Source organism: Cryptomeria japonica, chromosome 1 (genome assembly GCF_030272615.1).
Source record: "Cryptomeria japonica chromosome 1, Sugi_1.0, whole genome shotgun sequence".
Lineage (NCBI taxonomy): Eukaryota > Viridiplantae > Streptophyta > Pinopsida > Cupressales > Cupressaceae > Cryptomeria > Cryptomeria japonica.
In genome coordinates, this window is record NC_081405.1 from 662,853,691 (window position 1) to 662,997,869 (window position 144,179).

The window sequence follows — 144,179 nt, forward strand, 5'->3', positions numbered from 1 at the left end:
TTTGATTGATTTAAGATTCAATAGGAGTTGCCTTTGCATACCAGTGCACAGGTCAAATGATGCATCTTCCTTGATCATCTGGTAAGCGACATTTACCTCTACAACAGATATAGAGTTAATTCCGCTAGCATGAAACGTCCAGTATCCAATCACCATGCACGTATATTTCACAAGGTCGTCCTTGATGGTATTAACCGCCATTCCTCGTGAGTCGCTCACTGAACCGGTGAGCTTGGTCATTTCAGTTTTGATGATCTTCCTCAGGGCTGGCACTTCACCGACGTTGCAAAAACCGTTGATGGCATGAACAACTTTTGAATCTCCTTCAAGGTTTCCAAATTTCTCTGAATCACAACTCAAATCGCTTTTTCGTCGCTCTGCACTTGAAAAACTTCTTCACTTGAAAAATGATAGTGAGAAATGATTTGAAAATTCCTTTTAAGCATATTCCTCACCTACCGTCATTAATGCTCCATAATTAGGGCATAAACCCTAATTTGCCTTTTACCATTTCCGGTCTTCCACCAAATGACAAGTATCACATACTAGTTAAGGTCTTTTACTGGTGTAAACCGGGGGTTCGAAACATTTCTCCGTTTGCTCCCCCTAAGCTTTTCTGAAGCTTAGTTTGTCGGTTCCGTGATTTCCACACTAGGTGCAGAAACCAGTTCCTCTTGCAACATTGTTGGTTTCTTCTTCCAGGTTTTGTTCATATTCGCTTGAACAGTTTCAATATCAATTTTTCCTTTCGAAGTGACCAGTATATCATCCGATATACTCTTTCTATTTCTGCAGAATCTTGTTGAATGACCTGGTTTGTTGCAATGATAGCAAATCATTCCAGGTGCTCTCCAAGGTCCATTGTTCATGTTTCCATTCTTCCTTTTGCATGTTGCAGCAGTGTGACCATGACCATGACAAATCCAACAGTTTTCTCTCCATCCAGTTGTCGGTTGATAGCCACTGCTACCTGACTGACGATTACAGGTATTAAACCGGTTGGGGTTCCGGTTCACAAAAGATTCCAGACCAACTCCTTGATTCCTCTGAGGGTATCTTCTAGTGTTGTTCATAACAGACCTGCATTCAGATGCTTTATGCCCAAACTTGTTGCATGCATAACAATTACCATTGAACTTATTGGATCTAGGTACATTGTTTATAAAGTAAGGAAAATTATTATAGGCTTTGCTCCTACATACATTGGCAGTATGTCCTTCTTTAAGACAGTTAAAGTAAACAAGTTTGAATTTTCGCTTACCTTTACCTTTGAATGTCAGTTGCTTCTTTGATGCTTTAGCATTTGTTCCCGAGGTTTCTCCTTTCTCATGACCAGAGAAACCAAGTCCATTGGTATTCTTTACCGGTTTGGCCGATTCAAGCTTTTTCTCTAGCTTAACAGTACTCTTGTTGAACTTAGCAAGTATTTCCTTTGACTCGGATAGTTCTTTGGAAATAGCAACATTTGTCTCTATTAGATTTGCATCCTCAGAGATGGTTATGTTTAGTTCACCTTGTACTTCTTCTTTTTCCATTCCGCTCTCATGAAGGTGAGTAGTAAGTGCACTAATCTCTTGCTTCAACTTGGAGATCTCATGATCATTGTCTTTCACCAGATCTTCAGCTTTCCTTCGGTTCTCAAGCTCTTGACACATACGAATAGTCAGTCCTTCCAACTCCTTTCTCAGGTTGGAGTTTGATACATTCATCTTTTCTGCTTCTTGAATTAGGGCTTCCATGTCCGCTTCATCAGAAGAACTATTTTCAGATAGCTCCATTAGTTTTTCAGCATGTTCTCTCCTTTTTGCTTTAGAGGCCTTATATTTTATCATGAGTTCATCATAGGCTTGCTCAGACTAAGTGAGCCGGTGAGTAAGTTCCCTCACAGTGTATTCCCCCATATCTCTTTCCAAGTGATTAAACTTATAGAAAGATTGGCTCTCATACCAATTGATAAATACTAAGAGGGGGGGGGGGGTGAATTAGTATACCGAAAAACACTGTATTTAACACTTAAACGAGTCTAGTGATAAACCGGTAGAACAGTTTAACAGACAAACCAAATTCAATTTTGCTTTTGAATCTCCTTCAAGGTTTCCAAATTTCTCTGAATCACAGCTCAAATCGCTTTTTCGTCACTCTGCACTTTGGAAATAGCAGCTCTACATTTGTCTCTATTAGATTTGCATTCTTAGAGATGGCTATGTTCAGTTCACCTTGTACTTCTTCTTTTTCCATTCTGCTCTGATGAAGGTGAGCAGTAAGTGCACCAATCTCTTGCTTCAACTTGGAGATCTCATGATCTTTGTCTTTCACCAGATCTTCAGCTTTCCTCCAGTTCTCAAGCTCTTGACACATACGGATAGTTAGTCCTTCCAACTCCTTTCTCAGGTTGGAGTTTGGTACATTCATCTTTTCTACTTCTTGAATTAGGGCTTCCATGTCTGCTTCATCAGAAGAACTATTTTCAGATAGCTCCATCTGTTTTTCAGCATGTTCTCTCCTTTTTGCTTGAGAGGCCTTATATTTTATCATGATTTCATCATAGGCTTGCTCAGACTGAGTGAGCCGGTAAGTTCCCTCACAGTGTATTCCCCCATATCTCTTTCCTAGTGATTAAACTTATAGAAAGATTGGCTCTGATACCAATTGATGAATACTAAGAGGTTGGGGGGGGGGGGGGGGGGGTGAATTAGTATTCCTCAAATAAAAACTATTAATAACAAGCTATTAGCCTGGAACAAGTGGAGCTTTGAGAATATATTTGAAACAAAAGTCAAACTAGAATGGGAACTAGAAGTCATTAATAAAATCATTGTTCAAAAGGGTATGAATGAGGATACCTACTTAAAGGAGAAACAATTAAAATGTGAATATGAGGACATTCTTTCTAAAGAAAAAAAAGTTGGCGCCAAAAATCTATAGAAACCTGGTTAGAAGCTGGGGATGGAACACTAAGTTCTTCCATAATAGCACTAAGCTCCATAGAAATATAAACAAAATAACTAAAATCAGAGATGAAAATGGATGCATTTCAGAGCAACCTTGGGATATTTCTGAATCAGCAGTTGAATATTTTAAAAACATATTAAATAACTGGGAAGGATCATATTTGTGTCATCAAAGGCAGATTCTCATAGATATTCCAAAGATCATATCCCTTGCTCAAAACAAAGCTCTCACAAAAAAATTCTCCAAGGAAGAAATTGAGAGGGCGATCAATTAAATGCAGCCAGATAAGGCCCTTGGGCCTGACGGATTCTCGACTGTTTGTTTTCCAAAAGTGTTGGTATTTTATGGGGGATGAGCTTGTAAGTGCCTTGGAGGGGGTAAGAAATTCAGGCTACCTTCTTAAGGAAGTCAACAACACTTTCCTCACACTCATCCCAAATAAAGATAAGCCGGAAACTTTTGAGGACTTTAGACCTATTTCATTATGCAACACCATCTACAAAATCTTAACTAAAAATGCTAGCAAACAAAATCCAAAAAGTCTTACCACACATCATTAGTGAGGAACAAATAGGGTTCGTTCCTGGTAGGTCAATTTTTGACGGAGTAATTATTGCCCAAGAAGCAATGCATTCAGTAATGCAGAACAGGATCCCCAACATGTTAATTAAATTGGACATAAGTAAGGCTTATGATAAGGTAGACTAGAGGTTCCTATGCAAGGTATTAGAGAAATTTGGCTTTGCAAAACAAATGATCAATCTTAGATATGAATGCATTTCCAGTCTAAAATTTTTAGTCCTGGTTAATGGCTCTCCGGAAGGCTTCTTTGAAAGATCAAGGGGCCTTAGACAAGGGGATCCATTATCTCCATTCCTCTTCATTATTATGGTTGAGGCATTAGGTAGATCGATTGCAAAGGCTAAGGAGGATAGGAAAATAAAGGGAATTAGGATCACCAGTGCAATGGAGCCTACCACTCATCAACAATTTATTGATGACATAATGTTATTCGAAACAAGCTGCCTAGAAGAGGCTAGGGAGTTTAAATCAATTTTAGAATCTTATGCCAGAGCCTCGGGCCAAAGAATTGATGAGTCTAAATCATTAATTTTCTTTTTTAATACGGACCCCAAAACAATAGGGGATATATGCAAGATCTTGAACTTTAAACATGGCTAGTTATCCTATAAATATCTAAGGGTGACCTTAGATAAAGGTAAAAGTTCCAAAGAACAATGAGAGCATATCATTTCAAAAATGAAAAAGAGGACAAAATCTTGGAAAGGTAGGTGGTTTTCCTTAACTGGGAAGGCTACCCTGATCAGTTCTGTGTTGGCTACCATCCCTATCTACCAATTGTCTTGTATTGAATTGACAACAGGAAAAAGAGATGAGATTAATAAGTCCCTTAGATATTTCTTCTGGCAAGGTACCGTTGAGAGGAGAAATATGTCTTTAATGGCATGGGACACATTATGCACTCCCAAAGAATGTGAGGATCTTGGGTTCAAGAACATTAAAATTCAAAGTAAGGCTCTTGGGGCCAAACTTATACGAAGAATGATAAGAAATGCAAATCTAAAGTGGGCAAAAATTCTAAGATTCAAATACCCTAGTGGGAGGGAGACTAGAGACTTATCTAGGATGACTAACCCTCCTAGCAGCTCACGCACATGGAACTTCATGATGAACTGCAGAGAGATAATTTCAAGCAGATTAACATGGGACCTTGGGGAAGGTAAGAATGCTCTATTCTGGGGAGATTCATGGGGAGGATATGAGAAAATTGAGAGCTCACACAACTTAGAGAAGTCCAAAAGGATTCTTCAATCAAAATGGGGGAAATACATTAAGGACTATATTAAACCAACCAACAATGATGGATCAAGTGGCTGGAAATGGAAATCCTTTGACATGATGGATATCCCAGAAAGCGAGAAACAAATTATCACAGATGTTCTTAGAAATAAATGTACAAGAAAATGGAGGATATGTTGGTATGGGATGGATCCAAATCAGGTGAATATAACTCTAAGGATGGGTATAAAATCTTAATTAAGAATCACCTTAGGCCACAGCTTGATCTTCCCCTAAATCTATGCTGGGACTGTGACTGCCTTCCAAAAGCGGGCATATTCACTTGGATTGCCCTTCAAATAAAATACTCACAACTGACAAGTTTATGAAGATGGGTTATGAAGGACCTAGCAGATGTCTCTTGTGCGAAAAGGACTTGGAAACCATTGATCATATTCTACTTAATTGTAATTTTTCTAACCAATGTTGGTAATGGTTGTGTGAGAAATTGGGTTGGATATCGATCCTTCCTAATAGCGTATTAGGCTTTTTGCATAGATGGCCGAAATTATATAGGGATAGTATCTATAACACATTATGGATGGTTACCCCTTCCCTCATGATTTGGGAATTGTGGAAGGAATGAAATTGCAAAATCTTTAAAGATAAAAAAATGAACCTTAAACAATTTACTGGCAAAATCGAGGCAGCTGTGATAGAACTAGTTAACAACAAAATTCAAAACAACACAACTAAAGAAGCTAAGATGTCTCACTAGGATGAGAAAATGTGAAAGATATGGATAGGACTACGCCCTCCCATTCATAGGATCAGGTGGGCAAGTTAGTATTAAGAAAATACAAGAATGTGTTTGGGAGGCTCCAAAAAGGGGATGGTTTAAATTAAACTTTGACGGGGCTTCAAGAGGCAACCCAAGGAATGCTGGCTGGGTTGTGTGATTCACAACTGGGACGGCCAAGAGATTTCTTCGTCTACCAAATCCTTTGGACAAGCTTCAAATGATTGGGCAAAGTTATCAGCCTTGGTAGAAGGCTTAAAATTAAGTAAGGAGTTGAATATAGAAAAATTGGAAATAGAAGGGGATTATGCAATAATAGTAAACGCCTTACGCATGGGTAGCACGCCCGATTGGAAGTTGAATTCCCTTTTAGCCAATGCCCTTGACCTTCTTTCATCATTCAAATAATATACTCTTAACCACATCTTTAGAGAAGGAAACTCTGCAACTGATAAATTGGCAAATATGGGAGTTGATGGTACCAACTTAGTCAAAATTGGAGGTTCATAGCATAGGCAATCCATATATTTAAAAATTATCCCAATGGATTAATCAAGGATTATCTAAATTAAGCTTTGAATATTTAAGCAACTAACATCTCAAATCAAATTAGGCTTCATTGAACTTAGTTCAGTTGAGGGGATTCTTCGGGAGACTACTCCGTGCTTTCAGACAACACCTCATGGTTGATTTGCATATTTAGCTAAATGGCTATCCTGTAATATGATTAAATCTCACCATGTCTCCTTTGGTTGACTACAAATGGGGAGGTGATAGGAGCATGATGAATCACCATCACACAACGATGTGGGGTTGAATGCGATGCCTATTGCCTCGGGGATGATAGTTCGTGTTTCCCTGTATTTTGGAGGACTGATCAAAGGAAAATTCCCTTCTCTTTATTTTGGATTGGTTTCAGATGTTATTTGATTTATATTCTTATATGTATATATATATATATATATATATATATATAGAGAGAGAGAGAGAGAGAGAGAGAGAGAGAGAGAGAGAGAGAGAGAGAGAGAGAGAGAGAGAGAGAGAGAGAGAGAGAGAGAGAGAGAGAGAGAGAGAGAGCTGCTCCAGGTATGAGATACTCCTAGGTAGGAAAATAAATCTGGGCTATTAATCCTCAAGTTGGGGCAAGTGTGGTATATATAAATATATATCTATGAAGATTTGCATATATTTATATATAGTTTTACATATATATTTCCACCTTTGGCATTCATACCGAATAATGAATGGCACTGGGTAGTGCCGAGGAGTGCTTTTCTATGGTTACGTTAGTAGAGGTTCTTGAGTTTGTTGATCTGCAAATGTTACTTAATTAGCTATCTTTTGATGTGCAACCTTCACTGGAAGGCGACAGGAAGGCGACAGGAGCATTATATGATTGCATTGCAAAGGCCAATATAGGCTAAATCACATTGCAGTATTTATGTTTCTATGACATTACTAACCCTTGATGTAGACATATATATAAATGATGCTGTACAAACAAGTAAATTAATTACTATAGGAGCTCATGCCAAATTCGATTGGCTGTGAAGTTTTGGATTATGATTATATCAAATTGTAGGCCTTTGGATAATGTGTCAATTAAGGCAGTCAATGGTTCAGTGGGTAAATTGATTTTCTTTTATTCATTTTCTAGAATAGTAAACTAATACTGATAATGCAGAAAGCTGGACAAACTAACCCCATATTTTGCAAGCTATCGTGGTTTATTTTGGTTTTTTGGGGGGGAAGTTTGGATTGCATGACTATATGAATAGGCACAAGTGGTTTGGAGCTATGGTGGATTTATGGCTACAATCAGATTTGGACTTCCACTCCAAGACTGTCTAGTAGATCTGGTGTATACAATGTACTTTATAAGGTCTCTTTGTAAATGACCCAATAAATCATGGCTCAGGGATCAAACATGTAACAATCAAGCTCCAAGTTGTATGTTGCTTGATTGAGTATTCGTCAGGAAATTATGTCTTCCTGAGTCTAATGTTGTTATTAAAGACAACATGTCTTCAAATTATACTAGTTTTCTTATATATGGGGTTGTAAGGTTCCAGGTTGAATATGCCCTAGGCAAGACCGAAGGTTTTCTTATCCGTTCTTTCCTACTGGTGCCCGCACGAACGGATACATGTAAAAATTATTTTATAATTAATGAAATATTTGGCTTTGGTTGTTTACCGACCCAAAAAAATAAAAAAAAATGTCTCGATGAAATTTTAAGTGAGAACCATGCTCAACACATAACCAGAATGAAAACCTGATTTTCAAGAAACAAATCACACAAAATCACATCCACAAAACATATGAATGAGAAACTTATAGTAAACCAAACGTTTTTGATGAATTGAAATACCTGTTGTTGTTGAGGAGATTTATTTCGGCTGTTAGAACGAAATAATGCACTGCATGAGCATTTATTAAAAAATTAGGTGGCGATTTAAGGCGGTTGGCATACATTAACTTTTTTTGTGCATTAATTTGCTGATTTCTCTCAGTGTTGCTTATATGCGTTGATTTATTTCCTCTTTTCTCTAGTTTTAACAGTTGGGTTGCTATCTATATGAGCGGGAAATAAGGGAGTAAATAAATGCAAGAAGCAAGAGGTTGGGGAATGAAACAGATAGTGGAAAAATAAATTGATGTGATAAAATAAATTATTAAATATTTACCAATGTTTTTGGAGCTATGAAAACCTTATATCAAAATGTTTTCCAGCGTGAGCAAACCAGATAACGAAGTTGGCAAGCAGTTTTCAGGCATGAGACAACAAAACTGGGAAGAAGTGGACTAGCAAGTCCACTTAAAACAAAGCCTATCGGCTAATAATAATAATTTTTTTAATTTTTTTTTATGGAGGATTTCGTGTCATTCATAAAGTTGTGTAGTAATCTCATATGCAAGCGTCGAGGAGTATCCATTCTACCAAATTCACTTGGTACACAATCTCGACCCATCCTTATGGTGTCATTGTCTTGCACTGAGCAAGACTTGATCTCTTGTGGGCTCATCTGATAAAAAAAATTATATATTTTGATATGCATTCATTTTTTATTTTTAGCTTAACCTTATCGTTTTTACATTTATGAAAATGATCATCTTTATTTTTTAAATTTTAAATTTAATCTATGGAAATAGTTTATGGTATAAGGAACATTTACTAATTTTTGAACATTGGTCTAACTAATATTGATATTTTTGTATATCAATGACAAAATTATGTGACAATTGCCACAATTTTCTAACCAGGTACTTTCATTGTTTTACTCATTTTTGTAAATATTGTGTTCATTCATTTCAAAGCATTTGTATATTTATCATTCTCAACTATTTTTCACATTAGGGTAGATTTTAAATATTAATGTTATTTATTTGGTTACACTATATTTATGTAAAGGAGATTTTATTCCTCTTCCTATAATTATAAATGATTAATTGTGTTCCTTTATTATTTTACCAAACCTGACCACTATTACACCCCCTTAGATTTCCATCATTATGGTTCTATCTTCTACTTTTTCTTATTTTTCGACTTTGAAAGTGTTTTTTTTTTTAATTTGTCTTTCTATCTTTTTTATATCAAGGTCTGTTTTGCCACAAGCTAGACACATTTGTGAGAGAATGTTCGTCTTAACTTTAATATGGCTATGACTTCTATTCGTATACAATTGCCCATAATATTCATGTTGAAAGCCACAATAAATAGTATGAAGATAGAGAGTATTATGATCGCAATGTTTATGTAACCAAGCAAAAAAAAAAACATTTACTAAATAATGTCTTATCAATGCACTTACTCATTCTAAATATAATCAACAATTAACTACTACTTTACATAATGCATTAGTGAGTGATCCTTATGGCAAGGATATACTTTGTAATATTGACACTCCTAAGCCTTCTACTAATAGTGCATCATCTTCCCCTCCCATCTACCCATCTGCCCTTCATCTTCTTTATATCCTTCCTCTAGTTTCATAATTACTACTTCCATGGACGCATCTCACTCCTAGTGTCATTTTGTCCTCTTACTTTCTCTCCATTAGTGTTTCACTTACCTCTCATCCTCACATGTCTACTTGTACCCACGTGGCTATTGGAATCACCATTGTCGTTACGCCAAAAGCTTGAGGTATCAATGAATGCTACAACGGCCAGAGACAAGGATCCACGAGAGGCAGTTAAGCACATGTCACGAATCCTGAAGGAGGTTCTGACCACCAAGTCAACAATCTCCCCCTCATCACCGACGGAATGAAGGAGACCTCCCAAGATTCGAACTTGTAACCCAACGCTCTGATACCACTTGTTGGAATCACCGTTGCTATTACGCCAAAAGCTTGAGCTATCAACGAATGCTATAGTGCCCAGAGACAAGGATCCACGGGAGGCGGTTAAGCACATGTCACGAATCCCAAAGGAAGTGATGACCACCAAGTCAACAATGGCTACTAGTGTTAAACCTTATACCTATATTTCTTATACCTCTCATTCTCATCACATCACCACCTTATATTATAATGTGGTTTCCCCTTCCATTATTATTAGTTTGCATCTTCTCATTAATTGTCTCGATACTCATTAGTTATTTTGCATGCTCCTCATACCACTACTTTTCTTGTCTCTACCTTGAATATGCTATTGAAATGATTTAATTAACTTAAGATGAAAGTGGATGATATATCTACTAATTGTACTCTACTAAGTATAATATTTCATATTGCTTATTGCTTTTATTCAAAGTTGTTGCATATCCATTGACCCAAGGATTTGTGGCATCTAGGGTTGTTACATATCTGATCATATATAGAATCATTATGTTTCCTTTTACTTGAATACGAATAAAGAGACATAGTCTCTATTTATCTCTATAACATAATACATGTATCGATTCCATGACTATAAGCTATCAATGACTCTCGATCATGATCATGTCATCAAGTAGGAATAAATATAATGCATTGTAATACTTTAATTTTTGTCAAACTGTTGTTGAGTCGAGTGCAACTTCCTTGTAGTCTGTCATACCTAAGAAAAGACCTGTATGGGGTCAAATTGTGAAACAAGTAAACAAATAGCTTTTGTTCCTTTAAACAATTTTTGCAATGAAAGCATAGAGGTCGAAAGACCCAGTTCCTATGAACCTTTTATACCACTATCGATCAATAAGGCTTGTTTTACATATGATAAGTAATGATCCAACCGAATAATAATCATTAAAGGAAAATGGAGATTAGATGAAAGAGCATGAACATTTACGAGGTGAGAATGATACATTGCATGCATGCATGTGAGTGAGGGATGCACAAACATGTACACATGCAATGTATCAAGAAGTACCAAATGTAAACGTAGTTATTATTGTGAATGATTAATGTGCATCAAGATGGGTGGAGTATCTCTCGAGTGGATCCTTGCATGTACTATGGTTACATTAATAATGAAACCAAGAGTGACATAACGTGTATCCATTGACTTTAGAGTAATTATCCCCAAATTAATGAAATAATTAATTGAACATGTTAAAGGGGTCAAGTCTACCTAATTAAGTCAACTTGAACTTAAGTTAAGAAGAAAAAGTTGAGTAGGGTGGTGAATACTAACATTGTGTAAAATATGCTTGTAACTTATAAAACCTTGGCCAAGGTGGTGCAATGCTATGCATGCATCAGTCAATTCACATGAATCAAATAAACATCCTAGTTAAAAGGTCATACTAGTAAGTGTTAGTGTAGGTTTTTATTTCCTAGTGGGTTATTTATTTTTTCCCTATATTTCTAGGTTTTTTCTACACTTCTTTTAATCTCGCTTAGGTTAATAAATCATGCTTAATTAGGTGAGTGGTTATGAGGTGTCACCTTCCCACATGTGTGCATCCATTTTCTATCTTGGGAAGATACTTGCTATCTTTAGTCCAAGAGATGGTTGCTCTTGATTGGTCGGTATTGCCACCTCTTCCCTCTCCCTGGTCTATAAAAGCATGCTACCTGGCTTGTGTTTGGTATCTCTTGATTTTGCATCCTCTTAATGCTATTTTGCTTCTAGCATTTGCATTACTCTCTTGGAGACTAACTTTGTGTTGCTACTTTGATTTCGTATCATTTGCATTCATAGTTTAGATATCTATTCATTTGCACTAGTTTTCTGGGTTTATAATCTTTTCAGATTTTATCATGGTATTAGAGCTATTCTATGTGCAAGAGTAGATTTTAGTTTTCATATTTGAGAGATTCGGGGGGGGGGATAATAAATATTATTATAGTTTTTTGAAAAACCCAGTATGCTCTTCTCTCGCATCTTTGGATGATCTTGAGAATCAGAAAAGTTTGACGAAATTTTTTTATCGCTGGGGTTTGCACATGTGTTTTATGAAATCTAGGTGATTGTAACATTTATGGTTATACTGGAAGCATCTGTGGTTGTTCCAACGCATCCATGAGGCTTGAGAAAGTCAAAATCTGGCTTTCGTTTCACCGAAATTAGAGATCGTCATACATAGTTGCAAAACTAGGGTTTCAAGATCAAATCTGACAACCATCTTGCATATTTGGTGTTTTCAATCAATATTGCAGGTTCCAACAATCCTTCTCTTGACTTTGATAGCTGATTCAGCCTTTGCATGCCATTTTTTGGTTGTTGGAGTCATTTTTTGTATCTAAAGTCATTCTATTTACACTGGATCTACATCTTCTATACATCAAAAAGAAAAACGCCTTCTAGGTTTTGTTCGCAGCACAAAAAACCCATTTGGGTGTCTTTTAGTTTTTGCATGCAGACTGTATATTTTGTAAAAACGCACTTAGAAAGTTACAACAGGACCCCTCTCCGTTGGCTGTTGCAGTTTTGAAGGCCGCTTTCAAATGCTTCGTTCTTGCTCATACGGACTCCATTTTATACGATTTTTTTTTTATTATGGATACTTTTTTGTGCTTTATGCACTAGTGCAGCCATTTTTTAATTTTGATGCAGAGATTTTTCCGAAATTGCAGATTCTCAGTCGTGACGCTGCACAGTTCTCGTTTTGTGAACTTCGGAGGATCATAACTTTCACATATGACCTCGTATCGAGGTGATTCATTTTTGGAAAGTGCATGATTTTTCGTGTAGTTTGCAATGGTGCTATTTATTTTTTCTAGATATTGTGCCAAAAGTTCATTCTCAGCATATGCTTTTCATGAGGATTTTGTAATGCATTACAATCAAGACCACTTAGTATTTATTGCCAATGGTAGTTGTAAACGCACTAATATAGAGTGCCAAATCATAATTTATTGGGGGGGTCTTTGATTGAGTGAAAAGGGGGGGGGGTTGTCTTGATTGTGTTCTCTTCCTTTCAGCATTTTTTTTCTGCACTTCTTCATCATGGATCAAACAATAGTGCCTATCCTAACTCCATATAACTACTTTGAGTGGAAATCACCCATGATAATCTACTTAAGGAAAGCTGGATTACATAGGATAACTATGAGGCTCGAAACTGAACCTGCTAAAGATGAAGATAAGCCTAAGTGGTTTAACAAATGTGATGAGGCATATGGAACATTGTGTTTGTTTGTTTCTCCTAACTTGCTCTTTCACATTAAGTCTTTAAATTCGCCAAATGAAATCTAGAAAAAGTTAGAAACACTATTTGGCACACAAGATTCAATGAGGGGTCATATGTTGGAAAATGAATGAATTAGTTTAAGTCCAGGCAATTTCAACACGATCCAAGATTTTTTCACTAAATTGAAATCACTAAGGTCGCAGTTAAAACAATGTGGAATTGAAAAGAAAGATGAACAATTGATTCTTAGTATTCTCTCTAAGCTAAATTCAAAATATTCTGTGTTTGTTTCTACCTTCTATGCTACTAAGGGTGCACTTGGTACACAATTTACCATGCCATCTCTAGATGATTTTGCTATCTCTCTCACTCGGGAACAAGATAAGCTAATTCAGATGGGCACTCTTAAGTCCTCTAAGTCACATGCCCTGGCTGCCAACCAAGGCACAAAAGAACAGAAAGGACAAAGTAGTAATAACAATAGTAAGGACAAGAAACAAAAGAATAGCAAGGAGAAGAAGGATCAGACATCACTTGCTTTAAAAGCAACTAATGAGACCCAATCTTCCAAGGGCGACAAGCCTAAGAAGGAGAGGGTCCAAAGTGCCTATTGTAAAATACCTGGTCATGATGAACATAAATGTCTGGAGAAACAAATTGATCACTTGACACACATTCTTGAGAAGAATAATATCAGTGTTCCTGAGTCAATTAAACAGAGTTCTAGTGAGGGGTCTAACAAGGCAAAAGAAAACAACAAGGGGAAAGGAAAGGACAAGGCCCTTGTTGCACTTGCTTCTTCACCATCCACTTGAGTTCTTGATTCAGGTGATTCACACCACATGGCTTCATCTAAGGAAGAATTTGCATCTTTGGAGCCGTGTACTATGCCTTCTATTTTGATGGGTGATGACACTCCTGTTGAGGTGTGTGGGAGAGGGTCTGTTGATGTGAGGGATGGCACATTTGATGATGTTCATTATCAACTAATCTCCTATCAGTATACCAGGTCACTCACACAGGTTCAGGCAAGTGGGTTGAGTTCACTCCTGATTCAGTGGAGATTCGTGAGTTGCACAGTGATTCTACAGTTGCAGTTGGGAGAGCAGATCATCAGTCATGACTCTATCTATTTTCTCACTTTGCTCCTGATCCTCCTTCGACTGTTTTGCTCACTCATTCCAATGATGTGAGTAGATTATGGCATGAGCGGTTTGGCCATCTTAACTTCCGCTACTTGCAGCAGCTCAACCAACAGAGTATGGTCACAGGGTTGCCTGAAGTTCAGTTTTCAAGTGGTGTTTGCCAAGGTTGCATACTTGGTAAGCATCCTAAGGAAAAGTTTGATAAAGGAAAGGCATGGAGAGCTTCACAGATACTGGAGTTAGTTCACAGTGATTTGACTGGTCCATTCCAGCATCCTTCATTCAGCAGGGCCAAATATGTCCTCACATTCATTGATGACTTTTCTCGATATACTTGGGTGTACTTTCTCAAACAAAAGTCAGAGGTATTTGATCAATTTCAAGACTTCAAAACTTTTGTAGAGAAGCAATCCAGGAAAGCCATCAAAGTTTTGTGCACTGACAATGGTGGTGAGTATGTCAACCATTGGGTTGAGAGGTTTTGTACTTTAGAGGGAATTGATTTGCAACATTCAGTTCCATACAATCCTTAGCAGAACGGTGTGGCAGAATGGAAGAATGGGTCCTTGAAGGAAATGGCAAACTACATGATTCATTCCAGATCTCTTGCACCACAGTATTGGGCAGAGGCCATTAACTGCGCTTGTTATATCCAGAACCGTGTTCCTCACCGAGCCTTGAAGGGAGTCACTCCTTTTGAAGCTTGGAGCAGTCGGAAACCATCAGTCAAGCACTTTCGAGTTTTTGGTTCTCCTGCACGTGCCCACATTCCTGTAGAGAAACGCAAGGCCTTGGATCCGTAGAGAAGACCTTGCATATTTGTAGGTTATCCTGATGGTGTGAAGGGTTATCGGTTGCTCCACCCTACTACACATGAGTTGTTCATTGAGAGGAGTGTTCAGTTTGAGGAGGGCTCTTCAAGCTCACTTTCTACCACTTCTCCAACTCCTTCTACTTTGGCATTGGAGTCACTTGGGATACATGACAGCTCCTCTAATGAGTCAGATTGACCTAAGCAGTCTTCTACCTTCACTTCTGATGCAAAGAGCGATTCAGAGGACTCACCTCCTTCCTCTCCTAGTCATCATTCAGAGGTTGATGATTCTCCTCCAGATTCTCCATCTTTCGGTCCACTTTGGGCTAGATAGACCTTGCAATCTGCAGGTGATTGGGTTGGGGATCCATCAAACACCAGGCAGACTCGTTCATAGTTCCAGGGTGCTCCACATGTCTTCATTGCTACTGCCTCAGATCCACAGTCTTTTCATGAGGCTTTTGGTATTCTTGAGTGGGATACAACTATGCAGGAGGAGTATAGTTCCTTAACGAGGAACCACCCTTGGGATCTCGTCCCTCTTCCTAAGGGAAGAAAACTTGTTCGATGTAAGTGGATCTATCGGATAAAATTTGTAGCAGATGGGTTGGTTGACAAGTATAAGGCTCACTTGGTCGCCAAAGGATTCTCCCAGGTTCCTGGAATTGACTACTCCGAGACTTTTGCGCCAGTTGCTCGAATAAATTTCATTCGACTTGTTCTTGCCATTGCTGCAGCTAATCGTTGGGAAGTGCACCAGATGGATGTGAAGAGTGCTTTTCTCCATGGTGACCTTCAGGAGGAGATCTACATGGAGCAACCATAGGGGTTCCTTCAGGATTCTTCACTTGTGTGCCGTCTTCGGAAGTCTCTATATGGCCTCAAACAGGCTCCTCGAGCTTGGTATGCCAAGATGGACTCCTTCCTTCTATCAGTTGGGTTCACTCGATGCCATTCTGATCCTAATGTCTACATTCTGCAACAGGATGATTCACTCTTATTTTTGGTTCTGTATGTTGATGACTTGTTGATCACAGGGAGTTCTTCGTCCACTATTGGGGCTGTCAAAACTGCCCTTCATGACAGGTTTTTGATGACTCACTTGGGCCTGTTGCATTACTTTCTCGGGATTGAGATCTACCAGTCTTCTTCAGGGATCACCATCAACCAGTCCAAGTATGCTCTAGATTTGCTCTTGAGGTTTCATATGGCTGATTGTAAGCCTGCTCTGACTCCCTTTCTTTCTGGAGTCAAACTTGAGGCTTAGTGTTCTTCTCCACTTGTTGATGGCACTTTGTACCGACAGCTTGTTGGGAGTCTCATTTATCTGACTCATACGAGACCTGACATTTCATGTGTTGTAGGCATGGTCTCTCAATTCATGCAGGAGCCTCATGAGCTGCATTGGAAAGCAGCCAAGAGAATCCTTCACTACATTCAGGGTACTCACAGTTCTGGGATTCACTATGCAGCGGGCATTGAGCTTGACTTGGTGGGCTACACAGATTTAGATTGGGCGGGCGATTCTCAAGATCGCAAATCTACTTCAGGTTACAACTTCTCACTTGGTTCAGGTCCTGTTTGTTGGTCGAGCAAGAAGCAGTCTACTATTGCTCTATCTTCTACTGAGGCCAAGTATCGGGGGGTTGTGAATGCCGCCACTGAGGCCATTTGGCTTCAAAATCTCCTCACCGAGTTTGGTATCCAGATTAGATGGCCATCAGTCATATTTTGTGACAACCAAAGTGCCATTCAGATCTCATGGAATCCGGTCCATCATCAGCGGACAAAACACATCGAGATCCACATGCACTACATCCGAGAGCTCATCCATGGCCACGTCATCGACCTTCGCTACTGTCCGACTTCCGAGCAGGTTGCTGATATCTTCACCAAACCCTTCACTAAGAGCAAGTTCCTTCATTTGCGAGCTTTGTTGGGGGTGCGAGATGCTTCATCTTCTGGGGGGGCTTCTTCCTCTCACTCAGAGTCCTAACTCTCTCTACTCTTGGGGGGGTCTCTTTTCTCTCTCTTTTTGGGGGAATTTTATGTACATGGGTACCTCATCAGGCTTGATTTGCCGGGACCCATTTCTACATCCACCTAAGCTTCGCTTATGGGGGGGGGGTGTTAGTGTAGGTTTTTATTTCCTAGTGGGCAATTTATTTTTTCCCTATATTCTTAGGTTTTTTCTACACTTCTTTTAATCTCACTTAGGTTAATAAATCATGCTTAATTAGGTGAGTGGTTATGAGGTGTCACCTTCCTACATGTGTGCATCCATTTTCTATCTTGGGAAGATACTTGCTATCTTTAGTCCAAGAGATGGTTGCTCTTGATTGGTCGGTATTGCCACCTCTTCCCTCTCCCTGGTCTATAAAAGCATGCTACCTGACTTGTATTTGGCATCTCTTGATTTTGCATCCTCTTAATGCTATTTTGCTTCTAGCATTTGCATTACTCTCTTGGAGACTAACTCTGTGTTGCTACTTTGATTTCGTATCATTTGCATTCATAGTTTAGATATCTATTCATTTCCACTAGTTTTCTGGATTTATAATCTTTTCAGATTTTATGCTTGTAACTTATAAAACCTTGGCCAAGGTGGTGCAATGCTATGCATGCATCCGTCAATTCACATGAATCAAATAAACATCTAAGTTAAAAGGTCATACTAGTAAGGAGGTACCAATAGTGTGTGATAGAACAGAGTTGTGTAGGTTCTAAACACCAGGCTTAGATAACAATTAGACCTAGTCCCGTGTCTTTACCCTCGTGAAGGGTAGGGCCACTTCTGACAGGAAGGTGTGCAGGAGACCGCTAGGTCTGTGGTTGGAGGTAAAACATCTCGATGATGCTATCCTTCTCAAAGACAATGCTAAGACTTGTATGAGATTCCAGATTGGGAAGCATAAACTTTAGTAAACTCTATTCCTTTCTCATTTAAATATGTTATTTAATTCGTGTTGATGAATAAGTCTTGTTTTATTTACACGTACATTTAATTTAATTTCATAGTGATATGTTTAAATGCATCTTTGAAATTTAATTTTAGCAAGTTATTTAATATCTATTTCAATGATTTTTTTTTTTTTTTTGACATGTTTGTGATGCCTAAATGCATAGAAAATAATTTATTTATTTATTTTCTCCTCTCATGCACTCAATTAAATAATTTTTTAACTATTTAATGCTAATTATATCTTCACTTCCATCTCTCAACCATCACTCAATCTAAGTTTAACTAATCAATCAATTCATAATTATATCAATTTAATATTATTAATTATGAAATATCGAAAATGTAATCAATAGATTTTTTTGTTTTGGTCAAGAGTTTAATAAAAATATAAAAATAATAATTTGATATTAAAACCTTATTTACTTTTGTAAAGAGTTTAATAAAAATATAAAAACAATAGAAATATATTACAACATAATAATATAACCATATCTTAATATTAATTACAATATCATAATAATAATAATAATTTAACACTAATTATAATATAATAATTTTTTAAATAAAATAATAAATAAATTTAATATATTTTACATAATTTACCTATATTGAAAGAGTTTTTTTTTTTTTTTTTTTTAAAATAAAAAATGTGAATGCTTTTTTGGTACACTACGTACAACTAGCGCCTGTGCGTTGATACAAAAATGAAATAAAAATTAAGCTGAATATACTCTCCACTACCGAATATTGAAACGTTGTTTCGCGGATTACTTCGTGGAGCCAATTTTTCATGTCATATGCAGACGCTTCACGCCATGCTTTGACAGTGACTCCCCACGGTTCCAACCAACTGAACATTTTAAGGTTTTACAGCTAATTCTGCACAATCAGGAGGCAATTTATGCATTTACTGGGTATAAGGGGGCTTTAATTTAGGCACCCAATTTCCATCTTCACCGTTTTGATGAACACCTTACATTTAACATGATCCATATTTCAACAAGAGCATTTAAACCCTAGGTTGACTACGCGGTTAATAAAATCACCTAGACATGATCCCGGTTAAGCGAGGAACAATTCTTGGAAAAGATTGTGTCTATTCTTTGGCTGTAGAATTATTCAGCTCAACAATTTTGATGTAACCACCGGGGTTAGATCATTTTCAGGGCCGAATTAGGATTAGGGTTTTTCAGGATGTCAGAGGATCACAGTGATCAGAAGGTCCTGATAAGGTCACATTCATCCTCAGGTTCATCAGAATCTGATTTGGAGGCTGCACAGAGAGGAGGGAACAGCAGGTCAAGTTTGGACAGGAGGAGGTCTGGTAAAAAAGGGGAATTGATTAGGAAAATTTTGTTACGGGAGCGATTGCCATCTGGGAATTTCGGATCTCATGACCGGCTTGGCGAAGGGGCACCTCCAGAATGGGCTCTGCTGCTAATTGGATGCCTGCTTGGATTGGCTACAGGGTTATGCGTGGCAGCCTTCAATCATGGAGTAAGGGGTTTGACTTTGTTACAGGCTATTTTTTTGCCATTTTTAGAAAATTTAAAAAGTAGATCCCCAATAAGCGTTCTTTTCTAAACAAGAATAAATTCAGCAAGTTGTGGAGGCATTATATTCATCGAATTATACTTTATAGTAGTAGTAATTCTATGATTCTCCTCAGAATTAGCTTACAATGATTGATATATTTTTTTTTGTAAGGCTTAGATCTTAAATTATCAAGTTTACCAAAACGTACTTGTGATGGAAGAAAATCCAATGTTTTTTCCTCAGAATTAGACTAGAATGAATGATGCATTTATTTTTTCGAGGCCAAGTTTTGAAGTTAAATAAATTTGGCGAAATGTGCATGAGATAATATCAAGTCCATTGTGTTTCCCCACAATTAAACTGCAACATTTGATGCATTTATTTATGTGAGGCAAAGTTCTGTAGTTATTAAATTTGCCAAAATATACATGAACTGGTAGCAAATCATATGTTATTTCTCAAAATATACTTGCAACAAATACATTATTTCTTGGAGCTGGATAGCTGAAAGATACATAGCTGCAAATGATACGTTCCGTTTGGAAATTTGGGTGCACTAGCACAGTTGCGTTCCCTATATTTTCTTTGACATATTCAAAGGCTGTCTTGGCTTCAACGTTCCATTTGAATGAAGTTCTACCTCTCATTGTTGCTGCAGTATGTCTCGTTAGTTCAACAAAATCAGGAATAAACCTTATGAAGAAATTTATCGTACTGAAAAATGAGTTCATCCTGGGTTTGCTGGTAGGAATTGAGATTTTGTAATGCCTACACGCATAGGGTTGCCTTTTGTGCCCTTTTTTGACACAATGTGCCTTAGGAGTTTTCCTTCCATTATTGCATAGATTGATTTCTTTGGGTTGAGAGATTTGTCTTGGAGAAGACTGCGACATCATCCATATGAACTACTATTACCTTATCTTTAAGGGCATAAAATGCCATAACTATTGCTTTTTGAAAAGTAGTGCCTGCAGTGATCAACTCAAAAGACAACTTTTGTAAATAAAAGTTCTGCATGGATTTGTTAACATTTGAATTTCTTGCTCAATCTTTTGCATCTTATGAGTGATTTGCCTAACAGACAGCAGCAAATTATATGATTAATGTGAGAATATCTGTCACGACCCCATCTTGAATAAGAAGACACAGCACTTGGAAAATCGTCTTAACCTAAGACTTCACGATTTTCCCATAGAAGATGATGCAAGCCAGCAATCTACATCAGCAATAAGACAGCGATGCCAACACAATATCCAGTGGATTGAGAAATAATAAAGATCAGGTGAATTTTAGTTAAGTCATGGTTAATCTCCAAGTGTTGCAATCAACTAAAGGCTAGTTAAGGGCAAGGGGACACGAAGCCAATGGGCTTCACCTTGCAAATAGATATCCGTGGGAAGAGACACACATACCTATTTGTAGAAGGGTTAAAAGAATCAATCAGGGGCATGGTAAGTGCCCATCGATCTTACAACTCTGGAAGAACCAATCCAAAAGGCAATAAAGTTAGAAATTACATCATCAAAAGACAAGCCCGACACTAAGAATTTTACGTCAAACACCACACTAAATATCCCCATTAGGAAAATTGGCATAAAAAGGAACTTCAAAAAGGAAGAACATGTTTTCATTGTAAAGGGAAATGGAAGTGTGGGCATGTGTGCAATAGAGAAAACCTTAAAATACAATGAGATAACCTAAGAAAGAGAAATCTGTGCTTCATGTGTAAAGAACAATGGGAACCCGAACATCTATGTTGAAAAGGAAGCTGAGTACATAGCATGAAAGCAATATTTGACAAAGAAGCAAAAAAAAATCCAAGCAAGGCAAGAAGACCAGGTACGACGACGACGAGCATGGAACCCTAGCCACCATCTCACAAACCTCCAAACACTGCCCTTTTTGAATTAGAAGTATTCTAAAGGGACAGGAGGTATTCACCTTCATGGATAGTGGGGCATCCTACAACAATATTGACAAGAATTTAGTTGCAAAACCGAAATCGGAAAATAAGGACTTTAAGGGCTTTATAGTAGCCATTAGCTGATGGAATTGCTATTATTAAAATATTCGATGTTGTTGTGTTGTATTAATCAATGAAGATGAAGTCTTCTTAAATAGAAAAATACAAGACGATGTTTCTAAAAGAAACAAACGTAAACTGAAGCCAAAATAGAAACTACCTAAAGACGACTAAGATGACCATTAAAGAAACATTACAATATTCTAATACCCTCCCTTAATGGTCATCGTTCTAACTACCTTGAGAAAAACAGAGAAGGCTGCCCCTTCTTCTCAGAACGTTATTCAACAAGAGTTTGCCAGTGACCCTCCCAAAATTTGTAGAACTTCTGGATATCTCTACAAATAAAAAATCATCACAAATCGTCCAACTTGATGTTGGGTAATAGAGGTATCACTCCCTGTAGGCAGAGACATCGAGATGAAGATGAAACCTAATCTACATTTTTGAAGAAAAATCGGCAAACCCTCAACAAACTTTTGCAGATGAGTACGACGCCCCAAGACAGACTGCAAGAAGCCATGACTTTTGAGGAAAAAATCGCCAAACCCAAAAACTGAAGATTACAAAGCATCGTTTTTTTTGGAAAAAACGGTAAAAACACTAAGACAGGGACACCTGTACCCATGATTTTTTAGGATAAAATCAAGCAAAACCCAAAATCCCACATGAACATCGCGAATTACAGATGAACATACACGATTTTTGAGGAGCAAAATCGATCAAAACCCAACATGAGTTTTGAGGTGAAAATCGATCAAAACCCACAGATATTTTTTAAGGATAAAAAATATAAACCCCCCGGTTAATTTTTTTAAGGGACAAAAAATAAAAAACCCCACCAATCACGATTTTGTTTGAACCCTAGACAGCTTGTCGTGAGCTCAAAAACAAAGCAGAGAAATCGCGAAAGACACGAGAAGAAGAAGGCACACAAAAATCGCGAAAATCACGTGAAAGGACTGTAGAAAATCGAAAAACCGCCATGAACAGAAATATCTTAGTTCATATTAACTGGTAAAGATTACAATTTATAGAAATACAAAACACTGTAGAAATTAATGATATTACCTACCTCTATCTACCTAATATTGTAGATACATTAATGAAATCTAACAACCTAAGTTGACCATTAACAATATAAGAAATTATTATTCTAACACCCTCCCTTAATGGTCAATCTATCAAAAACACCAAGTTGCCCCCTGAATTTTACAAATTTATCCGGACTCAGAGACTTGGTGAGAATATCCGCAGTCTGATCCGCTGTCGGAACATACTGCAACTGAACTGATCCGTCTTCTACCAGCTTGCGGATGTAGTGACAATGAAGTTCAACATGCTTGGTACGTTCATGGAAGACTAGATTTTTGGCCAGTTTGAGCACCCCTTGATTATCAGTATACAAGGGAGAAGGACCTTTTTGTGGCATCTGCATGTTAGAGAGCATCCTTCGGAGCCAAACTGCCTCACATGCGGCCTTGACTATTCCTCAATATTCGGCTTCGATCGAGGAAAGAGCCATGACCTATTGCTTCTTGCTGCTCCAAGTGACGACACCAGTACCCAAACTAAATACGTACCTAGAAGTGGATTTTTTGTCATCCACCGATCCTGCCCAATCCGAGTCAGTATAACTATAACCAATCAACTTTGGATCGTTGCACCTAGTATACAAAATGCCATAGTTTGAAGTGCCTTTCACATATCGTAACACTCGCTTCGCTACAATCCAATGATCAGCTGTTGAAGCTATCATGAAGCGAGAGATGTAGCTGATAGCGAAACTGATGTCAGGTCTAGTGGCAGTGAGATAAATGAGGCTGCCTACTAGCTGTTTGAATTTTGTTTCATCTACTGCAGGTGAATCAGACTTGGTTGATAACCTCAACCCTTTCTCCATAGGTGTGGAAGCAGGTTTACAATCTTGCATTCGAAACTTATCCAGCAAACTGCGAGCATACTTGGATTGTGAAATAAAGATACTGTCATCAGTCTGCCACACTTCAACACCTAAGCAATAATGGATAAGCCCCAAATCTGTCATGTCAAAAGCTTGGCACAAGTCTTGTTTGATGGCTGTAATCAAATGTGTTGAATTGCCAATAATGGTCAAGTTATCCACGTAGACAACAAGAAAAAGGATATTATCACCAGACAATTTGACATACAGATTAGTGTCAGAGGGACTGCACTGAAAACCATGTTCAACCAAATACTGATCAATCTTGAAGTATCAAGCCCGAGGGGCCTGCTTCAGGCCATAGAGGGCTTTTACCAATCTGCAAACCTGATGTTCCTTACCAGGAACCTTGAAGCCAGGAGGTTGAGTCATATAAACTTCTTCCTGCAAGTCACCATTGAGGAATGCACTTTTAACGTCCATCTGATGAAGTTTCCATCCAAATTGAGCTACAATGGCGAGAAGAAGACGAATTGTACTCATTTTGGTAGTAGGAGCAAAAGTCTCCTTGTAGTCAATGCCCTCCCGCTATGTAAAACCTCGAGCAACCAATCTGGCCTTGTACTTATCCAAAGTACCATTTGCATGATACTTGACTTTGTAAACCCATTTACAGCTGATAGGTTTCTTCCCAGGAGGCAGATCAGAAAGAACCCAAGTGTTATTCTTCAGAAGACTATGGTATTCTGTCTCCATAGCCTTTTCCCACTTAGGAATGCCTTTAGCCTCATAATACATTTGGGGCTCATGGATGCTGTGGATGTTGGCCATAAGTGCAAAGTTGACTGTATTTTGCTGCTTTCTCTTTTTGCGAGCAGATCTGCCCTCAATAAGCTCATCATCATGAAGATCTCCGATAGTCTTGGCCCACCATTTAGGCCGGAGGGTAGAAGTATCAGCATCTGGCATTGGAGGAATAACATCCCCTAGAGTTTCCAGAACAAAATCATCTAGATGCAAAACCTTGTGAAAAATCAGGTGGTGTTGGATCGGTAGATTCCTCATCTTCAGAGTCAGAATGCTCTAAAGCCCTCCCATCATGGGAACCAAGAGGAAGACAAACACCAACATCAGGAGTCTTCATAGACGGAGTCGCAGGACTAGGAGTAGTAGGAGGCATGAATGGACCAGTAGTCTCATCAACCACAACATCACGATTGAAAATGAGGTGATCTGTCTCCACATCAATCAACTTGTAGGCCTTGTGGTTGTCGCTGTAACCAGTAAACATAAGTGTTTGGCTCTTTGAATCCAGCTTAGCACGTTTGGCGTCTGGAATCCATACATGAGCTGTAGAACCGAAGACTTTCAAATGGCTCACTTTAGGCTTGCGGCCTGACCAAGCTTCTTCAGGAGTCATCTTCTCAATGGCATGTGTAGGTGACCGATTTAGCAGATAGATTGCAGTGTAAACTGCTTCAGCCCAGTATTTCTTAGGAACATTTCGATGCTCTATCATAGAACGAGCCATTTCAGTAATGGTGCGAGTCCTACGTTCAACGACACCATTCTGTTGAGGGGTGTATGGTGTGGTGAGTTGGCGCTTAATGCCATGTGTAGCACAAAATGTAGAGAAGTCATTGGAACAAAACTCCCCCCCATTATCTGACCTTAGAGTGACAATCTGAGAACTGGATTCTTTCTCAACTAAGGCCTTAAACTGCTGAAATGTACTAAACACATCTGATTTATTTTTCAGAAAATACACCCACATTTTACAACTGAAATCGTCAACAAATAACAAGAAGTGCCTGCAACCAGTAACAGATGGAGCGTTCATTGGCCCACATACATCAACGTGAACCAATTGAAGGACCTTGGAGGCTCGCCAAGAATCACGATCCGAGAATGGTGTCCGATGCTGCTTCCCAGCTTGACAGGCTGCACAAACTCCATGATTTTGAGGTTGGATCTCAGGTAGACCAGCAACCAAACCCTTTCGATATAACTGAGAGAGATAGTGCACGTTAAGTGCCCATAACGCTGATGCCAAAGTGTTTTGATGGATGTACTCCTAGTAACCAGAGCATGCTCTTGAGAATCATCGGAATCAACAAGTCTATACAAAGCATGATCTTCAAGTCCCATAGCGATTGTAGTACGAGTCTCCCTATCGACAATGCTGCAGATGGAAGAACTGAAGACAACATCTAATTGAGGAGAATGCCTCATTATTTGACTGACTGAGAGGAGATTATGTTCCATGCCCGGAACATAGTAGACATCAAGAAAAATTAAATTTCTACCTCCTGAGTGAATCTGCATAGTGCCCTTACCAACAACTGTGTACTCTTCTCCTCCTTCGAAGATTACTTAATCTGAGAATGGTTCAAATTTCGTGAACCAATCTCGACGATGAGTAAAATGCCGCGAAGCTCCTGAATCAATATACCAGGCATAAGAGTGTACTTGATCTGTTGTTCTCTTGGCCATAAAAGCATAGAAAGCAGATTCTTTCTGCTCGGGGTGTTCGGTGACATTTGCTTTCTGTTGAGACCCTCCTTGCTTCTTTTGTTCAGAAGCCAATCGAATTTGACACTTGGCCTTCATGTGACCAAACTTGTGACAATAAATGCACTGAACATTCTTCTTCTTCTTGCTGTCCTGAGAAGAACCAGAGCCTTTTGACTGAGAAGATGGAGCCTTCCCTTTGTTCTTCGCAGAAGATTTTGCAGAGAACGCTTGCTTGGTGGAGGTGGAACTGGTATTGCTTCCAAATTGCTGGCGCTACCGATCTTGCTGTAAAAGCTTGTTACAAAGATCGGAAAACTTCAAATCGACGTCAGTGGAAGTGATATTGAGTGTTTCAATGAAATGCTCATACGAGCATGGGAGACTCTTCAGAGTAATGACCACCATATCTTCTTCCTCCATTTTTCGACCAATAACCTCAAGTTGGTCACGAGTTTCCTTGATCTTTGTCAAGTGATCCTGTAGAGGTGTCCTTTTGTCCATCATAATCGAAAAGAGCATGTTCTTTAGAAAGAATGCTCGGCTCTTGTCAGAGGTTTCATGAAGACTCTTCAAATGATCCCATATTTCCTTCGCAGTTTTGCCAGATGCTACCTGAGGTAGCTGCTCATCAGTAACAGAGAGTTTGATGAGCATGATGGCTTCCTGGTTGCGCTCATCCCATTTGTCCTAATCTTTTCCGGCAGTGTCTGGACGTTGAGACGTGCCTAGAACAACTACATCAAGACATTGGTACTAAAAAATCGTCAACATACGTTGCTTCCGGGTGTTGTAGTTGTGGCCATTGAACTTCCGGCTGCTTTCGAGAATAATGTTCGCCAACGATGCCATCATGTACCCCAAGGTTGAATTGGTGAAGGCATGAATGCATGAAAACCAGAGGATGAAAACAAAGGGTTTTTAGAAACAAATTCTGCAAGTCGGATTCAGAGGCAAAACTGAAACCCTAGCATGGTTTTCGAGGCAGAAATTTTTCGGAAGACCCGAAAAAATCTGATGACAACCCAGTTTAGATCTTGAAAAACCCACAAAGATTCTGCAAATAATTTTTTTTTTTGACTTGAAACAAAGGATATAATCTCAAAACCCTAGCATAGTTTTTGAGGTAAAATTTTCGATTGACCCAAAAAATCTGATCGTGACCCAGTTGAGGTTTCGAAAAACCCACCAAGAATCTGCGATCGAAAAAAAAATTCGCCTTGAAACAGAGTGTCAAAACCCTAGGTCGTTAAAAAACGTGCAGATTTTCTAAGAAAAACAAGTTCTGTGCCCTAGCTCTGATACCATGTGAAAATCAGATTCGTTGGTAAAATATCTTAGTTCATATTAACTGGTAAAGATTGCAATTTATAGAAATACAAAACACTGTAGAAATTAATGATATTACCTACTTCTATCTACCTAATACTGTAGATACATTAATGAAATCTAACAACCTAAGTTGACCATTAACAATATAAGAAATTATTATTCTAACAAAAGTGGGTGCCAAAAAATCACGATATTTTATCAGACGAAATCTGCAACCAAAAAAAACTGAACCGGAAAAAAAATTGATTCGGAATACCGTCACGTTTTTTCTAGAAAAAAGTGTTGCGCGGGCTCAGAAATGTAATCTCATTCAAAAGGATGGAAAGGATTTTTAGACACGGACAAGGGGAGTGGGCCGTACAATGTATGATTCTCGACAAAATTTTCCCCCAAGGCAAGGTCATCCACATCAATATTTAACCCATTTTAAATAAACACAAGAAGATATTTGGCGATATCCTACCAGGACTAGCCTCAAAGAGGGGTTTGGACATACCATAGAATTGAAAGAAGGGGCTAAGCTCGTGATAACTACACCTTACAAACATCCCCAAAATTTCAATGAAGAGATTGAGAAAACCATCAAAGAATTGCTTGAGATGGGTTACATTCAGCCTAGTTCTAGTCTTTGTGCCTCTTTCGTGGTGCTAGTAAAAAAAAGGATGGCACTATGAGAATGTGCATAGATTATAGGGCCTTGAACAAAAAGACAATAAAAAATTGCTACCCTATCCCAAGAATTGGTGAACTCCATGGAGCAAAATACTTGTCCAAGATTGGTTTACGGTTCGGTTACTATCAAATAAGAATGAGGAAAGAAGATATTCCCAAGACAACTTTTATATGTCACTATGGACACTTTGAATTTTCGGTCCTACCTTTTGGCTTAACCAATGCCGCTGCAACATTTCAATCATGCATGACCATGTATTCAGAAAACAATTAAGGAGGCTCCTACTAATATTCTTTGAGGACATCTTGATTTACAGTAGTGCATGGGATGAACCTCCCAATTCTAGATATTTTAATGAAGCTTTAGATATTTGGAGCAAGAATCACTATATCCCAAAGCCTCCAAATGTGAATTTGGGCTTGAAGAGATCAAATACCTTAGCCATAAAATCAATGCACAAGAAGTGAGCATGGATGAGGAAAAAATTAAAGTCATTAAGGAATGGCCACAACCGAGAACTTCTTAACACAACCAGGGTGATTTTTGGGGCTATGTAGCTACTATTGATGATTTGTCAAGGGATTTTCTAAACTTGCTGCCCCACTCACCAACTTTACCAAAAAAGGAGCCTTTTCATGGAATGAAGTGGCTCAACAAGCTTTCGAGAAATTGAAGGAGATAATGAGCTCGTGCCTCGTCCTAGCCATTCCCAATTTTACATTACCTTTCGAATTAGAGTGTGATGCTTTGGGGGAAGGCATTAGAACAGTCCTTATGTAAAACAAACATCCAATCGCATTCGAAAGCCACAAACTCATTGAAGCCCAAAGACATTACTCCATCTACGATAACGAAATGTTAGCCATCATGCACACACTTACCAAGTTTAGACAAAATTTGGTTTGTTGGAGGTTCATTGTTAAAACCGACCATAATAGCTTAAGATTCTTTATGAATCAAAAGCATCTAAATGATAGGTAGTAGAAATGGGTAAGCAAAATACAAGCCTATGACTTTCATATTGAATACATGAAAGGGACAAACAACGTCACAGATGCGCTGTCACGATGACCCCACTTGAACTCCATTACAAGCATCTTAGCAGACTTGAAGAACGACATTATTCGGATACGTCAAGGATCCACAAGCCAATGGCATCCTAGAAGGAAATATACCCAATGAGGAATACAAGGTAGTAGAAGAACTCATCCTGTACAAGAATAGGGTTTTCCTTGTGCCAAACTCAAAAATGAAGGACAAGATCATCAAGGTATACCATAGCAATCCTTGAGCTGGTCACTAGGGGTACTACAAAACCTATAAGCAAATAAGAGAAAAGTACTCTTGGAAAGGCCTCAAGAAAGATGCCCTTAGACATGTTCAAGAACCTGTAACTTGTCAAAGGAGTCCTCTTGAACGAATCCAAACGTGTGGGAAGTACCATTCCAGCCTGTGGGCATTGATTGTTAATGAAGTTGAGGGATGCAAAGTGGAATAGTTATAGCAATGCAAAGATATTATTTATTATTTATCTCAAATCTTGTTAAGACTAGGCCAATGTTAGATGTTGTTACTAATGATTAGTTCATTATTATCATTGATCCCATGATTTGATTAGAAGTTTGCCATCTTATATCCTTTACAATAGCAATGCATGATAGAGTAGGATGATGCATTGATAAGCCATCTAGTATTCCTTGAGTTCATTCAAAATATTATTTATTCTCCAATTAGTTGAATGTCTTTTTTGTATAACATAGAATGATTGCCATAGACTTGCCCTCAATCATTATTGTGTCAATATTGCAAGATTTAATTAGTAGGAGATTGAGCAGGAAAGCTTTTCCTTTCACTTTGTTGTTTGTACCTGGTTGTAGCTTTGATCATATTACCTTGAGAATCCTTGATTACACCTTTAATGCTTGATGGCCTTGGATTGCCCCATGAGGGACTGACAAAATTCAATTTGAATCAACCATTGGGTGGTGGAATGCATTGGATTAGAGCTATGTTGGAAAAGTGTAATGTCCCCTTTTGGGAGGACACTCTTGCCCACTAAACTTGTAGAATTATTGCAGGTTACGTATTTTCAGTCTGCTGTGGTAATTTGGACAAATTCAATTCGATGTTGTTTCCCTCTTTGAAAGCTGAACACTGCTCTTTTGGATGAGTGCTATTGTTGAATGGTTTGATCTGTATTTGATTGCTGAAGATTCTTTGCTTTCTTACTAGAATTGATGTTAATTGTATTGATTTTCTCCATTGATTGATAAGTCCCCTTCAATGCTTGGAATGAATTCTCCTTTATACTTTATTGGTAGAAGGGTCGCCACCTTTCATAAGCATTGAGTCACCACTATTCATTGTTGCCCTTGAGAATAATATATTATTCCCCAAACTGATCTCCCCTTTATATCCTCCAATGTGAGGGAGAGTCACACCTCTTCATAAGGGTCACAACCTTTCACAATTACCACCCTTTGAATGAGTCACAACCCTTCATAATTTCTGCCCTCCTTTGGAAGAGTCACTTCCTTATTTACTTCCCATTCCTTCCTTCTTCCATTGACTCTTCCTTGATTCCCATGCTTCCTTGTTTCTTTTCTCCTCCCTCACAAATGAGGTTCTTTTCTCCCTTTTATATCTTATGTTTGAGGGAGTCACAACTTTTCATTTCATGCCTTTTGATCATTCATTAACTTAATTAAATTTTAATTATATTTAATTGTATTCTTTTATATTTTAATTTTATTTTTATTCTTTTATTCTTTTGTATTTTAATTTTATTATTAAATCCTATTTCAAAGTGGGGACATTACAAAGAGGAATGGTTGAACCCATGAATCCCACGAATGGGGGAATCCACTAGCATTGTTGACTAATGACATGCACCCATAATTCTCATGGATATTGAGTCACAAGCTTATGTTGCTATTGTTGATAAATGGCATTACTAGGTTCGTGTCCTTATTCTTGGTTTGCTTGTTAAAGGTTGCATTAGGTTTTGGTCATTTCATGATTTTGAACTAGACAACTTCATTTTTTTTGCAATTTTATACCACAAAGGTGGCATTGCCTTGCCCATTGGATCACAGTATTCTAGAATTGGTTGTACTTTGTGTTGATAGTCTTGCTCGCTAGTTCTTATGCTACATGGTCCTTATGTGTGGGGATATATATTTATTAGGGATTTCTTCCATGATCTTTGCTTTGATTAGCCTTTGGTTCCTCTAGCTTCTAAGTTTTCATAACAGGTTCTAGGTTTTTCTATTGGTGGAAATCTTACAACTCTAGTGCTTGGGGTTAAGTATAGGATTGGACAAGCAAAAGATTTGACTAGGCTAAATAGCTAGAAGGGATGGGAGGTTGAAAAACCAAAGATTCATATGGTTTCCAATGAATGCTATGTCTACTAGCTAAGAACTCCTTTTCATTTTCTTTTATAGAACCATACTGAGGTAAAAACCCCCAAATTCCTCATGGATATGAATAGTTTTTATTACAGGTGGTTCAATGTGCCAACATCTACTAAGAATAGAATTGTGAGTATTAGAAATTGTTGGAGTTGATAGTGAACCTCATAGCTCCAAGAAATCACCTATCACATCTGAAGAGAAAAAGCCACGATTGAGTGCTATGCAATCTTGAGAGAGAGAGATTGATCCAAAGAGGAATTTGATATTGAGATTAACCTTTAATGAATTGGATAGATTACAATGGATGATAAAAGCATAAATATAAAACACTAGATGAAACTCTAGGTGAAGATTAAGTTAGAGCATGGCATGTTTCCTTATCCTACGCAATGAGACAACATGACTTTTAATTAGCTCAATCTAATAATAGAAAAGCACTCCAAGTTTAGCTAAGTGTAATAAAGTATTAGAAGACCTAAGCAATCAATGATTGATTAACTAATTACTAAAGTGATTACCTAATTACTCCAAACCTCCTCCCCCCCCCCCTTAAAATCAACTTTGGGAGAAGCTAAAAACCTAATGATGAATGCAATAATGATGCATGATTGCATGGATGGGTCTTGGCTACAAGGCTTGATGAGGTATGCATGTACAAGCAAATTAATCTCTCATAACTAGAGAAAAAGGAGAAAACCACAAGGGAAAAAACTTTTCTCCAAAAGAGGGAAAATGAAATAGATGCACTAGCGAGAAAAGGATAGGAGGATTTGATGTGACCTCTCAAGGACTGCTTTTGTTAGAAAAGTACGATTCTTCTCCCCCTAAAAGAAAATAGAAAATGAGGATATGAATCCCCCCATAAGGAAGTACTTCCAATGCCAATGATGAAAGCCTAAAGATAGAACGTGATTTATGCATACAAACAACATTTCTCCCCTTAGGAAGAAATAGATCCACTGCTGATTGGAGAAGCCATTCCCATAAATTGGAAGAATCAAGAATCCAAATACAAATGATGTGTGCCGCTGAAAATTGCTCAAGTGTCCACATGGTGGAATGAGATGATGTATCTAGAAACTTGTGTAGACTGTGATGTAGAACAAGCTACAAGGGCGATGAAGATGGTGGATTGACAACAATGATGTACTTGTCAACAAAGAGGAAATGAATGTCCTCAAGATATTCCTCCAAATCTGCAATCTGAGACTCCACAAACAAGGATGATATGTTTGCATAATCCCAAGTAGCTATGTGTGGAAGATGATGGATGTCTTTTTGCATTGAATTAATGGGGGCAAAGGATGTGGCAATGCCAAGCTGCTCAAGAACAATAGAAGATGGAGATTGAGTCTCAATGCGAGGAGTAGAAACTTGGAGACAAGCCTCTGAACCATCAAAGCATGCAAGACCTATGATATACTCAACCTCCTCTAAAGTATCATCATCAAAGGGTATACAATTTGCATGTGCTAGAAGAATGAGACAATCTGCAAGAGGATCCTTTGGGAATGGAGATATATGAGGCTCTCCATGGATCTCCCAAAGTGAAGCCCAAATTGTGTGGGGACAATCAATGTCTAATACAACACACACAGTATCAGGATCAGCACTAGAACAAATAACTCCAACAACATGACTATTGATAATACCCCAAGCTAATCTACCCCCTAGTGTGGTTGGCTAAGGTATGAGTCTATAAAGATACTCGAGATGCGTCAGAATGCCAGGTTGACAACAAAAGGATGAACAAAAAAACCCATGCTACCTCAAATGAAAATATTAGAGACCAATAAGATCATTGCATGTAAAGTAGATTAAGTGAAGTCATCTCATGTAAATAGATCCTTTCCAGGTGCCAAAATGTCCAAAGCAATTGACCAGAATGTGAAATCATAAAAACTGGATAAAATGTACTTGGGGCAGATTTTGGAAAAAGTGCATCAATGGATCTAATGAGCTCTGAAATACCTTTCCAACATTGCAAGAATTGCGAAAATCGAAGATACTAGCAAAAAGTTTTGAGCTTGGAAGCAAAATCTGTGAATGAGACTTGCATCATTGGAAAGTGCTCAGAACTAGCTTTCCAATGATATCTCGTTTGCCCAATTTTGACACCATATGCCCCAAGTTATGAATTTTAAAAAAACGGGGTAAATTTGGCTAGTCAATAGCGCTAGCAAACACACACTTTCTGATTTGATTTCTGCAAAATTTACCTATTGTATGCAAAAATTAACAGATACCCACACAATTTTTTGATGCTGCCAACAAAACCCGAAAAGCATTTTTAATTCCAACCAGCAAAATATGTGATTTGGTAAAAAAATAAACTTCAACTTGCAAGGAAAATGGCTGTGCCTTGCTGTTTTGATAGCACTTTCTGTAAGATCTGCTCAATATCTGCAAAATCTGCTCACTATTTGACAAAATCTAAAAAACATGTATAAGGTTTTTCATGGCTGTGAACAAAACTCAGAGATTGTTTTTCTCCAAACTACACCCAACAAATGATATTGTTTGAAATTTTTTCGGATCTCTTAGAATTTGGATCTGGTGCTCTAATACCATGTTGGAGCTGATAGTAAACCCCACATCTCCTAGAAATCACCTGCAACCAAAACACCTATCACATCTTAAGAGATAAAACCATGATTGAGTGCTATGGAATCTTGAGAGTGATTGATCCAAAAAGGAATTGGATATTGAGATTAACCTAAAATGAATTGGATAGATTACAATGAATGTTTATAAAAGCTTAAAGATAGAGCCCTAGGTGAGGATTAAGTTAGAGCACGACAAGTGTGCTCATTCTATGCAAGGAGACAACATGACCTATCATTAGCTCAATCTAATAATAGAAAAGCACTCCTAAGTTTAGCTTAAGTTTAATAAAGTAATAGGGGACCTAAGTAATTAATGATTGATTAATTAACTACTAAGGTGATTACCTAATTACTCCAATAGAAACACTCTTTTGTAGCATAGTTTCACTTAGAGTTGAAGTGTCCTCACAGTCATAGCCTTCCCTGCACTGCAGAATTTTGCTAGCCAAATCACTGATTTCATAGCTCTTGTTATGATATAGTATATACCAATAGTAAAAGGAAAATATTCCAATAGCCACAATCATTTTAATGTAGTGTTGAATATACTACGAAACATTCAGAATAATAACAGTGATCTGGTCCAAGAGTGAACAGCATTTAGAATAGTAAAAGTAATCTTATACATTTCAAATGCAAACAGATATTCATAAATTATAATAATGCAAATTTGATGATGCCCGGCTGGAGATATCAATTGAAAGAAGTACTAGAGCAGAGCCACTTTAAGGGGGCAACCTTCAAGAAGCAAAAAATGTAAAGAATGAACAAGTTAATCCCGCACTTGATGCTGTATAATGGACTAACCACCATTTATTTGTAGACAATATTAGGTTGGGGCATCATCATAGTACTAGTGCCCAGCTGGAGATATTGATTGACAGAAGTATTAGATCAGAACAACTTTGAGTGGGCAACATTCAAGAAGAAAAAATGTAAAGAATGAACAAGTGAATCCCACACTCGATGCTGTATAATGGACTAACTACAGTTTATTTGTAGACAATATTAGGTTGGGGCATTGTCAAAGTACTAGTGAGTCAACTACCTAGAAAATAGCAAAGCTAGCACCTCTGAAATGACTAGTTGAAGGTTAAATGTTCTATTAGTTGGCTACTTCATAACTTGACAATTCATTTTGATGATAACTGAATGTCTAGTGGTGTTATAATATTTTTCTTACTGGAATCTTTTGGAGCCGTGGATACTTGAACCTGCATCACTAAATTAAATCCCTCTAAAAAATAGGGTTACTTTTGATAAAGTCTTAAATAGCAAACTATGGAAGACAAAAGTATGTTGGCTTTGACCATACATTATTAATACTGTGGAGATTCTGTACATCTTTAGGCATTTGGTGCACATGATCTATTTAATTTAGTTATTAATGATAATTGTTAATGGCTATTAGGATCTATCACACAAAGTAAATTGTTCAGTAGACACATTACATAGTTTTCTCTTAACATGTGAAAAATAACTACAAAATCAGAATAGTGAAAAGATTGAATATGACGGGTTCACATTCACCACTCATTATTGATATACAGAATCAAAGGTCAATATGACATTGATCTGGATTGAGAAGAATCTCAAACATGGAAATAAATCTATAACTATTAATAACATCACAAGAAATCAATTCAGCAATTTTTAACTGTTCTCATGGGTCTAGTTTCTTATTGAACTGATTGACAATTGTTTTTGATTAATATATTTAACGTGGAGCCTTGGATTCTACTTCTTGTACAAATCATATGATTTATTAACTCCTATGTGTGCTAAGCAGCTGATAAATTGTATGCTTATACGGATACATTGTCCATATTGCATTTGAATCAAATGCACACCACCTTTCAACATGGTTAAACTGATGCACTCAAATCTTTCTCTTTGTTTTGTTCACTTGTGCTAGTGGATTTCCTTGGAACTTGTCACTGTTATAAGGGTTGCTCAACAGAGCTCAGTATCTGCTGTCTGTGGCCCAGGTTGTTTTTCTTTTTGCATTATAAAGTCACAAGAACATATTTATGATAAAAAAATGAATTCGATAATGGCAATGTGATTTGTCTGGAATTAAAATATTCAGTTTTCAATTTCAGGTTCATACAATACATGAGTGGGCTTGGGCAGGGACACCCCAAGAAGGTGCTGCTTGGTTTCGAATACAAAGACTTGCTGATACCTGGCACCGCATATTGCTGATTCCTTTAACTGGTGGAGTTATTGTTGGTGTGATGCATGGTTTACTGGAAATTATTGACCAGATTAAACAGTCAAGGCCTCCTCAAAGGCGGAGCTTTGATTTAGTATCGGGCTTATGCCCGACAATTAAGGCAATCCAAGCTGCTGTCACTCTAGGAACAGGATGCTCATTAGGGCCAGAAGGCCCTAGTGTGGACATCGGAAAATCATGTGCTTATGGATGTTCTGAAATGATGCAAAACAACAGGGAAAGAAGAATAGCTCTTGTTGCAGCTGGTGCAGCTGCTGGAATCTCATCAGGTACAGTAACTGCCTTCTCCTATCTTCTCTATTTGGAATCTTTATTGATTCTCTGCAAGCACCTAAGCTTTCTGCTGGAACAAGAATTTTCATTTGGCTATGAATAAAATTACTTGATTTTGACTGCAAAATGCTTTTTATTAGAGTTTACAAATCAACTTATAGTGATTGGCATGATATCTTGAACCTTAAGGATAAATTCAATCCAGCGATTTCCATTTGCACACATATTTGATATTTGTTGTCTTAAGGGACGTAGTTATCTTTTGTATTGCAGTATTTTGGTATAACAAATCAGGCAACATTGTTATTATTTCCAATTTAAAGTTTAATCAACTGGTCTAAAAGTTCTTGGCATCAATATGCTTTGTAGTAGCCACTGTAAGTTGTATTGGTTAGTAGCTTAATATGCCATGATAATGTTGGAATTCATAATCATGTAATTATGATATTATAATCTAGTTACATTTTACAAGTTTAACAGTTGAATAAGTAGATGAGTATTGATTATAGATTATAGATGTCCCAGTTAACAGATAGCAACTAAGAAAATGATGATTAGAATCTAAATTCTTATAAGTTGAAAAATGGTTTACATTACATAAGTCCCCAAAAACTAAAACAAGTTTCCAGGATTATGTACCTGATATTGAATTAGTAGAACTATTTCATATCATGATTATATTTTCTTGCAATCTTGGTATTCTTGTTCAATTATTTATTGTTGCTCCCTTGTCTATCATTAAGTTATAACTTATAAGTTAAATTCTATTAGACACATCTTACTTGACTGGTATTGGTACATTCAAGATTATATTGGCAGGTAAAAGCAGTGTTAAAAAAGAGAGAAGGTCAATAGGATACTCAAGGAATTTTTGAGACTTTTTTTGTATCATTATATCCAATTTTATGTACATAACTTGGCAAATTGAACATTATACAATACAGGCATATGAGTTTCAAATATAAAATGGTGGACAAAAATTTGTTATGGGCTTACAATTTTGAGTTGAGAAAGCTCCAGTGACTGCTTTGCATAAAAGCTAGTGTATATTGAGAAGAATTAACATGGAGTTAAATAAGGGCCAGAGACCCCAAGGTATGGCATACAGATTATAGAACTGAATCATAGTTTTATCATAAGACAAGTAGGTGGGTAATGGCCATCAAATCTAAGGTTGACGCTAAAATAGTAAAATCCCTTTCATGCCTTGTTGGTGTGGGATGCTTATGGAGAGTAGAGGATAATATGAATTGTGATCTGAAGATCTATATGAAGTATCTGAATATTTGTGTATTACAATGATACTTGGTGAACAGATATTGACATGACACTTTGTTGATCATTTAATGTGCCTTCAGGCAAATAGAATGTTCAAGGGTGAATTACAATGATGTGCATTAACTTGTCAAATAATCCATGGTCCAGTGATAAGGTGGAGTGATTGCTGTGCTGATGGCTACAAGATGAAGTGGGTGCTCATCATGAGGAAGAAACTTTTAAAGTCTAAAGATGATATTCTTGAAGAATATAATACAAGCATTTGGAAATTTGAGTTCAGATATCTTGAAAGTAAAATGAAGAATCTTATCAAAGCTTTACCAAGAAATTGTATGAATGTATACTAATTCCTTTAATAAGAGGAAACGTGCTAGTGTTTGAGCTCTCTTGGTTCTGTCTACATGTTAAAATTAGTTTCACCAATTCACAATGTTCAAGTAGTGCAACAATGCTACTGTTGTGCATTTATACCTCAAAGTCATATATGTTAAAAATTTCTATAATTGCCGTCTGATGAGGAGCTTGTGATTGTAGTGTGCCCCTGATTTGTTGAATTTAAAAATTTCCCACAGTTTAGTAAAAATGATATTTTGAGGCAAATCAATTGCGCTCTTGATACTATGTATAACATTGATAAGGACTCAAAGAATTGAATTTGTTTTACATTTGTGTCTGTTCTGATGGAAAACATGCTAAAACCAATTCAGATGTATATTGGAGCTATCCCAGAACATATAAGCTCAGCCATGCATGTGTGGTAGCAAAGATCTTATAAGTCTTCCATTTGTTATCCACATTCCTACTTAGATTGCTGGATAAACATCATGAACATTAGTATGATTTCAGGCAGGTATTGTAAGATTGAACACAAGATGCAAGCAAATGTACATTGCTTTCCCAGTGTTCTCAAACTTATATATTTTTTTGTCTACCTGACCTGTTACTAAATTAGTATTTAAAACTTATCTCATGCAGCATTTCTTATTTTTCCTTCAAATTGGCAGGGTTCAATGCAGCAGTTGCGGGTTGCTTCTTTGCCATAGAAACAGTTTTGAGGCCGCTTCGTGCAGAAAACTCACCTCCTTTTACAACTGCTATGATAATTTTGGCATCTGTTTTATCATCAACGGTGTCTAATGTTTTAATCGGTGGAAAGTCAGCATTTACTGTGCCTACATACGAGCTTAAATCTGCCGCAGGTATTTCTTCTTTTTTTTTTGAGTAACATTTGTATTCATTGTATAATGAAAAGTTGTATTGTGTATTCCTTGAGATTGTGCTTTTGGTTATTATCATTACAGGTCAATCTGATCACCTGCTTTGATTTTGTGTTGAATTTTTGAAATCCACATGTGATGTTTCTGAAGACCATTGTTAAGAATGCCTATGCTGGGTGGTGTCATAGTTGACACACATATCTTTCTTTGGACACTGCAGTGAAGCATTGTAAACATATCCACGAGCAATATGTTTTTGTTCACTAGTAGCTGCACACAACATTTTCATTAACTTCTCTGAAAGTAAATATTAAAACATTGGCATAAACAGCATTCATCAAACTGGATATCTTTCACATCACTTTCAAGTTCAATCTCACATATTTTCTCACATTGTTTGCTCCCTCTGCAATGAATAAACATTTAGCTGTATTCCAGTATCACTTCCAACAATTCATTGACCTTAGATCACATTTAACAATTCATTGAAATTGTCAATCACATAATAATTAGCATAACCATAGGACAATTTTATCTGCCAAAGACACAAAATTGCATCTTAAAAGTTAGTAAGATTATCTTTCTAAGCCACTAATTTCATTCATTGGTCAAATTTACTCTGTGACTTGAAAACACACTCGTTATGAAAAATTTCAATCAAGAACAAAGTATACAAAATGTACAGGGGGCAGAAGGTTTTATTAGAATAATTAATTCTTTTAGTCAGTTACCTTTTTAGTAGTTCTAATAATGGTCATTTAGTTAGTCATTTAGCTTTTTAGTTCGTCATCTTAGTTGTAGACTTATTTAGCTTTATAGTTCGTTTAGTCTTTTAAGTGCAACTGTTGCTTCTTTTATAAGAACACATAGTTTGCTTTTTAGATTTTAGCTTTTTTAGCTTTTAGCTTTATTTAGCCCTTTAAGTGTTTTAGCTTCATGTTGAACCTTTAGATTAATTGTTCGTTCTTTTTAGAACACCGTCTTGTAATTCCTTTACATACGCTTGTATATTCGTTATTAATTAATTCAATATCATTCGATTATTGATTCAATTATTTTTCATGGTATCGAAGGATGGGGTTTTATAGAGTTTGGCAAATTTTTTAAATTTTTTTAATAAAAAATTCGCAAGCAGTTACTTGGAATTTATTTCTAGATATTTTTTTATCAATTTGTTTTTATGAAAAAAATTGTTGGTGTTTTTCGGTGAACGTTTGCAAGTTTGCTGGGCGTGCTAGGGCTCGTGTTCAAAAGTTTTTTTTGTAGGGCGAATTTTGTGGTTTTTTTGTAGGCTTCGCGGGTTTGGAAAAACCCATTTTTTTGTGTGCATCTGAATTGCGTTTTTTTTGGGTCCGCTTCATGCGATTTTCGGGTTTGTTGTGCACAATGTTGTTTTCCGCACGATTTTTTTATTTGAAAAATCGCGATTTACGTTTTCTTGTGGACATTCTTCGACTTGTTTTCCGTGTGTTTTTTTTTGTTGTCCGAGCAAAAACAAAATCGTGATTTTTCAACATCTTTTTCCGATGGTAGCAGTACATTTTCGCGTTTTTTTTCTTGCGATTTTCTTGTGGGATTTCACAATTTAGGGTTTTGCGATTTTTGGCGGATGTTTCTTTTTGGCGACCCGCGGATTTTCCTAGCTTTCTTTGACACGATTTCCACAATTTTTGCTGTGACAGATTTAGGGTTTCTGCGACTATTTTGACCTTCTGAGTTTATTGCTGCCAGTGCTTAGGGTTTTTGCCTTGCCGCGTCCTAGGGAAATTTTAATTTTTGAGTTTTTCAACAAATCTTGAAATTTGTGCATTGGGATTCGTGCCTCAAATTCCACTCCAAGGTTTCAGATTCTTTGTGCAATTGTTTCTATTTTGATTTTTAATCAGATTTTTCTATCTCGTGCCTTCACTAGGTTGACCTTGTTCAACCTTGGTTTTCGTGATGGCATCTTTGACCAACATCATGTTGGAACACAGTCAGAAGTTCAATGGCTGCAACTACAACACTTGGGAACAACACATGTTAACGATATTTGAATATCATTTCCTTGATTAGATTGATTTGAGCAAGGCCTCTCGTCCTAAAGGTCCCAAGGTTTTCATGATTTTTTCTTGAAAATTTGTTCGTTGGGTTTTCTAATTTTTCGCCACAAAAAATCATGGGAGGGTTTTGCTTGATTTTTTCCTCAAAAATCAGGGTTTTACCGCATGATGTCTAGTGTTTTGCTGCGTGACGTTTTGAGGGTTTTCACAATTTTTTCCTCAAAAATTGTTCGTAGGGTTTATAAATTTTTTCCTTAAAAATTATCATCTATAATTTGTGATGTTTGCGTAGGATTTTGGTTATCTGGGTTTTACTGTTTTTTTTTCCACAAAAACGATGATTTGTAACCTTAGATTTCTTGGTTTTTTAATTTTCTCCTCAAAAATCATGAATTCTCTTTTAGAGGGTTCTTGTTTTTCAGGGTTTAATGTTTTTTTCCTCAAAAATTGTGCTTTGTTGCAGTCAAGTTTGGGTCACACTTGGAGTTGCTGGGGTGAACATTTGCAACCGTGGTATCTTGCAGTCTGTTTTGAAGTTGTTGGAGCAAACAGTGCTCAATACTCTTCTGCAAAAGTTTTGGCTATTTTTATCAAAATCGTGTTTGTTGCTCTTTGTAGGGTTTGCCGATTTCTCCTCAAAATCATGGTTTCAGGCTAAGTAATTCGCGTATGAGGGTTACATCAGTCATTTGGAATCAGCTATTCTTGGTCATTACCACTTTGCAGATCCTTGGAGGGTCTTCGCAGCAACAGAGTGTTCTTGTGTTTGTGATCAAAAGACCTGCAATGTCTTTTGTCGGGTACTTAATTGATAGAATGACCATTAAGAGAGGGTAGAATAATTAATTTAGTCAGTTACCTTTTTAGTGGTTCTATTAATGGTCATTTAGTTAGTCATTTATCTTTTTAGTTCGTCATCTTAGTTGTTGACTTATTTAGCTTTTTAGTTCGTTTAGTCTTTTAAGTGCAAGTATTGCTTCTTTTATAAGAACACATAGTTTGCTTTATTTTAGCTTTTAGCTTTATTTAGTGCTTAAGTGTTTTAGCTTCATGTTGAAGGTTTAGATTAACAGTTCATTCTCTTTAGAACACCGTCTTGTAATTCCTTTATATATGCTTGTATATTCATTATTAATTAATTCAATATCATTCGATTATTGTTTCAATTATTTTTCAGTTTTGAAGTTGATCTGGACAACTTGGGGTAAAACACAACTGGAAAATATACTTGAGAAAAATGAGAAAAGCAGGTTTCAGTTTTGCCAGCTATAAAACTGCCAGTTGTGGCAGGGTGGTGGTTGTGAAACTGCCAATTGGAGTAGAGGGTGGTTAAGCATGTGCCATCATGGTTGCAGAATTTCTATGGCAGTTGTGTATATGTTATAGAATTGCCATGGTGTGTTTACCCACTGTCATAGCTGTTGCGTATGTGTGATGATGTTTGTGGAACTGCCATGGCAGGTTTGCCCACCACGATAGCTGTTGTGTTTGTGTGATGGTGCTTGCAGAACTGCCAAAGTGGTTTTGCCCATATGTGGCATTTTTGTTTTGCCGGCAAGTGGCAGTTTTTCCTTTGTCTCACATGGTGGTTTTGCCTTCAGTTGGCAATTTCACCCTATTTATGTCAATTTTCCCAGAGATAAATTAACAGACAAGTTATTGTTAAGTAGGGAAAGAGACACTCATAAATTTACCTCCCATAGTTTATGACACTATCCTATAATCAGCATCTATCATAATGCTTGACAGCTTTGTATAGCCTGCTTAAGCAATGAGTAAAGTATCACTTTCACACAGTAAAATGATTAATCATCATCACACAATTAATGCTCCTACCCCACAATATACATTAATTTATTTATCAAATATTGAAAAATTTTGCCCCTACACAAAAATGATTTTTCCCAACAGTTCAATACATCAAAGTAAGGTTGCATGGACATGGATATGGATACAAATACAGATACGATATTGGATACGGATACACCCATTTTATAAGAGACCTAATATGGATACAGCTGTATACATCCATAAAAAACACATACATATATATTTAACACAAATTTCTAAGTTATTAGAGGAGGTTTTCATTACTTTAAAAGCAACGGACACATAATTGCTACATGAATAATTATAAGTTGATTTACCAATTTAAAATATACAAAAACAATACAAACCGTGACCTATATTTAAATTATCAATAGTGTCATTTATATATAAATTAAAATAAAATAAAGTAAAATTTAGATATAAAATTAACAAGGAAAAATATCATCTATATATATATATTGTTGAAATGTGGTGACTGGATCAGCAAAGGAAATTTTTTTTTTTGCCGTTTTTTGTTGATGAAAACCGACATTGTAATAAAACCCTAAAAAGGCCAACTTTGTTTGTTGCCCTAAAAATGCATGTTATAAGCGGCTAGGATGCTTAAGGCATTGTAAGGTTGATGTACTGTTTTTGCTGGATAATAAGAAAGATTGGACGGCTGTGTATGGTGGACGTAACCCATTCTGGGTGAACCACGTTAAATCTCTGTGTTATCTGTGTCCTATTTTATTTCTTTATCTTTTGTATTTAAATTTGCATATAATTGTTAGTTCATATTTGCTTCGGATCTGCTTGAAACCCTAACATATATATATAATAAAAAACAAAAATTTAAAATTTAAAGAGCTAAATAAACAAAATAAATCTAAACTTCAAAATTAGAATTGCATGAATGAAGTTTTTAAAATTAAGTTTAGGAAGGTTCACGTCAAACTTTTTAAAAATCAAATCACATGGTATTTGACACAACTGGAAAGTTAGTGTTTTTGGGGCACACATGGATACCGTATCCGAGCCATATGCCATATGCGTGCCCAAGAAGAGGTATGGGTGTATCTGGCTACTTTGCATCATAGAGAATAATGGTAAAACAAGAGTGTGAATCAAATGCGAGTATGTTTGTAACGCAGCAAGAAAACCCTTTAATGTGGAGAGATGATTAATCAATAATGTAAACCAGTTTATCAGATCTAAGTAGTTGCAGTTATTTTATGACAAAATAAATATTTTTGGGACTGGTATGCACCCAAGGTATCCACAAATTAATGAAGAGAAATTGTTAGGTCTTCCCTTTGATTGCTAGTAAAGTGCTTTTAAATTATGCCATATGTACATGAAAAGTGAAGTACTTCACATTCTAAAGCAATCAATTGGTCTCAGCCTTGATTTAAGTCAATCACCTCTTTCTTCCATTACCCTGAAGAGTGATGCCTAGTGCTTTTACCTTTGGGAGGGTCAGTCTGAGACACCAAGCACTTAAGGGAAACTCTTAATGCCATTGTGTTGATCATTTTGTTTTTTCAGTTTCAGTCTATTACTAGTGTTGGGAGCATCAAGGCTGGGGTCCCATGTGTTGAGACATGGACCAACTAGGACTCGAACCTAGGACCTTCCATACGCTGCTGGAGTGCTCTACCACTGAGCTACTGGCCCCTCTTGGACCAGCCCATTGTTGGTCCGGGTGTGGCTTATTTCCAACACCAACACCCCCTCTTAAGCCACACCTCTCGTGTGCTTGGGGCTCCTAGCCTGGACCTGGCTCTGATACCATGTTGAGACATGGACCAACTAGGACTCGAACCTAGGACCTTCCATACGCTGCTGGAGTGCTCTACCACTGAGCTACTGGCCCCCCTTGGACCAGTCCATCGTCGGTCCGGGTGTGGCTTATTTCCAACACCAACATCATGGAGGGGGGCTTCCTAAAAAATAGAGCGGGTGTTGCTGAGATTTTTTAGGAAAAATTTTAAGCTGGTGGTCCCATGAATTTTGTAGTGTAGTCCAGCTTAAAAATTTAAACTCCTAAATTTAAGGAGGCGGGTGGTCTCATGAATATCTTTTATAGGATGTGCATAATAAAAACAAATAAAAATAATTCATTTCCTTCCAAAACTATTTTTTTATAGAAATTAAATTTAGATTTTTGACAAGTGGCAGATAACATCCCTAAGCTGGTGGGGCAATTTCTAGCCCCACCCCTTTTGCACCCGCTCAAATTTGCATGCCTAAAAAGTAGGGGCTGCTGTTTTTTTTGGAAAAGATTCCAAGTAATCCCGTAGCACAAAAAAAATTTCTTCATGGGACCGCCTCTTCCACAAAAATAGAGCCCAAGCCCTTCCCATGGGACCCCAGCCTAAGCAGCCATTAAATGCAGCTGGTTTACTGTAAGACAATAGCAGTTTGTGTGATGACATTCACCTTCACTACTCAATGTCTAGAGCACTTTAGTTCCACTTCACATGTAACTAATTTCCTCAAGTGCATTCCTGGGGTTTTCCCAATGTTCCCTTGTCTGAGGACATTTTCTGGATTGGGCGACAGGGACAAGATGCCCATAATTTGTCCTCATTCTTTAAAGAATTTGGGGAACAACCCTTGGACTTTTCCACAATCTGGGGGATATTTTTTGAGATGTTACTTTGTGATGCAAGGTTTTAGGCATGGCCTGCTGCCCCTGACATCTCTATGAGATCTGAAGGATGTCAAGATTTCAGGATACCCCTTAGCATAGTTTAAAAATCAATGAAAAATATGATTGCTCTTACAGAAAATTTAAAATCGCTAACCTTGTACTGGAAGTCCATATTCACACCAAAAAATGGCATGTCCTGCAAAAGTTTTTGTGGCATTGAAGGCCTTGATTCGGGCTTGGTGGCACTGCCCCTTGGCTCTGCTGGGGACTTTAAATTTAGCAATTAGGTCCATTGGAATAAATTAGTTAGGTAATGCATCTACTAATATGTGTTGCAGCAGGAAACCTGCAGCTCTATTTTTTTGCAGAAGTTGTACTTACATGGCCCCTGTTCATATGAATAATGACTATTGGTTTTGGAAGTGCACTGGATATATTTATTAAAAGTAGATGGATAAATGAATGCTAATATATGTGACAAGAAGCAATCTTGGTTCTATCATCTAGCAGGGGTGTACAATATGAGGAAGTTTTATGCTGTGACATTCTTTATGAAGACTTTATGTTGGTGTTGTATCATGCTCTATTCACTTAAATTTAGCATTTATTATCCTGCTATGTTCGTTTCTCTGACCATTCAAAATCTAGTTTGGGACATGTTTCAAATAATAGTTTTTTAATTAAATTATATTTAGTCTGCAGAATATTCTTTGCATCTTATATATATTTATCCTGCTATGTTTTTTGGTCTGACTATTCAAAATCTAGTTTGGGACATGTTTCAAATAATGTTTTTCTTATTAAATTATATTTATTCTGCAGAGCTTCCTTTGTATCTTATATTGGGAATGATTTGTGGAGTGGTAAGTGTGGTCTTCTCTCGTCTAGTGTCATGGTTCTTAAAGTTGTTTGAATTCTTTAAGGAGCAATTAGGGATACCTGCAGTTATCCATCCTGCTCTAGGTGGCTTGGGAGCTGGATTGATAGCTTTAAGGTATCCTGGGATATTATATTGGGGCTTCACAAATGTCGATGAAATATTGCATACTGGAAAGAATGCAACAGCACCTGGAATATGGCTACTAACCCAGTTAGTTGGTGCAAAAGTAGTGGCCACAGCCCTTTGCAAGGGATCTGGACTTGTAGGAGGTTTATATGCCCCAAGTTTGATGATTGGTGCTGCAGTTGGTGCTGTGTTTGGCGGCTCAGCAGCTGAGCTAATTAATGCAGCAATTCCAGGCAATGGAGCTGTTGCACACCCACAAGCTTATGCTCTGGTAAGCTGCTCCTCTTCTGCCATATTTTTTAGTAGTGAATTTTGTTCATCTTTATGAAGAATTTACTAAATATCAATACACAAAAGTACCTGTTTTGTTTATTTTATAGAAGTAAACTCAGCAAACTCATGATTTTGGGTTTGTTCCCAACGTAAAACTGATTTAATATTTGTTTGTCTATTTCTCTTACAGGTTGGAATGGCAGCTACTTTAGCATCTGTTTGTTCAGTTCCTCTTACATCAGTACTCCTTTTGTTTGAACTGACTAAAGATTATCGGATCTTACTTCCACTTATGGTATGTCTTAGAGGTTGCTCACATTATTTCAAGTTAGTTTTATGCTTTATTAATGTTTACATCTGATAAAACTTAAAAGCTTTCCTAATGATCATATCAATATAATTTAAGGAGTTTCGATTGAGTACGACTTGTACTAAGTGCAAGTTAAGCAGATCCAAATCAGAACATGTACTTTATGTACATGGCATGGAAGCAAGAAAGTTAGAAATCATGTAGAGAATGTAGAATGAATGATGTCTTATTAACAGCTCAGCATGTTCAGAAATGACCCAAGTGATAGCTGAATTAACAGGTGCAGCTCCCAACACCTTTGATGAAAAAACACTTTTTTAGAAGGGTGTGTTTGTCAATTTGTAGTCTTCACTTAAAAGTATTGATCCTGTGATATACATGGATTCATGATCAATGGGATTGTCAGCTAAGGACATCATATACATGTAATTCTAGTTGCTACATAAATTGCACCAATGAGTTCCACTAAGTACAAGATGTACAAATGACAATGATGGGATATATAATGTCCCCAAATTAGAGATACCCAATTTCTGCCCTAATTGAAGGGGAATAGGGGTTAGAGAGACCTGTTACTTTGACTGCAAACTCTGCAAGTAAGTTAGAAAATATATAATAATCATATTTCATAAAATAGATCTATTAATTAGGAAACACTGATCAGACATATATAAGATATATTTCTAATTACAATATTAAATTATGCTTGAGAGTTCAATCATAAAGGGCATAGAAGAGGGTGACTAGATAGGGTGCCCTCTACCCTAGGCCCAAGGACGGATCTCATTCTCGCTTGGCCTCATGTGGCCCATATGAGGTGGAATACCTAGTGAGGTATCCTATCACCATTTTCCTTAACCTTGTCACCCTTATCCTATGTCTCATGATTAACGCATTCATTCACCATGATAGAGAGCATGAGGGCCATCACAATAGGGTGCCCAGAAAGTCTATCCTTCATAGGCCCAAAGGCAGCACCCTCTGTACCCCTTTGGCCTCATGGGACTCCCCGGTCTTATACGATGAGGTGGCGTGCCTAGAAGGTAACCCCAATACCATTCCCCTACTCGCAATCCTCTCTCTCTATCATGGCTGGAAATACTCAGAATATATGCAGATATACTGTTAGACATTGAGAACATACGCAGGAATATATTTGACATACAATAAGTCAACTACAGAATATCGCCAGATCTCTATTTACAGATTTATATATAATTCGTAAAGCATTGCATCATAAATTATAAGAATGTAGAAATTAATACCAACCGGAGTGTTGGATCGGACTGCCGAGAGGAATAATTAATGATTATATTAAATCAGAAACCTTTGATGATATTTGTATGATTGATTGATTGATTCAATGAATTCCTTTGATTGGATGGTTGAGGTATTGGTGAGTTGATGACTAAGTGATTGTTGATTAGATGGTTGATGAGTGAGTGAGTGATCCTTGAATGCTTGGAATGATCTCTCCTTCATATTTATTGGGGGAAGAGTCACCACATTTCATAGGAATTGAGGCAGCACCTTTCATAACAATTGAGTCACCACTTTTAATTGCTGCCTTCGAGAATAATATATTATTCTCCAAATTGATCTCCCTTCCCTCTCTTCCTCAAATGAACCTTCTCCCCTTTCTACCTTCCCATGTGAGGGAGAGGTCACATCTCTTCATCATGCCTGCCCCTTGGTAAGAGACACAACCTATCACAATTTCCACCCTTTGAAATAGTACAACCCTTCATAATTCTGGTCCTTGGAAAGAGACACAACCTTATCTACTTCCCATTCCTTTCTGCCTCCATTAATTCTTCCTTGATTCCCGTGCGTCATTCCTTTCTTCCCTCCTCCTTATCTTCTTTTCAATGATCTCTTCTCCCTCTTATATCTCATTTTTGAGAGAGTCACAACTCTTCATTCCATGCCTTTTGACAATTCATTAACATAATTACATTTTATTTATATTATATTATATTTTTATTATTTTATGTTTTAATTCATAATTATGATTTATTATTGAATCCTATCTCAAAATGTGGACATTATTGTTGGTTTTTGTAACTAGGTAGAAAATAAATGTTGAATTTGTTAGTTTTAATTAAGGTAAAGAGCGGATTCCAATTGCCTAGGGCAACATTGGAATCCGCCCTTAAGGGCTGGGCCCTTTTACCTTGAAAGGGTAACGTGTACCCTTCAAGGCTGGGCCCTTCTCACACGCCACTCTCCTATAGGGCCGACCCTATAACTCACGCCTCGTAATATGCCTCTCACCTAAATGAAACGTGTTAAGGAAAAGGTAATTAATAAATTATATATTTATTGCAAGCCGACCTTGAGAGAAAGGTATATATATGTGCACTTCAATATGAAGTAATTCAATGAATTATTTACATACATCATCAGCAAATGCGATCTGCTCTGCTCCTAAATGCGATCTGCCCTTCTACACTTGGCGAATATGCTCTTTGACGAACTCCAAGGACAGTTGGTTATAATGCTGATTCAGCCTGTTGAAGTTATCTTCTGCTGATTAGGTTCTCGGTCATCTAACAGCTAGGGCATCATTCTTCATCACCTTGGCAACTTGCTGTTTGGACAGCAATCAGAGATAAGTGTTGTAATCAGAACATTATGCTCAATACATAATCAGATCCGAGGATCTTTCTTGCTGGGTTTTTCCTCCTAGGAGGTTTTCCCAGGGTACTTGTGTGTTGTGAGTTCATTCTGTTCATTTTCTCTACTCATGCTTAATTCTGGAAAATCCAAACACTAACAGCAATCAACATTAATCTGAAAATTAAGATAGATTTCTATTTTTCTGAGTATTATATTAATCTGAAAGTCTAAAATCAACAATTATAGGATATCACCTGCACCCTATAGAGGGAAAAATCTGTACCTTGTGTGTGTATTGAGATAGGGGTGGAGGAGATCAAACAAGTTCCTATCACTACTGAAAGGGTTCATGCCTAAATAGGGACATAATACACACATGTAATTCTACTCACAACATAAATGACACCAATAAGTTTCACCATGTACAAGACATATAAAAGACATGAGATATCACCTGCACCCTGTAGAGGGAAAAACCTTGGCTGTGAGTGCTTGTATTGAGATAGGAGTGGGGTAGTTTAATGAAGTTCCTATCACTACTCAAAGGGGTCATCCTAATCAATAGGGACTATCCCGGTTTGCCAATGTGCTCTCTAATTGATAGAGATTGGATAATCTATTTTTTTATGATTTATCAAAGAAATTTACAATTAATCTGATTCCAATGTTACAAAATAAAGAGTCATGCTGGAATCGAAATTTGCTTGAAATGAAATCTAAACCATCTTAGTCTATCAAGAAAAAAGTGTAACAAGACCTTGCCTTGATTGAAGCAAGCAAATCCTTAGCTGATTTTCTCAAAGGGAGGGAGGTTGAGCTGAAGAGGGAAAGAGGTCACTTTCACCAAGAAACCCTTGGAGCAAACAACACAATAGAGGACCAAAATAAAAGCAATAGAGTGATTTATGATTCTAGTCTGGTAGCATAAGGTTGTAAATTATCAATGCTATGAAGTGAGGAGGGTTGCGTGTCATTGTATATGCAATGAGTGACCAAAGTAACCATTTATGGCTCTTGGAGAGGTCAAATGGATGTCTTCAATGGTCATTTTACAACTTTGTGCAACTAGTCCATGGGTTTCTAGAAATGTTACACCCATGTGACAAAGCTGCCTCAGGTCCCACAATAAGGTCCAAAATTGCACAAAATGAAGATTAGGCTGCTCTGGCATAATGTGGTGTTGTATTGCTCTTCTTGATTTACCTACCCTTGTAGGAATTAATGAGAGTAGTATTATAATCATCAGGAAGGTTTTTTATATTACAGACTGATTTTAGACTGCATCCTGCTTAAGCTCTGAAAGTGGCTGTGAACTTAGTACTATATAGAAGTAGGATCATATCGTATTGATTTTGTTGAAGTGGTTTGAGAGTTGCAACCCAACTGTGCTTGCAAATTGCTATATTGATCATGTCCGTTTACTCTGCTTAACTAAGTTAGCTATTTATTCCTAGTGTTCTCTGTGAGTTTCTGAGAAGAGGGTAATTGGGGACAGGTTTTGGGTGTTCAATTTTTTTTTCAAATTTTGGGGATGGTGGGGGGATGACTATTAAAATAATATAATTTTCCAAAAATAGTAAAAGAAGTTAAAAAATATTATTTATCTAAACAATGAGTAAATGAAGCTTAAATTTTAAAATTTATACAAAATTGTATTGCTGCATGGCATTTTGCATCAGACACAGCAAATCTTAACTTGAGTGGAAAGTGTACCATTGACAAAGATTCCACTGTTAGACTTTGTATGATCAAGCTTCTTCATTGTCTGATGTCTCAACATTAGCCATGCTGTAAAGAATCTGAGCAAATTCTCACTCAATATTTTGCAGTTGCTGTTTTCAAAGATGTTAAACCCTGTTGCTAGTTATCATCTGTAAAATAGTACCAGCTTCAGCATTATTCACCAAACTATTTAAAGCATATTCACTAATGGCAGCTAAAATTTTGATGGGCCATTTTATAATATTGGTAGATGCTTCAGCATGTTACCAAGGGTTTCACTGTAGATTCGTAGAATATAACTCAACAAAGTGGTTCACAAAAAGTTGTAGTGCCAATGTACATGCATCAGAAATCCGAGTATCTTCACTAATATCATTACTTTCTTAAATCATTTGAGTGTAACAATATTAGCATTAATTGGAATCTAGATTGACTCATCAAACCAGAAGTATAAATGGAATTCAATTACTTGAAATTCAATCTGACACAACCCAACATACTTTTTTTTTTTTTACTTTCAAAACTAGGAAGATGGAATGGGGTTGGGAACTCCTAGTGGGGTCAAGGGGCAGCAACCCTTGAGGGGTTTATGGTTGAGGGGCAGAGCCTTTCCCACTAAGCCCAAATTAAAGCATTTGAGGCCATGGGGACCTTCATGGCATTTACCCCGTTTTGTTTTCAAAATTTTGCGTGTTAAATGATTATTTTCTTTAGTTTGTAGGTGATTTCCTCTTCCTCTTCCTCAGTTCCTCTTATGGGATTGCATTAGAACACAAACTAGGGCATTTATAAGTTTTAAGGCCTTGGTGGGAACCCCTTTTAGGTTTCAGTTTAGGTTTTTATGTTATTATTAATGCCTTTTAATTTTTTTTTGAAGTGTAGGATGTCCATATTTTTTTTGACACAAGGATTGTTTAGGGATGTTTGCATGTTCCCCAACTGCCCATGGGATGGTAGGATGTCTTGCTGTCCCAAGATAGTTGAGAGACATCTATACATCCCCAAATTGCCTTAGGAATGGTAGGATATCCTAGGGATAGTCAAGGGATGTTTGCACATCCCTCTACCACCTTTGAGACGATACTGCTTCACTGAGTGCCCCCTCTGCAGGGTAGCGCCTTTTGGATGTCCTTTCATTTGTTTAACCATCCCAAGTAATGGCTCCTATGGGGGTGCTGCCTAGGGTGATGATGGGGATTGTTTTTTCGATGTTATATTGCCTTTGACCCAAGACCGTTGTGGGAATTAGGGGAAAAATTTAGGGATGCATCCCTAGTGAACACTATTTATTCAATTGACTGGAATTTGATTTGCTTGTTAGCAAAATTTTCCTCTAATTCTTTAATATTATTTGCCTTTTGATCTTGTCCTTTGGTCAATGTCTTGTTTCTTAAATTCTTTATCTTTGCCCTAAGTTCTAAGATTGATCTTGTCCTCTACAATGCTTGTCATCACTGTTGACTTTTTTATTTGTTTTTGTTTTACCTAGGTGTTTTTACTATCGTCTTTGATTTCTGCTTGGTTACTATTTTAATTCCACAATTTGATTGTTGTTGTGCATTTTTATTAATTAGCAAGAGGAAAAGAACTTTGTACTACTTTTATGTGGTGTTTCTATATAGCGTGATTATTTTGAGCTGGTTTACCTTTGTCTTTATCTGAAATTAGATATTACTGCACAATGTTTGATTATTTCCTTAGAGTCACAAATCCTATTGTTTTTCTCATTCCATGCTTCCTTCTCCAACCAATAATTCCTTTCATTATCATCTTTGGTTGATCTTAATCTTTTGGCTTTACATATTGCTTCAACTACGCACTCATAAGATCTGCAATGCCTTGAAATGCTCCCAAAAGTTGGATGAATTGCACGAGTTCCAGTTCACCAAGTGTACAACCAAAGGCAAAGGGTTCTTTGAAGTGAATTTGAGAAATAGGATGAGAATAGGAACACATGCATTTTGATTTTGATGTACATTCTATCTCTTGACTCAACATATCTCATCCATGTAAAGTTTTGGCCACTCCACAACTATTATATCAACATAAATACTAGGGACCTTGCACCCAAAAGTGAAAATGGGAATAGATTTTTAAAGGTGAGTTATTGCAAATTTGCATGTATGATAATGGAATGGAGTTAAAAAAAGATGGAGTAACTTATCCATAAAGATGTTTACTTTTCAATATGCCTTGGAAGGGAAATGAATGCAGAAAGAGTAGACCTTGAAGAAGTACGCCTGTATATTGGTCTACCAGACACCTTAGATAAATACTGGAGTGAGGTTGTAATCTCATTCATATTATCTTCATTAAGCTTAGGATTGTTAACTGATGGCAGATATTCATTTCATTGTCAAAGAGGTAGTTCCTTTTGAAAAAAAAGATTTTTTTGCTCTAAAATAAGATTGCTGATCATATCTTCTTCTTGCATATCATCCTTATCTACCTTGGAGTGCTAGAAAAGGAAAATGTGTCAATTTAGAGTGAATCTAGGTCATAGTTCAATGTTGAAGCCTCATTAGTGTGTGCTGGTCCCAAGCTAGCTATGCTTTATTTCCCTTGTTCCCCTCATGAGGTGAATGGGTGGAAATCTATTGTGGGGTTAATGGATAGTGCACCTAGAGGTTGTCAAGGCCATATCTTAAACCTCTGCAAACAATGAAGAAACAACTACTAACTCTGAAGAATTTCGAAGGGGAAAATAGAGAAAACATTCTTTCAAAGGAAGCAGAGTTAATCCAGGTAATAGTTTGACATTGATGTCTCTATAACATGCATTGGCACCGAGCTAGAATGCTTCATCTTCATTGTCCTCCTTGCTAGGTGAAGGGTTGGATCCACTTCTTTGGTTAAGTGGTAGTGCTTACAACATGTTTCTGGTGTAGCACCTCATTTTCCTTGCTCACCTTGAAAGGTGAAAGGGGGAAAATCTCATGAAGTTAAGGAGTAGTTCCCTCACAGGTTTTAGAGGCAGCACTAGTCACAAGCCAATAATGAAGAAACATGTGCCAACTACGGGTAATTTCAAAGGGAAAAGTGATAAATTATGCTTCTATTTTGGCTGGAAACATCTGATGGAAATTCAAGTGATGATGAGTTGAAGGTCTAAAACTTAGCTCATACTTATAATTTGACTGTATTAACAAGTCCTCTTCATCCATGAGATCTGATGTAATTGAAGCTACCTGTTGGGAGACTCCCTTGGGGCTATGACATTGGGGGAATATTATTAGATTTTTTATGGACTGAGTAATTGTATAGAAGTCTATAAAATCATTCCTCAAGGTCGCTTTGAAGGCACAAGATGATGACTAGGGAAACATAAGAGACTGTTGTGACCATTTCACACATCGCCCCATTAGAATGGAGACCCCCTCTTCTTGCTTTTGTTTTGTTTTTTCTCTCTGCTTGTTTTTCTCTCTGCTTTAGGATTTTGAGTGAGTGAGTGGTCTGTCTGGGCTAGGGCTAAACCTTAAGGGGTTCTTTTTGGGCATCATTCGAGCTAGGTCCAGTCAAATTTTGGAAAATTGTTAAGTGTCTTCCTGAAGAATTGAGATTGTTGGAATGAGGTAAACCTTTCAGGGGAGTAAAATAGGTCTCAGGTTAGGTCTAGATTGAATGAAGGTTTTTAGGGCAAAGTCCTGTTTGTTTCCGAGTCTGAGTCAGTTAAGCATGGTCAGTGAAGAAAGGGAGTCTAGTCGGCCAAGTGAAATAGGGAATGGAATAGATGATGCCTGAAAATGTTAAATTCGCTCCTGACCCTTGCTAAGGGTCCAGGGCGAAATTCTTTGTAGACTGGATTTCCTTTACAATTTTGACTAAGTGTTGACATCTTTGAAGGTGAAATTGTGTGTTCTTGCCTGGAGAGGTTTTGATCGATTTTTTGAGAGCAAGATGATGCCTGAAATGGAAAATTCGCTCCTGACCCTCTCTGAAGGCCCAGGGCGAACTTCATCCTAAGCACAATTTCTTGTTTTGAGAAGACTTGCTAACTGGTTCCTGGCCTTGAAAATGACCTGACTTTGCCTTGTGAAGTGGTTTGAGACTTAAATTTTGAGCAGTTTAGCCTAAAATGAGGATTTCGCTCCTGACTCTTGTTGAGGGTCTAGGGCGAAAATGTTGTTTAAGCTTATTTGGCACTGACTTTGGCTAACTTGTTTTGTGCAGGGTCTCCCGGAAGGAAGATTGGACGTCACTTGATGCAATTGAAGGTTTGAAAGCATGCAAATTGATGATTTTTGGGCAGCAAAGGCAAAATCGCTCCTGACCCTTGCTGAGGGCCCAGGGCGAAATTTTGATTTTCTTCATTTTGCAGTGAAAAAGGATCAAGCTTTGAACATGAATGGAAAATGAACAAATCCCTCTACCCGCCTGAAAAGGTTTTAACTTGAAATGATGAAGGAGTTGTCCTAAAACATCAAAATCGCTCCTGACCCTTGTTGAGGGTCCAGGGCAAAAATTCCTATTAGAGTCATTTCTGGCCTTGTTTGGTCAAACTGAGATATCAAAGGCATGGTGAATGGTGAAATGAGCATGATGAAGCCTCCAAACTTGTTTGAAGATCAAAGATGAAGGAGTTTTGCCCAGGAAAGGCAATTTCGCCCCTGACCCTTGGAGAGGGTCCAGGGTGAAATTCTTTATAAGCACATTTTTTGACCTTTTTGGGGCATGAAATCCTATTCACAGCACAATACAAGATGAAATCTTCCTTAGCAAAGAGGTTTTTAGATGAAAAGTGAAGTCACAATTGCAAAATTCGCTCCTGACCCTCTCTGAAGGCCCAAAGCAAAATTCTCAAAAACACATTTTTCTTGCAAAGTCAAAATGATTTTTATGGTTGGAATGGATGTGAAAAGGCATGTTTTACCCATTGAAGATAATTTGGATGATCAACAAAGAGGCAATCAAGCTAAATAGGGAAAATCGCTCTTGACCCTTGCTGAGGGTCCAGGGCGAAAATCCTAACATTGGACCTTATCCTCCAAGTTTGAATGAAGCTAAGCCTAGGCATGAGTTTGAAATGATGTTTAAATTGCCTTGAAGTGAAAAAGGATTGTTGAGAGTAAAAGTTTTGAAGGCAATTATCAAAATCGCTCCTGACCCTTGGAGAGGGTCCAGAGCGAATTTCCGAGGTTCTCTCCTTTTTTTGTAGAATTAAGACAAAATATTGCTTGGATAGGAGAAGGACGTGACGTGTTATGCCTTAGAGGTGATTTGAAGTCTAAAGAATGAAGGAATATGCCTAAAACCAAAAGGTCGCTCCTGACCCTTGGAGAGGGTCCAGGGCGAAAATCATAAAACCAACATGTTCCCTTCAAGGTTGTGCTAAGGCAAGGTTATACTAAGGTAAAAAAGGCCTCCAAAGACATGATGAATAAAGATTTGCTTCCAAAAATTGATGATCCTGGGCTAGGAAAGAAAAATCGCTCTTGACCCTTGTAGAGGGTCTAGGGCGAAAATTTTAAAAACTCTCATTTTACCTTGCAACAACAAAGCAAATTTGGATGGGATGGATAAGGAAGGACGTTGCCCAGCGATGAGTAAAAGTTTCAACGAAAAATGATGATGGATTGAGCCTAATTTGCAAAAATCGCTCTCGACCCTTGGAGAGGGTCCAGGGCGAAAAACTTGGAAAGAGGATTTTCTTGCTTAGTTTGGAGGCATTAACATGATCTTGCTTGGTGAAGAAGTTTTTTAGACAAGGAAATGAGGATTCCTAGTCAAAGTTGCAAAAATCGCTCTTGACCCTTGGAGAGGGTCCAGGGCGAAAAACACCAAAATCACACTTTTTCTCCTAAGTTGGATTGAGCTAAGTCTGGAATTCAGTGAGAAGACCTATTTGAGATGCCTTGAAGAGATTGTTAACTTTGAAAAATGACAATTTTGAGCCAAATTATGAAAATCGCTCCTGACCCTTGGAGAGGGTCCAGGGTGAAATTTCTCTAAAAGCATTATTTCCTTCAAGATTTTTGATGAAGTAACTTCGTGGCACAAGGAAATGGATCTTGGAAATTGCGTTGAGAGTTCAACAATCAAAGCCAAGGTGGATTACAACCTAAAATGAAAAAAATCGCTCTTGACCCTTGGAGAGGGTCCAGGGCGAAATCCACATTTCCACCTAAATTCCTCATGCAGAATGCCAAAACTTGAAACGCAAGACCTTAACTGTGTATGAATTCACCCTCTGGGAGATTTTAGAGTCAAGGTACGAGATATTCAAAGCTAAATTTGGAAAATCGCTCTTGACCCTTGGAGAGGGTCTAGGGCGAAATCATCATGAAGCTTCATTAAGCCTTGTTTAAACATGGATATTCCCCAATTTGCACTAAATCGCCAAAATTGCTAAATTTGAGACGTGTGGAAAATTAAATTTAAATTCGCATTAATTTAAAGACATTTTGCATTTAATAAATTAATTTTAAGCCTTGAAATAATCGAAATTTTATCTTGGAGGCATCTAAAATTAATTTTTTAAAATTAAAATTTAAAATGAGCGCTCAAGGCATTATTTTGCCTTTATTTTGCAAGTCGGCCACCCTTTTTTGGAGATTTTATTTATTTTTTTACCCCTTTTTTTGGCCAAGTCGGCCTTGAAGGGAGTAGGGTGAGCGCTCTATATAATGGAGGAGTGTTGCTTCACATTTCAAATCACTCATTCATTCCTTCTAAGTGCGAAATTGAAGAGCAAATTGGAGGAGCGAAATATAGCTTGTTTGGAGCGAATTTCTACTGTGGATACAAAGGAGGGTGGAATTTATTCTTTTTGAAGCTAGAGGAGGCGCAATTCATCCAAGAGAGGGCTATGATTTAAACTTTGCCTAGCAAAATCCATTTTCCTTGCATCATTTTCAAAGGTCTTAGAGTTTAGTACTCAAGAGGAGGTATGGCGAAATTATCCTAATATCTTTGTTTAAGACTTGATTTTTGGGCACTTTTTTTAGAAAAGTCTAAGTGTTGATTAGTTAATTAGGAAATGATAACTCTAGATTTATCATGAAGTTTCCTAATTAATATCTTAAATCTTCTTTTTGAGTCTTATTTTCTATCCTTTAATGCTCAAGGACTAATTTTGAAATGTTGTGTAGGTATCAAGATGGCGACTCCTAAGGCTGGAGTATCTACTAGTCGCCCGGCTCTCATCAAAGAAGATTAGAAGAATGACGAATTGGAGACCAGGATCGTGTCCAAATGGAGCAATATCGGAGACACCAACTTAGGAAACTTCAATGTGAAGAAGTTTCGAGAGGTCCCCTACATTGGCAAGCCATCACCTGTTGCGAAGAAGATAATTGAAAGTGGCATCATCAAGGCGGCAGGTTTCATTCCAGCAGTCAAGTGTCATGAGCTGATGATCGAGTGTGCCCGCCACTATGACTCACAATCAAGGTCGATCGTATCCAAGGAAGGGAACACCTTAGCTGACCTTTCAGAGGAAGCTATAAGTGAAGCTCTTCATCTTCTAGAGCATAAAGATATGATTTACAAAAGCTTAGAAGGAGCTAGGTCGATCTATGAAGATGATCAAGACACTTGTCTGAATCTTATCAATAAGAATTGGTTGCTCAAAAGTCGGCCTCGCCTGAACAAGATTCCCAATACACCGCATAGGATCGACTTCCAGGAGGAATACAAAGATTTGATAACTTTGCTCAATCGAGTTACAGGGGCTCCTCAAGCCTTCTACTTCGAAAAGTGGATGTTCTTCTTCATTCAAGTGATAGTCCAAGGAAAAGGAATGCTTCATTGGGCCAGAATTATTAGCAATAGTTTGGACGTGCAGTTGAGAAGGCTAAGACCCACCAAATCATTCCACATGAGCTCATATGTTATATATGCCTTAATCAGGAGTTTCCAGTATGCAGGGCTACCTCACAGAGGAGTGATCGGAAGGGGGCCCGGAGAAATGAGAGTTTGTGATTCCTATGTTCATCTGCATCATCCGCTCAGAAGTGACTACAAGTTAGTCAATGATACCTTCACGATGAACATTACTAGGATATTGCAAGGTGGGATTCATAATCGACTATCTCTGGATGCGCAAGAACTTGTGAAGAAGTATGGTGCATGGTTCATCCAGTTTCAAAAGTTTACATACATTAGAGTTCATGGGTGTCCTTCACCTCCCTACATGTTGCCAAGATATCCGACAGACAGGATAGTGCTACTTGAGGTAACTAGACAGTTGGCAGCTTATGCAAAGGTATACAGACACAAGCATGGAAATGGAATTCCCGTGCCCATCATACTAGGGAATTCACTTGAAGTATGTCCCAACACTCAAGCCTCGAAAGATGCAGAGAAGGAATTATCTTTATATTCATTCACATCCTTTGCCTCGCGGGAGAATTTTGATCCTCACGGTTATATGGAGGAGACAATCGGTAAGAAGTACAAACATGAGTTTCAGGTGGAGGACTTTTGGATGAATCTCCCAAGTGATTTAGAGGTTAGAAGAAAGATGCATTCCAGGCTACCTTTAGATTTCATCAGGAAATGCAAAGTTTATAGAGTAGTTGATCAAGCCCAAGATAATGGCAGATACCTCCAGTCGTCCTATGACAAAGAAGATAAAGGAGTGAAGATAGATTGGAATGAGCCTGAGGTTTTAGATTTGAGAGCTTTGATGGCTCCTGTTTTATCATGTACTCACAGATGGGTGGATGTACAGCATCAGAAGTTGAGAGAGCAGAATGTATCAATGACTTTTACTTTGGAGGCAAGACCAGAGGAAGGAGAAGCAAGCGTAAGTGAGAATACTTCTCATCCTAGAGGTGCAAAGAGGAAAGAAAGACCTGAGAAAAGGGAACCTTTCAAGAGGAAGCAAGAAGCCAATCGTGATCACCCATCAAGCACATCTTCTCGACATGAAAAGAAGGCAAGCCAAGGAGAAGATCAAGGGAAGATGGTACCTGAAGTTGATGAATCTATGGAATCCATAGTACAAAATGACAAGCCAGAAAAGGGACAGACGCCTCAACATTCATCAAGTGAATCTCCCCAAGTTGATGCTAATGAGCTACATGAAGAGAAGAATGATGATGAAGCAACATCTCCTCTCCGAGAGGATGGACCACTGCCTAAAGAAATACAAGTAAGAGAGACAAGATCTGCCATCTCGGATTGGTTAAAAGAGAGATTGACAAGGGTGATTGTGGTTGAAGAAGAAGAAGATGTATTTGATTTAGAAAGCCTCGTAGGAAATTCTCAAGAGGTAATGGAAAAGAAGAAGGCCACAAAGATGTCCAAGGTAATAAGGGATGAAACAGGATCCAGGAAATTGCAAATTGCTACACCAGTGGTGGACAAGTATGAGGATGAGATTCTTGTAGATGAGTATGACTTAGAGACATTTGAGCTTGGTCCGCTTACCACCGAACAAGCGATGGAAGAGGCAACCGATTCATTTGAAGCACTTAAAGACAAACTTAAAGAAGAAATGGAAAAGAATAGGAAGCTTGAGAGAGAGGTCAGTGCTTGGAGAGGCTATTTTAGTCATCTCAATCAACCCTTGAGACGTCAGGATCCAACAGTATCTCCTTTACAAGCACTTCCTCTTGAATCAGTTGACGAAGCAGAAAGGGTCAAGAGCCTGGTTCAGCTTATGAGCTCTTGGATTGATAAATCCCACACGATAGCCGTTGAATTTGCAACAAGAATGATGAAGACAATTCACTGAGCTATCCAGGTCCTTGAGATTATCCATAATCTAATGATAACTGTAGCCGCTTTCACTCACACTAGAGATGTTATCATTCCTGTCCTGCAAGTAATAAGGCAAACACCAAGACGGATCCTGGCACAAGAAAAGAAAATGGATGGAGGAACTCATAACCTCCTACAGTGGTCAACTCTGCTCCAGATGAAAGAGGTCCTCTTTGAAGACATCAACACCAAATGCAGTCAAGTTGAAGGTATCATCCATCCAATTCAAGATAAGGTGTTCGAGGTGTTGTGTACCATTCTTGGCAGGCGGATCGAGATTGAGACAGATGTGGGCATCCAAGAGTTGGAGGAGAGAGTCAAGGTCATCTTTTGCAAAGAGGAGAACGTCATCACAGATGATCAACGAGACCTGATGTTCACTACCATGTTCCTGATTGAGAAGATCAAAGAACTTGAACCTGGATGGGAGACAGTTCTTCTCGCTGCCTTTGATCAGGTCATTCATTTGGAAGAACGGATGAAGAATCTTCCTGAGATTCTCATTGCTGAGATTGAGGGAATTGTTTCCAGATTCGTTGGATATGCTAAGAAAGAGCATAGGAAAGGGAACAAAATTCTAGATGAAAAGTTGTTATAGGATGATGTGGCAGCTTATTTCCTATTGGTCTATGTTTCCTCGATATTTGTGCCAATTAAATATTTGGCTATGCATTTAATAATGTTCATCTAAATGGGGACCTTTTTTGTAAGAAACCCTAATTAGGGTTTAGGTGTCAAAATCTCAGTCGTTGATCTTCTTTCGATCTGGGCCATTCATTGTGTTTGAGGATGCTATATATACCCTCACTCATTTTCATTTTGATAGTAGTTGGAAGTTAATAGTTAGAGCTTAGAGAAGAAAGTTATTGTGTAGCAAGATTGAGTAGTGAAGAAAGGATTTTGAACAATTGTTGTCTATTTGGCTTTGAGATCAATAAAATATTGAAGTTATGGTGTTTTATTGCAATACTTGTGGCTATCTTCATGGTTGTTTATCTTCTTGAATCATTCTCAGTCGAAGTAGTATTTAAGTTCAAGTTTGAAGGACTAAGTGTTGTGCTTGATCTTTGGTGAGATTCACGTTCCAAACCACTAGCTTCTTACTGATTGTAAGGACGCCTTGTGTGGTCAACTGGAGATATTGAGATTGCTTAAACATTCAATCATTGTTGAAAAATTGATATGTGTCTTTATGATAGTATCTATATCCTTGATGATTTGAAAATCACTAATCACCTTAGAAGATCGCATCAATTCCAGTAGAGTTGTAATTTCTTGGCAATACTGAAATTGGTAGAATCTTACCAAGTCTAGCCTACATTGAGTCATTCTTAGGATTAGATTAGCATTCATCTCTTGAAACCCTTATCTTTTGATTTTTTTTTTGAGAATCTGTTAGTATTAGGAAAATCCTGTTCCTGCAGTCAAACGAGAGTAACACGGACCAGCTTTCTCAGAAAGTGCATAAGACCCCTTGAAGAAACAACATTTACAACGACCACTGGTGCTTATCCACACGCAAAGATCCTACAACGAAGAACCTTGAAGTCACCCTGATTGATCCTTTTTGCGATATCTTCAGCATTCAGAGGCTTTAATCAAGAGAGGATAAGGTACCATTTAGGTATTTTATTCTGTGTTTGGTTGTGTACAAAATACACGTCAACAGAGACCTTGTAGCAATTTTTTGTATTTGAGGATCACAATGTAATTTGTGTCTTCTGCATGGACAAATGTATTTTATATATTTTTGTTGTACTTTATTTTTTTTTTGTACTTTGCTATTGTTTTCCTACACAGAATGTTAAGATTTCAGGTTTCAGCTTTATTATGATGTTGAAACAAAAAATACAAAATTTGGAATTATTATAATACTCTAGTTTTTGCTTCATATGATTTATTTGGTAAATTGTGCTTATTTAGATTAACCAAGCACAAATTGGATTCTGTTCTAGATTATTTTTTCTGAGACTTGTGAAAGACTATAAGTTTCCATTCATCTAACCAGAAAAGAGAAGAGTGTTGGTAAACGGGAATTGTTGTAATTTTATTGTTTGCCTTTGATGGCAGAATATGTAGAATTAGGAAATACAAGAGAAAAAAAAAGCATATTTGAAGCAAGATTTCTTCCTTCACTGACATGTTTACAATATTTATGTCAATGATATTGTAAAGGAGAAGAAAGACCAACACAAGGAAGATGCATTCCGACATTAACTAGGAGGCACAATTACGAATTCAACCTATGAGGGGCTATTGGATGCAGAAGAACTCACAACTCGTAAAGAGAGGTTGAAATTTCCTTTCATATTCATGTGTTCTTTAATAACCAATGTTACCTGGAAATGCGTTTCCACCCTAAAGGCACACGTTTCGGAAATAGAAACGGTTTCGGGTACGAGGAGACGGCCGGAAATGTTTCCAAGCCATCCCCAATCAAGCAAAATTTTTGGAAACGGTTCCAGAAATTGGAAACGGTCAATGATGTGGTCAGAGACCGTTGACTGTTCCCCAAGCGATATCAATCAGTGGAATTAATAATTTAATATCGATATTAATCAATGGAAGCGTTATGAAATATAATATCGATAATTTAGAATATAGATTCTGATTTATAAATGTTATTTTGTTGCTATGATCAATGTTCACTGTGTTACAATGTTATATAAATATAAAATTCATGAATATATTTAAAATTTCAGATTTCCATATATATATAGCCGTCCCCTGCCGTACCCTGCTGCGGGAAAAAAAAAACGTCCCGGAAACCTGTTTCCCCGTCCCTCCGTACTGGAAAGTCGGGGTAACATAGTTAATAACCAATAAGCTTCATTTACTTGGTTGAAGATGACTATATATGCTCTTGTTTGGTAGGAAAGCCACATGAGGCTATTGAAGTCAAAGAAACTGATTAAAACATCGTTTTGTCCTATTTTGTACAATCAAGAGAAACTATAGAAAAGGTAGTATTTTTGATAAATGCAAGCAAAGTTGTTAGGTAGCACAGTTCAGCTTTCTGGAAGTAAACCATCATATCGAATTCTTACAAGATACCCAAGAATACTTGTGAATTACGTTGGAGGTTTGCATGGTCACATCAAAAAGGTAACTGATCCTTTTCTATGCGAGGATCATTACTGATGCATGCAAGATGGCAATTTACATCGAAATGAATGGGAAGAAACTTAAGAAAGGTACTAATACCACTTCAATATTCCAAGAGTAATCTTCCAAGTAAAAATAGAAGAAAGGTTAAGGAAAAAAGAAAATTTTGTGTAAAAGAATAATGAATCCTTATACATCCATTGCAAGCATTGTGATATTATGTTTTTTTAAAAAGGTCAAAGTTTGGAACTTGTCATCTTGAATTCACCCTCATAATAGGAAATAAGATACAATAGATGAAGAATATGACTTCTAAAGTAGATGGACAGCGGTTGAGTGTGCTTCAAGACCAGAAAAGAAACGGCTTGCACCTTGATGTAAAAGAGCTTGACCTTATAGCAACAGAATTTCAAAGTGGAATGGAAGATGCTCTTTCATATTAAAGTCCAAATCAAGATGAGCAAGGTGAATGCCTAGTTTGATTTAGGCTAAGAACATGATATTTGAGGTGCTAGTATATGAATTTGGGCTCAAGTTGTAGAGTCATCCAAAGCCAAATCTCTTCTGGTCGGCTGCAAAAAGAAACCGAGCTTTATTGTCCACAGCAGATAATTACATGAATGTATTGGAGTGTGAAGTAGTACCACTATACATTTGTGAATTTGTTTTTGAGAGCTAGTTCTCTAAATAGAGTAGATGTGCAGGCTAAGGATGTGATATCTTATTGATCATGGATTTCTGCTGTTCGCTAATTAGAATAAAGGACTGGCTAATGCAAGTATGAAGTTTTCTATGCTGGTGGTTGAACCTAAGGATGGAGGAATAAGAATAGCAGTAGAGAATTGTTATCTGATTCACCACCGCTAAACATTGCATTGTATTAAGAAGTCACTTTTGGAATTTGATGAGATTGAGAAGCAATTGCAGGAACTTTTGGTACAAGGGGTGATAGGCCATGCTCTTGACCATTTGAGTAGCTTGTATTTTGGGTACCCCAAAAATATCGCTCCTTGAGATTGTGCATTGATTACAGAGTTCTTAACTAGATAAACATTAAGAATAGATATCCTTTGCCTAGGTCTGCTGATCTACTTGATTAACATCAGCATGTGAAATATTTCACCAAAAATTCAGATGGAAGAAGATATATTGAAGATTGATTTCAAATATAAAGAAGGATTGTATGAATGATTGGTACATTTTTTTGGCTGGTTTAATGCTCTGGCTACCTCCACAAGGCTGACTTCTCTTTCTAGAGTCATTTAGATTATCTATTTGGAAAACATAGGTTTATTCTTATTTTCAGTTATACATGGGAGGCACATTTGCAGCAAGTACTAAAGACTTCAAGAAGAGTCACTTCTTAATATGAAAAAGTGTGATTTGAATCGGTACAAAGATACAAACAATATTGAAATGTTGAAGGTACCAAATGTTCAAAGGTGTGAGGAGTTATATAGGTGCTACTCAGTATGCATGAAAATTTATGGTTTTTTTCTCTAAGATTGCAGCACCTCTCCTTGCCATCATCAAGCAATAAGTCATTTTCATATGGGGTGAACCTAGCTGACAAACTTTTGAGGAATTGAAGAAGATGTGGAGTCCATTGATATTAGGACTTTCCAATGTGAATCTTCATTGAAATTGAGACAATGGCATTGGGATATCTATTGGAAGCTGTGCTTATGCAAGAAAAATGATCATTGTATTATCATGCTGAGTAATTTTCAGCAGTAGCGAACTATCCCACTCATGATAAGGATTTGTATGTACTGGTGTAAGTCATGAAGCAGTGTAGCATGATTTGTCAGGAAAAGTAATTGTGATGAATGCCCACATTATTATAGAGAATGGGGGAATGTTGTGGAAATATCCTATAGACATAATTTCCTACAAGGGATTGTCAATGAATCATCCTGTTTGGGAGCATCTCTTGGTGTCCTGGCTGTTGTCAAGGTAGCAGGGATGCAGGGCTATCCTTTTTGGGATACACCAATTTTCCTGCACAGGGGATATGAAAATAGGAGACAAGTTTCTAGGACAGCCCACCTTTCACCTCTCTCCCTATCAAAGTGAACAGCATTGGACACATCCATACAAATAGTCCATTCAATTATTTTTCAACAATTTATCATGAAGTAGGTATACAAATGTCAATCACCCATTATAATACATTGCATAATCTGGATGAATGATATTTGAAAATCAAAGTGGAAGTTAGCGTTTCCATCAGAGTTTCAAAATTTAAGGTTTCAACTATTGTGGCTGCATTAAGCAGTTATATATATGCATACAAAACAAACAAATCAAGTCATAGGTCATTGATCATTGGTCAATGTTCAATCTTCTGCTTTATACTGTCCAGGAAAGGTGCAACTTAATTAGGGCCCGTTTCATGATTATTAATATATTATCATTAGTCTTAGGCTCTTTTTTGCAATTTCAATCCAACCAAACCCTCCTGCACATCTCAAACCGCATCAACTTGTGCAGCATTCTCTGACTCCACATGATGTTGTTTGCCCATTGTTTTCTTTTCCATTCTTTCCTCATATTTATAGGAATGATCGTGGGTTCTAGAGTTTTGAGCTCTTAGGAAGACTTGTAGAGTTAGGATTTGCATTTTTTTCTTTAAAAAACATTTTGAAAAAAATATATAAACTCTGAAGATGGTTGTTGGATATGGCTAGAGGTTTCCAACAGGGTCAGGAGATGGCCAGAAGTCTGTAGCTTGATGTCCCCAATCTGGTGTACAGAGTCCTCACTATCCCACTGGCTGCCAGAATGGAAGACAGCTTTGCATCTTGACTGTCCCTGTGACCTATGGGGATATGATACATGCTCCGTAACCGTCACAGTAGTCATCTTCACAGAAAGAAAAATACCGACAGGAGAAAATATAGATAAGATGATAATTTAAAAATTGTGAAGGATGGTATCTTTAATCAAGCCTACTACAATCGGAATAGGGATTAAACAAGGGGAATTCTTTAAATGATACATTACTCATCAATTTTCCTGTTAGACTCAAGCTATATGGATGCCTTATGGATAGACTCAAAGTGTAATGGATGTTTGTACCCTCAAAGAATGCATTGTAACTTGTTACTAATGCTCTAAATCAAATCACATTTGATTTCTATTGACAAAACACATGTAAAATAAGGTGCCACAGTGAAAGTTAACTTTCATTTCCCGTTTCCATTTGGGCCATATCAGCAGTGTATAGGTTATTTGGGATTGTGAGAACATGATTTTTTGAAAGAGCATAATATTGTGCAAAAAAGAAGTGATGCCTGTGGTTCTTGTTGCTATCTATCACAATATATTTATTTTATTTGGAAGATTATTGTACTAGATTGGCTTTACCGAATCTGTTTTGATTTCTAGGTTTTATTTGGTGTCTAATTGAGATTCATAAGATGATGGAAAAATAATCTCCAATGATCTGTGGACTATGTTATGCTAAAGAGAAGTTGTAGTAGGACCTAAAAAACACCTATTTATTTGATCCTTTTTGACCCTACACCTATTAACTAAATGCAATTATCAAATTTTTATACTTATGGAATGAATCTGTTTGCCATATTTTACTCAGGGTGCTGTTGGGTTAGCAATTTGGGTGGCGTCTGTAGCAAGTCAATCAAAGGATACCGAGTCTAAAGACAAACAAGGGTCCGTTCATGCTTATTCACCTTTGACAAATAATAGAGTTCAACACAGTGTCCAGGACCTTTTGAGGAAAATGGCTGATGGGAAGGAAGTGGAATTATGTGTTGTAGAGAATGGAACTGGACTTGACATGATACCTGAGGATGACCTCCTACATGAGTTGAAGGTATGGTTTCAGCTTTAAAAAATTATCTTTAAAGATTTGGTGTCAGCCATTTCTATAAGTTTTCAATCTTCATACAGTAGACTGTAGTATGCCCATGATATCATTTGTTTTGTATTGTAATTCGTCTTTAGTGTTTTAAACCACATGTCTTATGCATGGATGGATGGGCATAGTTTTATCAATCAATCTTTTGGCTCATTTGGCCAGCTGGATTAATTGCATATTGTCTATCGCCAATATTTCAGTTGAATCTGGTAGAAGTTTTGTTAAGCATGCTGACTCAAACTTTTTGCAGGTTGTCCAAGCAATGTCAAAGAGTTATATAAAGGTCTCTGCAAATCATTCGGTAAAAGATGCAATACAACTAATGCTAGAATACCAGCAAAATTGTGTACTTGTAGTTGATGATGAAGATTTATTAGAGGGCATTATGACTCTTGGAGATCTCCAGAGAGAGGTGCAAGGGACTGCTGATGCTAATGTAAATGGTGATATGACAACTATAGATGTAAGTCTTTTCCATATTGGGTGATGGCTTTTTATACAAAGTTTCCAACTTTTTTGAGTAATATTGAAAACTGGCAAGTAGATGGTTATAGAATGAATTTTTGAATTGGTTGCATCATGCATGTATCGTAGCAGCAAAAATTGTTCTTGGGAATGAATTGGCTAACCAAAAGAAAAATTGTATATTAAAATACTTAATTAAAAGATAAAAAAATTGCTGTTTTTTAAATTTAAAGGCATTTTAATTGTACAGAGACATAGATAACAAATAAAACTGAGAGTTTACCCCATAAATTTTGGAATGCAGATTTTGTTATTTATGTTCATGGTGCCGATTGCATTGTATTGCATAATGCATGCTGCATAGTGCATCAGAGTTAACTACATACTAATAGTTTTAAATTACAGTTTACTTTGTACAAAGTCAACCTACAAACTAAGTACAAAGTTCAAAAAATTCATACCTAACCAATGACTCTTGTTGCTATGAAGAGAGCTACACTAGAGGGCTATAGGTCCTAATGATGAAGCTTTAGGGTGAGTCTCTTCCGATTTGTTCAACCACATCACTATCAATGTTCACCTCCCCAACGATATCGAATCCTCATCCTCAAAAAGAGGGTCCAGTTCATCATTTGGATCCACTCAAAATTTAGATTGATTTCATTTCAAAATGGGTATTTTAAAACTCTAACCTTGAGCTTTCGTTAGCTTCATGTGCAAGTTATGGTGAACAAACACCAATTCGTTCACCTGCCATTGTGTTAGAGGTTTGTGTTTCTCTGAATGTATGTTTTTAAGAATGCTCCAAGTATGTTGACAGGTAGATGAATTGCATAGCAAGGTCAAAATGTGCATTGCCATCCATTAGAGGTTTTTAGTTTTTTGGCTTCAAATACCCCTCAGTTCTTTGAAAAATGCAAATTGGCCCTAAATTATATTGTGTACAATATAGTCAAAGATTAACAATGTCTACAATATAGAGAGACTATCAAAATTTACTAGAGTCTATTTGGTTTGAAGGTTTTCTTGCCTTGTTTGGGAGCCATAATTGAGAAAAAACCTCTTGCCTACTTGTATATTGGCAACTCTACGATAATTGCATCCAATGCTTTTGCAGTATAGAACATTTTTTCCATGCATCTACGTAGGCGCTATGTGACCTCAACATTGTTTCTAAATGAGGGGCTATAGAACAATGATGGATTTAGATAGAAGACAACAACATAGAAAGAGGAATGCATATGCCAATCTCATCTGTCATTGGTTTTGTCTCACAAAGAAATGTCTTTCATTTTCCATCCTAGCCCTCATTAACATGTTGTGTCTCATCTCAAAATCTCAGAAAAAATTATTCTCTCACTATTCTGATCTATTTGATTGGAAAAAGCCAAATTCCGTCCGCTCATTTGAAGTAAACATATACTTCAATTTTATCTTGTGTTGGCAAAGACTTTGCAATGCAAGAAGTGTAGCAAACCTTCTCACCCTTAGCCAAAGTAGTTCCTTGCTCTTTGTGAAGGTTTGCATCATACACAACACCCTTGTGTGATTGCAAATAAACTCGGTAATAGTACAGGTCTTATGCAATACCTCCTTAATCCATTCAAGTTTTGCAATGTCCTCTAGGGTTAGATCAAAGCAACAAGTTCTTTTCAATCCTACTTCTACTAAGACTTGGGAAAAAAAAGGAAAAAGGATGATCATTTAGAAGGTTACTTCTAATCTTAAGCTAATCCTATGAACTCTGGAGACGAAAATTGCAAAAGTGGAATTCAAAACCAATTCTTGCTTCGCCAAATTCAACAACTACACAAGAAAGGTGCTATCTTCTAAGGAATTTAAAATATTTTCATATCACTCATATTCACCAACATTTTGAACAATGAATATAGCAATAGAAGTTAAGTTTCATTTGCTGGTTTAGGCTAATTTTGCACGATAACTGAAAATCATCCAATTATCAAAAGCTAAGTCACCAGGTTCGGCCGAATTTCATCCTTGAAGTTCGAAATTCGCCGAACTTCAAAAAAAAAAAAAAAAATCGTTAAAATTCGCCGAGAACTTCAAAAAAAAAAAAAAAATTTTTTTTTTTTTTTTTTTTAATAAATTTTTGGCCTTCTTCTTCTGTTAATATTTTTTAAACACATCTTTTCTTTGATTAAAACCCATTAACCTGTTCTTTCTTTAAGATATTTATGTCTGTTAGAACCCTCAATTAGGATGAGAAAAAAAATGCTGAAGATGATAATTGATTACCCAATCAGTGAGGTATTCCAGTATTTGGTGATTCTGTTATTCTCATAAGATGAGATAAAGATGTTACTTACAATAAACCTTATTAGCAATTCATATGGAACCATCCCCCATATGAAAGATTGGTTGTTTTATAGAATATATCTGGCATATTTATACTTATGGCGAACTTAATTCGAATTTTATACATTTCGAATTTTTCCCTCATCGAACTTCATTCGAATTTCAAAGTTGTCGAACTTCGAATTCGAATTCGAACCTGGTGACTTAGATCAAAAGTATGAACACATCCATTCCACATTAAGCAATTCTATCAAATCTTTTATTCAATCTATCAACTTGGAAATGGAATCTATTCTAAGGAGAGTTGAGAAACCATGCTAACTTGCAAAAGTAGACAAAGATTCACCAACAATTGAACAATGAATTGTGTCTTAGCACTTAAGAAGTATTATTATAACAATTTCTCATAAATCTCTCCCTTTACAAATGAGAGGAGGGGGGTTTATATAGGCACCCCATTACAAAGCAACGACCCAGATTGATCGAAGATCAACGATCAAGATTAATAGATAAAACCCTAATTAGGGTTACTTGCGAAAAAAATTCCTTTCGGCCAATGGAAAAATTACAACACTTTGGATAACCAATGAGAAAATAGGAGCCACTTGTTGAGTCTGGTTCATTGCACCTAGACATGTCTGACTTGGAACCCTTGGATTGCTTGATTGATGACTAGGATGCCACCTCAGCTTGCCTTGCAGATTTGATTCCCATCATGAAGAAGTGTTGATACCTTAGGCAATATGATTTGGATGATCAAGTTTCTAACTTTGATTAACTCTTCTGAAACTATCTTTCTCCCTTGATCATGAAATTCTTTGCCTTGGACTTGAATTCCTAGGTGGAGTTCTTGACTTCATGTTGCAATGTTCTTCAACCAAGATTGCCTCCTTGTATTGACCCTTATTCTTGGATTTCTGAAGTGAATTCAAGATGATTATTTTCTTCATTCTCATTGTGTCGTGAACTTGTCGTTCCTTGGTGTGGAATCTTTTGTGTTTAGGATTTTCAACAGAAATCCAAGGTAGATGTAGAGCCTTTCATCCTTGGATGACTTGATCTTCTTGAATGTCTTGATGAAGTGCAAGTCCTTCTTCTTTGTTCATTTCATCTTTGGATTCCAGCTTGAAGCGTGAATGTTGTCCTTCCATGCATTGTGGAATCATATTTCCAACTGGTTCTTGAGAAATTCCTCCCTGAGTTGACATCTACTACCTGAAAATATGAAAAATTCGCAAGTTAGGGAAATAATCATGATGTTATATGACAAATTTCGAAAGATAACTCTGATTTTCTGATTTAATTCTTGAACTTAGACCCAAAATCAGACTAAGTCAAGTCTGAAAAACGAAAATCAAATTTACAAAACTTGGAAATTATGGAATTGAATGTCTGATTATGAATTTAGCAATGCAAATCAGACTTTAAGAAGGTTCTGGAAATTTGAAATCAGACTTGGAATTTTTTTTGAAATCATGATATTAAGTCCGATTTAAACTTTAGGATTGAAAATCAGAATTGGAAAAGATTTTGGAAGCGAAAATCGGAGTAGAAACATTCTGGAATTGGTAAAAAACAAAGTCTGATTTTAAGAACTTCTGCCTTCAAGACTGAAAAAACACAAAAAAACAACCCTGTTCTTCTGTTGGAGTTCAGAAAATTTGAAGGAAACCTCACTTCTGTGCAGGTCCAAGAATCAGATTTTTAGAATAAAAGAAGGAAATTTTGAAGCTCAAAATCTGAGAATATGCCCTGGAAATGTTATTAGATCTGCAAGAATTGAAGAAATTTCTCCAAGAATGGCTTCCATTCTGCCTTTGAATGACTAAATTCTTCCTTAGAATTTCTTGAAACCTGCAAACTCTTCTCAAATCTGCTTTGCAACGCAAAAAGAAGCTTAGAAAAGTTCTAACTCATTAGGATGAAGAGAAAAATTTAAAATTGTGAATAGTGAATTACCAAGTATGATGTCTTATAGGAAACTGGAACTTGCTCTACCTTGTTTTTTTTGTTTTAATGAATTTTAAAGGCAATGAATATAGTCATATTTCCAACCTTGAATCGAACTTTCCTTGTGTTTTATTGTTTTTGTGCTTTAAAACTTGTTGGCAATTCCCTATTTTGTTTCCTTCTAGAAGCCTTTTCTCTTCTTTTCAATTCTTTTTGCTTTATTCACCTCTTTCTCCCTTGTTGGTTTGGGCAAATTTCTACATGTGATGAGTTTTTTTTTTTTTTTTTGTTTTAATTCCTCTTAACTCTTTGCCAATACTTTTAACTCTTCACTCTTGGCGAATTGCTTTTTTAGCTTTATTTTGACTTTGCCAAGTTCAAATTTTTTTTAATTCTTCTAAAGTTAAATAAACTCTTCCAAATGTCTTGGCTTTTGTGTTTTATTCAATATCACCTCCAAGCTGGGTGAATTCCTTTCTTGATAGAGAGCCTTTTGACTTATTGACTTCTACTCTCAAACTTTTTCCTTCCACATGTGCCTTGCTTTTGTTCCACCTCACCTTTCATCTTGCCAATACTTTCTCTTTTCCTTGCCAAGGGTGGACTTTGCATGCTGATGAGGAATTTTCATCAATTTTGCTAGGGTGGACTTTGCCTTGAGTCAAGGAATTTTTCCAATGAGGTATGGCGGACTTCATACATGAGATGGGAATGTTTTCCCTTGCATAGGGCGGACTTTATGTGTGGTTTAGGAAATTTTCCAACGTGTCTTCACCTTAATCCCTCAACACTTAGCCTTATTTCTGCCCTTTCCCTTCAAAATGCCTACACTTTTCACCAAATTTGATACTTGATTTTGAGTTGACTCCACATGGTTGGGCGGACTTTGCTGCTAACCGAGGAAGTTTCTACCACTTTGAGGGTGGACTTTGCTAGTGAGAAAGGAACATTTATCTTGACATGGCGGACTTCATCACTCACAAGGAACTTTCACCATGTTTGTCATACTTAACCAAAATTCTTACCCTTCAAGACTTAATCATTTTGACATCCACCCCTAGGGCGGACTTTGCATATGCATAGGGAAGAAGCTGATCATGCTATGGCGGACTTGAGGTGCTCACAAGGAAGATTTTAGGATGCCAAGGGCGGACTTCATCATGGAATAAGAAAAGCTCTTACCATGGGTGGAGTTCATCATTGACTGAATCCATGGACCAATGATTTTGGTGTTTTGAATAGTGAACTCTCTTGATCTTAGTCTTTTCACCATGATCATTAACTTAGCTCTTCTGGAACACATCGTCTGGTTTCGAAAATTATTTCACAATTGGTGCATTTTGGATTAATTCCTCTGACTTTACACTTCTCCTGAACCTGAAATGATCCAAGACCTTAAAAAAAACAAAAAGCAACTTTCTATTTTTAGAAAAAAGCAGGTTCCTAGATTGGCCCCAAAATGCCAAAAATAGAACTTTCTAAATTCAGAAAAAGGCAAAAAAGCAGAAATTCTTAAAAATAGGAAGTTGTCAAAATTGACCCCAGGAAATTGCAATTTTACTCCTTCGACCTATCTGAGCCCATCTGTAACATTACAATGTCCATTTGACCACTTTTCCTCATTGATTTCGAATACTCCTCCAAATTTTGACAAACTTGACTCATTTGCATAGGCTAGAGACCGGAGACAAAGCCCTAAGACGCTAAGGTACGACCCTAAAAAGCAAAAACTAGGGGATCCCTATTTGCAATGGGGCGATATGTGAAAACGTCACAACAGGAAGTTGATGAGAGTTTAGTTACTTATATCCATCCCCCCATTTGACATTATTGCGTGCCCAATCTTTGCCTTCCCTGATTAATGTTTGCCAACATCGTCTGTCTTTTGCTACATTAATGAGCATAGTAACCATTAGCGTTTCATATAATGGGGCTTTGATCATAGTAAATGTAATTGCAACAACATCCACCATACATTGCTAGTATGGACACCTAGCAACATTGAACAACAAGCTAGAGTAGTACTAGAAATTCCTAATGGCCTCCTTTTCTTGTTCATGAACATTTTTCCTCCATATTGTACTCTACAATGTGGGTTGCAATCCTAATGATGTACAAGGTGCAAGGAAGGCATTAATGTTTTTCTTTCACCTATGTTTGGATTGTGTGTAGAACCAGGTGTCGATTGAGACTACCTTACAAAGTGTTGTGGTGGTTGTGCCTCATTCAAATGATTGACCTTGGCATTCAAAGAATTAGAATGCACTTCTATTCTTGTTCTTGGCTTTTTGGCCTTACTATTAGAAAATGCTTGAAGGGCCATGTGTGCCTGATGTGTGACATTTGTAGGGCCTTCTTCACAAGGGGCTAGATCATACCTTGACTTCTTTGACAAATTCCATTTGAATTGGTACATACCTCCTTTGCAAACAAGTCTGGCTTGTTCATACCCTAGACAATTTTCTCTATGTCCGTAGAAAGTGTTTCTCGGGTGGCATGATGAAATTAGGCTTTCATATGTTTTGAGGTTATAAATTTTTCATTATCAATCAGAAAATAAACCTTTTTTTGCTTCTAGTACCAAATTGATTAATATACCACAACCCCTTATGTACATGAAGGCATGTGGAAGAGTGATGGTATGGAAGAGTAGTGCTCTCAATATACCAAACCTTCCAATATACTGCATTTCTCGATATACCTAGAGATACATGGAAGAGTGTGTAGAAGTTGATGATCAACCACAGGTGCCAAAAGTCATCTGGAAGCAAAACACCTATCACACAAAAGAGATCAAGCAAAGATTGTATGCTCTATAACAACCAAAGAATTCTATATTATTGCATAAAACAATATTGGTAATCCAATAATGGAGATACAATTACAATGAATGAATGACTTGCTTTATAGAAAGCAAGAGATGCCCTAATCTTAAAATTAGAAGAACTAAAGCAATGCAAAGTAGGAGCTAAATTAAGCTCAACTAAAAACTAAAAAAGCCAACTAGATGTGCCTCTAAATGAACTCTGATTAAAAAAGCACAACGCCTAGATAAAATAAAGCACCTAAGTTTAGCTTAAGTGAAAAAGAAATTAAAGGACTTAATAAATAATTAGATAATTGTCCTAAATTTACTCTAACAGAGTGATGGTACATAGAAGAGAGATGTATGAAAAAGTAGCGTGGCACTAAAAGGAATGGCACATTGAAGGTCTTGGGTTTGATTAATGGCATTCTTACTCACAAGGGGCAATCTAGAGCACATAAGCAAAATCCTTCGTCTGAAACTGTGATCCCCCTTAAGAAGAAAGAGAGAAAAATAGTAAGAGAAGATAACCCCAAGGAAAAGCATCTGCAGTCTTCTTGTCATTTCAATGTCTACAGCCATCAAATATGCATCCAGGGCATCACTTCCCAGGGTATGGGGCAGCTATCTTGACGAATTCAATGTCCGGTGTACTATAGAGGTGCTTAAGAACCAACTTTTTTTGCTGCTATTTATATCCAATTCCCTGCAAATTTCAGTACTTTACAACAAAATAAAGTTAGTCATGTATTATGTTAGACATTTGCTAGAGTCCTTAACACAAAAAATTAATATTACTTGTTTTGTGTTTGTCTATATCTCACTATTGAAAAAACTTGCAGAATTTTGGCAGGTTTAATATTACCCTAACAGGAGTAATTCTAGTAATGGCAAATTGTTCTGAAGAGCCAAACAGAAGTAGATAATAGCTGTTGAAAATCATGAGCAGCTATTGACTGTAGCTGCAGGTCACTTGCAACAGTGTTCAAGTTTCCTGATTTTTCCCCAAATATCTCATGTTATTCTGTAATAACCCTAGTGTTTAGTCAACTTTGAAATCATGGAGTTATGGTTAGAGCTCTTCACATAAACATAGATTTGCAACACCACAGCTCATTCCAATGAACTCACTGTGAGCACAAAACAAATTCCAGATCACAAAATAGCCAGGGAAACAATACACCATGAACAAGGCAGATAGTAAATTTATGCTATTTGTGATTCAAGGATGACTGCACAAACAAGAACACTGCAGAAAATAATCTGAATTATATTGTTTGAAGTAATTATCACTTTTTAGTCCAACATACCTTACAATGGCACTGTAATGATTATTCTTATACAGAAATCCGATAATCACGATTATGTTAACTGGAGCTAGCATCTAGGGTTTGGTGTTGGGTCATTAGTCCTATATGGCGCCCAATTCTCCTATGGTCTGGCTTCAATTTCGGTAGATCTGGTGACACTGTCCACTAGGATCTGTATAAACACCTTGCCCCAAACCTCCTAGTGTGCATGGAAACCTTCAGAACAGCAAGTTTGTGTCAACCTTAAACAATGGTGCAGGATCCCCTCCAGGTCGGATTGCTGTTTTGATCAGTGCACCACTCTTCTTGGTGCTGCTGATGTTTTGAGGAAGGTTCAGAACCCCTGCAAAGCTTCAGTCTGTGTCAGCCAAGGCCTGGAAAGGTCTCTACCTGCATACAAACTGCCACACAGCAATCTGGTTCTGCTGATAAAGTGCCCAGCACCTGACCTAGTGGCCAGCCGCAAGGCAGACTTGTCTACTTTCTCCAATCCATCAGTGGCGTTCCACCTGATTAGACAGCTAGGGTTGAAGTTGTAATTTTCTGATCTTAAAACAGTAAAGAATGAGAGGATTAAGAATGATTTCTAAATCAGGGTTTTTTGTACTGACTTGGTTAGGTAACTGGAGATTGCATTCCAGCTGACCTCCTTGAGTTGTACATCAAAAATCATGCCAAAATCCATGTATTTGCCCCATCCAGCAAGACAAATATTTTTACTTGTTCGTGCAAGGTACTGGGAGCCAAATGTGGGCTTAAATTCAAAATTTAAATTTTATTTATTATTATAATTTTTTAAAATTTATTTATCAATTAATAAGGGTGTTTAAAAACACCTTTTCATACTTGCTGGGCTGGCCCAGCTAAGGAGGCGATACGACATATTTACAGCACTTTTCCTTCTTCCACTCAACTCATTAGAACATCTTGCCATTGTTGGAATCGCTCTTGTAGGATAATATTAAATCTATAGTTTTCAAAGGACAGCAAGGCATTTTGATGCACCTAATAGCTTCTCAAGTTTTTGACAGCCTGACAAAAGCATTTAGGGGGTGCCCAATTTTGCTCAATGCTAATGGTTGCAGAAGATTATGGCATTTTGATTATAGATTAGTTACTTGCAGCTCTTTCCTTTGTTCATGTTCAGGGTTGTTTTAGATTTGTTCTTACAGTCCTTGTTCAGAGTTATTTTAGAGTTGGTCAGAGTTCATAGAACTACATCCAAGAGACACTTAGTTCAATACCTGCAGCTCATGTGCATATATTCACCCGTGATGCAATCACAAATTTACATCCTTGGATGGACAAGGATCCTACTGAACCTTATTTTCGTGGAAGTCTGTTACAATAGACATATGGGTTGGATTTCAATCCATTCAAGTGAACATAGTATTAATAGAAGACACTACAAAGACCAAGTTCAATGTTTGGGTAGAAGACACTACAAAGACCAAGTTCAATGTTTGGGTTTTTGCTTGTTTTTAGTATTTTATAAATAGTAAATTCCCTAACCTGAAAGTTTGAAACCCAGCATATTGGGTTAGGGTTAGTGTGTTAGTTTTTTTATTTAAAGGCTAACAGTAACTCTAGTGATAGGGAGTAAACGATTTAGAAGTTTTAAATCCTTATTTTTTTAACCATAACCATATTAGAAATGCCTCATGAGGTAATTATTTTTGCAAAAATGGGTCCCTGGAGACTGGAGATTGCAAACGCGTTATTCAAAGCTCATCATGTGCCTTGATACTTTCGAAAACTTGAAAAAGCACCCTAAAATCAGTTTGGAAGATGAAAATATGCTATTGGAAATTTGAAAAAGTACACTAAAATCACTTTAAATGATGAAAAAATCATCACAAAAGCAGAAAATATGGATTAAATTGACTAATCATTTTTTTTTCCTTTTTTGGCATTTTAATAGGTAAAAAAATTACGATTTTGGCAGTTTAATTGCCAAAAACTTGGCCGCTGTTTTTTTTGGTATAAATTGCAATTTTCAGGTTAAAAAGAGTATCAACAAACTGGACAAGTGAGAATTTGTGGTTTATTGCATTTTCTGCTCTCCTATGGTACTTGTAGTGTAGTCTCTTCAAATCCCTATACATATCTTTTGCTGGTTATTTCACAGTGAATATTTATGTACCATTTATTTGCACAGTTTATTTATACACTGACAAGCTATGGTCAGTACTAAGTAATGAAATCGGTGGGAGTAAACAATTGCATGTGATGGTAAGTCGCAGAATTTGTCTGATTTCATGCAGACATTTCAAGTTGGAGCTGTAGAGTTACCTGACACTGAAATTTGTGAAAGTTTACAGGTTTAATATAACCTTGGTTCAATATATCAATGTTTCTCTGGCTTAGGCATGACAAAATTTTCTAGATTTTGACAACTTTGTAAAACACATGTAAAAAAATATTATTTGATTTTTTTATACAGAAAACAGTAAATAAACTGCAATTTATCTTTTGTGTAAACAATATGTGGAAAAGAAGCTAAAATGTATTCAGATTTCGACAAACAATCAGTTGATCCAATGGTCAGCAACAAGTATCTATGGTATGATATTTATGATATATATTATCAATTGATTTCAAGATACAAAGTATGCAACTGTACACTTATATACCTTGACTCCGCAAGTGTTACATCCTACCATGTTGATAGATATCGTACTCAATCATCTTGCAATCCATGAGAGACAAGGCACTGTGTATAGCATTGAACATATTGTCATTGATGTCATTGGTTTACTCTGAGCAGTAGAGTTTTTGGTTGAGCTGCCTGGTCGTCTGCTTGAGGTGCTTGAGGCAGCTGCCTGTCTACTTCACCTAGCTGTGTGTATGCCTACTTCAGCTGGTTGAGTGCCTGCTTACTTGTCATCATGTCAGCTGCCCACTCGTTGTTTCTCTGCAAGTCACTTTACACTTTATGTGCCATATTATCATTGTATCTTCAAAAGTGATTGAATTTATTTAAGGATTTGAGTCTCTAAGGAGGAATAGTCTTTATCTATTGTGCGGAAGTTACCCCAAATAAAAAGGGGGGAATTGGACGGTAGAAAGCTTTACATAACAGAAACACGTGGCTGAAGGAACATGACACCTTGCTACAGGTTTACAATAGCAGTTTTATTTGGCTGAGTCGTGGCATCATCTAGAAGTGCTATGTTAGTATTTTAATGTCAAGTCAAGTTTGTATTGAATGATGATGTGGCTGTATACAGCAGTTATCGGGCAGTAAAAATCTAATGTTGGGTGAAAAGTTTGGTATGTGACATGTATTGGAGAAAATCGTGGAGATTACTTTTGGTTCTTTTGGAGTTTTTAATTCGTGCTCATAAAGAGAATCGTATCTTTTAAAAAGTACTGGGAATGGAGTTCTGTTTTAAAAAAAATATATATGTGCTGTAGCTGAGTTATTGAGGGGTATTGTTATTTTGGTCGGTAACATAGTTTATATTTTATTAATAATTCAAAAAATTTACATCCACCATGTATGAGTAACTTTTACAACCAATATCGGGCTCCAAACTAAAAAACTAGAGCCATAGACTAGTAATCCAAAAAAACCCAGCACCCAACACCCTTCGCATGGCTTACCTGTTACAATTATGACGTTAAACCAACACTGCTGCCTAGAGCCACTGTTGGCTTGATGATGATGTTTTGATGTAATAAGTTGAATGATGACTTGTTTTATGTTGTCATTGATGGCAACTATGTTTTGATAGTCATCTAAGTCTTTTAGGCCAATCGGTAAAGCATAATCGGTAGAGGAGATAGTTTATCAGTGAACCGGCAAATAGGACTTCAACTAGTAAACAGGAACAGAGTTGTATTCAAAGCAACCAGTATGAGCGATTAATGAAGAGTTAGGTGATGCGGTTCTACAGGAATGTTGGAGACAGGTACTTGCAGGTATATTCAACACTGCATTGGCAGATTCAACAGGATGAGCAAGTTTTGATAAACAGAGCAGTCAATCTTGAAGGACAATCAACAGGTAGAACAAAATGACTTGAATCGGTTAAACTGGTAATGATTATGTTTTATTTTTGGCTTGTTATGTCGGTGGCCGACATAAGTAAAGCGTGAAGTGTAAGATTGTCTAGATTCATTGAACCTAGGAAATTGTTCCAAGGTTATTAGCCGACTAAGTTGATGTTTATAAAAAGTGTGATGAGTTATGAGATGGAGAATGAGATCATAAGCGAAATTTGAGCGTTTGATTGTGCGGTAACTTGTGAAGCTTTGTATTGATGTGTTGTTGATGTATTGAGTGGAGCTGAAGCGGATCTTATCAGGCACATAGGTGCTACATGCAGATCATTTTACTGTTGTTTTCCTAACAGTTGCAACAATCAAATCCTCTAACCGGGTAGGTCCTAACAAGCTTGAAATTGTAAATCCCCTAACAGGGTAGCTCATTAACTTGAGTCTAAATCCTCTTGCAAGGTTGCTCCTAACAGGGCAAAGCTTTTAATAGGGCTGAGATTGAAATCCCTTCACCGGGTGACTCCTAATAAGCTTTGCTCCTAACTAGGCATATTTGTAAGACCTTAACTGGTCAAAGATTTCTATTCTGCAGATAGTGAATCTTGTGGGTACTAAGTCCCACCGTGGTTTTTCTGTTTTGGGTTTCCACGTATAAATCTTTGTGTTATGTGGAGCATGATACATTGGTTATTAGCTTATGTGGTGATATTTCTTTTATGTTTATTAAGCTTTAAGTTATTTAAAGTGGTGATCAGATTTGTGTTGGTCTTTTTGCTTGCACTGATTCACCACCCCCCCCCCCCCCCCTCTCAGTGCCTTATAAGTTTATCAATTGGTATCAGAGCTTGATTCCCTTAAGGCTTAACCACTTAGGAAGGATCCTCAAGGCTATCATGGGGGATATGAGTTATAGAGAGCTGTCTAACCGGCTTGCAAAATTTGAAGAAGCCCTAGGCGAGTTGAGGGTCAAGTATAAAGCTTCATTGGCTAAGAGGAGAGAGCTAGCTGAACAATTGTATGAACCTAGTGAAAACAGTTCATCTGAGGAAGCAAACATGGATGCATTGGTTACTGAAGTTGAAAAACTGAATGATGACAAGGCAAATCTGAGGAGAGAGTTGGAGGCCCTAACCATCTGGATGAGTCAAGATCTTGAAGCAAGGAGGACAGCAGAAGAAAAGATTAGAGAAAAAGAACATGAGATCTTTAAGCTGAACCAGGAGGTTGGAACTTTGTATGCTCATCTTTATGAGGAACAAGAAGAAAAAGAAGAAATAAAGGTTGATCTAGACATGGCAATGTCTCTAAGAGAAAGTTTGATGAAAAAGAATGAAGATCTTACAAAGGAACTTGCTGACGCTAATGAAACACTTGCAAAGCTTAACAAAAGTTCTACTATGCTTGATAAACAGATTCAATAACAGAGGATGAAAGCTGAGACACAAGGCTTGGGCTACACTACATTTGAGAAAGGTGAGCCTTCTGGTACAAAGGACAACATTGAAAAAGGTAAATCTGCACCTAAGATCCAGAAATCCACCAGTAAGAAACCCTACAAACCAGTATGCTTTAATTGTCATAAGCCAAGACATACTGCTAATGTTTGTAGATCTAATTATTTTGATGGTTATAGACCTAATGCACATCAAGGATACAAACCTAGAACCTTTAATGGATATTGTTACACTTGCAACATGCATGGGCGTAGAGCTGTTGAATGCAGGTATGGAGCAAATAATCCGACACCCTACATGAATCAGAGATCTGGTGGAGATTGGCAAAGAACTTTTAATGACCGGAGAAATGCAAATTGGCAGAGACCCTATGCCAACCGGTCTAGTCCCTATGAGATGGAAAAGAGAATGAATGTGATTTGCACAATCTGTCATAACTACGGTCATGTAGCTATGAATTGCAGAAGGATTGGTAGGGCAATTTTGGACCCTGGAGAGCATCTGGTATGGCATGTTTTCATTGTCACCAATCGGGACACCTTGCAAATTTTTGCAGAGCTAAAATGAGTCAACTGGTAAATCAATCTGTTGGCCAGAAAGGGAAGAAGAAAGTTGATGTGGAAGAGACTAGAGCAGAGATGAACAAGATCTAGAAAAAGAAGAGTGATGAGAAACCATCAGAAGATCCTAATTCTTCACCTAGTGTGGAGAACTCATCATCGACAAACTAAGCTGTTAAAAGGCTTAGGGGGAGCTTAATGTCAGATCCATTTCCGGACCCCCCTATATGGTGTGAGGTAAGATAAATCTGCATATCTTGATGCATTATGATATTGTGAAGTGATTTTATGATCAAACTAGTAGATTTGATGTGATATGAGAACTGGTAGTATATTGAATGGTGTTTTAGGGTTTGTTTGTTTATACAACCGGGAATAGCATTTAATGCAGTAGGTATTGAGCAAATAAAAGGACTTTTTGAATATCATTTGTCACTTTGCATTCTTGAGAGCACTTAGAGAGCGAAAAGAGCAGAGAAGAGCTTGTGTGAGCAGCATTTGATTAGATTAACAAAAGATTTGGAGTGATCTACGATCGGTAATTGGTGAAAGTGCATTCTCAGTGTTGAAACCCTAGTTGTGGGAGCATTGAAAGGTATTTATCCAACAAATCCTCTTATCTATTTCAGAGTCTGAGTCTCTGAAGATGGACGCACCACATTCGGTAGATGTTACAGTCAGGGCTCGTCCAGAGTTTAAGAGGCACGCTTTTAAATCCATTGAAACCGATCCCGCTAGAGCCTTATCCGGAGTCCCATATGGAGTTTTGCATGTAGAGGATATTAGATCGTACATTCACTGTAAGTTGGAAGATCTTGGAATTTTTGCTATATTTGATCAATATAGGGTAATGTGTGACAAGAATGGAGTATTGAATGAACAGTATAGGAGGGTTACCAATAAAGGTTTTCACCATGCACTAAATTCTATTGATGATTTTGAATGCATGACCAGTTTATGTGACTTGATCTTGATAGACCACATAAGATCACCAAAGAAGCGATTCATGCAGTAACTGGATTGTGTTCCACCGGTGAAGTTCCAATACTGAGATCAGTTCCTAAGGATGATGTTGCCAAACTGACCAAGTCACGATGGGATGGAAGAGCTATGACTGGTAATGAGATTGATGATCCCGCAGTAAAATTTGCTTCAATGGTCATAGGATACCGGGTATATCATTCTAGCAGGATGAACAACATCCCTGCTGCAGCCATCCATACTGCTTACCGGATGATCAAAGAAAATATTGATTATGATTTGTTCGAGGCATTGAGAAGTCAGTTGGTGAATCTCAGTCGGTACATGTTGAGACTGAACAAATTCTGAAGAAATTTTTGAGGTTGATACTTGATGAGGAAGAAGAGCAACCGGAGAAGCTTAAGGCAGAAGATCTCCTAGATGATGTAGATATTGATGATTTTTTACCTGATGAGATTGTTCACTCTGTTTTTCTATCTGGGTCTCATTTTTGGTCTTAGCCATGGTTGGTTTGGCCTCTGTGTATTGGGGTTACGTTTTTGGGTTCCCTATTTTTTGGCAACAGATTGGGTTATGGAGGTAGCATTGACAGTGGCAGGCCAGACTTTCAAGGGGGCATTGACTATGCCTTAGTCACATTTTGGGCCTTCAAGTGGAAGCTAAGTCATAAAGCTCGGCGAACATCATGCTACAAATTCAAATTTTAACGAATTTAAAACTTTTTTATCAAATTCTTTGATATTCGACTTCAAGTTCATATGGAAAAACAAACCTTTTTTCGATTTAGAAATTAATTTTCTGAAACGCCTTTTTGGGTTTCAGCCATAAATTTTTCTAGGTGTTTATGCGAATTTTTTATATAAAAATGTGTTCACCGGCCATTAAACCACAGAGTAGTCGCAATATGTAAAGATTCATACCTTTTGCGAAGCATAAAGTCGTGCGATGCCTCTAGTTCTGCTCAGTGATTGCAAGAGTTTAGGACAATGCCTCCAGTCTGTTGCGGGACATCTTCTGTGCGACTACATGTTTGCGCAATGCATTTGACCTCCACATTTCAATCTACTGTGACGCCTATGCCATTATTTTTTCCTTGTGTTCAATTTTTTTAAATGTTTGATTTTAGGTTTGTGAAATGGTTTTAAATGTTTAATATTAATATTTAATAATAATTTTTTCAAAATTGTTATATTATTAAATGAAATTAAACTGTTACAATATTCAGTTAGGTTCATTTAATTATATTAGAGTTTAAAAAATTATACTATCAAACCAAAACATATAAATATATTATAAATATAAGTTTATAAATCTCTTTTCTTAAATTGTTAAACTATATTAATATATGATATAAAATTATTATAATATAATTTAGAAATTGATATAAATTTATAAATTATATGATGTATTTTAAAATTTTAATATATGTTTATAAAATTTATTGAATATAATATTTATATTTAAAAAAAATTATATAAGATGAATTTAATGTTGAATTTTTATACTTGCCGAATTTCATTCAAATTTTATGATTGCCGAATTCGAATTCGAATTCGAATGTTGTGACTTAGAGTGGAAGCAACTTCCAATCTCTATCACATAATGCTTCACTTCATTGATGATTCATTTGATCTCTCTTTGTCTTGCCTGACTCATTGAATTGATCTTACCTCCACCACTAACATGATCATTGACTTCGACATTTTCATCCAACCTTGGGCGGAGTTCTTAGCATGCATTGATAGTCATCTAAGGAATTTTGGACTTTTAAGGCGGCACCGACTAAGCAAGGTCAGGGTTTTGACCCCTCACTGACTGTGAGCAAATGATGTTAGCTCTGCTTGCTCAATCATTGACTCTATCTCAGATGATGATGATCAAATGAAATGATCATCATATATCGTTCATTCCCCAAACCTTTAGAGCTAACTGACCTCACTCCAACTCAAAGAGAGAGAGACCTGACCTGATTACCTCCTGGCCACCTAAGATACTATACCTCCTCAAGCACAAGGTTAATAGCGAAAGACACCACAACTAACCTAGAAAGCAAAAAAAAGTGGGGTTCCCCATTTGCAATGGAGCGATGTGCGAAAATGTCACAACAAGAAGGGTTTGGAAAATTTTAGAATATTTATTTGCCGTGTTTTTAAAATGTGTTTTTTTGTCGTAGTAAGGTCACATCTGTGGGGACACATTGACATCGCCAAGATGATTAATGACTCTTGGATGTGGTGCTTGAAGCCAGGGATGTGTCCTTGTGGACCCATAACAAACGTTTGATGTTAATCCCAAATAGCATGTTTTTCCATCGATTTTGACTTTTACCTACTCTAGTCTAAACCGTCAGAAGCTCTTCAGTCAACATAGCTAAATCATATGCATGGTAGCCACGTTCACAAAACAAACTGACTGGTTCAAGAAAACACAATAAGTTTGAGCAAACAAGGAAAATCTGAATTATGGAATTTTTAAATTAGGATAAATTTAGCTGGAAATGTAGGTCAATTAAGGTTAGATATTATGTCAGTTAATGCAGATCCACTCTGATTAAAATAAACATGTGGTTTTCAATTAGAAATTTAGAAGTTTTTTTTCTAGCATTATTTCCTTTCATTCGTACTGTAGTTTTTGTATTCTATTTAATTCTGTTTCTTCTGTGCATCATATAAAAATCTATTTGACTGAATTCTTTATTATGCAGGCTTAGTCTTTTGTTTCAATAAAATAATTTTTAGTTTCCTAGAGCAAGAACTAATAAATATTTCCTGCAGGTAAATTCAACACTTGTTTCAGCAATTTGTACCCGGCGAATACATTACAGAGGGCATGAACGTAAAATTCTGATTTGTTATCCTGACACAGATCTAATGATGGCAAAGGAAATAATGGAGGCTAGGGGAATAAAGCAGCTTCCTGTGGTTACAAGGGTTGGTGAGCGAAGGCAAGAGCATGGGCGTAAGCTTGTTGGTTTACTATATTATGATGCCATTCCTGATTGTGTCAGGTGGGCTTTTCCATCCAGTCTTTATAATAACTTTTTATGAACATCGAGTGTTTGTTGTTTAACTTTACATTTGTTGCACTATGGTCAACACGTACGTAAAATTGGTTTCCTACTGAGTGTGCTTTTATAATTAAAATTTAACCCAATTTCTCATATTTTCACTTATGTGATTCAGGGAAGCTAGACAACGGGCTATGACACTAGTCAGCCAATCAAGAAAGGATAATCATAAAAATGATGAGATACTGCTTACTGGGCACTGAGAGTGTACATTTTGAATTGCCCCTCGAGAAACTTCCAAGGTGGCACCTGCATGTGAAATGTAGTTTCAAGGCATGCAGAGCTTCCTGTTTGGCATTTAAGAGTCATATTAATTTGAGTGGCATTTGACAGCTCTACAGAATAATTGTGTTATTTATGATGATTGGAGCTACCCGGGAATGGAACTTGTTTTCATGTGCCAACTCACTTTGTATGCTATGACAAGCTATCATCCATTGAAAATATAATAGCATAATGTGCAGCACGGATCTTTGTCTCTTTCCTCAGCATTTGCTATGTTGAAATGTACGGATATTTCTATTTAGTTAAGGCAACAAGGTAAATCATTATTATAATTCATTCTTCCGGTGGTGCGTTATTACATTATATTATACAGGTCTTGATGCCATAAATATGTCTCCTCTTGGTTTATCTCACTGAAATATATTAGTCTTTAATTGTTCTTGGCGTCTTTTTTCTTGAAGGCACTTTGCCTGATTCCCTTATTTGGTTTCCCATTTACTATATTTTCTGCTCTAATTAGTATTTCAGAACATTCATTATGTTCAAATTATTAATTTACTAGCTAAAAACGCTGGTAGTCATGTTTCAGTACCATGCCTGGAAGATATTGGTAGACCAGGTTGGGGTAGTTCACATTGCGGCATTGTTTTGAACAGTTATTGATACATTTATTGAAGGGGCTTGTTTTTAGTCCTGATCCTTCTATATCAGTCCAACATAGATAGTGTTGTAATGCCTTTCGTCTCCTTTCTCTTGTGGGAATCATTAAGGAATTTCAAAATTGCATAATTCGCAAGATTGGAAAGAGAGGCCAGATGATGCAATGAATCATTTGTTTTCCCTGCAGTGCAAATTGTGATTTAAGCAAAAGACAAAACTGATCATGGAAAGGGAAGTTTAAATACCTTACATCTCCTTTCCAAGTAAACTTAAGAGATAAATTGTGTATGCATGTTATATACCAAAATCCTTCCATACGTTTTAAGTGAATTTGGAATTATGAGGCTATGGGGAAGTAAAGTATTGTTTCTTTCAATTAGAGATTTTTGGTGTAGAAAATTATTTATTTATTATTATTGTATTTAATGGTCATTTAGTTTAGTCGTTTAGGTAATTTATTTTTTTGTAGTTAGTCTCTTTTTAGAATGTTTCTTTCATGTTTTTATTCTAGTTCGTTTTGTGTCTCTATTTAAGGAGATCGAACCTCCTTTGTAATAATCAAATATTAATCTATTAGTTTATGGTATCAGAGCAAAAAGATCTTTTGATGAATTTTTAAAATTTATGCTTTCCACCTAGAATTTTTTAATTTCTTTATTAAGAAAAAACGTGGTTCTGTTTTTCGTGGGTTTTTTTCTAAACTTCATGGTGATTTTGCTGGTCGGATATTTGAAGTTCGAAGGTCGAGGTTTTTTTTGGTATGGATGAGTTTCTGGTGCGACGCCTCTTTAAAATCATGAGGGTCATATTCGTGGGCTTTTGTACTTGCAAATCGCATATTTTGTTTTTGCGGTTTTTGTTGACGTTTTTTAACCCTGCTTGCGTTTGTTCTCTTTGTGCATCTAGGTGATTTGTCTGTATCATGCAAGGGTCTACTGGTTGAAAAATCAGTGTATTTTGTTGAATCATGGTTTTGCAGACATTTGTTTCAATGCTCGAAGGTTGTCTGAAAATTGTGGGCACTTTTGATCACGTGGGTGTCTAGGTCTTTTTTTTTGGCTCTGCAATTCAACTGGTGTTTATTTTTCGTGCGTCGTTTTTGCATGCGATGTTCTATTGTTGATGCTTGTGTGCTTGTCTCTACCATTAATTGAGGGGTTTATGCCAAGTTTGGTGTTTTGCTCAGATTGTGACCTTACTATGTTTTCTCCTATGTTTCCTTTACATCTGAACTAGGGTTTCCTGCAACTGGAGTTGTTTTTGTTTGCGACTAGGGTTTTTAATTTTTTGCCAGACGCCTAGGGTTTTTGACGGGTTACAACTTGTTTTTTTGGGTTTTTCTAACTTGAGTTTCCAAAATCAAAGGTGTTTTATGTAATCATGGGTGTTTTAGAAACTCTTTTACAAATCATCAAGGATTGTTTTTTTGTGTCCCTGATTTTTTAATAAAATTAAAAGTTTTTGGCATTCTTGGGATTTGTGCAAGACATTTTTTTCAAAATTTTAGTGCCTTGGGATTTGTGCTAGACAGTTTCTTCAAAATTTCAGTGTCTTGGGTTTTTTTCTACAAAGGTTTTTTTTTTTTCCCCTAATTTTTGTATTAAAATCAAGGATTTTAATTTTTGGGTTGATTGCCTCAAATTTTGTTCTAGTTGTTCATTGAAATTTTTTTACTAGTTTTTGATAGAAAAATCAAACCTTAAAGTTTTGTGAAGTTGACCTTGTTTGAAAGCGGGAGGGATGGCATCGTTGACCAACATCATGTTGAAAGTCAATCAACACTTTAACAACAAGAACTACAATACTTGGAAGTAGAGGATGCTCTCAATTTTCGAGTACCGGTGCCTAAATTAACTTGTTCTAGGTAAGTCTACTAGTCCCACAATGGCGGAAAAAGATTAGGACAAGTTTGATGAGCGTAACCGAGAAGCGATTATGTTGCTAAAGTTATCAATCACTCTTGAAATGCTTTCGAAAGTGCCATCTGGCAAGAAAGTTGTGGAGATTTGGACACATTTGAAAAATCCTTTGAAACGTCAGATAAGGGTAGAGCATTCTTTTTGAAGAATATGCTATGTTCGATCATGATGGATGACAAGATGTCCTTGCAAGAGCATCTTATGAAGATCAAGGACATTCGCGGTCGATTGGCGGCCATTGGTCGCAAGATGGAAGAAGAGGATATGGTGGTCATTACATTGAAAAGCTTACCATGATCCTTTGAGCACTTTATTGAAACTTTCAACATTACATCCACTAATGTTGACTTGAAGTTTGATGAGTTGTGCAATAAGCTCTTGTAGCAAGCCAGGTGGAGACAATAGTTTGTTAGGAGTGGTGACACGACTAGTGTGGAACAAGTGTTTATTGCCAAGGACAAAGTCAAAGGTGAGTCCACTCAACAAAAAGGACAAAGCAAGCCTAAGGAGGGTTTCAAGAAGAATATCACATGTCACTATTATGTTAAGCTTGTACATATCCAAAGGTTCTGTAGATAGCGGTTGGTTGCCCAAAAATCCAATCAGGGAGGGTCTCAACAATAGGCTCATGTCACAGAGCATTCTAATGAGTCGGTCTTCTATTCTTTCATGGCCAAATGACTTGCAAATTTTGTGTAGTCTTAGGGTAGTTAGTCCAATGAACATTAAGGGAAGGTATTAAAGTATTTATTATTATTGTATTTAATAGTCATTTAGTTTAGTCGTTTAGTTAATTTCCTTATTCGTAGTTAATCTCTTTTTAGAATGTTTCTTTCATGTTTCAATTTTGGTTCGTCTTGTATTTCTCTATTTAAGGAGATCAAATCTCCTTTGTAATAATCGAGTATCAATTTATTATTTTAAAAAATCATCTTTCTAAATGGAGGAAAGTCAATGGGCCATTGGTCTACTGGTGAAGTTGATTGGCTCCAAATGAGCCCACTAGGGATCAATTTTTGCTGAGTGCAAGGCTCCGACATCATAAGGGATGAGGTTGGGATTGTGCCCCGGGCGAATTTGGTGGAATGGATACCTAGTCCTTGACTCTTAGCCAAAGAGGTTTAGCCTATTGGCTCGTGCCCCTGTATCGGGTGGCAAAAAATACTTCGTGAAGGCCCTTGTTGGGCTGATAGCTAGCTTGTGGGCTTCATGCCCTTATTGGGTTGTCGTGCTCACAGGTCTGGACCTCCATTAAAAAAAAAATGGTGGAAAGAAAATATCTACGACATTGCAAGTATTGGAAGAAACTTGAGGTTGTGAATCCATTTAAATTAATCTTCATTTCTTTGATGTGGCTCATTTTATTTAGAATTAGGTGCCAAGAAGAAATTTGTTTATGTTATTGATTGGAGTGAATGATGGAATGTGCATGTAGATGTAGTCAATTTTAATTGAAGAATGTGGTAAGGATAAAAAAATGTTGAAAATATATAGTCAAGACAAACCACTAGCCTTGCTAGCAACAATGATTGAGTGGTCTTTTGTATATGTAAGTAGATTTCCATTTGGCAAAAACTCTATGTTTTTGTTAACTCCTAAAGACATGATTTAACTGATTGACATTGTTTTGTGAGATAAGAGGTAGATAGAAAACCTTTTTGAAACTATTAATTGTTTACCTTAACATTGCCAATCTTAAAAAGATTGTCATTATTATATCGGTTGAGGGTAGTGAAGAGGGGTTTTGATATATATGATAAGTGGTTCCTTGAGTCAATAATACAATCTTACGTAGGTGAAACTTGATTTGTAGTAGAGTAAAAATCCAAGATTGGTGTTTGAAGCATAAAATGAAGTTGATTTTTTTTCATTGGAAGAAGATTGAGGATGGATCATATTCTTTGCTGCACTAGGGGTTGTGTTCTTTTGGTAGACTTTTAGTTTTATATCTTCTTGTAGTATGTGGAGCTTGAATAACCTTGGTACTTTTAGAATGTGCATGTTTTTGGTTCATTTTCTTGTAACTAAGAGGAAGAGGAATCCAATTAGCCATCTTATATTTACCATTCATGGAGTTATGAGCATTTGGATTGCGTTTATCTTTGCTTCAATCTCTCAATGGTACACTACAAGTGCTTCATTTTTAGTATTTTAAAGAGAGGATGCACTTATGTTTATGGCTTTTTCGTGCTCTTGTGTTAATTGCTTATGGTAGCAAATGATTGGATATCAAAATATCACCATGAGATCTAATATTGGTATAAAATGTGGAGATAAATATTGAATGCATATTTTAACACCACAACAATTAAACAAATAAATGTCAATAGACATGTTGGAGTTCAAGTAAAAATAACATTTTTGACCAAAAAATGTTACATGAGGACCCTGAATAGTTAACATTGGCCATTTATTGATGACATGAATGTTGGTGTTAGCTCAATGTGGAGGTTGACACTAAAATAAAAAATAATAATTTTGAATAGAATTTGCCTTTTAATTAAGTCATATTTAAATATTGTTTGAAGAAATTAAAATGTTTTTTTATAGCATGAAAGACAATTGTCTGAAACCATGTTTAAAATTAGCTAGAAAATATTTGTTTTTTCATATAAAATTAATTAATAAACTCGTTTTTATTTTTCTTGAAAAAAGTAGGGCGCCTAGTTTTTATAGAGTTTAGGTTGAATTGAATAAATTAAAAGCAAATTGGAAAATGAAAGCATAAGAGAAATTTATCAATTTTAGGCATCGTTAAAGTTTCAATAAAGCATTTTTATTTGATTGCATTTAATATATTAAAAAAGTTAATATATTAAAAAAGTGATTGAAAGAATATAATCTATCCATTTTTTTAATTTCTTTTGCCATGATTAATATTTAATTCTAGAACTATGCTAGTAACATGTCTTTTAGGATTTGAACATGGTCTCTGTCATGAAAGTATTAATGTTTTAATTCTTATTTTTATTTTTATTTTAAATAGCTTTTGATTTTTACCTTTGATATTATTTTAGTTTGTAAATCTGAATTTTTTATATAATTTAAATAATTTATTGTTTAAAATTTATGTAATTTTCTAAGTTAACAATTTTAAAAATATATTTGAGATTGTAAATCTAATACTCTTTAGTATTTGCAATTGTATTGCAAATATGTTGAAAACTTTGAGTTTGTAAAATATTCTTAGAATATTATTATTTTGTATAGTTTTATATAGCTTCAAAAAATGGTGCAATAATATGTTTATACCTCAATGTTGACAACTTGCTATTAGGGCAACTATAAAAAGTGATTCAAAGTACACCAATTCTATAGACCATCCTCCAATTTCTTACCACTCAAATATGTTTGTGGATAGTACTCATGTGACACTTAACAATGATCCTCTTTCTACTCCAAACTCACTTGACATATCATATTTTTAACTTAATAATATTTTGTTTGATTTCTTATTTGTAAAAATATTTCCATTGTTTGTGTCTAGAACCTTTCAACATCTTTAATACTATTGAATAGGAAGTGTAAAACTTGTGTGAGAGGACATTCTCAAGTCTATCTTCCCCATGTTATCTCTCATGCATGTGAGAGAAGTCACATGTCTCATTCCTCTATCCTCATGTTATCTCTTACGCACGTGAGAGGAGTCCCATGTCTTCATTCCACTTTTGTATGTGTTCTCACACACATATGAGGGGACACTTGTCATAGTCTCTCTTTGTTGTTTATCCTCACACCTGTGAGAGGACTTAATCTCATCCATTGGAACTAATTCAACAAATCTTAATGCTTCAAATATTATCAATCTTCATACTACCCAAGTCCACCAATCACATGGTGCCACTTGGAGGTCTCTCAAGCATTCCTAACCTTTGATCTTCAAATCAAGTTCTAACCCTTGCTTTTGCATCATGAAAATTTATAAATAAAACCATCTTCAATCCATTTGCATCAATCCTCTCCATTGTAAATTTATGCTACAATATGAAGAGCCACCACATATCATCAACACAATAAGAGCACATCAAGAGGATTCTTAGGAGAATAATGGAGGTTCTTAAGGTTTTGGGTTATGTTGGATCCCAAAACCATTGCTCCACTTCTTGGAACCAAATCTCACTCACAAGGCTAGGGTTGTCATCAAGATGGTGATAATGGCCATCAACAAAATGAAGGGTTTAAGGTTACCTCTATGAAAGTGGGTTGACTCTCCTACACTTTAAGCTCAATTTAGACTCACGAGGGTTTTCCTAGGGGTATAACATAATAGGTATTTGAACCAAACTAAATGAATAACCAAAACAATTACATTCAAACCCAAATAAAGTCACTAGGTCAAGATAAACTAGTTGCATATAACACCAATATAACTAATAGGACTATGTAAATATGACCCAAACAAAATGTATCTACTAAATGTTCATTTGAGAGTAATTCCCTTGTTTATATTAACAATCATGGGTGCACAAGAAGGACCACTTAAATTAAACTATTGATTAATATTTTGCTTTTTTTTGGTTGTATGAGATTGGTGCATGAATCCAAACTAGTGCCCATTAATTAGGTATAAAGTCACAAATATCAACTTGAGTAGCAAATTGGAACACAAAGTCTACAATTATGCATTCATATGCATCAAAATAATGACAACAATGAACAAAACATACTTAATCGTGCATAAAGATATTGTATAAATCCATTTAAAACATGCAAAAAGTTCATTACAAAGCTTGCATGGAGTAGTCACCGGTTAGGAGGGACCTCAAAGAGATCAGTTCGAACCGGTCAGCAAGAGTAAACACAACAAAAACACAAGGATTGGAGGCAATGTAGAATTGAATAAATTAAATCATGAAAACTGATTACAAGCAATTGATAACATCTGGGATACAAGATTAGGCTCACTGACCTGCTACAAACATGCTCAATTACATAATAGGTCACGACCGGGACCTCAAAACTCTTGATCTAGCTTCTATGCTCTATATTTCCTCTGATCTACATTCTAATGCTCAATTACAATGATTTATACAATCCAAGGGGATCCAATCGGCCCAAAAGGATCAAATACTGAAGAAGAAGACCAAACATGTAAAACCAACAAGGTCGGCCTCTGCCAAAGGATGAAGTGCGGATCAAACGGAAGGTCGACCGCATGCTAAGGAACATCGGAATCAATGCTCATGGCTCCACAATTTACGAAAGGGATCCGATAGATTCACCAAAGCAAATAGGTCCAACTGGTTCTGGTGCCAGAAAAATGTCTTAGAAACCAAAATCAATAACTTGGTGGAAAATGATCCAATTGCTCTGTGGTTTAGGAATAAGGAAGATGATTGAGTCTTCAAGAAAAATCCAACTCCTCAAGATCTGGTGAGCCAATGCTAGAAAATGCAGAATGAAATATTGAAACTGCAAAACAAAAAGCAAAACAGAAAGGAAATATTTTTGGTTGATGCAAGATTGCCAAGAACCGGGGATGTTCCTGCATCATTGCAATATTTGGAATGTTGTTACATTCACCAATTTCATCTTACAATTGTACCAACAAAACTACTATTTGAATGGCTAGTACCCCCCTACTATTCTAAAAGGTTCATCCCATAGCCTCTTCCTCCCATCCACCCTAGCTATCACCCACCAATCTTTATCTTTAGTCAAGCAAATCGACACCCATTCCTCATTTCTTACACCCATTGCTATATCTTGGTTGTGGTAAAAGAAGCCCTAGCCAAGAAGAGCCCCTTGAAATCTATAGGCATTCATAGAGTCATTAATGTACATGTTAAATAAAACATTTGTATCTACCCTTAAATAACACAAAGTCTATTGGAAATGGTCTAGACACAAAGTTTATGCCCTAGAAAGCTTCAGTGACCACATAGGCATTTATATAACCATACCACAACTAACCTTATCCAAATGAGACTCTAAATAAAACATTTATTGTTACATCCCTATTTTCACTAATACTATGTTAAAGCTTTTATTCCATTATAATGTGATGATTTGTTGAACAGAGGTTCACAATGCTTATGAGAATTGACTTTATTGAAAAGTCACAAAGTTTTGATTATGTAATCGGTTTTTTATAAGATAGGTCTACTATGAGATTCTGGGCTAACTACATTTCTTTGACCTAGTGGTTGCAGGAAATTTGTCATCCTCCGAGAAGGGAGGGAAAGTATCATCAGGTATGGGAGGTAAGCAGATGAGAGATCAAAATGCCATCAAGACCTCAAGTTAGTAAGTTCATATGTGTTTTGCTTGCATCTAGATTGTGGAGTCATGTCGTAATACCTTTGTCGCGTAACCCTAAATTGTCAATTGATAGGGCTTTTCTCTTCTAACAAGAATTCATAATAACTTAAGTTATCGTGTAAATAAGTTCAAATTGAGAATTGTTCCAAAATCCTTTTTTGGATTGTCATTTATTTATTATATTATTATATATTAATGATTGAATATATATGTAATATGGAGTATAATATGCATGTATATAAATATATATATATATATATATCAGTCACTTTATAAACATGACACAAGTATATATACATATATAGTTAGGTATACACGTACCTCATACTATACACATACTTAGTCACTCCCTAAGAATATATGAAGGAACTAACACATAATGGCCATTGGCCATATTGATATAAATACAAGTTTAGAAGCAAGCTTATTAAGTGGTGCATATCAAGTAATAATCTCCTATCAGCTATTAAACCAATGAAGGAAGATTTAAACAACTCATAAAGAAGGTTCTCAGTTTACTCTCTACGTGAGAATAGCAGTATTCCATGTTGTTCAATGAAATTCAAAACTCATGGAAATGAATTCAGATTGAAATGAAATACAAATAATTGCTTAATGCAAACTGTTTTGAAGGACTTTTGAAGTCTGTAGCATATATATCGAGCGTATATTTTATTCAAGAGGATAGAATAAAAAGAACTCTCTTTCTCTCTCGATAAAGAACTAAAAAAATGACAGGTAGAAGAGAAGAAGCTGGGTGGAGATCAATTGAAAAGCTGAGAAAGAATCTTCAATTGTAGTTAGCTTGGCATTATTGTCTTGTCTTGACATTATTGTATTTTTTAATAAAAGAACAAAGTAAATGTTTTGTTTAAAGTATAGTTTGAATATAATTTCGCATAACCCAGTGGAGATTGATAGATGTCAATGCAGTTTTAATTGTTCTTCTTGAAGTTGAATGTTTTCCAATAGCTAAAAATTGTGCTACTCTTGTTCATGACTAGAGTCTGATTTTCTGTAGGCATGGGCTGGCAATGAAATTAAGGAGACATACTAGAGAACAATGATTGGAACCCTTGAATAATTTAAATTGAACAATCTCAAGAAGAGATTACATATTACAACCCCTACATGGGAATAAGAATTAATAGCAAAAGAACATTTCAAATCATTCCTTATCTGTGTAGAATTTTTTGCAAAGCAAAAATACAGATTTAGTTAGGAAAGAGAAAACAAAACTTGGAAGAGAAATCAGAATAAAGAACAGAGGAAAAGAAACTCTATTAATTCATTGTGTGTTTACATTATGTGGAATGCATGATTTATACAAAGTTAACCACCGCTTTCAAGGAAGAAATTACGGAGGAAACAAAGATAATCACCGGTGTGAAAGAGGCATAGCATGAATAGCTAACTAGTGTTGTTCCCTTTGTTAGCCTTACGCTAACATTATGCAATCATTAGTGATGCCCATGAATCACATAGAAGACTGCAAGAAAATTGAGTTAACTATCGCTAGCCATTGCATGATTTACACTGCTAACACCCCGCTTAAGGATAACTAAGGAGAGATATGAGAGATATGGATCCTGGTAACAAAGCCTCATCGGGAACCCAATTACAAAGAAGAAAGGAGAAAGCCCAATTGAGAAAATCTCCTAACCGTTATTCAAATTAAAAAAGAAAGCTGCAAACTGCAAACGAATCCGCACTACAACAGGATTGTACAGAATCATAGAAACCACTGCATGAGTACCTCTAGGATAGTTTGAAAATACAATTGTATATATTTTGCATTGCTCAAATGGATAAACAGACAGGTACATGGTTTCTGAATACAAAAACTGATCATCTGAAGACAAGAAGATATGAATCTGCAGAAATATGCTCCAAACTGAGGAACTACAAAGATGACCTCCGGTTGGGATGATGTCATTGTATATCCATTGCTCAATAATGTCCCACTAGAAAGAAACTCTGGAAGCACTCAAGGATGCGACTCTGGAATCTCATGTAGTCAGGAACCCTGCTAGAAAGAATTTCTAGGAGCAAACAAAGTTGCAACATTGGAATCTCATGTAGACAAGAATTTAGAACAAAAGAACATTTTTGGCTGTCAACTGGAGGAAGAATGCATAGCAACTTTAATCTTCTATTTTATTAGGAAACTTATTGAAAGAAACCTATACTAAATGCATTAAGCAAAACCTCATATAAACTTTCTAGAAGTTTAATTTTTACAAAGCCCCAAATTTTCCAGATCATCATCATGCGGTGCTTGCAAAGCACATACAATTTTAAAGAATCAATATAGAAAAAAAATCAAGGAGCATGCAAAAATGAGGGGAAGAATATGCATGCATTTAGAAACTGAGGTCTACATCAGCTTCCATGGTAATGCTAATCTTTAGAAATCTGCCTACAAATAATTGTGTTTAGCTTCTTCTTCCTAGCAATCTAGCTCTGATACCATGTAGAATTTTCTACAAAGCAAAAATACATTTCTAGCTAGGAAAGAGAAAATGAAACTTGCAAGAGAAATCAGAATAAAGATCAGAGTAAAATAAACTCTATTAATTCATTGTGTGTTTACATTAAGTGGAATGCATGATTTATACAAAGTTAACCACCAGTTTCAAGGAAGAAATTACGGAGGAAACAAAGAAAATCACTGGCGTGAAAGAGGCATAGCATGAATAGCTAACTAGTGGTGTTCCCTTTGTTAGGCTTACGCTAACATCATGCAATCATTAGTGATGCCCATGAATCTTGGAGAAGACTGCAAGAAACTTGAGTTAACTATCGCTAGCTATTGCATGATTTACACTGCTAACAATTTGAACAATTATTTCCATTTAATATTCTTAACCAATCTGTAATAACAGAGGGTAATTTGGTAATACCCAGTAGCTGAACTAAGCTCATATCATAATTCTATCAATTCATATGGTTTGAATATAACCTAATAAGATGAAAGAATCTTAGCTTATGAAAAACAAATACAGAAGGAGATGTATTGCAAATCATCTTTGCCAGAAAATATAAACTTGAACTTTAACAAGTTGAGTTGGAAACCATTATTGTCAATATGTTTGCAGCAAATATGATTTTGTTGAGTAGGAGGCAAATACTTGTACACATGCGGTTGCAGGTTGCTACTCATGTTTACAAGCATGATGTCGTGTTTACTCTGAAGATCAATAAATTTTAATTAAAAAATCGGCATAAGCAAAATATGAAGGTAACCATCTTTGAATAGATTACCTCAAGACTGGAACCAGAATAGTTAAAGAATATTTTAACTTGGAGTCAAGGAAGTCAATAATGTCTTGGTTGTGAGAAGCTAACTGAAGAGTCAACTTTTGGGTTAGTAGATTAACCCCAACTTTGATTCTAGCCAAGTAGGGTGGTGAACAATGACAACACGTTATTTGTGTTTGCAAAATGGAAAAACCTTTGTTCAAGGTGATGTTATGCTCAGCTAGTGTTTTTCAATTCATATGGTCCAAATACATTGTCTAGTCAGAGGTCATTCTAGTTAGGAGGACATGTAGTGTGTGAACAACTAGAGTTGTTTAGGGTCAACACACCAGTCTCAGATTCAACATTAAAATTTTCGACATTAAAATTTGAGAACCCTCAACAAAGGAGCATGATGTTGTCAAGGATTGGGTCATCAACCTATTGTAGGATCACAAACCAATTAGGCCAATAATAAAATTAAAAAGAAATCTTGTTAGCCCAACAAAAGCACTATGTTGGACATCTGATTGGACCAAAATAATAGCACAAACACCATTGGACACTCAACGATGCAATGATCCACTGAGCTTTTTTTAGCATCGGGCTTTTATTGACCCACATGCTAATAGGAAAGAGGGGTACAATAAACATTGAAATGTCAAAGGGTCAAAACTTAGATTCTTTTAAACTGGACACTTTATTGGCAGTTGGGGGCTGCCTAGGTGACTAAGAATTGGGAACCTTGTTAGAGGTTTTGGGAATAACCAAAAGCTCCAAAACCTTTTAAACTTATTGACAATCCAAAACTATGGTAAATAATAAGAATAATTAATAAATAGATTCAACTTGGCCTATTTGTCAATCTGGGGGATAAACTTGTGAAATGTAATGCCCCGCCAGGAACCCTAAAGGATAGCAACACAAAAAGGCAACTAAAAGGCGCAATAAATTTTTTTTTTTAAAGATTAAGGGAAAAAAATCATAACCTTGCTCAATAATTAACATAAGCGGAAGACTAACATTACATCCTAAAGGGTTACCAACGAAGATTACTTCAAAATAAAAACCACATCACAATATTAATCCAATCTTCCATTTAAAGTTAGGAAAGCCAATAACGATAAAATAATTCATATTCATAAATTGATCTTCAAAAGATAGGCTTACAGAATTACAACATACATACTTCCAAAGATTCATTTATACAAATAGGAAAGATAACTGAAACAATATACATCCCAAGGCTTAAATTACAATATTCCATAAAATTACATGGCTTCCATAGAACAATAAATTACAATTTTTACAAGTTGCTGATACAATGACCATACGGCCTCAATAGTACAAAATCAAGAATATAAGTGCTACAAGAAGCACGAACCAAGATGCACCGGCGAAGCCAATCCTCGCGTGAAGGTAGGAACAAGGCATCCGATGGGAAGTGGCACTACCACCCGACCATGTGATCCCAAAATGGAACCACCCCACCATGCTAGGAGATAGCAGACGACCCTCAAGCAAGCAAGAAAAGAACAACAGTACACATGACTCCGCAGTACACAAGCGACTCGACTCACAAAACACTAGCGACCCTAGAGAGAGAGTGTCATCACATGGCTTAACATGGTCACCCTAGGAAGGTCTCCATAGGTCCCGGCCCCCATCATGGGTTATCCTGGTAACCTCTCCCGAACCCCCGGCTCCATCTAAGCATCATGCGGACCCTACCATCCTTTCGTGAAGACAAGGTGGTAGGTTTGCCATTCCAGGCCTTCCCAAACACCTTGAGCCTATACAAGCACTCAACCGTGTACGGGGTGTATTATCTTAATTAAATTAATAACTACCCACCCCCTAAACAATTATTAGGTTATCACTTAATAGCTGACTTTCGAGGGGTTATCCTGCCATCCACTTTGGGTGCGGCCCCCGCCCGAAAGCCACTCTCTCTACTAGGTCACTAACTGGATAGGGCTAACTATGAGAACTCTATGGTGGACTACAACCATAAATTATCCAGACATGACGCAGGTGTAGGACTCACAGTCACAAACCCAGAGTTAACCATAAGGGACATATCACATAAAAGCCCACTTCCTCAAGGTTTGAACAACGACACCTGACCAAGGGCAAACATCGACAACATAATGACCATTTTAAACATGATGCGACGACATTAAAACGACTAGACTGCAATGATAAAAACACTACAAACAATCTTTCTTTGAGCAGTCAACATTTAATCAAATTAAACCAACGTATACAAGCTATTATAAAATAATTCCAAAATAACATCTATTTGACGAATACAATCCTCATACAACTATTTTATAATACTTGGATAACAAACACCAATATTAAATTTAATCCGACTTTCCTTAATCCCAACATTACCACTAACCTCTAAATCATTTGATTATATTTTCACGATACCAATCAATTAATCCCCATTACTAAATCAAAAGAATTACTCATTAATCTTAACATCATCGTAAACTATATTTAACACATTATTATTATTTAATATTAAATAATAACATATTGTTATTATTGTTAAAATAACAATATATTATTGCTTAATACTAAAACGAATAACGCGCATAGAATTTATTAAAAACCTTAAACATATTGTTGTTATTTAATATTACATGGTAACATATTATTATTTTTTTTTTTTATAAAATAACAATATGTTATCATATAATATTAAATCTACCATAAAACTAACCATATTACTTACCACTAACTTAACTTTTTATCATTTTCGTTTTTTTTTTAAAACTAACCAAAAAAAACATTAAAAAAAAATAATGTTTACAGCCCCGTGGGCCCCCACGAACCCACAGGCAGCAAGCGCTGCCTTTCCCAAACTGGGAAATGCAGCGAGCTGCATTCCCAGCTTGGGGAAAGCAGCGCTGCTGCCTTTTCCCACGCTGGGGATAGCAGCTAGCACAGCCAAGGGGAAGGGAAAGGGGGGTGCGTGGCTGGGTCGAGCCCAGCTCCCCGCCACCACCCCCAACACAATTTAAATTTAAATTTAACAAATTAAATTTTGTTTAGTTTAACAGTTAAAAACCATAACAAATAAAAACGACAGAGTATTAAATAGAACAGAATTTCAAGACACAGACAGAGGTGAAAACCTCTGTTAATCACAATAAATAAAATTAAACTCCCAGCCATCAAGTTTATCAACATACCCACAAATAAAATTAACTTAAAAGGAGTCATAATTTTACCAGCAATCACCAATTTTCTGAGACAAAACAGGGGCATTAATATTTCATTCAAATTTGCCCAGTTTGTTCTAAAAGTTTAATTAAATGGGAATAGACTAAATCCCCAAACCCCAATTGAAACTATTTGTTTCAAATCAAGCATAAACAAGGAGTTTTAACTCATAACTATCATTTCTAAAACTGGAAATATTTAGGGAAAGATATTTTATGAATGCTTGGCAAAATTTTGCCAGCATAACACTACCAAAATCCATCAAATTCCTAATTACAAACAGCATGATAAACTAAGAAATTTCTTGCATAGCAAAGATGAAACATTAAGAATTCAGTTAAGGAAACTTCATGGGAGAAATTAAGTTTAAATTTGATAACCAAAATAGTTGAATTCTTCCTCCAAAACCCATAACAAACAAACACTTCAAGATTTTAAACAATTAACAGCAAGAGGAAGGAAAGCAATGATTTTTTTTTTGCAATAAGCAAGGATTCAACCAACCTTTGATTTCCAAGCAAGAATCCCAACTGGTTCACACCCAAATCCTCCCTTCAAGCCAATTTTCCAAAATTCCTTTCTCCTCCTCCAAAATAAGCATAACCCCCAAAATCTCCTCCAAAATGGCTTAGAAGAAAAATCTCTTAACCTAATTTTCTAGGTTGCCCAAAATTTCTATTAAAAAAAATATTAAAATTCCCCATTGACTTTCTTTTCTTTTTCTATTTTTCTTTTTTCAAATTTCTCAAAACAATAAATGAAAAATTCTCTTTTTGAAAATTACATTTTCATAAGTATCAACTTAATCAATTTTTTTTTTTTTTACTAAATAAGAAAGCAATGAGTTAACTTAATTGAATATATTTAAAAGCAATTAACTAATCTATTCCATTTCTTTCGTTGGATCTAAACACGATTTCTTTTCCAAATAAGCAACTAACAGTTAAAATTTAATAACTAATCAATTTCGCTTGATTCAAAACATAAGGCATAATAAGGAATGAATCGCTCAAGTCAACAATAATGACAACTTAAACTTAAATAATTAACCGAACCACCAAAGCACGCAAATCGAGGAAAAGTAAAAAGACTCGAAATTCAGACAAAGGGGATGAATGACCGACTGACGGCACTCACAATAACAGACTGAGGTGAGGACTAGGGTCAAAAGCTATCTCCTCCACTCCCATCAGACATATAAGGCACGCTCAGACCTGTGAAGCCAGGTGGAGACGATACCCCGTACCTACCCGGTACTTGTACCTGCAATATCCTGCATCACCGAAGCACACATACATGCATATAGATATAGAATACACGGCACGCACACCGATGAAGGAGAATCGCGACGTTCCCTGTCTCATCGAAACGAGTGAAGGAAAATCGTCCCCTTGCATCCAATACAATAGCAAACACGCAACATATATATGACACATCAACTAGATAAAGTAAAATGTCAGTACGAGCAATAATCCACGAAACACTAGAAATCTCCAATACTGAAATACTGAAAGTAACTCATGCATCCAATATCCAGATAAACATGATATAATATCAAATATGTCTGCAAAATGACGAGCAATCAAGTGCCAACTGAAAAGTAAACTGAAATACAAAATCAGTCTAATAAGTCCGATCAAAACGGGGTACTACATGAAAGGTGTCATGGCTATTTTTACAAGGGTTGTAAGTAGTGAGGTGAGTGGGGTTAAAATGCAGCTAAAAACACATATAAATTGCCTAAATGAAAATCTGAATTTTACTTTCCTATTATGTCTTTATGACAGGAATTGTTACATGAATTGTAACAACTTGCAATAGTAATAGTAGCAATTCCTTGTATAAAATCCAAATTGCAAGCTTCTTGTTTAAATTGTTTTAATCATTGAACCATAACTTGATGAAATATCAACAAATGATTTAACAATCTCATTCAACAACAAACAATTTGTTAATTAGATTGCAAACAGTAATAATACACCAACAATCATACTTAATTGCTAATTCAAAATGAAACACTATGTTGTGAAAAATCAAGCACACATTACCATATAAAAGCTAGAAATCATTGGACGTCCCAACAAGTGGGCCTTGCCTCCATAGTCTATCAAGTGGTGAAATGAGAGTGTTGATTATGCTAGTTTAATGATGTGAAATATATTTTATTTATAATAAATAATACAAAGTATTGACACCAAATTTTGCTCCTTGTAGCTTATACTATGCTACTTATATAGATGTAATCTATAACAACTATGTATAAGAATAGATTATTTCTTTTGGCTTCCAACCACCAAACTAATGGCTTGTGCATAAAACCTTGGCCACTGGCCACAAATTAAAAATTGTTTATAACAACAAAGATGAAAATAAATGAGCAGATTTTTGGTTTCCTCCAAACTACTAACAAGCACTTACTATATCACACATTTGTATGACAAGATATTGCTAAGGTGGTTTTTAGAATAAGGCATATAGTGGACTAGTGAAGAAACTGGAAACTTCACGGGCATGAACAAAAAATTCTTGTAGAGATATGTCATATGATCTAAAGCAGCATAATCAAGTATCCACCAATAGATCTATCATCGTGAGTTATAATAAGTGCACAACCTTTCATCCTATTGTCTCCATTTGCAATACTTATTGAACTTGTGTGTAGAAGACGAAGGTTTTGAAGATGAAGATGAAGATGAAGATGAAGATGAACAAGAATATGGTAAAGCAATATTATGTTCCTTAAGAAGGTGTTTGATGTTATCTAATTATTTCTAAAATAATGTTGTTCATCATGCCCAAGCCTATTACAATAGCTACATGTTGCCTTAGCCTTCTCTTTCTTAGGATTTTCATCTTGAGAAGAGGAGGGAGGTTTACCATTCTTCTTTCCTTTACCCTTATATTTTACAATTGAAGCATGAGATGCAAGAGTTACATCAAGTTGATTAAGTTTTACTTCCTCTCTAGTCAATCTATCACAAAAAATTTCAAATGAATCTCCTAATCCATCCATAATAAAGTAAAAGGAAGTAGAGAAGTATACAAATGCACCTTTTAACTTAGACAAAATCATAAATGTGCATTACTTATCAATTTTATCTTTCCTACATCCAGCTAATTGAGATCTTAATGATTTGAACTTAACCAAATAATCTTCAATAGTAGGGAAAATACTAATAAAAAGAGATGCCTTGATTCTACTTCCAATTTCATAGATCTTACCTCACTAATTGAACTTAATAAATCATTATACTCATCTCATACCTATTTGGGAGCAGTACACTCCTCAATGTGGTATAATAAGTTATTTGAAACATGCATTGCAATCAAGCCCATCACCTCGTCACATTTTTTCTTATGTGCAAATCTTTCATCTTCTTTGGTAAAGGTAGGTTGTTGTTCATTAAATGTAGAACATAAACCTATAGACCAAAGTATATTTCCATTTAATCTTCCACAGATGATAGTTATGAGGATTAAGAGCATCAAACCTTGATTCACCTATTAGGGCCATAAGCACAAAGAGATAAAAATAAACAAATTTCTAATAAAAATTGATTTGAAACCTCCCAAATTTGAAGCACAACTAAAAATGAAGCTGCCCTACAAACAAAACCTTTCCAAGAGATAGTTGTCCAAGTAATCAAAGTAGATGCCGAAATTGCAATTTAAATCATTAAACAATACTTAGGGTTGAATCTAGAAAAAGTGCATGGACCAAATGATCAATCTCCTAATCACGTTTCAGATGTTGCTTGAATCACAAAAAATGGAAAATATTGAAAAGGGATATGAGCTCAAAAGTCCAAAAGGGGAGATCGACTGCAGTTTGCAATAAATGCTATCAAAAAACAAAGTTCTTTTAAAAAAGACTCACACAACTAGCAAATTTATAGAACTAGCTTTTTGACAATATCTTGTTTTTTAAGAAATGGCCTATGTTAGAAAGAGTTACACATGTTTGAAAAAAGCATGATTTTGGCACTTTAGGCCAAAAAACAAAAGGCTTAAGGGGCTATCTCCTTGTCACCTACATGAAATCGTTGTGCATTGGACAAATTTATTTTGGTGTCATCTACCTGGGTGGTGACAGTAAGTAGTGCTTGAAGTAGACTGAGAAATGTAGAAAGGAGCCTGACTTGGTGTGGTGGGGCACTAGACTTGAGTGCTTGTGTTGAGCACTTAAAAATTAAAGCACTTAGTGCTTATCTTTGGGCACTTTGGGCACCATACAATATGAACAAAGTGCACATCTCATGTACTAAGAAATATGTCAACCAACCCATATGGTGCACATGCCTCCTAACCAATATGTCTACAAACACTAAATATTCCTTGACCAAACAAGTAGGCCAACCAAACCTACAAAAAATACAATCAAACTTGTGACTTGCAAGTGGTCGGACTATCAATTTTTTTTGCCTATAAATTTTGAGCAAAAAATAATTATTAACCATACAATAGAAATAATTTCCTGAATATAGTTTGCCCCAATACAATATGTTTTATCCCAAATAAAAAATCAAAATCGGAAAAAAATAAATAAATATTTTTGTTTTCTGAACTCTTAAGAGGTTGTGCAACCTACCTCGACAAAAACATTTAGTCCTCGATTTTTTTTTTTTTTGAAAATAGGCAAATTTATAGTCAAAATCCTTTTGATCAACCTTTTAAATGTAATGGGGATTTTGATTTGGGCCCAAAATGCTTTGAAAAATCATTGACATCCTAGATCAGCCAATCTTCACACTTCTTCAAACCCTCGTAACTTTGGCAAAACATGTGAGATCCAACCAATTCCATGAAATCCAATCTTGACTTTCTCAATCACCCTAGACTCAATGGTGAGCTCAGATCTCCTCCAACTTGCACCAAAAATCACCTACAATCAAATATATGTCATCTACAATAACTCTACCCTTAGATCCGAGAAGGGTTTTGCATGGCCATGACTTTGATACTATTTGAAGTTGTAGACCTAAGGATCAACAACAAAATAAATATATCTTCCACAAGAGACTATGTATGATAATGAGCTTCCTTGAATGTTACAATATGAGATATATTACAATGTACAAGAGCCTTGCTTATGAAGGCAAGGTGAGAGGTAGGATTACACAACATGTTGACATTTGTCATATCCTATGCAATGAGACAACTAAAGTGTTGACTTGGGTAACTATTAAAAGCAATTGTCATTTGATAAAATAAGATCATGTGACAACTAACCAATATTATAGAATGTCACCTAAGACCTAATAAAACTTAAGTCATGTGAATAAGTCCCCTTCTAAGAACTAGTAAAAATAACTAGGTAGAAGGCCTTAATAGGTCCAAAACCTTATTCACATAGAAACTATTAACTACAAAATATCTACTATCTTCTCCATGTACCTTAAGAAACCTTGTGATAAAATCCATTGAAATGTTTTATCACTTTTGTTCTAGAATTGAAAGAGGTTGTAGCAGCCTTGCAAGGTAAGTTTTGTTCACCCTTATTTTTTTGACATGAAGTACCTCCCTTATGCATATGAGAACATCACCCTTGATTCATCTCCATTGTAACTTCTCTCTGATTTTCCTGTATGTTTTGAAAGATCCTTGACCAATGGAACATCATGATATAATACCAAAATTTTCTTCTTCATCTTTGACTCAAGGACAATCTCTATTTTTGAACAAAATCAACTCATGTGCAACTATATACATATCATCATTCTCCACTCCATCAAGAATATTAGTACAAAGAATTCTTTTAATACCCTGTCATAATGAAAACTTTGCAATCTACCAATAAAGTAAATAAGTGATAGAATGTGGGATTCCTAGAAAGTAAATCAACAACTATTTTATTTTTGTCTTTTACATATTCAATGTCAAAATCACATGCTTGGAGTTTATTCACCCAGTTTTGTTGCCTAACATTTAAAAATAGCTGCCCAAGGAAATATTTCATACTATTAACATCAGATTTGACAACAAATTTCGCACATACTAGATACTGACTGGTTTTTTCCAAGGCATGCATGATAACCAACATTTCTTTTTCATAAATTGGGAGTCCCTTTACACAATATTTAAGATTTCTACTCTCAAAAGCTATGGGATAACCTCTTTGGGAAAGAACAACTCCAACTCTAATTCTTGTAGCATCAAATTCAACAAGGAATAGAAGACTGAAATCTCGAATTAGAAGCACAAGACTAAACCTCATTAGCTTCTTTAAATTCTCAAAAGTAGCTTATGCCTCTTTAGTCCATTCAAATGCTCCTTCTTGGTCGGATTTGTTAAGGGCATAACAACTTGTAAATATCCCTTAACAAACTTTCTAAAGTAGCTACGTAGTTAAAAGAAACCTCTTAGTTGTCAAGGTTGTAGGTAGTGGCCAATCTAGAATAGCTTGGACCTTTCATTGATCCACTTGAACAACCTTGGAACTTAACAAATGCCTCAAATATAAGATCTCAGTTAATAAAAACTCATAGTAAGACTTCTCTGCAAAGAAAAATTGTTGTTTCAAAATTTTCAAAGCCATATCCAAATGCTTCAAGTGCTCCTCCCATCTTTTTCTATGGATAATTATATCATCAAATGATACCAAAATAAATTTGCTCAAATGCTTACCAAAAATATGGTTCATACATGATTAGAAGGTGGTTAAAGCATTAGAGAATCCAAATGGCATTACCAAGAACTCGATTGCCATAGTGCTAGTGAAATGCAGTCTTTTGTATGTTTTCCTCTCTCATGCATATCTAATGATACCTAGACTTCAATTCAATCTTCAAAACTTACATAGCTCCATGAATCTTGTCGATCAACTCATTCAGGGTATGTGGTATCTAGTTTGGATATTCTTCTTATCCAAGCTATGTAATATATGCACATGCACATGGTACCATCCTTCTTCTTCACTAGCACCACAAAAGAAGAAAAAGACAAGAACTTGGTACGATGTATCCCATGTCCAAAAGATCCTTAATTTTCTTCTGAATTTCCTCCTCACGTGACCTTGGATGGTAGTATGATGTGGTCATCACAAGCTTTGACCCAAGTTCCAACTCTATGATGTGATGAAACCCTCTTTCAAGTGATAATCTTGAAGGGTGTATCATTAAAAACCACACCATGTTTATTCAAAATATTTTTAATATCATGTTTTGCATGTTCCTTACCCTTGGAAGGTTTCTTAGAGATCACCAAATAAATGGCAGCATAAGAATCCTTTTCATTCTTCTAGTTGTCACAACTCAGGGGCTCCATTTGCCTTCCTTTTTAAAACTACCTCATTTCCATCAAATTTGAACTTGAGTTCCATTCATTGGTGTTTTGTAGAATATTCTCCCAAGGAATTTAGCCACTACACACTTAAAACCATTGTCGCTCACCCAAACAAATAACATAAAAATCATCACAAACCTTATGATCTCTAATGGCCATGTCCATATTTTGAATCTTCTTTTTGCATGGTAGATTGTAACAATCCACTATTGTGACATTGAATCCTTCAACCTTCTTCTTTTTACCAAACCCTCATATATGAAATTGTGGGTAGCCACACTATAAATTAGCATAACTCTTTGCCAATCAAGCTCTCCATGAACTCTAATAAATGAAATATATGTGCTCCTAAGAGTGATGCAAGTGTGCCACCATTATACACCTCTTTTTTCTTCCTCCTCATTGGGTGGATCTTTAGTTTCATGAAAATTCTTCTAATCCATTTGGATCCAATTCTTTGTTAGAAGTAACTCTATGTAGTGAACTTTCCCTTTTCCAAGGAATCTATGTCTTGTAGTCCATGGTTCCCTACAAAAAAAAAATTCTTCCACTTGAGATCATTCTTGGTTTCTTAATCAACCTTCTTAGAAACAATCGAAGGTGTTAATGTTGAGGCGAGATCAACCCATGGTTTCTCTTGAAAATTACCTTTTTGCTTATTCCAAAAGGTGGACTTTGTATAAGATTTTTGTTGGGGAATGGTGCTCCCCAAGTCAAAGCTCTCTTAATAATTTTGTGGAGTGTAGAAGAATTGAATGCCTTAATAAGTGCCCTGGGAGGCTTAGACAACCTTTATGTGAAAAGCGCAATGAGGCTTCTTTCAAAAATGTTTTTCACCATAACTAATAATCTTTAAAAACTACCAACATGCTCTCCCACATTTCCCTTTTATTTGAGGCAAGCTAACTCTTTGAAATGTTCTCTAGGATCCCATTTATTAAATCATCCAACTAACTTGTAGCAAAACTCATCATATGATTTGATTTGGTTATGGTTTTGAGTAACCAAACTATAATACTACCAATCATGTGCAAACCCCTCAAATGAAGTGTAGCGAATTTTATGGCTTCCTCTTCTAATATTGGTTTAGGAGCTAAATATGTGTCTAAATTTTGTAGCCAATCTTTGATTGTGCTCTTATCACTACCATGAAAAGGAATTAGAGATAAATTACCCAATCAATGTTCCATATATTTTGGTTTAGGTTGAGGTTTTTGTTCATAATGAGTTGTCCTTTGGTTCTCTTTATTGTTCCGAAGTCTTTGAAAGATAAAATATCTTGAATTTGAGGATTAAGAGCTCTATATTCAACATGTGTTGGGGATATCATCTTGTGACTTTCTATTGTTTATACCTCTTCCACCCTTCATAATTTTTTTGGCTTAAAGGGTCTATTTTCAAACCCAACTCCCGAAGTCTATGTAAATACTTCTTTCTCTTTGCCTTTTGCTTTGTTGACCTCTTTTGATTAGTCGACTCTTTCATTATTAAAGCATTGAACCAGTTGGTTGATTGTACCAACAAGGTTGTGTTTCCCTTCAACCACATTCTTCGTGTTCATAAAAAATAAAATAAAATTCCTTTTCATGATCTTCTATTGTCCCACCTTGGTGCAACTTCTTAAATTCCCTTCTTTGGTAGCTCAATTCCCTATCATTCGGAATCATAAATCATTTGAAAAACCTATAGGCTGGTAGAATCACTGCTTTGATACAACTATAATATGCAAATAAAATATTTACAATAATAAAATAAAATTTAATTCTACTCCCAAAAACACTTGATTTTTCCTTATGCTAGTAAGCTCTTAAATTGGTAATTTCTTCACACATGTAATGGAAACCATTCCAAATAAAAAATCTAGAAAATAAGCATAGAGTGATAGTAATGGTATGACCAATTGTTGTACTATATTAGATATGTACCAAATCTCATTCGCCACATTGATTTGCACATCAAACAATCAAATTTGAATCACCCAATTTCACCATAATGCACAAAAAGGGGCAAAAACACAACCTATGTTGTATGCTATTTATCAATATTTTCAACATCAAAGTTTAAATTTTAATAATCACTAAAACATTAACAATTTTTAGCAGGAGGATACTATTGCATTCATTTAAATTTTTCTATAATTAGTTCAACCAATCACCACAAAGAGTTAAAAATTTTTAACAAAAAATCTATAATGTAAGCTTAATTTTTATTTAAAACAAATTATTATTGTCTTTTTTCTTTCTTCTTAGTTGTCCAATCACAATGATGTATTTTTCAACATTTTATTCTTTTTACAATGTTTCAATTTTCAACAAATTTAATAATCAATATAAAATTATTTATTATAATTTTGATTGGAGGTTGCTGCTAATTTTGTTTATAAAAAATAAAACTTAAATTCACAGAAAGTTTTCGAAACTAATTTTGGAAATGATGATGACAATTGTTAAATAAATAATCATAATTATTGTCTCGCGTGCCTAATTTGCCAATCTGATAAAATCTAGAAAAATCTAAAAAATGGGTAGCAAGAATTAAATTTGTATCAATAGCATTAATGGAGCATCGTGGCTATAATTGATTTTTTTTTGCAATTTATTCCTTTTTCAATTTATTTTGTTTGCATTAGTTCTAGTTTTTGCAATCGAAGCAGGGAGGGAAGGTCAGAGGCGGTTGCAGAGACCAGTGGAAAGCTAAGTATTCACTTGCTCCGGAAGTCATTGTAAGCACCAATCTAGTGTTAAAGAAAACCTGGTAAGTATCCATATGCTCCTATGCATATGTTTACATGGTGTATGAGTTGTCAATATCCGTTGCATTTACATTGCACAAAAATTGTCATCTAAATTAAAAGACCCATGAAATTTTGTCATGGTTACTAAAAACGAAACAACTAATTGCATTTGAAAGTTGCCATGAAATAATTTCTTGGGGTTATTCTATTTTTTCTAGGCAATTGTGAAATTCGTGGATTTTTTTTTTCCCGGCCAAGTGTGGAATACCCACGTTTTTGTATCAATTTTTGTGATCAAGAATCAATACCCACATACCCGAATTCAATTATTCTGTCAAGAAACTAATGCCGAGAATGCTAAATTCTATTTTGAGGGAAAAAACTGAAATAGATAGATGATGCAAAATGAGCTAAATCCATGCTACTGCTATTATGTCAGAATTGTTGTAAATGAATCATATCAATCCAACTACAAACCCATTATCAAAAACTATCGAATTACATGGAGAACACATTTTCCTTGCTATTACCATGGCATAAGAGAAGCAGAGCTTGAGGATCTTTCAGAGGAAACCACCTTCTAAATAAAATAATCAAAATATGTTTAGTCTAGATCTATTCTAGGCATATGAATTTTTAGCAAAGGAAAAAAAAAATGTTGCAATAGCTCATGGTACCTAATTTCCATTGCTTCTACACCCCCAAATCTGAAATGGTTTCTTAAATAAATCAATTGCCCAAAATTATATTCTTCCATTAAAACTTGTTAAATCGCTTTAATAGTAGACAATCTTGCAGTTAAAACAACTCAAAGAAGAAAAAAAGTATATGATATACAAAAACTAGATCTAAATGTAGGAGTTTAGAGCATATTATAATATGCACCTGGCTAGTTTGCCTATATGTCTGGCTGAAATGTGGCATGTTTGTTTGCATTAGAGATTTCGTGGCAACAAATGTATAGAGTGATTTTCGCAAAGGATTTGTATTATTAATGGGCCGGTGTTGAGAAATACGTCCCCCAAACATATTATTTAGTGGTTTAAATATTTTTGGAAAAGTAAAACAACAAACACATCACATTTTATTTTCTCGAATGGATGATCTTATTGTGAGTCAAAACTTTTTCATTGTAATTTTTGTTAAATAATTTAGCCTATGCAAATCTTCATAATAAATATACAGTTCATAAATCAACAGATTTGATGTAAAATAAGGTAGTCGATACCACCTGGCTAGCAATGCAATGTGGAGCAGGGAAATAAGATACTTGCCATTAAATCAGAAGTTCCATGCTCATATTTCTTAAAATTGATAGATAGTTTTTGCATACAATCGCTACTAATATATTATAATTAAAAAATGATAATTTGTGTTATGATAAATTCTTTATAAATTAAATATTACAAATGACACGATCTTTTATTTTTTTTGAATATGTTTTATTTTTGTCACTTGTAAATTAAGAACACCACTATTTTTATATGTTTAAATTTGTGCATGTTTTTAAAAATGATATACTTTTTTATGTACTCAATTTTCTTTTAAAAAATAATTAAAAAATTATAGTGAATAAAGTCAGATTTTGGTTCTACTTTGGTATTCTTGATTTTGATGTATTTTATTTATTGAAGACATCTTTTCATTATTTGACCAAAGCATATTTTCTTACATAAAAAGATGGTACTTTTATTTTGTTATTTTATCACATATATTTGGACTTTAACAATAGAATAATATTATATTATATTAATTTTTTTTATATACATGATTTCATAGTGTGGTTACACATGAATATTAATTATGATTAAATTATGAAGCGTGAGTATAATATATTATTCAAAGTGCGTATATGATATATTTTCATTACGCTACATGTTGATGGATTGTTGGTTAACACTAAAATATTAAAGAGTGCATGGGTCTATTTTTCAATGTTAAAATACTCACTTTGAAAGGATCTTATTAAAAATAATCATTCTAGAATCCTATATTATAGAGTGCATATACCCTTTGAATGGGCCAACGTAGGTGAAAATATTTTTTTAGTGTGCACATATAAGTGTTTCATCTAACTTTAGTATAATAGAAACCCATTTATATTTATTAATACGAATTTATTACATATTATTTAAAACTAATATCTTAATAATTATATACATTTTCAAATTTCTTAACTTACCAGATGCAAAATACATGGAAATTCTAATGTAAAACCGATATTCGTATATCATAATTTCAATGGCTAGCTTAGATCACCTATTAATATTTTCATTCATTTTGCATCTAATTATATAAGTTTTAATATAATAGTTTTTTAGTTTTTAGATATTTTGAAAATCCAAAATAAAAATAATTGTTATATAATATAATTATTATCTTCAAAGTTTTGACCATAGACTTTAATTTTGCATATTGACTATTTTTTTCCTTCTTGTAGAAGCAAAAAGTAAATGAAGTCCGTGGCAAAGATGGTGGATCAAATTTGGCCGATTCTGCTTCAAACATTAATTCCCTTCAAATATAGGACTATATGATTGTTAATAATCGAGAATGAAATTTTTTTGGCATCTCTATTATTTGATTGCTAATATCCCTTCTTATAATTTGTTAAGTAAAGTCATGATTTATAGATTTTCTCAAAAATAATGGAAAGCTGAATATAGATACCAAATTTATTTTCTTTTCAAATATGGTTATGTTGAAAGGAACAATTAGTCGAAGTGGTTAAAAATTACAATCTAGCTTATAAATATTTTATTTATGGCTTAAATTTTATTTTGCTTCTCTTCATTATCCTAATGCACTCAACATAATCTTTAATTTGATCAATTTATAGCTATTCATTTTCTAGTTACAAATGTTTTATGGATAAAAATGAGATTTTACTGAAGTTTTTGGCTTCTCATCATTATCCTTATGCACTCATTAACTCATGTTTTCACTAGTACATTTTTCTCCCATATCTATGAGCAAGTATCTCTATGATAAATATATATTTTTCAAATCATACATTTTGTAAAATCTCATAGCCTGCATCATATGAATAGATTGCATATTTAAACCTCATGGATTATTTGGATTGTTAATCTTGAAATCAAAGTCATATACATAACAATACTCTTGAGTTACCTAGTTAAATAATTTGTTTCAAATGCTACAAATGCTCATAAATGTTTTCATCTTTTGCAATGGCATTCAATCAAATTGCCTTCGAAGGAAAACATTGTCCAATACAATATATCTATAATATACTAAAGTATATCAATAGCTTCAAAAGAAAAAGGTTGCTTTTGCACATTACAAGCAATACCCGATCATATAGAAAGTCGAATGTTATATAACACATCCAATTCATAGTCTCTGTCCAACACCTCCAACACCATTGTCTTATACAAAAGCTTTGGCCAAATGTTTCTTCCACTAAAACTGTACAACAATCTAAAACATATCGACACGAACTTGACGCTTCGCGTCTCTTGTTGGTTATAGTAAGTGGAAAAATCATTTTTTTAAAACAAATACACTAAATTTGAGAAAAGTACAATTTACTATTATTACACAAGAGAGATGGCTTATTTATATTTATAAAGCATAAATAGTATTTTATTATTAACTATTTTATATTTATAAAACAGTTGGATGTGACAAGCAAATTAATGCGTCATGTACAAATGAAGACGTCCGCATGCACAATTAATGGGAGTAAAAACCAACGAAAATAATTCAAGAAATAATTAAGTCCTAAAATTAAAAATTAAAAAATCTTAATAACTGTCACTTTTTAACAAAGGCAATTAAATACTCTCATTTTATACGGTAGTTTGGCTATTAATGCCGGTGATATGATTTATAAGATCGTTTTTAATATAGGGTATAAGACATAAAAAGATTTTTAATTATTATTTTGAAAGAGTATATATATAGAGTTAATTTTGATTTATAAAGATGATTTTATATTGATAATGGTAATATTTAAAGTTAAAGATTTGTCTTTATAAATGAATTTCTTTATTTTTAAAATTTGAAATTTTAGTAAATATAATTATATTTTATTTATGTAGTTATATCTTTTTAATTCAAAATCTTAAATATGCTTTATGTTTTTTATATAAAAAAAATTATATTGTTTTAATTGTATTAAAATTTAAAATAACAACTAAAAGAATATTGTTTGTCCAGTCTAATATTTAAAGAGTGATAATCAAATAACAACAAAATAGTTTAAAGACCATATTAGTATGACAATATAATATAGACATGTATTATAGACTTAAAAGTCATTAGAGTATGGCATTACAAAACAATCAACATAATAAATGAATAATAACCTAATGATAGCTATCTTTATGTAAAACTTAATTTTATCTTAACATAAAAGTAATTAAAGATTTTTTTGGCAATCTTTTAAAAATTGAACTACTAATGTTTCATGATCAAAAGAGACATCATATCAAACCCTTTTCTATTTTTTGTTTTCTATCTTCTTTGACTATCTACATCTTTATTTCTACGCATCGCGTCCCTTGTTTTTAAATGAAAGTTATTATCACACCATTACATAACTAGTATATCTATATTTAAAAACTATAGGTAAATTGTGTCGAGAGACATCTTATAACATAAGGGAATTTGACGATTGCAACAATATCAGTAATATACAAGAGTTTCAAAAATATGAATAATAATAGAGTTTCAAACATATGGATAATAATAGAGTTTCAAATGTAACGGTTTCATATAGTTGGAGAGAAGTGGCGAGGGTTCTATTTTATTTGGAGTAATAAAATAACATCTCCACAAAAACCAAAAGATGACATATTTCATGCATTTACTCGTCATTTGCATGTCAAATTGTTTCAAAATTGAATTTTTGTTTACGGAAATTTTTATGTCAGTGTAGATGCCTCTCAACATAACAAAATGGGTGGCTTTTCACTACACTAAAAGGAAGCTACAAGCAATAGGAGATGACATATAATTTAAAATCATATACTAAAAAACAACAACCTATAACAAATCCAAAAAAATTGAAAGTTTGCACCCGCAAACCCAAATTAAACCAAAAGAAGCTGAAACTGCAACACATTAAATCTCTTTCACGCTCTTTAGATAAGAATGCCCTTTGGCATCAAAAGGGTTTTTTTTCTTTGACCCTCTCAACTCATGAGGTTTCCTCCACAAGGTAAAATTCGTCTTTGGATTTTTTTCCAAGGAAGAAGAATTGCTTAACACAAGTGTTCAACCAATTTGCAAGAAACTTAAATCGACCAAAAGACCCAAATGGGATCTTCTATAGTAAATAAATAGAGGCAAACACCAAATTGGGTGCCTTGGAAGTTCCACATCACAAGTGGGGAGGGAAATGGAAAAAAATGAATTACATGTAACTCCCTCACCCACCTGCAGCCAACTGACACTCAGAAACCTATCTCAACTCAATATGCAAAATGATTGTTCCAACACATGCTAAAAGTGGGCTAAAAAAGGCTCCAAGAAAATCCAATGCCCAACTTAGAAAATGTAATAATATTTAATTTTTAATAGCTCTAATTTTAACCAAAAACTTTAATTAAATTAGGACCAAAAGGTGTAAAATAATATATTTCATAGTTGCAAAAATTAAGCTCACTAAAAATATTGTGAAATAAGTTAAAGTATAAACATTTGAAGAAGTCTCCTGATTTGGGACATTACATTTGGAATTCAACTAAGGACTAGACATGAAGTGATTTTGGTATGTAATGCAAATGCAACCCATGAAATTTGTAAGATGGATGGTATCTAGTTTGAGTGTGATCACTAATATCTAGAGCTCAAAATTTACATTAATGGCATCATGATGTCATCCTCGTCCTCCATCATTGAATTTGCATATGAATATGCACCTCTATGATAGATAACAATTTTAAGAAAGAAAATCCTAGTTGGATACTTGTAGGGTTCAAATCTTACATTAATGGCATTCTAGGAGGATTTGAAATTTGAGGAAGCAATTTGGAATGAATATGGGAAAAGATGTTAGAATGCACATCGAGTTGAGATGTTTGGTTGGATAATTGGATGTTCAAAATTTAGTTAGAACTCTATACAAGAAGAAATGAATGGAAAAGGTGTTAGGAACCTTTGTGAGAATCGATCCAAAAATGGATATGGGAACTAGACATTTGCAATGAAGTTTGAAAGTCCATTTAAAGTTCACGTGAAACAAGAAGAGGATAAGTGAGAAAAACATGTGTGATTGGATGGAGGAAGTGGATGTAGGAACATAAAGAAATATTTATCCACTTGAAAAGTATGCAAAGGTGAAGGAAAGAAAAAATGTGAAGAAACTTTATGGAAGTTGACACAAGAAGTAGATGAGGTGAAGAGGGAACATATGTGAATCCACTTTGAAAGTTCACAAAGGGGAAATGGGAGAAGAACAAAGGTTCATGACAAAGGAAGGGAGGTCCACATATTTGGTGGAATTCCACAAAAGGAGGAACTGGGAAATGAAATAGGGGAATGGGAGAATGTGACAGATAATTGCAGAATTGGATGATGGAACCAAATACCATACAAGCAAAAAATCTTCAATAGTTCACTGAAGTTTTGCAACTTCACAAAAACAACAAAAAATACTGACTTAGAATTTCTCAAATCCTACAAACTTCAAATATAAACATGGATGATCTTACTAGTGATTCTAAACCTTTTTAAACCTTGTTAGAATTTTGGTGAGTACTCATAAATTGGTCGACACATCATCACTTGGAAATCTTTTCGTTGGCATTTCAGCGAGTTCACAAACTTGCCAACACCAAAGCTTGTCAACACTTTGGTCTTGGAGCAAACCTTCTTGGCATTTTTAGGGCTTGCAAACCTTGAAAATCTTGAATACTTTACTTATTGACACTTTGGGAAGTTGGTAAATTTTTCAAAACATTGGCACAACTTGATACATTGATTTTTTTTTGGATCTTTATGAACTTTCAATAGATGATAGGGATATAGAGGATGACGAGGAAAAATACTTATGCAAACTTGACTCAAGGGGGACGCATTTGGAATTCTCTCTAGGTTGATTATAAATGATGGGTAAAATGAGGTCAAATGCACAAAAAAGGCTGGAACAAACAAATTTTGGCACTCCAAAGTTGGGCACAAATAGAAGGCACACCCTCAAAGTATAAGCAAGATTCATGTCCAAAATAAAAGATAAAAAAAGTTTAAGCAGGGCCAAGTCCAACAACAAACACCAAGGCTATTAAGTAGTGAGAGCGACACCATTAGAAAGATCATGATTGTCATATTCACCCTATACATCATGTTGTCATATAAAAATTTTAGACACTATAAATTATGACCAAATAATGATCTAAACTCAATTGACAACATTACTATTGAACCTTTAAGATAACCCAACTGCTTAAAAAAAAAACAATAATTAAAATATGCCAACAAACCTAATAATAAATATACATTATATTATAAAGAATCACTATGTTAAAGATGTAAAGTTTTGTGTGTTAAATAATAACAAAATATATGAAAAAAAATGATGTTGTAAAATGTTTGCATGGGGGAATTTCTTATGCTATCGTGAAAGACTACTTTTTTCCTTAAGAAAATCTCTAACAATCATTTCTTTTCTTTAGTATCCTTTCTCTCAAGGTAAATTAAAAAATAATAAAATAATTATATGACGTATTTATATTAGCGTATCCGTATATTTATGCCGTATATGGCTAAGTCGTATTTTTTATTTCCTAATATAATTTTGACCTGCTTTAAAATCAGAAGCCTCTCTTCTGCAATTTCTCTTTATTTTAATAGAAAGCTTTTCCTTGCTTTCAGAGGGTTGCGAGATCGAAACATCACAAAAACACATAAAGGAAATCGAAAAGGTAAGTAGAATATTTGTGCTCAGACGCACCAGATTTTGCAAAATTGTAGTAAAAATTGATCTAGACCTGTGAATTACTCCACAAATCTAGGGTTTAGCTTCTGAGTACGGTGGAAGAAAATAGTTCTGAATTGAGCAAGAATGCAGTGAGACGATGATTTTTTAGTAGTTAAATTCTCTTTTTGCGAGGGTATTTGTGTTGAAAAGATGTACTTCGAGGAAAGAAAAGGGAGTTTGTGGGCGTCGGTGAAAATGTAGTTAAACGATGATTCAGCAAAGTGGGGTTTGAAATCTGAATGCTTGGTCAGTGAGGGTTTTAGTGCAAGATCGTGATCTTTGTGAAAAGAAACTTGAGGTAGTGTGGAAATTTTGCCGCAGGAATGTGATGTTTTCGGCTTTGTAAGAATTTATTGTTAAGTGAGTGGTTTGGGAGGTTGGGTTGGAAAATGTACGGCATTTACTTGGATGAAGTGGCTGCTAGAGCTGTATGCTGTAGAGTAGGTGGAATTTGAAGCTAAGAAGGCGAAGGGTAAACTTTTAATGATTGGGCTGGAAGAATTTGAGAATTGGGAGCCGAGTGGAGGGAGTTTTTATTTTTTCCTTTTCTCCTTGTTTGTTAGAGTTTTATCTGAGATGAAAACATTAATTGATAAAATTTAGACGGATCATAGTTCAAAATTGACAATTATGAGCTGAGAGGAGGAAGGGTTGTGATATTTTTAGGGTTTGATCGTTAGGAGAAATTATAGAGGAGTAAAAGGAAAATTTTGGTGTTGATAATGCACGCCAGACACCGAACCCCTGGTGAGGGGTTGCGGGCTAACTCCTTTGGAGTTGGGCAGCCTTCTGTCCGCAGTGGCCCGGACTTGGGTTGGCGGCACATGTCACACTCATCTGATTTCAAGGGCTCAGGGCGTGGGGTTGGGAGAGGTTTGTCCAAACCACCTTCAATGGTACGGAAAGCTGATATAATGATGGAAGCTGGGCGGCTTGCAGCAGAATATTTGGTTTCTCAGGGTATTCTGTCACCCAGTAGCTTGATTCACAAGGGGCAGAATGGCAACATTGCAAGATTGCCCAAGGAATGTCCTGAGGTCAGGGTTCGTGAAAAAGAATCATTGGCAAATGAGAATGGCAGTCCTAATTCTGCTCAGTATGTTGGCATGGCAATGGAAGCTATATCTGGTTCATCGTCATTGACTGTAAGGGATGAAGAAGCTAAGATTGACTTTGGAACTTCTGAAATGTTAGTGGGTGGAAAAAGAAAAGCTCCAGATGATTCCATAGATGGTAGAAAACAGTTGAAGGATAGAAAGTTAGGGAATTTCAAGGCCTTTATGCGAGACTGGAATCTAGGAGACAGTAGGTCTGGTCCCTCTCTTGACAAATGCATTGAATTTTGTGCTAGTAAGACTGCTGTTGATGATTTAACTCAATATCATGGAGAGAAAATGGCTATAGACATTGGGGGGGTGCCAAGAGCTATGGATTCTATATCTTGTAAAAGTGGGGTTGAGGGTGATTCAGACTCTGACCTGGAAAATTTTGAGTTTCCAGATACAACAGATTCAAAGCCTCTTTGTTCATCTGTCAGCAAGACTAAGGAGTCCTTTGGTACAGAGGATCCTTTTGGAAGGAAAATAGAGAAGCCTGAACTGCAAAATTGTGCAATTATTGACAAGGAAGATAGACCTACAGAGTCTGGAGAGTTAAGGGATTCATATTGGAATGATAGGGAAATACAGAATCCATTGCACCAACACTTTGTAAAGACTGATGTTATTTCTAAGGATTCACGAGGGTCATCACCCGCAGATATGAGTAGAGGTCATTTCTCAAATGAACAAGATTTAAGAAGCAAAGTCAGTGATCGGAGCATTGGTGGGGTTTCTTCTAACAGTGTTGATCTTGTCCAGCTGTGCAGTCAAGGGCAAGTTCCAACCAAGGCACGCTCTATTACAAGACATAAAGTGATGGATGCTGAACATTGTATGGATAGGCGCTTGTTTCCTATTCATGGGGGGAGGAACAGTGGGGAGTTCTCATCAGGTAGATTTTCAAATAATTCCAGGGATGATGATCTTGTTGAGGAATCTGGCAAGTCCTGTTGGAATCTGAGGGGTTCTGGTTCAGAGTCCACTAGGATTCGGGCAAACAGGCCTGCAGAAGAGGATGGGGAGCTAGATCATTCTATAGCTACCGAGAAGGATAGATTTGCCAAGTCTTATTCTTTTTCGGATAGATCTTCTTTCATGCATCAACAAGAATCTAGTAGATGGCCTCCTGGGTTTGGTGGTCCTCATAGTGGGGATTCGGTTTCTCTTGATGGAAGAATGTTTGCATATGGACGATCTAGGTCAATGTTTCCACAAAGAGACATGGAAAATCCCATGTGCCGCAGCAATAGATGGGAAGCGAAAAGAAAGAGAGAGTGGCCACCTGGTCGGATTTCCCAGGCAGATGAATACTTTCGATTGCATAATCTCAAAGCAAAACAGACAAGTGCACAGATGAAGGCAGCCCCTTCAGGTGTGGAAGTTGTTTTTGAACCTGTTGAACAAGAAGATATGTTGGATGATAAGATGCCAGAGAAAAAGGATTTAAGTGCTAATTCAACAATAAAAGCTGTCGTTTCTGGTTCTGGTTCTGGTTCTAATGATGAGCAAGAGTCTTTGTCCACTGGCAGCAAAACTGTTGATGAAAAGCTTAATCTAAATACTGTTACAGCTGCGGAGATCGAGGAACCTGATTCCTTTATGATTGAGAAGCAGAGAGCATCTGCTCAAATATCCAGTCTACTGGCAAAGATCCATAAAGGTAGTTCAAATGAGTCTTCATTGCCAGTTGTTGAAGAGGGACACACAACAGAGTGCACTCAAAAGGATGAAGGGAAAGTGCCAATTGCAGAGTCTCAGCCAAATGGAATGGATAAAGAAGAAAGATCAGTAATTGCCTTTTTCCAGGACCTCCTTAAAGATTGTCCTCTTTTGAGGCATCTTTATCAATCTCGTGATGGGTCTAGAGAATTTGACTGTCTTGTATGCCTTAGTTCGTCATCTCTGTAAGTCTCCCTCCCTGAATATGGGTTTATGTGCATTATTTTTTCTTGGTATCAAGCATTATCATGGTATTAGAATTATTACATGATTTGGATAAATCAATTGCCTGAGATTTTACTTTTTCTTTCTAGCTGACATTGCTTGAGTTCTTGTAGGAGTGAAAGAAAGTTTTCAAACTTGGCTGGGCTTTTAAGGCATGCAAAGGATGACAACGAAATGCCTTTAATGCACACAGGTTATGGTCATGCAATTTGTGAATTATTGGATTTAAACAATTCAAATGACCCCTCAAAAGATGTTGAGAATGTGGAACAATGTTCAAGCCAATCTCTTCAAAGTGAGGAGGTAGGATCATTCAAGCTAGCTGCATGTAGCAAGCTGTTTAGATTATTCTCCTGATAAATTAGTTCAAAATGTTTTACTTTAGATATTATTACTTTGGTTTACATAGCAATATCAATTGTAGAGGGTATCTTATTATACTCTTCAGCCAATTTTACTTGCAGGGCTACTTATTTAGGTAAAGTTGAACAACTTGAGAATAACCAATTCATTTAGATAAAGTTTTTAATTTAATTTTCCTTATACAACTTGGTTCCTTGTCAGCATGCATCATAATATTACAAGTTTTTGTTCCCAGGGAATTGTTGATACTGCTGAACCAATAACGCTATCTTTGGAAGGCTTGGAAAATGCTGTACCAGAGGATTAGCAAAGGGTATCATAGCTTTCCAAATATACATTTTTCTTTCATGCTAGGATTGCCAGACTGCTTTATAAGATTCTATGATGCAGATTGAGTGAATTTGATCACTGTTTACTTTAAAGGGCTTTTTTGTTTTTCTTTAATTTCATGAAGATAAATTGTGGTTATTCTTATAAAATTTCAGTGCACATAGACCTTGCATCATAAATCCTTACTCAGATGGGTTTAAAATTTAAATTTAAAAGGACCTGACAGTTTTAAACAATACACATGAAACAATGTACTCCAGAAAAAAATTCTACAAAAATGATAATGTGTGGAAAACTAGAAGACATAGGGAATTACTTATACGCATGAAACAAGGTATCCCAGAAAAAAATCTTTACAAAAATCAAAATGATAACGTGTGAAAAAATAGAAGATATAGGGAATTACTGATACGCCAAATATACTGACCATGCTGTCACTGGAATCTCAAGTTTCAAATATGAAGTTACCTGCATTTTCAGAAGCAGCATTACTGTTATTTCTATTTTTTTATGTGTCTTGTACCTGCTACATCTTTTCTGCAGATCTATTTTGGTTTAAAGAAAAAAAGTTAATTTATAAATATTTTTAAGGTCTGGGGGCTACATAAGTTATTAATTTTGTAGTGGCTCATTAAATCTGAAGCTCACAGCCAGTTTATATAAATTGTTTTTATTGTGTTTGCCATGAAATAAATTTCTTTGTTGGGCTTTACTTATTTTTGTCAGTGCAATATACTTGGGTCTCTGTAAAGTTAATCAGCCACAAAGATTTATAGAAGACTTAAAGAGGAAGAAAACTCATTCAGATGCTCATAGATGACCAAACTTAGCTCAATGGACTTAATAAATAATACATCAGTTATGTGAGACAAGTCCTACCATAAAAAAATACTATAATGTGAGAAAATAAACTGAACACAGAGGACAAGAAAAAGTAATCAAGATGGTAAAGATAAAGAAGTAAACTCTCTGAACCGTGAAATCTATGTATGAGCACAAAGCCCTTTGAGTGGGGAGAGCATCCACAAAAACATTCACCACATATATTATTTTCACTTTGAAAGTTTTTTCTTAGTTTCTTTCAACATATACCTTATTTTATGGACTATATTGTGAGAAAAGAAAGGAAACACTGAGCACTAGAATAAGTAAATGCTAAACAATAGAGGTAGTAAATATAAAGAAGTAAACCCTCAACCATGAAATTTTTGCATGATCACAAAACCCTGTGAATGGGAGAGAATCCAACAAAACATTCGCCACATATTAAAGTTTCACTTCAAATGATTTCCATATTGAAAGATTCACCACATATACTTCCATTATGAACTTAAATATTATTTGCAAATGTTTTCATTGTTTTGACTGAAACAGCTTCTAATTTACTTTTCTATACTAAAGATGTCCATCTTTTGAATGCAGTGGGAGCAGATATGCTGAACTTCAATTCCTATTTTCTTTATCCTTCTCGAATTACCTACATTTTTTATAAGTGCACCTATGAGAACCCATCTGTGAAACTAGTTGTTATCTTTTGGATTCGCAGGGAAAATTTAGGATATGTCTTTTGTGTTAATATCCCTCAGTACTTGCAGATTTCTATCTCATTTGGATTTCCACGTTGAATGTAGCATATGTTTTTGTCTGTGCAGATTCCATTTCAAATGCAACTCCATGTTGAATGTGGCATATGTTTGCCTACTACACGATGAGAACAGAAAACCTTGGCAATAATTTTATTTTTCTCAAGTGAAACCTTCTTTTGTTGCTCCTTAGTTTACCCTCAGTCTGCAGAAACACTGCTCTGGACTATAAATATTGCAGCTGTTTCAATAGCCTCCAGGCATCATCAAAACACAAGAATACAGCAGCCCGGATGGGTTTGTACTTGTAGAGAAACACAGGATGGACAGGGCAACGTTCAGATTCTGCCAGAAAGTGGCTCATGATACGTAATAGATTGATGGGCAATCCAGACTGATTATAATATAAACCTGTACCTTTGAAATGTATGGTCAATCTAGTCGGATATTAATCATAAACCTTTACCTTTCAAATGTAATGCAATGTGAGCAGAATAATATTGATGATGGGGTCTTGAGGAGGAGCTGCAAGATTGAGTTCATCAATTTCCTACACGTGATTTGGAAGACCAGTGGATGAATAAGGGAAATATGAAACATCCAATCTCTATTATGATTACCTCACAACTGAATATATAGATTTATAAGTTTTGAAGATCTATTATTATTTAACTGAATGTAAACCTTGAAATCTAGAAATATTCCAATTACAGATCAATAAAAGCAATTGAGGTACAATATAAAAGCAATAGAGATTGACATTTAATTAATGAACTGAAAACCCAAATTCACTCTAACCAAGACACAAGATATCTAACCAATCCCTCCATTACTATAATAAATAATTAAGCAGATAGGGGATCACAGTATTGCAAGCCTCTCCTTTCCTCCCAAATTGGACAAATAAATCCAAGATAAAAAATTCAATAGTGGTACTAGTACCCATTGTAATGAAGCTGTATATTTAATATTTCCCCTGTTCTTTTTTTACTTGGAACAGTTTGTATTTGCAGTAGCTGCTTCCACTAAAATAATTCTTTTAATGGATTTTTACAGCAGCTGCTTCCACTACTAAAATCATCCTTTAAATGGATTTATAGAGCTGAGCCAACATTTAACCATCCAAATGCATAAGACACCGATCAGCCTGAACTGACAACAGCTGACATAAAAAGCTTATGGCAATCATAAGTGTACACAATGTTTTCTGCTGAATTTGGCTATTATGGTATCCGTAGAATAAAAAGAAATGGAAACTTTTCCACAATTTCCAGGTACATAGATTTGCTGGCTTAAGGTAACTTGAAAATCTTAAGATATTTACGATATGGAGTTATAAACAAACTGCTGAAATCATCCCGGTGTCCTGAAATATTTTAAAAAACTCCTGCCTAGAACTCTTTTAAAAGACTGCACAAATTTCACTCATGCAGAATATTTTCCCAGTTAAAAGACAAAAAATTGTCAGATCGGAGTTTGCAGCCACCCAATGTGGTGTTGCATTAGGGCTACACCACATTTGTGTAAAGAGTAAAACAAGACAATCATCAAATATGACCGAATTCAGATGCTGCTACAAAGGACTACATGCAACAAGGTTGTTTATACAAATAAAGGTATAATATCCTATAGACTAGGTCAGAATTATTAACTTTAGGATTAAAATGGTTTTCTCTGGACTTTCAGTATTACTGTTTCTTATTATTAAAAGGTTTGGTTTATGATTTGTCCAGCCATAAATCTGTATGGTACAAATTGAAAATCTTATTAAGCATTGATATTCAGCGATTTCTTGAAAAGGTATGCAGAGAGACTATTTCAGAAGCAGTCTCATTAGAACCTATATACACCAAGATGAACTAAATCTCACATAACATATTCCAACATATTAACCCAGTTATATCAAGAACAACAGCTTAAACAGATGGGAGACAACATACGCATGCTTGAAAGAAAATACATATTAACTGAATGAATCCCAAACATCCACATTCATCCGAAAATATAAGGACTTGTTTGAGAAAGGAAAATGTATTTTTTAATGACCTCCCCATATATGAACCAAGAAACCAGCTTCTTGATTGTGGAAAGGAACCATTACCTCTTTTATGAACCAAGAAACCAGTATCTTGATTATAGAAGAGAAGCAGGATATCTATAACAGAGGCCAAAAAAGAGACATGAGAGCATATAGCCTGACCAAAGAAACTTGCCGTGCCAAAACATACAAAACAAGAGTGAAGCAGATAGGGAGCTGTTATCTTTACTATTAATCTTTGGGATCACAGGGTAACACCAAGGCTTTTCTCAGTTGTCCATTGCATGCATAGCAGGGTTGGATTGTGGGGAGATTGGCTCACCTTAAAATTTCTCGTCATAGACCCAAGTTGTGTGTGGTCATCTGCTTCTCGTTTTCCACGAAGACACAAGTCCATAAACAAACTATTTTAGTCATTTTGATGGTGAATCTCATTAGATTCTGTGATACAGTCCTTCAGGGAAAAACACTTGCTGTTAGAAGCTTAACCTAATCTGTCTGTGGCAATCCTACTGCTTGGTGTAGTATCCTTATGTCTTTGTTCACCTGGAGGTTGGCAGTACATGATAAATGCCAAAATATCTCTATCTGGTTTACTGATCTCCTTTGCCTAGTGAAACTGCTAACTCAATTGTCTCCAGCAGCAATTTGTGAATGTGGTCCTTAATTTTTTTAAGGCCATCATGAAATTTTGAGTCAAAGGCATGTTTAGATCACTTATTATAAATCTTTACATTGGCCACAGAGGAGTGTGTAAGTAATATGCACTAAGCTAACTGTTTAGGAGTGCAAGATTGCTTAGATCTGGCACAGATTTGCTCTGATACCATGTAAGATTCGGCACAGTTTTGCCCTAATACAATGCAAGATTTCCCAAAACAATCTGTCACATTAATCTAACTTGCGAATTGGATTTGGAACAAATGTGCCCTAATGCAATGTAAGATTACCCAAAACAATCTGTCACATTAAGCTTACAAAGATTCTTTCTTGTAAGGAGATGGGTTTCGATTGAGTATGTCACACAATGACAGACCCATTGCTTCACACTTAACGGTCAACCTCAAGATTGAAATTCAACACAATGATGTACAATTGATAATATCTTCAACGACAATTATATTCAGATTTGATGAAAATTCACTATCTATGAAAGATTATGAATATGAGAATGTCTAGTATCAAACTGGTGGGTCAAGTAGCCTCTGGAAGTTTATTGTCTCTCTGTTCTAACCTGCAGTTGTTATCTATGGTTGGCAACTGGAAAATCAGGTTGTGCTATCGCCTACAAAGATTGGGAACTGCTTGCACCCTAGCACTTGTCCTATATTCTGAGGTGTGAAACCCTCAAAATGCAGCAATCAAGAAAACCGACACCTAGCAATGAGCTTACCTGGATGTCTGCACCTTTAATAGTGTTCGGTACCTAGCTGTGATCTCCATCCCATGTTCACAGATCTGATATGGAAGTATGTTTAGGGTCTTCAATGTCTGCTGCAGCTACCAAATTTGAAACATCCTTCTAAAACCCATAATGTGGCCTACTAGTTGTGAGTTCTCTAGGTTTGTAGTTTGCTGCGTACTTCTAGGATTATATTTGGAGCAATTGATAACTGCAACAATATCCCATATCCAACAGATGACCTCCAGTAGTCCTCCCTGGCAAATAGCTGTAGGTTCTTGGGTATGGCAAACTGCCTTATTCTCCTGTGCTGATTTTCTGTGGAGTGATGATGAATCCTTGTTAATGAGGTCCATGGTTTGATGATTTGTCACTGCTACTTGAATAAGCCTTGTGTGGTTTGATGATTGATCACTGCTCCTTGAACAAGCCTTGTATTGGTTCAGACGTGCAATTGAGGCCCGATTGCTGATATGACCAGGCCTGTTGTTAGTTTAAGATAAGACTGATAATAGAAAGCAGAAAATAACAAATGCAACACACATAACACAGCAGTACCCTGGGAAAACCTCCCTCTTGGAGATGAAAAACCCAGCAACAAAAGATCTCAGATTATATTAATTAAACTCGGTAGCAGATTTACAATCTTGCTTCATACATGAAGCATACTTCAAATTAGGGCACACATTAGGGCAACTTATCTTGCTGTAGGCAATACAATATGTTGAACGCTATGTCCTTGAATACTTTGCTGCCCTAGATGAAGTTCACTGTTACTGTGAATGGATTCGGCAGCCTTGAAAGGAAGTTCGCCAGCCTTGTATGATGTTCGCTCAGCCAAGAATGATGTTCGCCCAGCCAAGTATGATGTTCGCTCAGCCAGGAAAGTAATCAAGATGAATTTGCTGGACTGAAACACTAATTCACTTGACAAAGGCAGATCGCTGATCAGTAGACAGAGATAGTTTGCTGTATGTGAATTGGCATTGAATAATTACAAATCAAGTTGTATATGTATGCCTCAATGCCTCCTAATAGACCTTAGGCCGGCCTTATTGTTTTGGTGCCAAGAATAGGATCAGACCTATAAATTACAAGTTACATTCATATAGGTCTTGTCCAATACAATTACAAGTTACATATAGGTCTTGCTCAATTACAAGTTGCATGTGACGCCTGATTAGGGCCAGACTTAAACAATGTTTACATATCAAATTGAACCATCAATATGGCTAAGGCTTACAGGCCACTTGGCCATCAAGTGTACTAAGTCGGCCCTAGAAGGATCCGACCTAGCTACACATCAACACCTGCAATGACAAACTAGAAGTTAATTCGATCCCGAAGTCCAGATTTGAGTGTAAACAGTAAATGTAGGTGGAGGGGCTTCGTCCTCACCTAACAAGCTGCTCTATAATAAAGCTTTTTGCCCTTGTTGAAGCAATGAAGATAGATTGTAACAACAAATATCAATTATCAAAAAGGATCCTTCAAATGGTTCTGAGACCTAGATGTATATTTGATTAGGTAAAGGTCACATTGATCCAAAGTTTGGTGCCCCACTGTTCAAACTTAAATTTTACCTTATTGGCAAAGAGGTGAAACTGGTAGTAGATTCATTGAAGCCCATTAGAGATTCAAGGAAACAAAGGAGGTGGTTCATTGTTTTCTGTGGATGGAAAAGCACCAAAAATTGACTATTGACCAATGTGACTGCATTGTCCCCTAAAGTGATAATGTTTTTGAAATTCATGGATTGTAAGGAATGGACAAAGTATCCACAATTTATTGTTGAGATCCTCATAAGGTCCATTGAGGAAGTGGTGCTTGTAATGTTGTCCAAGTCATAATAGACAATGCAAAAAATTGTAGTGTGTCTAGAACATTGGTTGAAGCATGTTGTCCACATATCATTTTGACATCTTGTGCTGTCCACTTGCTCAACCTTAATGTACAAAGGATGCTACAAAGGATTATCAATGAGATCAATTAGATCAAATAAGTGTATGGTCAGGTCAAAGAGATCCAAATGTACATCACCAACCATCATATGTGACAGGCTATATTCAAAACATCTTCAATATTGGAGCTGCTAAAAGTGAGTGAGACAGTACAATTTTATGCTTTTTTTTTAATTGAAAATAGATTACTAAGAAATATATCAAAAAGATCAGAAACAGTTACATATCAGACTGTTTGCCAGAGATATTATGCCCTAATTTCTGCCAACTATAACCAGTACTAAGGATTAGACCACACAAGGTCTCCAAAATTTTTTAAGATCATGAGTATAAAGATTGGCCACGCAAGGCCACACTTACTATAATACCAACTGTTTAGGCAACGCAAGGCCATAATACCAAAACAGCAGAAACTAGGCCATGCAAGACCATCTTTGACAGAGTACATTAAGTGTACTATGCTGCACAACATGATATTAGTCATATATATATATATTCAGCCAGCTGTTTAGAATAACCAAAGATTACAACTTTCACTATACAGATCCAGATTATTCCAGCCTATTGGTGGATCTATCTCGGAAATTTCTTTATTTGACCTTACCACCTCCAGAGTAAAGTCATCTTCTTGGTTAATCAGCTTGTTGTGCAATCCAAGATCATTCTGTAGAGTCTCTAGTGAATATTTTTTATAGTATCTTTTTTGGAATTTCAAGTAGGTCCTCAACAATGGCTCATTATCTTCTCTATTGAAGGGCCGATGCCCCGCGTATTGGACCTCAGATCTGTTGATGTCCACTTGTCTGGTGTCTAGCAACTTATGGAACTTGTTTTTGGAAATCTCTAGGGTAATGGTAACCTGCACAGAGATGACATGATAGATGAGTTTTCTAGAAGACTCAATAAGTACCCCTATTTTGTCCTGGTACCAATCCTCATTCCTAACCTTCCATAAAAACCTTGAAGTTTCAGTGGATAGAACAAGCTAGAACAAATTAAACGGTTTACTTAAAATCCTGAGTTACCGGATCCATGGGTTTTAGGCCCCATGCCTGGAGTGGATCCATGCGGGTTTGGGTCCGCACCTGTGTACGCATTGGGTGCGCCTTGAGTTCTCTGTGGGTCCTTCTACGCAGACCCATAGAGAACCCGGGGCCCCTGGGGCACACCCGGCCCAACCCAGGTGCAAAGCTGGGCTATATTTATGAATCACAGCATTCTGGGAATGAGCGTGTGGTGTGTGGTGTGTGGTGTGCTTGTGAAAAAGGTTGTCAATGTGTAATGCTGTTATAAATGTAATACTGTCTGAGATTGCAATCAAGGATCAGGAAGTTAAATAGCCGTGTTACTATTCTTTGGTTCTCTGTTCTACTATGACTTTATATACAAGTTCTGAAAGCATATATGCAAAATCTGGAGCAAACATAATAGCTGAATTGAATCTATTAACATAAGTTGAGAATTGAATACATCTTTCTGTATCATTTGTAGAAGAATTTGGTATTTTATTACCATTCATATTTGAGGATATTTCACTGTAGATGCCATCTACAGACGTGCCTACCTCCTGTTAAGTACCAAGTGATGACCTAATAATATCCGTGAAAGCAAACCAGTATATTTCTTTAAATTTTTGCATATATATATATGGACGAACCTGACCCACAAACCCAAAGGGCAAAAAATTTTTTGCCCAAACACACGAACCAGGATCATGTTCCTGAACATGATCCAGTAAGTTAGCTTAAATCCTTCACAAAACCGAATCAAATTTCTTGCCACTTCAGACCACCCTTATACCCCCATCCCCTCAGGTCAACAAAAAACAAATTCCAGATTTCTTTAGCATAAAAACTGTTAAAAAAGATATGCTTAATACTTTCAGTTTCAGGAGTCCTACATATGGAACAAAGGCTTAAACTGGAAGCGGACATAGAACAGGTTAATTTCTGCAACACTAACAACCATTTGAAGCAAGCTTTTTTAGGTTCTAAAACACTAGACCAGAGGTATCTAAAATTTGTTGTCCGTTGCTTAGTGGAAAATTCAAGATTCCAGCAGCTATTTAGGTGCTTGATGCTTGGTCATATCCAGTGCTTTGTCCATAGAGACATAAATCAATTTGGGTTTCACTTTATGTAGTTTGGTACCATCACACCATTTACATTATCAAATATATTATTGTCGCTATCGAACTAGACAGGAAACTAGAAAATCTTGCATGCTTCCCTCAAGATAGAATATGTTCTCCAATGATAAGGAGGTAGGTCAAATTCTGTAGTAAGGGAAGCCCAAGATTTCTGTTGGTTATTCCATAAAATATCACTGAAGCACTTTACTTATTTCATGCACCAAGACTTGGCAAAGCACCCCTGCAACATGGAAAGGGGCTTATCTTTATTAAACAGTTTCCACCATATTGATCTTGAGGGGTAGAATTTGTTCCTACCATAGTAATTGATTTTTTAAAGCTTACTCATGTTTTCTTTTTTCTTCAAATAAGTTGTTGAGATCCAACTTAAAACACAATCATTTTGAGATAACTTGTAAAGGTTTAACAAGCACTTTTGTGGGCAAGTTGTGATGCCCATTCCAGGGATGCCTCACAACTAGGTTTGCACTCAGTTGTATGAACTCGGATACCTCCCAGCACACCCATTGTAAACTCAAACATATCCCCACCACCTAAAATTTATTGTATCATATCAATTTACTTCCACAATAATGACTTTGGATCTAAGTGTGCTCATCCCATACCATTGTGATCCCAATGGCAAAAAGTTTGGAAAATGCCACGTACACATTTTAACCCATTCAATATTAACAATAGATTAATGAAAACAAAACTAGAGAGCTCATTTGAATAAATAATGAAGGAAAAAAAAACCCAAAAAACATACTTCTTTATTTGAAGATCTTCTTTTACAATCTCCCTAGCAGCAAATGGGCTCTTGCACACGTGTAGGAATACCAATCCGACTGCTTTGAAACCTTTGATGATCAATCTTCAACTCGATTTGTGTAATTGAAAGCAAGAATGAAAGTTCAACATGAATGGATGGTTTTTGTCTTTTGCATTCAAAACAAGGTAAAATGAGTTTGTTTTAGTGTTAAAAATGATTTAGATGGCACTTTTAGGGTCTGTTCATATTTTTTGTTTTCAGTCAACAAGAGAATTAACAAAAAAAACCTGATTTTTCGGTGTGGGTTCATTCTTTGACAGACTTGGCCAAGTCCAGGTCAAGTCCAGGTCAATTTAACAGGACCGTGGATGGCTGCACAGGTGCACCGATTAATTTTTTTTTTTTTTGGCAAACCAGTTACAGAGCTCAATTCTAATTCAATTAACTTGAGAACAACCAGCAATACCTGGTATTGCCGAAGCACTATTGGAATCTAAATTAACTATCTTTTTGTGGAAGAATCTTTTCATACAGGATCCATTTGGAGTGAATATCAGTTATGCTTTGAGCATGGCAATATAGAGTTTCTATTTTCAGTTATCCAAGGTGATGGAAATAATTTTTTGGAGAGAAGTTGGAATAAACAACTTCAGAGATCACTACTTCAACCTTATAAGTAATTTTCCATGTATCTATCTAAGTTACCGGTTTGCTGAACCCGGTTTGTGGGTTCAGGCAAAATATTTTTTGCCCTTTGGGTTCATGGGTTGGTTTCATCCGTACACACACACACACACACACATATAATCAATAGATTTATTATAAAACTTCAATCAAATAATAAACGAATAATTTTTAATGTTGTATTCATTATAAACTTTCACGACTCAAGGTGGGCTGGTGAACGTGAACCTGACCCGGTCCCAGGTGCGAACCCGAACCCGGGTGGACCCGTTCCGGGCACAGGGTCCAGGAGGGCTGAACCCGGTATCTCAGATATCTATACTAGATAGTTGAATATTCTGTCATTCCTTTCACTTGAAATGTGCATAGAGATAACAGAAAATGATCCACGTTGTTAGACTTTAGTTCCTATAAATTTTAAACTGAGGAATATTCTTATGCTTTCAACAAGGGCCAAAATTCTGATGTCAAATGCAAGAAAGGCATCCATGTTATTGATGAGCCAATGTCAAAGATGCCTGGGAAACTTGCAATGCTAATGAAGATGGCTCGGAGGCTCCAAGCCTTTTACTAAAAGAGCACAGGTGAAAGGGCCTCCAAAACCCATCCTTTTCAGCCTATCATAATTCGGAATTTGTTGTTTACAGCCACCAAAGGAAAACCGTTACCTTTAAACAATTTCATCTTAACCTAAGTTTTCTAGCTTTGTATTGTATTTAAATGTTAACACAGATTATGTAGCACAGCTGGAATGAACCTCTCAGGCAATTATAAGTTTATAAACTAATATTAAGCTTGTGGATTTTTCGTTAGTCAAAACACAAACTAGCTTTTGGTAAGAACAATCATATCGTATATCGTTAGCATTAGAATTGAAGAATTAATATTAAAAAACAACTCAGAATGCAAACACTTATTGACAAGTGAAGCCATATTCATTTTCCTTATAACTCATCTAAAGAGGTTTCGATTCTTTGGTGATTTGGCATCTAAAACTGAGAGATACCTTTACCTGGCACAGGCATCCTCCTCCAAGATGCAACTACTAACTTAAGTTTTAATCTTGTAGACCACATTTAGAATGGCTGTATTGTTTTGATTGACGTCTTACTTTAGTAGTCCACATTTAGAATGGCTTGTATTGTTTTGGTCGAAGCCTTATTTTACTAAACTTTTCTTGGTATATACCAGTTTCTAACTTTTGTATCATGGTTGAGCAGGTATAAATGGACCTCATACTGACTTGCACAAGAGGTTTCAACATCAGCTCAATTCCGATTCTTCATTTCAAACTGAAATCTGTAGATTCCATAATGATCCGATGGTGTAACTATTAGACTGTTTATTTATATCAAGTTTCAAGTTTTGCTGAGATCTGTACAACTGGGAACAGTGTTACATTGTGTACTTCCCAGTGGTTCCATTCATGGCACAGAGTTGGCTATGGTTTTACCACCTGAATAACATTGCCTTGTTGTCTTCTACAACACAAGTGTTTATGCATTGGCATTTCTGAACTTTGATGCATCCTATTTTTTATGTTGGCTGTGCATGTCAAACCTTAATGCATGATTGAATAGTAGGAGATATTTTCCACAGCAAGTCAAATTATGATATTGCTATCAAGATTCAACTGTGTAGTTTTCGGGTCAAACTCATTGACCTAAAAAGTTTGACTTGAAAAGTACACAGTTGAATCCTGATAGCAAAATCTTTATGTATAATTGTTTTAAGAAAATCTGTTAGAGCTGTGTTTAGGCTTTTCTTGTAGCTTTTTTTTCATATGTTTTCAAAATGGGATTTATTTTGTTTCAATAATTGAGATTAAATTTCCACATCACAAGCAAAGGACATAGGAGATGATACATGTATATCAAACGATCCCTATTATTATGCAGGATCTTATTGATGCGTGATAACATTTCAGCGTATTGCCCGAGATAATGTTCTTAGAACACAACTTCATAATCTTAAAATTTAAGTTACTGTGGTTAACGTGTGGACTGATAGAAATCGTGGTGTGTGGATTCTCGACATATTTCTTTCTATACTCTGCTTGCCAAACAACTAAGTAATTTTGAGGGCTTGGGCCACTAATCTTATTTTGGTTATATATTTGTCGGTTCAAATTCCTACCAGTAATCAGCTGCAAAGGTTCCTTGTTTTTATGATTGCATGTAAGCTCGTAAAGAATCAACTTAAAATTTATTAGTTTACATATTTATATAAAAAAATTAAAAATACTGAGATTTCCTAGTTGAATGGATAATTGGCGAGTTTAAAAGCTATTAGCACATATTCATCTGGTTTGGGAACATGTGCTAGAGGGCTCGCAACATGACAATTCAACCATATTGAAGTATGAAAAATGTGCGTAGAGATGCCTTCCTGAATCGAAGCAATCACATATGGGAGAAAAATTCAATCCAGGGGACCATCCACTAATTGTTAATTCTGGATTATTTTTCTTAATGTAATGGCAATAGTCTTTCGAGCTTTACCAAAACCGTCTTAATGGACTTACGATGAGTAAATTCCTCATTTGTGTTTAAATCTATTACCAAATGCAACAGGATGCTCAAAATTGAAAATGCAGATAAATTACTGTTAGCAGTTTTGCTGACATTGGGATAAAAGTTGTCTGTGATAAATGTAGCATATATCCCACTGTTGAAGATAATAAAAATACAAGCAATCTGCTGGTCCACAGTTCTTGATATTCAAACATGCGTTGGAGTGTACTTCTGCTAAACTTTCTAGGGCCTGAGTATTTATACTACCCTTGATGACATTTTTAATGTCTGTTTTGCAAAGAACAAGAACAAGTCAAATATGGACCTAAAACTTGTTTCTATAACATATTCAAGCTTGTGTGAGTTTTTTTTGTTTTTTTAATCCAACGAAACAATTACATTCTGAGTTAACAAAGATATTGTAAATTTAAGTATACATTCTGAATTAACAAATTTAGTGCAAATGATTGTGATATATTTCTGGATTCAACTGTGTAAGAATTTTTGCATCAACATTTCGGATCACACTCCATGAATTATTATCAGGATGAAAGAGAACAGCTGAAGAAGAAAAATGTCCCAAAAACATCGATGTTTCACGGACTCTGACCCGAAACATCGATGCAAAATTTTTTACACAATTGAATCCAGAAATATATCACAATCAATAACATAGACTCTAAAAATTTGATAAATTTAAAAGCTAATGCTAAGTCTAAGTTGCATTCCTTTAACCCTATTTGAAGCAAACAGTAAAGCCTTTAATATATTTTTAGGTTTTCTTATTGTTCCAAGATTCAGTCAAATTATGTACTTGGATATATTTTTTCGGGTCAACATTTTTTATTAAGGGTTAATGATTTAAAGCCTTAATGTGCCAAATATAGTTACAAAATTCGTTGGGATTCGCGAGTTGTGCAGGTCCGACTTGGCTAACACTTAAAAGACATTTTGTTTTTGAGAGTGACTCTATATTTCAATTTTATCGAAGTAGTCAAACATCAGGGCACTTATTCTAATATTTGTTTAAGTCATTTTTTTTTATATTTTGGGGTATCCTTGTGATACACACTGGTCTAACCTTTTCCCAGGATGAGACTAATCCTCTTGGGCAGTCGGGAAGTCACTATCATTTGTTAAGCTTGGGTGAGAGAACAGAAGTCACTATCATTTGTTAAGCTTGGGTGAGAGAACAGATCTTAAGATCTATATGGGAAGAATCCAAAGCCCTTAGCCAATAACATCACTCATTTGGACCTCATTCACATATATTTATGATCTAGTTGTTGCTCTATGGTCTTGACACCCACATTTTTCATTTTTCATTTTTCATTTTTGAAGGGCATGGAGTTTGGATAAAAGTAACGAGATTATAAAAAATGATATGCACCATAAAGATCCTCGTGGTCTTTAAGGCCTTAATTTGGGGCTTGTGATGGGTACTCCAGCCTTAACCATCTTATATTGCGTTAGGGAGAGTGCAAAGGCATTACCACAATCCCTATACTATTAGAAACCATCTACCATAGACAACCATTTTGCTTGTAAAAATCTAAAATAAAATATTATTTTGAGCTTATATTGAAAGGAAAAGCTATGTCTTTTTTTTTTTATTTGGCCTAAAATAAGAGAAATAACACTCCATCCTTTCCCTATTTTAATGACTTTTCCAACAACTTTAATTTCTTGATAGAAACTTGAGTCATCTAATGACAATTGTACTTTAGTTTGCCAAGGCCATCCTAGTACCAAGTAATGTCATTGTGACTCAACCATGTGACTCGTTATACCAGTAGTGATACTAAGTTTAGTAATCTAGGGGCTTTTTTTGCTATAGTTCATATTAGCTCGTGTGTGTGGAGTAGTTCAGTTCATGCGAATTTGAATCCAATTGTATTTTATCTTATCAAGTTTGTATCAAGTATAATAGCTATATTGCCTAGTTATACCCCTTATTTTATATGCTAAACTTTTCACTATTGTATGGAAGCATCTCATTTATCATTACTATTCAACATCTTTCCAGAAAATTCCCCACAAAGGGCAATTTGCTTTATTTTTTCAACTACTTCTTATGCAATGTGTTAGCACGTAAGTCTTTGTCATGTTTGCAAAGCTTGACGACCTTTCAGTTGGTGATAGAAGCTTGTTTTTAAGCCTTGTGACAATCTATTTATTTTGTTTTGAAACACAAAGAGGAGCGAAAAGCTACTTTTTTGAACAAAATTGTATGTCATTAGAGAGAAAACCAACAAATTGATTGATGACAAAACCTTGGATGTTAGTGTGGATGTCATCGAGTCTAAGAAGCAGACAAATATTATGGTTCCATCATCATCTAGGACCTACCTTAGACAACCACACCATAGCATCGAGTGATACAAGCTCCTTTGAGCCATAGACTTAAAGTTTTTGTTTTGGTATTTTTTTGGAAACTTTGATGCCATGGATTTCATATTTCATGAGTTTTGTATACACTTGACAATATTTATGCATATAAATCTGTTATTTCCTTAAGCTAAAATTTGTATTTATACTTATGTGATTGAAGTCGCTTCTATTTGATGAGATTTTTTTTGTCTTTAAGGATTGTTTATTAAAGGGTGCATAAAACAAGTTCCCAATATTTTTTTTGAATTTCTTGGGTTTTTCAATTTGTTAGAGTCTAGGTGTTGAGTTTGAGTCTAAGTAAAAAATTAGCTTGCCTAGTCCGAGGTGAGTCCAAGTCTTGTAACATTGATACTATGGCATGATAATTTTAAAAAAAACATGGTCAACAAACTAAAAATCCTTCTACCATAAGTGATTTTAGAAGAACAAAGTGGGTTTGTTCCAAGGGGAGCAATCTCTTAGTAAATACTAGTCACAAAGAGAAGTGTATATTGTCGTGTTGGATAATAGTAAGGCATTTTTTATGAAAGTTATGGAGAAAGTTTATGTCAATAGTGGTGAAGTGGGGCTTCAATTGTATCTCTAGTCCTAGGTTCTTAATGATAATGAATGACAATCCATCTAGTTTTCCCAACTCCTCAAGAGCTCTTAGACAAGGAGACCCTATTGACCCATTCCTATTCATCATCATGGCAAAAGCATTAGGTATATTGAGCCAAGTTTTGATTAACATAGGGTTGTAGAATGACATCAAAGTGATACGTGGCATGAATGCTATCATAGTATCGCCCACCAAAATTTGCAGATGATAATATACTTTTTGGAAAGGCAAGCTTGACAAAGGTTAGCAGATTGCCAACACCCTGGAGAAATATGCACAAGCTTCAAGACAAATTAGAAACAAAGTAATCAGATTTGTTGACTTAAATGTATGAACAGACCTACAAAAAGTGAAATATCTAGATGTATGGGGTGTATGATTGGGACCCTTCCAAGTACATATTCGGGAGGCCTTTTATTCACAAGGGCGAGTAGGGAAGCTTATTGGGAAGATCTAATTAAAATATATGGTGCCATTTATATGGTGTCAAAATGGCATTCTAAAAAGGCACATGGCTCTCTTTTGCCAAGAAAGTAGTAATGCTCAAATCATTATTTTTCACCATCTCAATCTAATTAATCTGCTACATCAAGATCTCTTGAAACTAGCAATGAATTGGAAAAATTTAAGATATCATTTATCACACAAGGCAACTCTTATGTGTGTTGGTGCAGGCATAAGAAACTCTACTACAAAATAGAGCATTAGGGACAAAATTAATTTGTGGTATGTTCACAAGACCCAACCTAAAATGACAAAAAATCTTCCAAAATAAATATATGGACACTAGTGATCTTGAATGCATTTTAACAGTTGCCAGTTCTTCAAGGGCCTCCCACCTTTGGAACTTCATGTTATCCTACAAGAATATCATTACTTACCACTTTTCAAAAGAATCATGAATGGACATGTAATGTCCCCTTTTGGGAATTACCCTAGATTTTGCCTTAGAATCACAAGTTTAATAAAATAATAAAACCTAACATAGTTAGAATCATATTTTTACAATTAAAAAGTCTTCATCAAGATAAAACTTGCAATCATGTTAGATAAGTATTGAAAGTATAATTCATAGAGCAATAATTTCAACTAGGTTTATATAGCATATATACATAACTATTTCAAATTTATGTAAACTACACAATATCTATAATGCATAATTGGAGTTCAACCATAATAGGGCTTGGATGAGAAACATGATAGGGCATTCAAGGTTGTCTCACACTAAGCCCAAGAGCAGATATACCATCCCTATTGGCCCCATGCTACAATCCACCATCCATATGAAGTGGTGTGCTTAGTGGGTAAACTTGTACCTGCCCTCCCCATCCATGCTACCTTATCCACCCTTTCTATAATTGAGACTCTTTGAATCCATCCCAACAAACAAGCCATGCAGAGGTTGGAGGGCAAGGTACAATAGGGTAGCCAAAGTGATCCTCTACCCTAGGCCCAAGAGAAAATATGCCATCCCTCTTGGCCTCATGTGACAAGGAGATCAACCAGAATGTGACTATAATGAAGATGTGTTAACTTTGTCTTGTAGAATAAATGCACAAAGGAATTGTAGGAGCTTGTAGGATGATGGAACTATGTTTCATTAACCCACATGCATGAATCATTGCATGTTCTTGTCTTGTTGATTATTGTTTTGAATAAGAGTCCAACTTGGATTAGAACTCATGCTTAGTTATCTTCAATGTTAGGGTAGATTCTTATTGGATTAAGTCATCCTTAGTGTTAGGGATGATTGACACGTGTTCTCAATAGATTTAGAGAAGTAATTATTCGACTCTCGCGAACTATGTATAAAAGTCCAATTTTGCCTGAGTTGGAAAATCTTGTACACGCATATGTAATATAGACTAAACCTTGCCTAGATTTTTTAGTAATTAGAGACATGTTGTTACTATTATTATGTATTGATGAATATGAATAAAGTATAGGATTGATAATGTGTTGAGTTGAGAATTATCTTGTGATTTGAGGTTACACCCCCCTCAAGCAAGGGCCACTTGAAGTAATGTAATTGTTTAAAGCATTAGATAGATTGTTATTAGTTTTATAGATATATTGTTATGATTTAGTTAGTTTATGCAATCTTGTTAATTAAGTTGATAGGCGGAATTGATAGTTACATTGTAAGTTAGGGTTGCATCCTAGTCACAAGACTCACAACCACTGCTGAGTCGGCTTGTCAATTACCCATAGCCATTGCTAAGTAGATAGATTTCCCATTTTTTAGTATTGTTTATGCTTCAATTAATTGTTATTTCTCTTTATGCAATTGATAGGTGGCTTATAGAGTCCTTGGTTGCACATATAATGCCAACATCATCCAAGTATATGCATCATTGGTTGATAATTAAATGAGCCTCTACTCTAGCACAATAGGTTACTCCATGTAGGATTAGTTTCCAAGTTGAGAGAGTGCATTGAGTTGTCTACTCTAATATTTTGTACTTAGTAGAGACCCGTCATTTTTGGCACTATTGTTGGTGATTGTGCGAAGTTTTAGGATTCCTAAGTTTAGATTTTCTTGATGTTCTTTGATTTATGTTATTTACTTTCCATTAGACTAGATGCTTTTATTTTAGTATTAGGAACAATAGACTTTAATATCAATTTCAAACTATTTACTAACAAGTGCAGGAAGGCAACTCATAAGTTGCATATTTTGTTGCATGCAGCAGAAGAGGGATGATTTAGGAAGATTTCTTCCCTCTACACAAAGTTCAAAGGACAACCTAACTTCAATAAGGGGCTAGAAGACTCTTCAAATACAACAAAAGCACCATCATATCCATTTAGTGCACCAAGAGTTTCAAAATCTTCTCACAATACACAAACATAAGAACTTACCAAGGAACCAACATAAGAAACACTTGCAACAATGGCTAATGCAAAAGTACATAACCCTATAGAACCAATTACTTTTGAGTTTCCCATCTTTGATCAAGATAGCTCGTAGCAACACTCAAGAATATACCTCTGTCTATTCTCCCTAATTTCTATGGCTTGATTATAAGACCCTAATACTTTCTATTTAATGTATTGTGTCATAGCTATGATTATGCCACTAATGCCCATAGACTTAATATCTTCCCAACAACTCTTGAGGATGCTACATTGAGATGGTTTATGGGATTGGGCGGAAATATCATCACTGGCTAGAATACAATGAAAGTTTTTTTCCTACACAAGTATCAGGGTTATTGCAGAGGTGGAGACATGAAGAAAGAGTATATCTATAGGATGTCCCAAAGAGAAGATGAACCTCTTGAGTACTATAAACAAAGATTTTGGTTTTGTCTAAAGAAATTTAGACAAAATAAACTCTCTCTTGAGTCCCTCAAATTGGTCTTTTTGAGGGAAATTAAGGTTGACTGCATAGATGCACTAAAATTGATGGGAGGTGATACCTCCCAAGCATCATTTGAAGACATATGCAAACTTTGTAGGAACTACTCCAGGTCTACTTTGAGGAAGAACAAATGTGCCAAACTCCTACATACTTCCAAGACATCTAACAATGTCTATAGAGTGGAGCTAAGAAAGCTTCTTTCCAACATGAAGGAGGATTTCATTAGCCATCTTGCTACTCAATTGGACACGCTTCACATTAAAAAGAACCAAGAGGAGGCCAAAGCTACCCTCGCAGATTATTTCCCCCACTACAAGCAGAAGAAGTCCAATTGCAAATGTAGAAAGATTGCTAACATTTCTAAGGAGAAGTTGACCCAACCCGAGCTTAAAGTTGCGGAGGATGAAAAAAGACAAGTCTTCTAT

General features: G+C 35.9%; 2 protein-coding genes across 3 annotated transcripts; both read left to right on the top strand.

Annotated features, from left to right (window-relative positions):
* The first annotated feature begins 18,729 nt into the window (after positions 1–18,729).
* LOC131071982 (chloride channel protein CLC-f) lies at positions 18,730–87,747 on the top strand. Its single transcript, XM_058007981.2, has 9 exons — positions 18,730–19,530; positions 36,136–36,538; positions 38,825–39,019; positions 46,367–46,821; positions 47,014–47,118; positions 67,883–68,122; positions 68,418–68,630; positions 86,786–87,018; positions 87,194–87,747. Exons 1-9 carry the CDS (start codon positions 19,228–19,230, stop codon positions 87,279–87,281), a joined length of 2,235 nt encoding a protein of 744 aa, XP_057863964.1. The 5' UTR covers positions 18,730–19,227; the 3' UTR covers positions 87,282–87,747.
* A 32,659-nt stretch (positions 87,748–120,406) lies between these two features.
* On the top strand, positions 120,407–136,412 carry LOC131071981 (uncharacterized protein At4g26450). 2 transcript variants are annotated; one of them, XM_058007979.2, is made up of 4 exons: positions 120,407–123,581; positions 123,735–123,924; positions 124,220–124,297; positions 136,106–136,412. In XM_058007979.2, the coding sequence occupies exons 1-3, from the start codon at positions 121,300–121,302 to the stop codon at positions 124,289–124,291; spliced, it is 2,544 nt and encodes an 847-aa protein (XP_057863962.1). In that variant the 5' UTR covers positions 120,407–121,299; the 3' UTR covers positions 124,292–124,297; positions 136,106–136,412. The 2 variants fall into 2 exon arrangements, with proteins under 2 accessions (XP_057863962.1, XP_057863963.1); XM_058007980.2 differs by lacking the exon at positions 136,106–136,412 and adding an exon at positions 125,967–126,371.
* Positions 136,413–144,179: the final 7,767 nt, after the last annotated feature.

Excerpts from the sequence above, each read along its gene's own strand:
- LOC131071982 (XM_058007981.2), top strand. The coding sequence starts at position 19,228 with ATGTCAGAGGATCACAGTGATCAGAAGGTCCTGATAAGGTCACATTCA. Across the intron at positions 19,531-36,135 it reads TGGCAGCCTTCAATCATGGA|GTTCATACAATACATGAGTG; the intron begins GTAAGGGGTTTG and ends TTTCAATTTCAG. Across the intron at positions 39,020-46,366 it reads CGAGCTTAAATCTGCCGCAG|AGCTTCCTTTGTATCTTATA; the intron begins GTATTTCTTCTT and ends TTTATTCTGCAG.
- LOC131071981 (XM_058007979.2), top strand. The coding sequence starts at position 121,300 with ATGCACGCCAGACACCGAACCCCTGGTGAGGGGTTGCGGGCTAACTCC. Across the intron at positions 123,582-123,734 it reads TGCCTTAGTTCGTCATCTCT|GAGTGAAAGAAAGTTTTCAA; the intron begins GTAAGTCTCCCT and ends GAGTTCTTGTAG. Across the intron at positions 123,925-124,219 it reads AATCTCTTCAAAGTGAGGAG|GGAATTGTTGATACTGCTGA; the intron begins GTAGGATCATTC and ends TTTTGTTCCCAG.